This window comes from Pinus tabuliformis, chromosome 1_2 (assembly GCF_031772625.1).
Source record: "Pinus tabuliformis cultivar Carrire ecotype Pingquan chromosome 1_2, CPIR1, whole genome shotgun sequence".
In the NCBI taxonomy this organism is placed as follows: domain Eukaryota; kingdom Viridiplantae; phylum Streptophyta; class Pinopsida; order Pinales; family Pinaceae; genus Pinus; species Pinus tabuliformis.
Genome location: NC_142298.1, coordinates 1,247,335,468 through 1,247,479,646, shown reverse-complemented (window position 1 = coordinate 1,247,479,646; position 144,179 = coordinate 1,247,335,468).

Below are 144,179 nucleotides of genomic sequence, written 5' to 3'. Positions count from 1 at the left end.
AGATGCATGTTCTGATCCTGAGCCAGAACCCAACAAGGGGAATGGCAAAGGGAAGCAGATCATTGATGCAGATTCGAACGCCACTATTTCCATCGCTAAGATCCAGAGGAGGGGGAACGTCTTTTCCATTCATAGATGTGGGTGAAGGGTTCGCTGCTGCAATTCATTGTCGACAGTGGCAGCCAAAAGAACCTCATTTTAGCAGAGGTCGTGAAGAGGTTGGGCCTACTGACTACACCACACTCGTAGTCGTACAGTATCGGGTGGCTTCATGAAGGATTAGATCTGAAAGTTCGCCAGCAGTGTCACCTTCCCTATAGCCTCAAGCCCTTCACAGAGGAGGTATTGTGTGATGTTACACCTCTGGATGTTTGTGATGTACTATTAGGCTAGCCATACTTGTGGGGGCGAAATGCTGTGCATGATTCAAGGCCTCGCGCTGTCATTATTTCTTTGGATAATTCATTATACAGGATACCTGAGGTAGCCCCACTTACTGCCACCTCTTTGATCTCTACTAAGAAAGGTAGCAAGCTCATCTCCCCGACTAGGAAATTCATTTTCTATCTGATTCGCTCCCAAAGTAAGGGGAAGATCGTCACCACATCCATGACCCCCACGAAGGGTTCCTCCACACAGCAGCAGTAGCAACGGAATATGGTCATGACAGAACACAGGAACAACTTCTCCTCACCCACAGGGGTACCACACAAGCTTCAGGTGGGCAAAAAATTTTGGTTGCATCTGCAGAAAGAACACTTTACAAGAGCCCATCAGAAGCTCTAACCACACCGACATGGTCCTTACACCATTACTAAGGCTGTGGGAAATAATGCTTTGGAGCACAACATTCCTCCATTCCTTCACCTGCACCAAGTGTTCAATGTTTACGGCCCTCGACCATGCTTCCCACCATTACTGGACACATCTGAGATTGCAGAACAGCACACCAGGGACCAAGTTCAGCAGATGGAGGAACGCAACGCAATGTGGACCATTTCTTCCTAAGGGGGGAGGAATGATCTAGGTGGATGTTGGTGGCCACCTACCTATCCCATTTGGACCCCCACAACTGTCTCTTTCAATTTTTCAGTTTTCGTAATTGTAGCACAATTTACTATTTTAAGCGGTTTTTTTGGTCCTAAACTTTCGGAGTCGTTTTGAGGCCCTAAACGACGTTTTTTGGGAAATCTGGGAGCAACATGGGTCCACGGACCGATATTGCTCTTCCCAAAGTTATAATGCTCAGATATATCTTTTTAACGAGCTATTGTACGCATCAAACGGAGATCGGGTGCCAAAGTTACGACCCCGGGAAGTTGATGTACCAACTTACCCAAAACGGGGCCCACAATTTGGCGTTTCATCTTCTAGGGTAAGGTTTTGGGATTTAAGGGTTTTCCATTGTTTTTCAACAATAAATAGGCCTTCAAGCCTCATTGTAACACAGTTGAGAGGCATGTAGCCGCCACATCTCTTCTGAGAGATAAGCTACCATCGCCCTAGCTGGTTTATTTCCATTTCTATTTGTAAGCATATTTCAGTATTTTACAGTAATGAAATGAAGTATTATTTCCACTGCATCTCTGTGTTTATGGTTGTCTCTGTAATTTATTGCATTCCTGTTTAAATCCAGATCATTATAAGAGGAAGAGTCTTAGAGAGCAACCAAATGTTGTCGAAATGAATCTAAATTCCTAAAATAAATTACTAATTAATTATAACTGGTGGAGTTTTCCATGAGTGGTATTGAGAGGAAGTAAACCTTATCTTCCTCAGCTTGCCTTATACATCTCTCTACTGCTATATTTTTGTACTACTTGTGAGATATTACAGCTCGGGGGTTCCAGTGGGAGAAGTTCTCCCTGGATATGGTTGGGAAGAAAATCGGATAGTTCATAATGAGTTGGTAAGGGAGTTGGAGCATAGTCTCACTGGAGCTGGAGCATATTCCCATCATTTTGGAGTTGTCTAAATAGACTTCTAGGTATGTTCATAAGCATTCTTTAAATTTTAGCTTATTATTAGTTTAAAGTGTTGGATAACTTTCAATTTATTGGAAATTGCTACTTGTGAATGCTTATGAGATATTTACAGAGTTAATTATGAGTTAACCAATAATGAATAGAAACTATAGTTGAGAATGTACATGTAGGGGGATTAAAACAAGAATGTGTTGCCAAAGTTTTAAAGTTCAGTTTGTAATGAGTTGATGAAAATATCATATTGGCATAAATTTGGGTTTTCCTTCTCCATGTACAGTTGTAGATGAAGTTTTCACACTAAGTGTTTGGCAAAAGTGATAACATTAGGATTTTTTGTTGTTTTTGTTTTAAGAAATCACATCCTTGGAAATTTTTGTTGCATTTCATCTCAACATCAAGGGGTATTTGTATCTTATGGACCTATAACCCCCAACTTGATTACAAAAAAATACTTTTCAGAACCTAGATCATAAATTTGGACAATTTTAAAGATTGTTGTTGTTAATTATGTGTGTCTATTGTCGAGTTTTTGATGAAAAATTAAGATTGTTTTGTCCCTGTTTTAAGATGCCAAAATTTGAAGTTTCAATTTATGAATTTTACGAGTTAAATAGGTTGAAGAAGAATCTCAATTGTTGCCAAGTGTTTGACAAGATGCCTCAATGGCCGTAGATTGTGTGCTTGCAAAGTGTTTGTTAAAAGGTCTTAAGGGTTGTAGATTGCATGTTTGCAAAGTGTTTGTCAAAAGGCCTAAATGGCTATAGCTTTTGTGCATATAAATTTTTAGAGTAAAATTTTTACTTACCATAGTTTTTATGTACTAGAAATTTATGAATAAACAATTTGATGGATGTAGCTTCCTATGTCTACAAGTTTTTCGTATGAATGTGAAAATTAATTTAATAATTTGTTGAAGTGCAAATAGAGAATAGGATAGTTGTTACTTTTATTATCTAAATATTTCATTAAAAAAAGAGGTTGTTGTTGGAAACAATTTTATAGTGACTAATTTTGTAGGATTTTGTGCAAGAGAGCATAATAAGTTTTGTCTGAGCTGCATGTATTCATGTGTTAGGTCCCTATAACACTAGTGTATTCCCTTAGTATTATAAGTGTAGACCCCTTATTGTTATTGTTGTGCCCATGTAGTCTCCATATTTTTATTGTTGTGCCTCATATAAGCCCACTATTGTTATTGTTGTGCCCTTACATTATTATTGTTATTTCGACTCTGATTATATTATGACCCCTTAGACTCCTATATATAAAAAGGAGGTTTCTTCATTTGAATCATCCAAGAATTGTTCATTTGTGTAATTTAAAGGAGGTTTCTCCGTCGAAGAGGCTTGTTTTGGAGTCGTTGATCTATCTTTTCTTCTATTTTATGAGCTGGTTGCATAACATTTGGTATCAGAGGTTCGGATTCTAGGGTTTCGCTACTTCAAACAGGTCATCATGGAATTTTCACTATAACTTGTTTTTTACAAAGCTTCAAAAGCTAAGATTAAAACCCATTTGAATTGAAATCTTGGTTAATCTTGTATATGAATTTCAGATCTTGTCTCGCTAAATTTTCGGTGATATGATCTGAGGAAGTTAGGGTTTTTGCAAGCTCTCGAATTCCAAACAAGTGACCTTGGGAAATGCGTCATCTCTGAGCATCGAATTCAAATTTAGTAAAAAGTGACAGAAAGAGGACGAAATTTAGTTTGTTTTCTATCATTTTTAGAGCCGAAGGTTGAAACAGTGACACGTGGCACTTCGTACAAGTTCGCTCTACTGAACCAGTCTGTAATCAAGTCATCTTGGGAGATTGGGCATAACTCTTTCTTGGAGAATACAATCTCAATCAAAATTTCGGCATTAGCAAGAGGACTCGAAGGGCTAACAGAGGATGCAATTTCAGACCTTGGAGGTATGAAATTTTAGAGATACATTAGATTAAATATCGAGCTCCTACAAAGCAAAAAAAAAAGGTGTAGCCTTTTTAAAATTTTGAATAATTTTTGTTTGAAAAATTAGTTTGAAGTGATTCAAAGGGAACAGTGAAGCATAATTATCATTAATTGATGTCCTGAAGAAATAAAATGGAAACACCTAGTACGAAACCTGAAATCTCTACTATGACTCATCAGGAAGAGGAGGAAATGCAACATGATATATCAAAATTACGAGACCAAGTGCAACAAATTTAATTCTCATAAAAAGTAACAGAAGCTAAGATGGATGGTTCGAAGAATGGCATGGAAGCTAAGATGGATGGTTTTAAGAATGGCATCAATGAAGTAAAAGGAAACATTGAATATTTGAAGAAAAACATGGAAGGTTTGAAGGGAGGTTTGGAAAAGTTGCTACAAAAATGCTTCTTAATGGCGAAAATGTAGTAGAGGAAACTCATGATGAGAACAAAAGAAATGTTAATCATGATTTCATAGAATCTAACATTAGATTGAAGACCCACTGTGTTCCAAAGACCGATATGAGGAAGTTTGATGGCAAGGATCTCATAACATGGATACTACAAATGGAGCAATATTTTGATATCCATAATGTGCAAAACACATAAAAGGTACACATTGCAACTCTATATTTAGAACCCAATTAGCTTGTATGGTATCGATGGCTTTGCTCTTGTAAAAAAATTGTCACTTGGTCAACTTCTATATAGGAAATGATAGCACATTATGAGGATACAAAGAGCAACACCTTCTTTAGCCAATTGATAAATCTCAAACAAAAGTGTTCAATAGTGGAGCACATTGAGGACTTTTAAAAATTGAATATAAGGGTAAATGATATTTTAGAGGAGCATAGGATTGATGTCTTCATAAAGACTCTAAAGGATAACATCCAACATGAGGTTCTCCTTCGGGAACCCGATTCATTGGAGAAGGCATTCAGGTTGGAAAGAAAAATTATGGCAACAAGGAAGCCTACCACTCACAACTATAAAGATGGAAGTGTGCTTGCTCCTAGCCTTCCACAACCTACAAGGTTGACAACACAACAATTGGAAGAAAAAAGAGCAAAAGGGTTTTTTTTACAGTTGTGATAGCAAATACAATAAAGTCATAAGTATGTTGAGACGAAATTATTTTACATCGATTGTGAAGAGGAGGAAGAAAAGGAAGAAGAAACATCAAAAGAAGAGGATACACACTAGACACAAACCCTGGAGAAAGAAGAACTGAATCCGATCATATCTTGTAATGCATTGGCAGGAATTACCACACCTCAAACTCTCAAGATAGAGGGAAATATCAAGAATAAAAAAGTAATAGTGTTGATTGATTCAGGTAGTACCCATAATTTTATTCATTGTAAGATAGCCAAGGAATTAAATTGCTTCCTATATCCAACACAAGAGTTTCAAGTGATGGTTGCAAAAGGAGGAACCATAAATTGCTCACGAAAGTGCCATAATATCAAGCTATCCATGGGAGAATATCTATTGAATAGTCCAATACTTTCCATTCCAATGGGTGGTGCTGATGTTGTACTAGGAGTCCAATAGTTACAATCTTTGGATACGATAGCTTTTAATTTTTAAGAAATTTTCTTGAATTTTTTTTGGAAGGAAAGGAAGTTGAATTAAGGGGTATCGCGGGGAAACCAAGAAATATAATAAGCTCTAATGGCATGAAAAGGATTCTAAATGAATAAAAACGGGGTGTAATTGCACAATTATGTTCACTAGAGACTCAAACATCAAAACCATTTATTTCTCCATACTTTCAAAAAGTCTTGGACAATCATTCCAAGGTATTTGAGACTACCAAAGGCCTCCCACCTATTCGTGATCATGATCATGCTATTCATTTGATTCCATGAATTATTCCTCTAAACATCAGGCCTTACAGATATCCCTATGCCCAAAAGAGTGAAATTGAACGTATGGTTGTAGAAATGCTAGAGGCTGGTATAATTCAACCAAGTCAAAGTTCTTTATCTGCTCCAGTACTATTAGTGCATAAGAAGGATGGATCATGGCGCATGTTTTCAGATTATAGGGATCTCAACAAGTTGACTATTCAAGATGAATTTCTCATTCTTATCATTGATGAATTATTGGATGAATTACATGGACCAATTTACTTCACCAAGCTGGATCTTCGTTCATGATATCATCAATAAGAATGAAGGCTGAAGACATTCCAAAAACAACATTTAGAACTCATGAGGGTCATTATGAATTTTTGGTCATGCCTTTTGGCCTTACCAATGCACCTTCTACATTTCAAGGTTTGATGAATTCCATTTTCAAACCCTTCATTATAAAATTTGTGTTAGTATTTTTGATGATATACTAATCTACAACAAGTCTTGGAAGGATCATGTTCAACATGTTTACAGGGTGCTCAAGTTATTAGAGGAGAAAAAATTATATCCAAAAACCTCCAAATGTTTCTTTGGAGTACATGAGCTGGAATATCTGGGTCATGTTGCATCTCATGAGTGTGCTAAGGCACACACTAACAAAATTAAAGCCATTAAGGAATGGAAAATACCCACATCCATAAAGCATCTGCGAGGATTGCTCGAGTTGATAGGGTATTATCATAACTTTTTTAAGAATTGTGAGAGGATAGAAACACCTCTAAAAACATTACTGAAGAAAGATGCATTTTCTTGGACTGCAGTAGTAACTAAGGCCTTTGAGCATCTTAAAGAGGAAATGTGCCAAGCATCAGTCTTAGCTACGCCAAACTTCACAAAAACCTTTATTATGGAATGTGATGCCTCAGGAAATGGAATTGGTGTTGTTATAATGCAAGAAGGAAGACCCATGGCTTTTGAAAGTCATCCAATCAAAGGAAAGTATTTACACAAAGCTACTTATGAGAAGGAAATGTTGGCAATAATATATGCACTTAATAAATGATGACCTTACCTAATGGGAAGACACTTCAAGGTAAAAACAGATCATGATAGTCTTAAATACTTTTTAGAACAAAGATTATCTTCAAAAGAGCAACAAAAATGGGTCACAAAGATGTTGGGTTATGACTTTGAAATCATCTATAAAAAACGGAAGCTAAATGTTGTTGCAAATGCACTCTCAAGAAAGGATGAGGATGTAATATTCCTAAACATGAATGTAAGTGATATACAAAACATGCAAACAATCTAGAAATCAAAAAAACGACATATACATTAAGCACCCATGGAAACACTGGAAATAGAGAACTGTTGAGCCATTTTATTACTTCTTCAGGAGAAAATACAATATTAAAATAGAGTGGTGCACCTGGGCTTGTCTCAATGGACAAGCATGACAAATCCAAGTGAGAAAATGTTGAACTAAAGGCTGCTACAACTGTTGCACCAAACTAAATTGCACTACCACAGAAAACTGTTATGTCTGCTGACTTCGAAGGGCTAGAATCACCGCTTCCTGTGCTCAAAAAATTATGAGATTTCAGTTCCTTGTTCGTTGGCCTAAACCTAGAAAAACCCACGAAGGAATTAGCCAAATGTTGACCTCAAAATTTTGGCCCAAATTCCCCTTAGCTCCTCTAACTGTTTCCTGAGTTGGGACCTATGTTTGATCCCTTAGATCTGCCCAAACAATTTTATAAATTTAGGAGTGTGATCCTTGCCCAAAACCCAGAAAAACCCAGAAAGGGTTTCCTTTGGTTCCAACCTTCAAAAATTGACCCTTCACAGCTTGACCCTCCTCCAATTTCGAATTTTGTTGCTGTGACTGATCTTATCAATCTCTACTCTCCCAAATCCAACAATATTCCTCAAATGGCCCTCCAAGTGATCTCCTACTTTTCCCATCTAGCTCCAGCTCTACAACTCCTTCCTCCAACTCCCACGTGAGCCTAGTGATGGTTCTTTGTGCGTGCCCAGGTAACTATAAATCAGACTGCTAGGATGTTGGCTTTGATGGATCCAAAACTCACAAGAAAGGTTGGCCCTTTGCTTCTCTCCTAATCCTCTAAATCTCCTGGAAAATTCTTGATCACTGATAGCTCCAAACTCCCCCTTTGTATTCTCCAGCTAGTTATAAATACACACTCCCTATTGTGGTTGAATGGTGGTGTTGTAACACATTCCCGGAACTCCTGAAATACTTATGGAATTGCCTCTCTAAGGCGGGCACAAATGGTCCCCCGAAGTAGAGGTTGAATCTCTTACTAGAGAGATTCATGGCTAAACAGTCGGTTGACTCAGCTAAACAGCAGAGTGAACAATCAAGTAATTTTGATTGCAAAGTGTAAGAATGAATCCAAAATGAGAGTTGCTCCCTCCTTATAACTCCTTGGGCATCACTAGCCATATGTGGGCCCCTCCATCCACCTATTCGACTTTCCCTCCAAGCTATTCGAATGGGCCAATTCAAACTCCCATGTTGGTGGCCCCCACATTCCACTAGCAACCAAATAAAGTCGAATTGCCTCCTAAGTCCCTAAGTCAAAAATTATGGGTTCTCTTCCTTAGCCAAAATTGTGAAAAATTGTGTAGCAGCACCCTGTTACAAATGTGCTTGAGAAAGGATATGACATATAATGTGAAAGCATTGCTTTGTGTTATTTATAGTATCTAACCAAATTGGATAACTGAAGCAAGTGATGCATGTAAGAATGATGAAGAAGTGTGGGCACTCATTCAAAAGTTGCAGCAAGATCCTAGTACATCTGATACATTCAGCTGGAATAATGATTCATTGTGGTACAAATATCACTTGTACCTTTGTAAGAATTCCCAAATCAAACAAAATATTCTTCAGGAATTTCACACCTCTCCCTTAGGAGGGCACTCAATATTTTAAAAAACTTACCACAAGGTTAAGAAGGATTTTTTTGGGATTGCCTTAAATTTGATATTCAAAAGTTTATGGTGGAATGTTTGGTTTGCCAACAAAATAAAGTTCAGACAACTAAGACCCTCGGTCTGTTACAACCTTTATCCATTCCAAGTCAATGTTGAGAGGATATTTCAATTTTATCATAGGTTTACCCAAATCCGAAGGAAAGAGTGTCATCATGGTGGTAATTGATAGAATTACCAAGTATGCACACTTTTATGTATTATCTCATCCATTTAAAGCCAGTACAGTTGCTACTACATTTATGGAAACAATTCAAAAGCTACATGAAACCCAAAGATTATTGTAAGCGACAAAGATCCTATTTTCACTAGAAATTTTTGGAAGGAATTATTTTCTTGTCTCGCTACTCAATTAGCTCATAGCTCATCTTATCATCCTCAATCGGATGGGCAAATTGAGATAGTGAACAAATGCTTAGAAGAATATCTTCATTGCTTTGTATCTGATAAACAAACACAATGGGTAAAGTGGTTACCTTTGGCTGAATGGTGGTATAAGACTTCCTTCCATACTACAACAAAAATGACCCCATTTATGGCACTTTATGGATATCATCCATTGTCCATCACATCATCTTTAGAATAAAATTCTAAGGTTCAAGCAGTGGAATATCACATTGAGCATCAACAACAATTTCTCCAACTCTTAAAGGATAACCCCACTTTGGCGCAAAATATAATGAAACATTAGGCAAATCAACATGATAGCGAAAGAATTTTTGATGTAGGCGACTGGGTATTTTTACGGCTACAACCATACAAACAAATGTCCCTCAAGCAAGCTAATAAGGATAGTAAATTATCACCAAATTATTGTGGTCCTTACAAGGTGTTGCAAAAGATTGGTACTATGGCATACAAATAAGTTATAGGTGACAAGCTTCCAATTCAAACAATATTGCCAGAACTTGACGAGGAAGGAAAAATCATATTGGAACTTGAAGCATTCATGGAAACAAGAACTTGATAACTATGAAATTGATCAATATCAGAGTATCTCATCAGGTGGAAGAAATTACCCTTGGAGCGTTGATGACAACACTTTTTTGAAAGAGAGGGGCATGTTGGTCCCTATAACACTAGTGTATTCCGTCATTGTTATTAGTGTAGCCCCCTTATTGTTATTGTTGTGCCCATGTAGTCCCTATATTGTTATTGTTGTGCCCCATAGAAGCCCACTATTATTATTGTTGTGCCCTTACATTATTATTGTTATGTCGACTCTGATTATATTGTGACCCCTTAGACTCCTATATATAGAAAGGATGTTTTGTCATTTGAATCATCCAATAATTGTTCATTTGTGTAATGTAAAGGAGGTTTCTCCCTCAAAGAGGCTTGTTTTGGAGTCGTTGATCTATTTTTTCTTCCATTTTGTGAGCTGGTTGCATAACATTTGTTATCAGAGGTTTGGATTATAGGGTTTCGCTGCTTCAAACAGGTCATCGTGGAATTTTTGCTATAACTTGTTTTTTATAAAGCTTCAAAAGCTAAGATTAAAACCCATTTGAACCGAAATCTTAGTTAACCTTGTGTACAAATTTCAGATCTTTTATTGCTATATTTCTGGAGATATGATCTAAGGAAGTTAGGGTTTTTGCAGGCTCCCAAATTCCATCTCAAACAAGTGACCTTGGGAAATGTGTCATCTCTGAGCATAGGATTCAAATTTAGTAAAAATTGATAGAAAGAGGACGAACTTTAGTTTGTTTTCTATTGTTTTTAGAGACGAAGGTTGAAACAGTGACACGTGACACTTCGTACAAGTTCGCTCTACTGAACTAGTTTATAATCAAGTCATCGTCGTGGTGTCATCACTTACCGCCATTGTGCCTTAGAATATTATATCCATCGCTTTTCTTATCGAACAACATATATCCACACAAACAACCACATGTCCTCTCTTACCTAACTCAAGTTGAAGAGATGCTAATTGCACACATCAAACAAGTTCTTCAAGTGGCCCATGCACGTGGAGGCCAATACAAGTACTTCGGGCATACCATTAGCTTCCCTCAAGATATAATTAATATTGTTACATCCCTTCCCCACATGCTCTTAGATAGATATCCTTGTTGCTAAAAAATGTAGCACTAACCACACATCCTATGAACTCTTTGTCAGTAGATCACGAGTTTTAGTTTCTTTGCAATACAAACTAGTAAAGTATGATATGTACAACAAGGATGTCCAACTAAACCCATATGTGTTATCTTCTTTTCCTATTCTCCCTACATATGTCTCCCCACTTCTATGTCATTTTGTTGGGTCCCTATAATACTAGTGATTACCCCATTACTATTGTAGTTATACCCCCTGTTTATATTATTGTGCCCCTATTACCCCCATATTGTTATTTCTGTGCCCCATAGAATCCCTCTATTGTTATTTTTGTGGCTTTATATTATTATTGTTAGGTCGGCTGGATTATATTATGACTCCTTAGACTCCTATATATAGAAAGGAGGTTTTGTCATTTGTATCATCCAAGAATTGTTCATTTATGTAATGTAAAGGAGGTTGCCCCCTCGAAGAGGCTGAATTCTAAGGCGCGGATTTATCTTTTCTATCTTTTCTTGAGCTAGTTTCATAACATTTGGTATCGGAGCTTTGGATTCTAGGGTTTCGCTGATCCAAACAGGTCATCGTGGAATTTTCGCTATAACTTTTTTTCTGTGACGTTTCAGAAGTAAAAAAAAAAAACCCATTTGAGAAAAATTGGTGCTGAACCTTGGGTCCAAATTTCAGAGCTTTTGACGTGATATTTTCGGAGATATGATCTGAGGAAGTTGGCCTTTTTGTAGACTCCTGAATTACATTCAAAACAGGTGACCTGGGGAAAATCGTCATAACTCTCTCTCTGAGGATCGGATTGAAATTTAGTAAAAAGGTACAGAAAGAGGACGGACTGTAGTTTCTTGTATGTCTGTTTCAGATTCAAAGGTTGAAACAGTGACTCGTGGCATGTCATACAAGTTCGCTCTACTGAACGAGTCTAAAAGCAAGTCACTGTGGGAGATTTCACATAACTCTTCCTTGGAGAATCCAATTTGGCTCAGACTTGTGGCATTGGAAAGATGACACAGAAGGTTACTGCAGGTAGCAATTTCAGAATTGGATGATCCGAAATTACAGAGATACATCAGATTCAATATCAGGCTTCTATAAAGTGAAAAAAGGTGTGTAGTTTTTTTTTTTAATTTTTGTGTAAGCTTGGTTTAACGGAATTAAAAGGGCATAGTAAAACATTATTATCGATAACTGATGCCTCGAGGAAAGAAAATTCAAACACCTAGTAAGGAACCTGAAAGCTCTAGCATGACTCATGAAGAAGAGGAAGAAATGCTACATGATATATCAAAATTACAAGAACAAGTGCAACAAATGTCACGCTCACAAAAGCTAACAGAAGCTAAGATAAGTGGCGTGGAATCTAAGGTAAATGGCGTGGAATCTAAGATAAAGGGCATGGAAGCTAAGATGGATGGCATGGAAGCTAAGGTGAATGGCATGGACGCTAAAATTGATGGCATGGATGATAAGATGGATGAATTGAAGAAGTTGCTACAAGAAAGGGTCACTAATGGTGAAAAGGTAGTAAAGGAAACTCATGATGAGAATAAAAGAAATGTTAATCATGATTCCATAGACTCTAATGTTGGATCGAAGACTCACCATGTTCCAAAAATCAATATGAGGAAGTTTGATGGCAAGGATCCCGCCACATGGATATTACAGATGGAGCAATTCTTCGATCTCAATAATGTGCAAAACACACAAAAGGTACGTATGGCAACTTTATATTTGGAACCAAATCAGTTTGTATGGTATCAATGGCTTTGTTCTCGTAAACAATTTATCACTTGGGCAATTTTTACGGAAGAATTGATAGAACATTATGAGGATACAAAAAGCAACACTTTTTTTAGCCAATTGATAAGTCTCAAACAAAAGGGTTCAATAATGGAGCACATTGAGGAGTTCCAAAAATTGAACATAAGGGTAAAAGATATTCTAGAGGAGCATAGGATTGATGTGTTCATAGGGTCTTTAAAGGATAATATCCAACATGATGTGCGCCTTTGGGAACCTGATTCATTAGAGAAGGCATTCAGGTTAGCAAGAAAAATGGAAAGCAAAATTATGGCAACTAGGAAGCATACCGTTCACAACTATAAAGACGGAAGTTTTGTTGCCCATAGTCTTCCACAACCTACAAGGTTGACACCACAACAATTGGAAGAAAAAAGAGCAAAAGGGCTTTGTTACAATTGTGATAGCAAATACACAAAAGGTCATAAGTGTGCTGAGAAGAAATTATTCTACATAGATTGTGAAGACGAAGAAGAAAAGGAGCAAGAAAGGTCAAAAGAAGAGGATATATTCCAGGAACAAAGCCTAGATGAAGAACAAATAAATCCGACCATATCTTGTAATGCATTGGCGGGAATTACCACTCCTCAAACCATCAAGATAGAAGGACAAATCAAGAAGAAAAAGGTAATAGTGTTGATTGATTCAGGAAGCACCCACAATTTTATTCATTGTAGGGTAGCAAAAGAATTGAATTGCTTCCTATATCCAGCACCAGAGTGTCAAGTGATGATTGCAAATGGAGGAACAATAAATTGTTCTGGAAAGTGCCATAATATCAAGCTATCCATGGGAGAATATGTATTGACTAGCCCAATGCTTTCCATTCCAATGGGAGGTGCTGATGTTGTACTAGGAGTCCAATGGCTACAATCCTTGGGTACAATAGCTTTTAATTTTCAAGAACTTTTCATGAAATTTTCTGTTGAAGGAAAGGAAGTTGAATTAAGGGGTATTGCAGGGAAACCAGGAAAGATAATCAGCTCTAATGGCATGACAAAGCTTCTAAAAAAGGAGCAAAGAGGTGTAATTGCACAATTATGTTCGCTAGATGTTTCCACATTGGAATCATCTATTTCTCCAGATCTCCAAAAAGTCCTGGACAATCATTCCAAGGTATTTGAGACTCCCAAAGGTCTCCCACCTATGCGTGATCATGATCATGCTATTCATCTGATTCCAGGAAGTGTTCCTCCAAACATCAGGCCGTACAGATATCCATATGTCCAAAAAAGTGAAATTGAACGTATGGTTGCAGAAATGCTAGAGGCTGGTATAATTCAACCGAGTCAAAGTTCTTTCTCAGCTCCAGTAGTATTGGTGCACAAGAAGGATGGATCATGGCGCATGTGTCCAGATTATAGGGAGCTCAACAAGCTCACTATTAAAGATAAGTTCCCCATTCCTGTTATTGATGAATTACTGGATGAATTGCATGGATCAATTTACTTCACCAAGTTGGATCTTCGTTCGGGATATCATCAAATCAGAATGAAGATTGAAGACATTCCGAAAACAGCATTTAGAACTCATGAGGGTCATTATGAATTTTTGGTCATGCCTTTTGGCCTTACCAATGCACCTTCAACATTTCAAGGTTTGATGAATTCAATTTTCAAACCATTCCTTAGAAAATTTGTGTTAGTATTTTTTGATGATATACTAATCTACAGCAAGTCTTGGAAGGATCATGTTGAACATGTTGACAGGGTGCTACAACTATTGGAGGAGAAACAATTATATGCAAAAAGATCCAAATGTTTCTTTGGAGTCCAGAGGTGGAATATTTGGGTCATATTGTATCTCATGAAGGAGTTAAGGTAGACCCTAGCAAAATTAAAGCCATTAAGGAATGGAAAATCCCCACATCCATAAAGCATCTGCGAGGATTTCTTGGGTTGACAGGGTATTATCGCAAGTTTGTTAAGAATTATGGGAGAATAGCAGCACCTCTAACAACATTATTGAAGAAAGATTCATTTTCATGGACTTCGGAAGCAACAAAGGCCTTTGAACATCTTAAAGAGGCAATGTGCCAAGCACCGGTCTTAGCTACGCCGAACTTCACAAAAACCTTTATTGTGGAATGTGATGCTTCAGGAAATGGAATTGGTGCTGTTCTAATGCAAGATGAAAGACCCATTGCTTTTGAAAGTCGTCCAATCAAGGGAAAGTTTTTAAACAAAGCTATTTATGAGAAGGAAATGTTGGCAATACTCCATGCACTTAAGAAATGGCGACCCTACCTAATGGGAAGACACTTCAAGGTAAAAACGGATCATGATAGCCTTAAATACTTTTTAGAACAAAGATTATCCTCTGAAGAGCAACAAAAGTGGGTCACAAAGATGTTGGGTTATGACTTTGAAATCATCTACAAAAAAGGGAAGCAAAATGTGGTGGCAGATGCACTCTCAAGAAAGGATGAGGATGTGGAAGCATTGTTGTGTGCCATTTCTATTATCCAACCAGATTGGATAAACGAAGCAAGGGAGGAATGGAAGAACGACGAAGAAGTGTGGGCACTTATTCAAAAGCTACAACAAGATTCCAGTACTTCTGATACATTTAGCTGGCAAAATGATTCGTTATGGTACAAAGATCGCTTATACCTCTGTAAGAATTCCCAGCTAAAACAAAAGATTCTTATGGAATTGCACACTTCTCCCTTAGGAGGGCACTCAGGATTTTTAAAAACTTACCACAGGGTTAAGAAGGAATTTTTTTGGGATGGCCTTAAATCAGATATTCAAAAGTTTGTGGCGGAATGTTTGGTTTGCCAACAAAATAAAGTTGAAACAATTAAGACACCAGGTCTATTACAACCTTTATCCATTCCAAGCCAATGTTGGGAGGAGGTTTCAATGGATTTTATCACAGTTTTACCCAAGTCTGAGGGAAAGAGTGTCATCATGGTGGTAGTTGACAGACTTACCAAGTATGCACACTTTTGTGCATTATCACATCCATTTAAAGCCAGTACAGTTTCTACTGCATTTATGGAAACAGTTCAAAAGCTACATGGAAACCCAAAGATTATTGTAAGTGACAGAGATCCCATTTTCACTGGAAATTTTTGGACAGAATTATTTTCTTGTCTTGGTACTCAGTTAGCTCATAGCTCATCTTATCATCCTCAATCTGATGGGCAAACTGAGATAGTAAACAAATGTTTGGAAGGATATCTTCGTTGCTTTGTATCTGATAAACAGACACAATGGGTCAAATGGTTGCCTCTAGCTGAATGGTGGTATAACACTTCCTTCCATACAGCAACAAAAATGACCCCATTTATGGCACTTTATGGGTATCAACCACCATCCATCACATCATATTTAAGAGAAAATTCTAAGGTTCAGGCAGTGGAACATCACATCGAACATCAACAACAAGTCCTCCAACTCTTAAAGGATAACCTCGTGTTGGCACAAAATAGAATGAAACAACAGGCAGATCAACATCGCAGTGAAAGAAGTTTTGATGTAGGTGATTGGGTATTCCTACGGCTACAACCATATAAGCAAATGTCCCTAAAGCAAGCTAAGAAGGATAATAAATTATCACCAAAGTATTATGGTCCGTACAAGGTGTTGGAAAAGATTGGTACTATGGCATACAAATTGGAGCTTCCTGCAGCTTCTCGATTGCACCCAGTTTTCCATGTTTCATGTTTAAAGAAGGTTATAGGTGACAAGCTCCCAATTCAAACAATATTGCCAGAACTTGACGAGGAAGGAAAAATTATATTGGAACCGGAAGCAATCATAGAAACAAGAACTCGACAGCTACGAAATCGATCAATTTCAGAGTATCTTATCAAGTGGAAGAACTTATCCGCTGAAGATTCCACATGGGAGGATGAGAATTTTATGCAGAAGTATCCAGAACTGCTCAAGCGTTGAGGACAACACTTTTTTGAAGGAGAGGGGCATGTTGGGTCCCTATAATACTAGTGATTACCCCATTACTATTGTAGTTATACCCCCTATTTATATTGTTGTGCCCCTATTACCCCCATATTGTTATTTCTGTGCCCCATAGAATCCCTCTATTGTTATTTTTGTGGCTTTATATTATTATTGTTAGGTCGGCTGGATTATATTGTGACTCCTTAGACTCCTATATATAGAAAGGAGGTTTTGTCATTTGTATCATCCAAGAATTTTTCATTTATGTAATGTAAAGGAGGTTGCCCCCTCGAAGAGGCTGAATTCTAAGGCATGGATTTATCTTTTCTATCTTTTCTTGAGCTGGTTTCATAACACATTTCACCACCACTTCCCCTGAACCCCATCAATTCCTTCTTGATCTTTCTGATCCTAACCTTCTACATCACTGCCCATCTGACCTTCAACCATCCTCTTTTGTATTAACACTGCCAAATATACCCATACCGAGGTTGATGAAATATTTTCCTACCTGGAATCTTCCAATTCCACACCCACCCATTCACTTCAATGACCCATTGTTGGCCTCTCTCCAGTCAATGAATACAACACTGAGGGCCTCTTCTCCATGGCCTTCCCCACCCTCTTCCCCACATGTTCTACCATGATAAACCAACCAAGAGTTGCAAAAGTTGAAATGAAAGAATACGCTTTACACCTAATGCACTACCATGATAATATATTTAGACAACATCCTAGATTTCACTATTACCTTGTTGATGGTGTTGGATGACACCAACATGTAAGGGGATCTCCCTGATGTGAAGTTCCAATTAGACCTCACATTATTTGGTGTAGGAGTCCCATCCGACTATATAGTCCAACCACACTTGGAAAGGTTTCAAAGGCATGCCTTGGTTACAACCACATACAAGAGATCGCAACACCTCTTTGGGTAGCAAGTATGTAAGCTTTGTGAGACACACAATGTAATTTGTTCGAGGGAACTTCCGCGATTGGTAAAGGAAAATGAGCCTTTGGTTAGAAAACTAATAGTACTATCCTTAAGGGGGACCCGAGAACGAAGAGAAAGGCTTGTTGATTACCTGCAGATTAGTCCACATAATAAACAACAATCACGAAAGCATAATAACACTTATTCAACAATAACCATAACTAAGTAACAAAATAGATCATTAAACTTAGTATGTAGTTAAACCAACATATACTGCAAACATAACAAGAATAGTCCTACTATATCTACGATACATGTATGAATAAGTGCCAACTCATAGATCCTATGATTATGAATGAAATGTCCAGTAGTGGAACATGAAGCCACAAATTGCTTCCCCAAAGAATGATCTATCTCCTATACACTATAAGAGAATCCAAGGCAAGACTCCAAGAATCCAATCCCTTATCTTGAGTTATGAGGAGTTATTTATAACTAACGACAATGACCTTTGAACTTCCTCATGACCCTTTAACTTCTATTATTGTTCATATTCTATACATGTCTCTTTACATTCCATATGTGACCATTCACATTCCACACGTGTCTCTTGGACTTCATTACATACCATTTATTACAAAAGACAAATTACATATGAGATAGTGGTGTAGGAATTTACAGGGTAAGTTCCTCAGAAAGAACACCAAAAGGACACCGCTCACAACCAGATCTCAAATCAATACACCAGTATTTTTGACGTGGTTAAAACCCTCAAAGTGCAAGGAGGGAAACAGTCCACGGCCTGTCCCAACGTGGGTACTACAGGCAATTTATTAATCAAAGAATGAAAATTTACATAAGCTTCTCTCATGCACGGATTACCCGAACAATGACCCTCCATGCGCTTTAAATAGAACTCATGGACCAATTGGGTGTTAAGCCACGGATCAAGTGTCGGTAATACCGAGGTGAGAGTGAACCGTCGGATCACTACATATTGTGACCGTCGGATTGTAAGTTACAAAATGTACAACGGTAAAGAAAGACACTTTACCTAACTCTATACCTAACTCTATACTAGACCAAGTTGAACTTAACTATATCCTATGTGTCGGAATATCCTAACATCCCCCCTTAAGAACAACTTGGGATAGGATTGAAGGATTTACAAATATGACACAATAGGAGAAGGAAGGAGGCACTAGAGCCTATCCCCCCTTAGTGACAACTTCCTGAACTCCAAGCATATATCGAAGTTTAGTGAACTTCGCCTCTGTGAGAGCCTTTGTGAAGATGTCTGCAACCTGATCATCTGTTGAACAATATTGCACTTCAAGAACATGGTCATGAATGTGCTTTCTGATGAAGTGCATGTGTAGTTCAATGTGTTTGCTGCGCTGATGCTGGACTGGATCTTTGCATAGCTGAATGGCACTTTGATTATCACACCAAAGTGTGGTTGGATGCTGCTGCTCAAAGCCAAACTCTGATAGGATCTGACGAAGCCACAAGGCTTCCTTACTAGCTTCCACGGCACCACGATACTCTACTTCTGCTGACGAAAGAGAAATGGCAGCCTGTTTCTTACAAGCTCATGTAATAGGTCCTGAACCAAGAGTGAAGACATAACCGGCAGTAGACTTCCGATCATCAGGGTCACCAGCCCAATCAGAATCAGTGAAACCAATTAATAGAGGAGCTGCTTTGGCACTGTAATGAATCCCAAACTGTACTGTACCTCGAACATAACGAAGTATTATTTTAGCTGCTTTCCAATGACTTTCACGGGGGTTTTGCATAAAACGAGCAACAAGGCCAACAACAAAGGAGAGTTCAAGACGAGTATGGGTTAAATACAAGAGTTTTCCTACAAGTTGACGATATAAGGTAGCATCAACTTCAGGAGAAGTACAAGAGACTGAAAGTTTGACTCCAGACTGAAAGGGAGAAGGGGCTGGCTTACAGTCTTCCATGTGAAAATGACGAAGAATATCACAAGCATACTTGGACTGGGAAAGGAAAATACCCTCCTTGGATTGCAAGACTTGAAGACCGAGAAAATAGTGTAAGTGTCCTAAGTCTGTCATTTCAAATTTCTTTTTAAGGCTGGACTTCACATGGTTTATAAGGTTGGGATCACTACCAGTAAGAATAAGATCATCAACATAAAGAACAAGGATGATAAGAGAGTTGCCCACTTTCTTGGTGTAGACAGTATTGTCAGAATAACACCTAGAAAAGCCAGATTCTAAAAGAAAGCTATCCATTTTGGCATACCAAGCCCGAGGAGCTTGCTTGAGACCATAAAGGGATTTCTTAAGTCGACAAACAAGGCTGGAGTCTGTTTGTATGAAGCCAATGGGTTGTTCCATATAGATTTCTTCCTGCAAGTCCCCATGCAATAAGGCAGATTTAACATCCATCTGATGGACTTCCCATTTTAAAGAGGCAGCAAGGGAAAGAACAAGGCGGATAGAGTTCATTTTGGCAACAGGGGAGAAGGTTTCAGTGTAGTCAATTCCTTCAACCTGTGAAAAACCCTTAGCAACAAGACGAGCTTTATGTTTATCAACTTTCCCATCTGGTCCATACTTGGTTCTGTAAACCCATTTACATCTAACAAGTTTGTGTCCCTTTGGTAGAGGAACAGGATCCCATGTATCATTTGTCATCAATGAATGATATTCTTCATTCATAGCTGCTTCCCAATGTGGATGGCCTGAAGCTTCTGCAAAAGTGTCAGGATCATGATTTACTGGAGCTTGAGCCAGTAAAGAAGAGGCTCTTTCAAACTGAGAACGTGTATGTCGTTGATCTGTAGGATCACCGGCAAGATCACCTGCTGCATCCCGAGTAGCACGGACCCATCTTGGAAGTTGAGGATCCTGAGAAGGTGGGGGAGGATTATCATCCTCACTTTCATCATCTGAAGAAGAAATGTTTTTAAAAGTAGAAGAGATAGGAAGAGGTGGCACATCCGTCGGACTAGGCTCGCAGGCCGATTTATTTTCATCAAATTTTACATCTCTTCTAATGATAACATTTTTGGACTTAAATGGAATAATTATATAACCTTTTACATCTTCAGAATATCCAACAAAAGTACATTTCTCACTCTTAGGTTCTAAAGCTTTATGATTTTCATCTGGAATATGGGCCCATGCTTCACTTCCAAAAACACGAAAGTGACTTACATCTGGTTTAATGGAACTCCAAGCTTCTTCTGGAGTGATATTCTGTAGAACCTTAGTAGGAGTGCGATTGATTATATAATTTGCACAATTAATTGCTTCGGCCCAAAAACTAAGACTGAGTCCTTTAGATTGCAGCATACAATTAGCCATTTCCTTTAAGGTGCGATTTTTCCTTTCAGCTACACCATTTTGTTGTGGAGTGTATGGAACAGTATGTTGCATTTGAATTACATTTTCGGTGCAAAAGTTGATGAATGTGTTTTTAACATATTCTCCACCATTATCAGTTCTTAGCTTAAGAATTTGATGTCCAGATTGTTTTTCAACAAAGGCTTTGAAGGCCAAAAAAGTGTTAAATACTTCGCTCTTGAGTTTTAAGAAGTATACCCAAGTGCGTCTGGAGAAATCATCAATGAACGTTAAGAAATACTTGTAGCCAGAGAATGAAGCAACAGGAAGTGGACCACATAAATCACTGTGCACAAGCTGTAAAGGGGCTAAGGCGTGCCAAGAGGCACGTTTTTCAAAACTGTCCCGATGATGTTTTCCGAGTACACATCCGGAACAAACACCATCTCTGCAAGATACCATAGGAAGACCTGTCACCATATTTTCTTTACATAGATGCTGAAGGGAGTGATAGTTTAAGTGACCAAATCGCTCATGCCAAAGTTTTCTCACTTCATCATTATGAGCAACAAACACTGAGGGAAGATTTGATGACCCAAAGTTGTGAAACTTATACAACCTTGTGGAATCATCAGCAATACCAGTAGCTACAATCTATTTAGGATCTCTCATATCCTTGATTACAACATCATGAGGTGAAAATTCAACAATTTTACCTTCACCTGAATGAGTTATCTGATATACAGATAGAAGGTTGCAGGATAAGGTTGGAACACATAATACATCATTAAACTGACCATTGTCTAGATGAACAGTTCCAGTCCCTACAACATTAAGAGATCTATCATCACCAACATATATATTTTTGGTGTTACAATCATTTAAAGAAGAAAACATGGCTTTGTTTTTGGCCATGTGATAAGAGGCTCCAGAATCAATGAGCCACTCATGAGAATGAGAAGAAGAAGATACATTTAATGCATAACCAGACTGAGATGATTGACAACGACATGCAGAAAGTGCCATTCCTGAAGATGAAGTTGAAGTTGAAGTAGAAGAATGCTCCACATGGATGTTATGTTTCTTCATTGCGGCTTCCAAGGCTTCCATCTTCTTAAAGCATTTAGATTCTAAGTGGCCATCTCGATTACAAAAGTTACAATGTCGATCAGTCTTCTTCCATTTGTTTTTATTGGTCTTATCATTTTTCTGAAATGATCTTTCATTTTGAGGTTGAGTTGGTTTAGGACCATTCTTTTGAGGATATGACTTCTTAGGATTCTTTGAATTTGGTTGTTGCTGGGCGGCTAACGCTTTCGTGGAAGAGTTTCCAAGATTAAGAAGACCAAGATGTAAGAGTTTTTCTTGTTCTCTTATTAAAGAATCACAAAAAGAGTCAAAGGAAGGGGCCTTGTAGTCTTGTCCTTGACAAATGAAAGCTTCCCTTGTAGAATGGAAGGTGGAAACAAATACAGAGTAGGCTGGTCCCAACTTAGTGAGGATGGAATAAATAGGGTTACCATCTTCTTTCTTAACTTTAACACCTTCCAAGAGATATCTAAGGATCTTGAATTTGGACAAGAAATCTTCAATGCAAGAAAAATTATTAGGATCCAAAGTAAGTAACTCATTTTCAAGTTGATGGGTTCTAATTTCATTTTTAATCCCAAAAACTTTAGCGAGTTTTTCCAATGCTTCATGAGGAGTCTCAAGTTCTGCAATATGGAATCTAAGATCAGGAGAAATAGACATCCCTATCAAACCACGTGCTTGATCTTGTCTATTTTCCCATTTTGCAGCCTTGTCTTCATCTTTTGGTTTCTTCTCTTGGTCTGTGGCTATTCTGAAGAGACCTTTACTTCTAAGTAAATCTTCCATGTAGGCTACCCATTGGAAGTAGTTAGTGCTGTCAAGAATGACTTGGCATGGACTTTCCATTTTTTAGAAAAAACTAAAGCTGAAGATGTTGAAAGTAAGTGTTCCAATGGATAGATCTCGAAAAAATAGGCGGTTTTAAAAAAAAACGGCTCTGAAAAAGGCTTCCGGATGAAGAAGTTATGGCTTTTTGAAAAAAAATTGTTGAAGTTGCCGGCAAAGTGCGCGAATGTGCGGGAATGAAAAAATCCGCCCCCACAAAATGGAGACTTGAACCCAAGACCTCTACTCTCTTAAAATAGCTTTGAACCAATTGATCTATACAAAAAATTTGAGAGAGAGAGAGAGAGAGAGAGAGAGGGGGGGGGGGGGGGCTTGGTTTGCGTGCTTGCCTTGAGAAAGCTCTTTTTCCCTACAAAACACAAAACACAAAACCCAACACGAATATGCAAAGAAAAACGAACCTTGCGGCTCGAAGTTAGCTTTAGCCAAAAAACTAGATATATTTTTATTTTTTTTTAAATCTCAAAGTTAGCTTTAGCCGAAAAACTAAATATTTTTCTCAATGTTTCTGATTTTCCGAGATCACACTAAGGTGCAGGGAAAAGAGCATACGCATGAGAAAAATCCTTCCTTTCTGTTTCTGATTTGCCCAGATCGCAAAGAGTCGCAGGGCAAAGAGCATACGCAGAAATGAAAGGTATAGATCCGGTTAAAAAAAAAGGCTAAATAAACCGAAACCGAAATAAGAAGAGAGAAAATAACAGTAAACTGCAAAAACATTGTATACCTCCCGATCTGAAAAATGACGCAGCTAGGGCTACCGGAAACCTTTTCGCGTGAAACAAAAAGGGGTTCCTCACTGGAACAGATGCTCCGAACGCAACAGAGCAGTCCTCTCGGCCCGAAAGCAGTCAGAAACAGCAGATCTAGGAAACGACAGCCACAGGCAGTTCTACCGGCTTCAGATTTGGATCACCAACGGACGCGGCCCTCAAATAGCTCTGATACCATGTAGGAATTTACAGGGTAAGTTCCTCAGAAAGAACACCAAAAGGACACCGCTCACAACCAGATCTCAAATCAATACACCAGTATTTTTGACGTGGTTAAAACCCTCAAAGTGCAAGGAGGGAAACAGTCCACGGCCTGTCCCAACGTGGGTACTACAGGCAATTTATTAATCAAAGAATGAAAATTTACATAAGCTTCTCTCATGCATGGATTACCCGAACAATGACCCTCCATGCGCTTTAAATAGAACTCATGGACCAATCGGGTGTTAAGCCATGGATCAAGTGTCAGTAATACCGAGGTGAGAGTGAATCGTTGGATCACTACATATTGTGACCGTCGGATTGTAAGTTACAAAATGTACAACGGTAAAGAAAGACACTTTACCTAACTCTATACCTAACTCTATACTAGACCAAGTTGAACTTAACTATATCCTATGTGTCGGAATATCCTAACAAGTGGCTATATAAGACAAAAATGATAATAGGACAAAGTCTCATCAAATTGACAAATAATTTGCTTCCTCATGGACCTCATTTGTGATGTATGTGTGTCGTGATCTGAACTTTGTTGAGATGACTTTGACCTGAACTGGAAATTTCCCTGCATACCACATCTTCACCTCTAGTGCCTCCATCAATATGGTCTTGGAGCTTAACTTTACATTATTCCATAGCCATGAGAGCTTCATATGTGATTTGAATGGTGCAATGGCATATTTTAGAATAATGTCTTTGGTAATCTCCAGGCCTTCCTATTTTGATGTTTTCTTGATCTGTTCTATTTATTGTCTGATCTCCTAGAAGATGACTTACCTGCCTCTGATTTATTCAAGTGATCCTATTGCAGGCATCCCATGTTTCAACGTTAGATACTCAAAACCATTATGAAGTCGATTATATGCAACAATAGTACTGATCGACTGTTCTACAAGACGCGTGTAGTTCTGATGGTCAAGTCTCAACTGAACTCTGTCTATATCAGCGACAATCCTATCTTTCCTTTCCAAATGTTGTGGAGCATCCAGATACTTGGAGCCCATTCTTGAAGTTGGTTAATTACTATGTTTTCCACTTTCAGGAGTTTTACCACTTCTTGTGCTTTCTTTTGAATGCTAACGAGAGAAACCCCCACTTGTTGTAGAAGTGTCATTTCAACATATAACCATCCCATGGTGTCCTCCATTGGCCCCAATTTCTCCTACATGGATGAATTCCTTTATAATGCGTTGTATATGTGTGAAGATAACCATTGATTCTTTGCTACAAGGTGTTCCACCTATTGCTTCACTGCAACAAGTTTTCTCCTTAATATAGCATTCTCACTCAATAAATATTCATGGTTGTCTTGTGCTATTGTAGCAAAAGAAACATTTGTCACCATGATTTCCCTAGGATTCCTTCTAGTATCGACATTTATCACCTTCATTGTAGATACTGAGACTGGGTTCTGAGGATCATTTGAGAAGTATCTCCATATCTTTTGAAGGTTTTGGGGCCTTCGTTTTGGATTTTGAAAGTTTTGAAGGTATTAAGGCAGAAAACAGGTGGTAGGAGCAATGGTTGAGTTGCGGAGAGGACAACTAGGAAGGGATGCAAGACCATGCAGTAGATGGGAAGTTGCGGTAAGGTGTTGAGAGCAAGTAGAAATAATTGAGCGGACAAGGAGGAGAGCGGGAAGTAGCTGAGGGCAAAGACAACCCAACAGAACTGGCAATGGGAGCAGAAGATAAAAGGATAAGACAACACGGAGAAGGGGTTGGTATCTAGTAGGAGCCAGAAGCACAGAGGAACAAGATCCGAAGACCTGAGCAGTTGCGGAGTGGCCAGAGCTAGGTTTGGCCTGAGGTCTAAGGCATCCTATGGCCATGGTATTTTATGTATTTTATCAAGGCTTTATGCCTGATGTATATTGTAATGAATCTTACTTTGAGTTAACATGAATGAGTGAAAGAACCAGTTTGCATGGCATTACGATTAAGCGTATTGTTTTGATTTATAGACCTGCTCAATTTTTTTATATTAATGGCCTTTTCTTGGATAAATATGATAACTGTAGCAATATGATGTTGTGATGAATGTATTCCTTAGATATGTATGAGTTAATGTCTGGGTTGTCCTTGATATCCCTATATACCTCCTTAGTTTCGGTCATGGCATGCCTCGGGTGAGACTCCTTACCCTTTGGGTAAGGTGAAAATGTCGGCGTTGTCCTAGACTACAGCGGACCCTTGTTGGCCCCTTGTGCCTGAACCCAAGGTCTTTCCCTGATGACATTTTTGTGCCAACAAATGGTTCCATTGTCGGGACCTAAAATCACAAGGAGTGGTTTGGAATATGGTATCAAGGATATTTAAGAAGGAGATTCAGGACTGGTGGGATAACCGAGTAGATTGGTTCGTGTCATAGAAGGCTACTCGTCAAAGCCAACCTACTACTAAGGTAAACGAAGAAATTTTGTACTTAGAGGCTGTGAGTGATCAATACGAGATCTTTTGGTGTAAGTTCCTAGAAGACTTGTATAACTGGTTGAGGTTAAAAGTGAAGAATCGACTAGAAGGACCTACGCCAACCCATCACGACTAGGTTCCCACAAACCTCGCAACACAACAACACTTTGATGGTGAGCTGACGAGGGCAGTAGATGTTTGGGTACAAACTACAATACAGGGGTACGTAGTTGAGTTTGCATCAGATAACTATCAATCTTTCTCAAAAATAGATGCGGTGTTCAGATCGGGGTTGAGGAGGGAATTAGTGAACGAGGTGCCCTTATGGATTAAGATGTTGATGGTGGAGGAAGGGTTGTTACCTTTACACAGAGTAAATATGGTAGCATAAAACCCCAATACTGGGGGAAGGACCTAAGGGGATAATGCTACCATTTTTGGAAACTTAGATGTTACTGAAGGAATGAATATAGAAGGATTACGGAAAGCTAGAGATATCAAGGCGCGAAAGGAGAGTGCTACTAGAAGAAAAGTGGCAGGAAGAGCAGTACAAGAGCTAAAGGAGAGATGTATGGGACCCCACCAAGAAGGAGAAGTGTCAGGGAGTCCGAAAAGGGAAATGAGATGGAAAAGGACACAGAGCAAGAACGGGATGTCGATTGGACAAATAGGAGCCATGAGAATGACAGGGACTCTCCCTCCTAGGTTGGGGGTAAGATACCAAAAGGAAGCAATCACAACATTTACACGAAGGAGACGGAAGATGAGAAGATTGTTCACTAAGGAGGATACATCAGATGAAGTTTAGCAGCAGAATCCCCAAAGCTTAGGTAGTGTTCACCCCAACCTTCCCCGGGTTCTTTACAAAAACCCTGATAAAATTTTTGCTAAGTTAATTAAAGTGATACGAGTACACAATGTGCATGAAATATATAGGGCAAGATTTAATACATCTAATAGCAGTGGGTCTAGCAGTATCAGTAACCTAGGATTTCAAGGATCTCAGCAACACGAAAACCAAGGATTTGTACTCCTAGCACACACTCAAACCAACATGGCAAGATCCTTTACTAGCTATCTAGAGTTTGTTGGTAAAGGGAATGAAGATGTGGAGCAACATTGGTACCTATGTGAAGCTATATGGAGATCCCGCCAAACACCGGATAACGTGAAGTCGATTGAGTTCCAGATGACATTAAGAGAAAGAGTTGTAAGGTGGTTTATCAAATGGGCAGAGCTAAATCACAATCCTTCTGTGGCTGACATCAAGAGAGGCTTCATTCAAGAGTTCAAAGTATCACAAATAGATCAGCAAGGACTATCAGAACTATGGGAGATCAAGAAGAAGGAAGGAGAAAATTCTTGGGAATTGATGTAGAGGTTTAAATATGCTATCGGAAAGCTAAGCTATACCATAGATCCTAATCACCAAAGGGATTGATTCATTAAAGCAGTCCTACCCCTTACTAGAACACCGTTGACACAACAGAAGATTGGAACTATCTAAGATGCCATAGAGAAAGCATTGAGCATAAAAGTGGTTACCCACATGAGTATCGGGGAGAGATGATAGCAAGACCCATCGATCATGGGCCTCAAAAATCAAATCGCTAGTCTGACAGAGAAATTAAAATATCTACAACCAATTCGATTGGTGATACCCAACGTATGGTGCACTCACTGCCTGATAGAAGGTTGTGTGGCAACTAGACTGAGAGGCACAAATAGTTCAGAGGAAATTGTAGGATCATCAGGGGGCGCGCCAATAGCAGGTGTTGCAGTGGTGGGATCGCAAGGAGATTTCCCGGGCTAAAATGCGCAAGAGCAATGTGAAGTCTATAGAAATTATGGATTTTTGCCACAAGTATGTCCAATATTGTAGAAGTACTCTAATGTACTCAAAAATAGTTACTGTTAGTTCTATGAATCCACGACTCACCACATCGATCAGTGTCGAGCATTAGATGCCTTAGTAGAATGACTAGACAAGTCCACATTCAGAATCAATTAAACTAGTCGTGGAGGACGAGGAGGAGGTATGAGAGGAGGAAGAATAGGGGGTAGAGGACCCGTAAGGTGCTACAATTGCGATTAGGAGGGACATGTCTCTAGAGATTGCCCACTCCCAAGAAGGCCTTGGTGCTCATAATGCTAGTTCAATGCACATGCCATAGAAGATTGTCCCGAGTTGATTGCAAAATGGGAAGAAAGAACTAGACAGAGGGGAGCTAATTTGATCAATGTAGAACCACGAACAACTGACACACTTCTAGTAACTAATATAAACATAGTTACCATAGGGGGTAAGAAGATAGGGGATGATTAGGGTATGGTAGACCAACCTTCAATTATTCGGGTAGCATCCCCAAAGTGGTCATACAACCCCACCCAACAGAAATAATACTATCAGGAAGTAGCCAAGTTGTTTGATAGTTTAACAGAGACAAAAGGAGGCAAGAAACATGACTCAGGATTAGCTGCTAACTCTCGACCAATTGAAGAATGGTTTAGGCTATTCTTGCAAATTTTTGATAATGAATAGATGCTAAAGGAGTTGCGCAGGAGTCTGAAAGTAGTGTTACCGGAAGAAGAAGAGAAAGGAGAAACACTATCAGCAAATCTACCTGAAAGACATTCGAGGAGGGTACAAAGGAACAAGAAAAGAACCAGTAGAGAATTCTGGATTGATTCTCAAGTTGCAGGATTTCAGATTAAAGATACAATGTTAGATCTGGGATCCGATGTAAATATTTTTCCCAGAAAAACATGGGAAGCGTTGGGAAAGCCACAACTTAAATATTCACCAATCCAACTACGGATGGAAAACCAGTATTGCATCTTTCCCATCGGAAGGCTAGAAGACATAGAAGTGGATGTGGCAGGGGTAAAAATTCATACCAAATTTGAAGTAATAGATATAATGGGTGATAAGGACCCTTACCCAACACTCCTTGGTATCGACTGGGCATATGAGAACTATGCCATCATTGATCTAAAGAAGGAGTTGATGATTTTTGAAGTAGAAGGGATGTGGGTAATACAACCGCTAGATCCATATCAGGGACCAAGGTTCACCAAACCTGTAGATGATCGAGATTAGCCTGGAATGTTGGATCAGTTGTACAGGTTAACTGCAAGAAAAAGATAACACTACATAAATCCCACAACAGGAGTATGAGTCAGTTGGAGAAGCATACAAAGTTCAGAAACTGGCTCGTAAGCCGCTTGGGATGCATGGCAATAGGGAGCATACAATGTTGATACTAGATGTTGTGCCAATATATGCAGAGTAAAATGAATTGGAGTAGAAGTAAGTAATTACCAAACTTCTCATGGCAAATAATCAGTAGATACTTTTCTAAACAAGGTGGATAGAATGGTAAGAGAAAGACATAAGGTCCCATTATTGGATATTGCATTACAAGCCACCCCACAAAGGTCGTGGGGAGTGCATCGTAACACCCTACATGAATTGGAAACTATCAAGCAGGTAATGAGGGAAATATTTAGACATGAAGGAGACCATCCGTAGGAGAAGGTGAAGTATAGAGGAAACTCTAATCCCGTGAAATATGTAGAAAACTACACAAAGAAGTGGAGAAAAGAATGAGTCCCAAAGGAACTTTGGGTGCATATTTTCATACATACCTTGGGTACAATTCCTCAAGCATGGTATATACAGGAGGAACTTCAAGGACAAACCACCGATTGGGATGTTATGGCTAACCAATTTAGCATTAGCTTCTCGTTTAAAGATAGTGACAAACGTTTGACTGAGACTTTACATGCCATTAAGAGAATCATGTTTAGTCCGGGACAACTATGGGAGGGGTGCTTTGATGAGAGATTCCTATAGTATTTCTATGAAGTAGGGTATCCAGAATTCATGTTTTGCAGCAAGTTAACACGGATCTAGAGGAGGATGATTTGGAAGGACTTAGACACTTGACATTTCAACAAACTGAAGGAGAGTGAGATATTCAAGAGGTCCCTTCAGCATATGCCACCCATTTTATCCCAATAAAGTTGCAGAAGAAAAAAATTGGCTAAGAAAACAAACCTAAGATGGCATCCATTGGAGATTATTGGGACGAGCAAAAAACTAAGGAAATTTTTTATTTGATGCATGAATATGAAGAGTTATTTCCAGCATCTGTTGCTGAATTAAAAATAATAAATGGGGACATCAGGGAGATGAAGATTATGCTGAAGCCAAACACATGTCTAGTAAAGCATAGACCATACAGGTTAAACCTGAGGGTAAAAGAGAAGGTCAAGAAAGAGATTGGTAAGATGTGAGAAGCAGGACTTATATTCCCAGTAGATGAAGCAGAATGGATCAACCCAATTATAATACAAAATAAGAAGGATGCCACAGAAATCAGAGTTTGTGTAGATTACAAGAGCCTAAACAATGCATGTGTACATGATCCATTTCCAACACCATTCAATGATGAGGTCTTGGATAACGTTGCATGGAATGAGGCCTACTCTTTCACTAATGGATTTTCAAGATATTTTTAAGTTCACATAGTGGAAGAAGATAAGAAGAAAATAACATTCACCACAGAATCGAGGTCCTATGCCTATCATGTCATGCCATTCAATCTGAAGATCGCACCAATTGTTTTCTCCCCTATTGTCATAGTTGCCTTCAGAGATTACATTCACCGGTTCGTAGAAGTATATATGGATGACTGGAAAATTTACAACTTGCTAAAGAAACACACTAGTCTCCTTCGGGTGATGTTTTAGCAGTGCAGACAGCGACAAATCTCCTTAAATTTGAAGAAATGCAACTTTGCAGTTTCATTCAGAACATTGTTGAGCCATATTGTTTGGAAATATGATGTTTGTGTAGATCCCACAAAGTTTGCGGCAATTGTGAATATGGATCCGCCGCATAATGTAAAGAAACTGTGATCACCACTAGGCCACACAGGATATTACCGTCGACTCATCCACAATTGTGCCTCGATCATGGATCCCACGGAGAAACTGCTAAAGAAGACGGAAACCTTCAGGTGGGCAGAGGTCTGTCAAGTAGCGTTGAACAAAATTAAAGGAAAAATTGGTGAGTGCTTCTATTCTTGTATACCAAGACTGGAATAAGCAATTCCATGTACACATTGATGCATTAGGAATAACATTAGGAGCAGTACTGGTGAAACCCAGATAAAGAAACCTAGACCACCCAATTTACTGTTGGCATTATGATTCAGGTGTTGTCCTTGATGGCAAACTCATTCAGGTGGTAAATCAAGAAGGACGCAGGAAATATGTTCAGCAAGTGCGTCCCCGCAGGTATACCATACAGAACCCGCGTCCAGGGACGCAGGCCAGCCGTTCAGGAGGTGCGTCCGCTCAGTGCACACATTTCAAGGCAGAGAAAAGCACGTGGGGGTTTCTTGTGTGGTATCTAGCCGACGGTTTTGTGTTTCTATGGTGTCGGCTCGTGGTATTGTTCCACGCTTTGGGGAGAAGCTTGCCTATATAAAGCAAAGGAGTTCATTTGGATTGAGCATCATCTTGGTGGAATATCTCTTGGTGTGATCTAGTCCAAATCTATAAGGGCAAATCTTCTAATGGACTACGATCTATATGGCGCATGATCAGATCTGTGGATCTGAGTGTTTGGGTTGGTTCTGAAGTCCTCTTATCTTCTATATCTGAAGGGACGCAGATTCAGTGAAGGGAAAGTGCGCCGGGACACAGTACAGTAAAGACTCAGGTGCGTCTCTGAGGAAAAGGACGCGGCGCGACTGTGGCATTGGGTGCGTCTCTGAAGCGAAAGACGCGGCGCGATAGTGTTTCTGGGAGCGTCGGTCGCAGAAAAGCAAAAAGGAACAGTGCGTCTGCACGCAGAACAGCATAAGGTATACTGCGTCCAGTCGCAGGCCACAGAAAGAAAATATGCGTCCCTGTCTTAAGATGATCTGTTGACTGTATATTTCTGTTCATAAGGTGTTCTGGGTTATTTATGTAATTACTGATCTGATATCTGTAGTAGACTGTATCTGTTGTATACTTGTTGATCATTTGATTCTTCATGAAAAGAAGTAGGGGGTTGTAGCTCCCTTCCAGGAGAAACTTGAAAACGAGAAAGAGTTGTAGCTCTTTGCAGGTTGCAGCCTGCGTGCTGGTAAAGGACTGCACCAGTACAAAATCATTGTAAAAAGAATTTCTTGAAAGAAGATAGAGACATATTGCAGCAGGTGGTTTTTTCTCCCGCATTGGGTTTCCACCTTACATCTTGTGTTCTTTGGTGTGACTGTCTATTTTCTTTATTCATGCTCATTGTTTTATGGTACTGATATGCAAGAATATTTCAAAAGATCAAATAAGGAAGATTTGGTAAATTGCTAGATAATACTGATTCACCCCCCCTCTCAGTATTATTTCCAACAATTGGTATCAGAGCCGGTCCTTCAGAAAAGCTTGATCGCTTGAAGGTAGATCGTTCATCATGAGCAACTACGAGAGAGAAGCATCAATCAGGCCACCCGTCTTCGATGGGACAAACTTCAATTATTGGAAGGTAAGAGTTACTGCATATCTTCAATCTCTTGGTACAGAAGTTTGGAACATTGTAGAATCAGGCTATGCCTTTCCTTCAGCTACTCCTACAGATCCAGCTGAGAAAAAGCAGTATGAAACAAATGCAAAAGCAGTCAGTACTCTATTAGGAAGTATATCTCAAACAGAGTTCATGAAGGTCATGCACTTCAAATCAACAAAAGAGATATGGGACAAAATGATCACTAGCTATGAAGGAGATGAACAGGTAAAAGAAGCTAAACTTCAAACTCTCAGGATTCAATATGAGACTCTCAAGATGTATAATGATGAAAGTGTGGCTAATTATTTTCTTCGGGTAGATGAGATTGTTAATTGTATGAAAAATTTGGGTGAAGAAATAAAAGAGACTATAGTAGTTCAAAAGATTCTAAGATCTTTATCCCCCAAGTTTGAATCTAAAGTATCTGCAGTAGAAGAAAAGGAAAATCTCCATGTTCTCACTATGTCTCAGCTGCATGGAATTCTAACTGCTTATGAAATGAGAAAGGGAGGTCCATCAGACAGAAGGGAAGCTGCTTTTAAAGCATCAGGCAAAGAAGATCACTATGAAGCAAGTCATGTTCCAGAAGAAGAGGAAGAAGAATCAAATTTTGTCAGAAATCTTCAAAGAGGTTCTGGAAGGTTCAGAGGTAAGCTACCTTTCAAATGTTTTGCTTGTGGAAGAGTAGGTCATTATGCTGCAAAATGCTCTTATAAGGATAAAGGAAAGGAACCAGTTAGATGGAACAAGAAACAAAGTGCAAATAAGAAAAGCTACTACACCCATGAAGATAGTGATGGCTTATCAAACAGTGATGAAGATGAACAAGGTAACAAATATAGATTGTTAATGGCATTTGAAGATGATGATTATGAGGATGCCGTAGATGTGGATAACCTTTATGATGAAATTACTAGACTCAAGAGATGTATAGAAGAAAAGAACATGATTATTGATACTCTACAATTTCAGATTGATGAAAAGGAAAAACATCTTGAAAAATTAGAAGGTGAAATTGTTGGTCTTAGAAAAGAAATTGAGAAAACAAAAACTATTAATCTCAAGTTTGTCAAAGGATCTGAAACGTTGAATGAGATTATCAGTGTGCAGCGGTCTCCACTAAATAAGACAGGTCTGGGCTATAATGGAGAAACTTCTCAAGCATCCACTTCAAAAAGTTATCTTGATGCAGCAAGAAGAAATGAGCAAGAGCACAAGGAAGATCATCAGGTAAAGCAGGGACAAACGTCAAACAGAAACTATCAGGGGCAATCCAGCTTAAGGGTGAACAAAAGCCACAACCAGCCACAGGTAAAATCTTCCCAATTTGGTTCAAGAATAGATGAAAATAGAAATTACAATCAGTTGGCTGGTAGATTCAATAATCGCAGAAACTTCTTCAATGGACAATGCTTTTCTTGCCATAACTTTGGTCACAAAGCAGCTCAATGTGTTGCGTATAAAACAATCATGACTAGGGAAGCTCAAAAGCAAAGAAGTATGACAGGGATTACAAAAAGGACCTATAACAATTTTTCAGCTCTTGAAAATGAAGTTGAATGCTCTATTTGCAATAATTTTGGACATGAAGATTTTGAATGCAAAAGCAGGTTTCCGGAAAGAAAGGTACAAGAACAAAAAAGGGAACAAACCTCAGGCACCAAAACATGGAAAATAAAGGAACCTCAAACAGAAAGATGTGGGATAGCATTCTATGCAGAAGGACAAGAAAATCTATGGTACATTGACAGTGGATGTTCAAAGCATATGACAGGTGATAAAGAAAAACTTGAATCTTATTCTAATTTAGAAAAGGGAAAGAAAGTCTCTTTTGGAAATGATACTCCTGCAACTATAAAAGGAAAAGGTATTGCTCCTTTAAAAGAAGATGTTAAGGCTGGAAATGTTTTGTTTGTTGATGGACTAAAGCATAATCTTCTAAGTGTAAGCCAGATGTGTGATCAAAGAACCGAGGTTATATTCAGATCAAATGGGTGTCTTGTTCGTGATCTTGATACAGGTAAAACAGTTCTCAAAGGTAAAAGAACTCCAAATAATCTATACATATTTGATGAAGGACAACAACAATGCTATCTAAGCAAGGATGAAGAGCACTGGTTATGGCATCGAAGGTTGGGACATCTAAGCTTCTCACAAATAAGGAAAGCTTGCAAATATCAGGCAGTTCGCGATCTTCCAGATATCAAAATTCCTGACAACACCATATGCAGATCATGTCAGTTTGGAAAACAGACCAGAACTAACTTTCCAGAGAAAGAAGGATCAGCCAGCATGCCTCTTGAGTTAGTACACACAGATGTATGTGGACCATTCAGAAAAAGAACACCTAGAGGAGAGGAATACTTGATATTATTTATTGACGATTTCTCCAGGTTTGTTTGGTTAGGACTTATGAAGCACAAAGATGAAGCTTTCGAAAAATTCAAATCCTTCAAAGCTTTGGTTGAAAATGAATCAGGTCACAAGATTAAGTGCCTCAGATCCGACAGAGGTGGAGAATTTACTTCAAATGAATTTTTCGATTTCTGTGATGAACATGGGATAAGGAGAGAATTTTCTACAGCTAGAACTCCTCAGCAAAATGGAGTAGTGGAAAGAATGAACAGAACAATCCAGCAAATGGCTCGTGCTATGCTTGATGAATCAGGAACTCCTGCAACCTTCTGGGGTGAAGCTGCACATGCGGCAGTTATTATTCTCAACAAGACAAATGTCCGAGTGAACAGCACTCAAACTCCTCATGAGCTCTGGAGTGGTAAAACTCCTTCGGTAAAGCACTTCAAAATCTTTGGGAGCAAATGCTATATCAAGAATACTGAGGAGCAGCTTGGCAAACTTGATCCTAGAGCAGATGAAGGAATTCTTCTTGGCTACTCTCCACATAGCAAAGCATACAAATGCTACAATAAAAGACTTGGCAGAATTGTTGACAGCATTGATGTAGTGGTTGATGAGAAGGGATACATTCCTAGGCAAATACATCGTGAAGACATTGAAGAAGATGAAAGCTACCCTCAAAGACAGAATGATGAAGAAGAAGAACCGCAAGAACAATCTCAAGAAGGACCTCACGAAGAAGCAGAAGAAAGAACAAGAATAGAAGAAAAGACTCCATCCAGATATGTTCAAAAGAACCATCCAGAATCTCAGATCATGGGACAAAAAGAAGCAGGTATACAAACTAGAAGAACAGTTGCAGAAGCTTCAAGTTATTTGGCATTACTCTCCTCTACTGAACCACAAAATGTGAAAGAGGCATGCAAAGATGAATGTTGGGTGAAAGCAATGGATGAAGAACTTGAGCAAATCGAAAAGAACAACACTTGGGAGCTGGTTCCTAGACCAAAGGATAAGAATGTTATCGGAACAAAATGGGTTTTCAAAAATAAATTGAATGAAAATGGAGAAGTAATTAGAAACAAAGCCAGACTTGTTTGTAAAGGGTATGCACAGCAAGAAGGAATAGACTTTGAAGAAACTTTTGCTCCTGTTGCAAGACTTGAGGCCATCCGAATGTTTCTTGCTCTCTCAAGTTGTCAGAACTTCAAAGTATTTCAAATGGATGTGAAATCAGCCTTTCTGAATGGAGACTTGGATGAAGAAGTGTACATTGAACAGCCAGATGGTTTCATTCTTGGAAACGATCCAAATCTTGTATGCCGATTAAAAAAGGCTCTCTATGGTCTCAAACAAGCTCCAAGGGCTTGGTACTACCGGTTGGACAAATATCTTCATCAACAAGGTTTTTCAAAAGGTTCAGCAGATAGCAATCTTTATATAAAAGTTGAAAATGACAAATTACTAATACTTGTTGTGTATGTAGATGACATTATTTTTGGCAGTAATGAAGAAGCTATGAGTCAAAGCTTTGCCTCGGTCATGCAGAAAGAATTTGAGATGTCCTTGCTAGGAGAACTGACATACTTCCTTGGTTTGCAAATCCAACAAAAGAAAGGAGGAATCCTTTTATCTCAAACCAAGTATCTCAAGCAGATTTTGAAGAAATATGGCATGGAAGATGCAAAACCAGTATGTACACCCATGGTCACAGGATGTAGTCTCAGTGCAAATGACGAATCTGCAGCAGTACATCAACCAACCTACAGATCTATGATTGGAAGTCTACTATATTTGACAGGTACCCGACCAGACATCATGCATGCAGTTGGAATAGTTGGAAGGTTTCAGGCAAATCCAAAGGAGACTCATCTTCAAGCAGTGAAGAGAATCTTCAAATATCTTCAAGGGACTCAAAATTATGGCCTATGGTATCCTAGAGATCCAGATCTCACTCTTCATGCTTATACAGATGCAGATTGGGCCGGAAGCGTGGATGACAGGAAAAGCACAAGTGGTGGTGCATTCTTTATGGGTCCCAGACTGGTATCTTGGTTCAGCAAGAAACAGAGTTCAATTGCCTTGTCTACAGCTGAAGCGGAATATGTTGCTGCTGCATCTTGTTGCACCCAACTTCTTTGGATGATGCAGACTTTGTAGGATTATCAAATCACTTGTACACCTCCTATTCCTATCTTATGTGACAACACAAGTGCAATCAGCATCTCAAAGAATCCGGTTATGCATTCAAAAACCAAGCACATACCAATCAAGTACCATTTTCTCCGGGAACAAGTACTTGAACAGAAGGTCAAGTTGGAGTATGTTCCTTCTAAGGAACAAGTTGCTGATATTTTCACCAAACCATTGCCCAGGGACACTTTTGAATACCTCAGGCAAAAGCTGGGGGTTGTTGATGCATCATCTCACTGTTGATCATCTTCCTATTGATGGTATAGGCTCAGGGGGAGCACATAATGCATTGTTGGCATTATGGAGAAGGAGATCTTGGAAATAGCTGCAATATGTCTCTATCTCCTTCATGATGGATTTCTGGTTACAGATCTGGAGAAGCATGAGCATAGGGGGAGCATACCCTTTGCCCTTGATGTCAAAGGGGGAGAATGATGAAACTGAAGATTATGTAAGCTGAAGATTATGTGGTTGCCATCAAGTCCAAAGGGGGAGTTTGTTGGCATTATGATTCAGGTGTTGTCCTTGATGGCAAACTCATTCAGGTGGTAAATCAAGAAGGACGCAGGAAATATGTTCAGCAAGTGCGTCCCCGCAGGTATACCATACAGAACCCGCGTCCAGGGACGCAGGCCAGCCGTTCAGGAGGTGCGTCCGCTCAGTGCACACATTTCAAGGCAGAGAAAAGCACGTGGGGGTTTCTTGTGTGGTATCTAGCCGACGGTTTTGTGTTTCTATGGTGTCGGCTCGTGGTATTGTTCCACGCTTTGGGGAGAAGCTTGCCTATATAAAGCAAAGGAGTTCATTTGGATTGAGCATCATCTTGGTGGAATATCTCTTGGTGTGATCTAGTCCAAATCTATAAGGGCAAATCTTCTAATGGACTACGATCTATATGGCGCATGATCAGATCTGTGGATCTGAGTGTTTGGGTTGGTTCTGAAGTCCTCTTATCTTCTATATCTGAAGGGACGCAGATTCAGTGAAGGGAAAGTGCGCCGGGACGCAGTACAGTAAAGACTCAGGTGCGTCTCTGAGGAAAAGGACGCGGCGCGACTGTGGCATTGGGTGCGTCTCTGAAGCGAAAGACGCGGCGCGATAGTGTTTCTGGGAGCGTCGGTCGCAGAAAAGCAAAAAGGAACAGTGCGTCTGCACGCAGAACAGCATAAGGTATACTGCGTCCAGTCGCAGGCCACAGAAAGAAAATATGCGTCCCTGTCTTAAGATGATCTGTTGACTGTATATTTCTGTTCATAAGGTGTTCTGGGTTATTTATGTAATTACTGATCTGATATCTGTAGTAGACTGTATCTGTTGTATACTTGTTGATCATTTGATTCTTCATGAAAAGAAGTAGGGGGTTGTAGCTCCCTTCCAAGAGAAACTTGAAAACGAGAAAGAGTTGTAGCTCTTTGCAGGTTGCAGCCTGCGTGCTGGTAAAGGACTGCACCAGTACAAAATCATTGTAAAAAGAATTTCTTGAAAGAAGATAGAGACATATTGCAGCAGGTGGTTTTTTCTCCCGCATTGGGTTTCCACCTTACATCTTGTGTTCTTTGGTGTGACTGTCTATTTTCTTTATTCATGCTCATTGTTTTATGGTACTAATATGCAAGAATATTTCAAAAGATCAAATAAGGAAGATTTGGTAAATTGCTAGATAATACTGATTCACCCCCCCCTCTCAGTATTATTTCCAACATTTACTTCTCCAGTAGGAAACTATCAACAACGTAGAAGAACTACACAACAATAGAAAGAGAAGCATTGGCCATGGTCTACTCCCTACAAAAATTCAGACACTATCTACTAGGAGCACCATTCAAGTTCTTCACGGACCATTCAACTTTAAAATATCTAGTAAACAAGCCAATCTTGGAAGGAAGGATCTGTCGATGGTTTTTATTGTTCCAAGAATTCACATTTGAAGTGGTCATAAAACCGAGAAGGTTAAATGTGGGGCTAGACCACCTGTCCAGGTTGGAGTCAGGAGAGAATGAAGGAACGCTAGACAATCAACTACCAAACGCTGACTTGTTCTAAATAGAAGACATACTAGACTACCTAGAGGAGATTCTTGTGTTATTAACAACAAGACATTGTCTGGAGGGATACACATCGACACAAAAAAGACACCTCATAGTGAGAGCAACAGATTATCAAGTAATTGTAGGACATCTATATAAAATGGGAATTGATCAAGTTCTGCGATGAAAGGCAAGACGTGGTGTGGGAATGCCATGCTAGGGTTGTGGGAGGCCATGTCGGGGGCAAAGCTACAACAAGGAGCAAGACGTGGTGTGGGAATGCCATGCTAGGGTTGTGGGAGGCCATGTCGGGGGCAAAGCTACAACAAGGAAAATAATACAAGTCGGGTTGTGGTGGTATAGCCTTCATAAGGATGCTAAGGATTACACAAAGAGTTGCGATGTTTGTCAGAGAGTTGGGAACCCATCGTATCCAGATGAATTTCCTTTACATCTGGTACACACATCACAAATTTTTGAGAAATGGGCAGTCGACTTTGTCAACCCAATTATGTCGCCAACGCATCATTCCCATGCCAAATAAATCATAACAGCTATGAAGTACCTTACTCAGTGGGCAGAGGCAGCGCCAGTTAAGGACTATACATCGGATACGCAACAAGATTCATTTTTGAGTGCATAATATCCAGATTTGGATGTCCAAATAGCCTAAACAACGATCAAGGGGTTCATTTCATTAATGAAATTGTCACTTCTCTCCTAAAGATATTTCTAGTCCAACATCACAAGAGCAACCCGTACCATCCTTAAGCCAATGGAACGGTCGAAGCCTTCAGTAAGATACTTGAGAAGGGTCTAACAAAAATTGTATCAACAAATTGAGATGACTGGGATGAGCGGGTGCCAGCAACATTGTGGGCTTACAGAACAATAGTAAAATGAACACACAAGAAAACACCGTTCCAACTGGTATATGGTCGAGAAGCAGTAGTACCAACGGAATTCTTTGTCCCAAGCATCTTCATTTCTTAGGCCACTAAAATGGCTGACGATGCATATTTAAAAGAGAAGATGGAACAACTAATGGAGTTGGATGAATCGAGGTTTTTAGCTGAATTCCACCAATCAGTTGAACAAAGGAGATAAAAGGCTTGGCATGATAGACACATCAAGAAGAAAGATTTCATAGTAGGGGATCACATTCTACTATATGACAGCAAATTTCAGAAATTCCCAGGAAAACTACAAATGCATTGGTTGGGACCATTCATGGTTACGAAGATAAAGGACTCTAGTGTGGTGAAGCTAGTGCAACTAGATGGGATAATGTTACAAGTATGGGTGAATGGTGCACGCCTGAAGCCTTTGCACAAGTCTAAAGTCGCTCCATCAAATTAAGTGGTCTTGGAGATGAGCCCGCAAGTAGGTTTATAGTCAATAATACATAGTTAGTTACATAATCAATTGCATAGTCAATTGCATATTCAATCACATTCCAATTTATTTTGTTTTTTCAAGAAAATAAATAGTATGTGTCAGTTGTGTTGATGCAACAATGCCATGTCACCGCAACCCACTTGTGGTCGAGGGGGTATAGCCACATGTTATACGAGTCTTTTCGGTCATACTAGCTTTGGTTCAAGTAAATTCTCAGTGCAGACACAAAAAATTCCTCTAGCCTGAGAGAGCAGGTATAGCCACAAACAAACAATCTATGGAAAATATCCTTAAGCTAGAATCAATTAAGAGAGCCTACCTCTTAGAATGCTATTCTTCTTGGTGATGATCCCACTTCCTCACTCCAGCTATCTTTCATTTCCTTCCTTTAAATACCTGAAACAATCAAACAAACAATAACAACAAACGTGATAGCATACAATATTGTATTCAGCCTACTTAACAGGTCAAGGAACATTAAGCCATAAAGATGTAAAATAACACTTCATGTAGCAAATCAATCAGCAATTGTATTCATATAAATCAGAAAGATATTACAACAAATTCCTTGACGTTGTTGGTCTCCTCCAACGTATCCACGTTCCCACACTTCTGCTAGCATCTCATGGATATCCCCAACAAGGGAATTTTTAAGGCCTCTTCCCTCTAGTCTCAAACCAAACCAAAACACACTATTCTCTCTCAAACATACACTAGAAAGCTACAAGCTATAGATGTCTTTTTGATCATTCAAATTCACTCCAAAATCTAGTTTAGCTTGGGAAAAGAGAGGTTTATATAGCTTGGATGGATGGGATATGGTTCCTCTTATCATGGGAGAAGGTCTTATCTCTTGAGTTTGTTCCATCCTAATAGGGGAAAGGAGCCCAAACTGACTTCCTCGACTCCATCCAGCCCAACCATCTACCAGACTTTCGTTACGAAGCTTCTAGAGCTGGAAGCTTCAACTCCATATTTAAAAAACTTGCCAAAAGAGGATCGATGCGACTCGAAAAGGGCTCAGTCACTCCATACGGTGCTAGTGCCAGGTTTAATCTCTGTAAATCGGTGCGAGGAGGAAATTGGTCAGTAGCATCGGTCTTGTAAACTGGGATAAAAGGAAGATTCTTGGGAAATGATGCAAAGGGGAATTATTCTGCTCACGAAGAGGGACATATTGGGAGTTTCTTCATGATAGGAAAGCATGTAGGGTTCACTGTAGAGGTCCACTAGGATCGTGGATGGGGAGTACAGGGATAGTGATAAAATGTTGTGTAACAGATACCCCCTAAAGCATGAAGGCCGAACTAGAGTGAGGGGTGAAATTCTTTACAAGTGGATGTGGGGAACCAGAGTCCGTCGTTGGAAAACCTGCAAGCAAGCATAGATACATATACATCACTGAAAACTCTGAGAAATGATACATGAATTGTGGTATGGACGCAACCATCCAGAGAATGATCATGTAAATGGATCCAAGGCATGGGCGTAGCCATCCAATAGAGAGGATCATAATGAAACCAAGGTATGGTCGCAACCATCCAATAATGAGAAGGATCACATAAAACAACTCATGGTATGGTCACAGCCTAGTCGTAGCCATCCATTTGAAAGAGACATGTATATCAACATGATCATGTCACATCGCCTCGCAACCTAGACTTGTGTAATCTGAGCCTAGGGTCTTGCGCTCCAAATGACCCGATCAAAGTACAAATCCTAACATGTGAATGAATGTGTTGAAGTCGAACATGCTAGAAATTCGCTTGATTATCGGTCAATGATGTGAACCGTTAACATGTAGAAATTTTGAATAATTTAACACATATTCAATGGAGATTATCTCGATCATGTACTATTGCGGAATACATACACAATACATAAGCTCGTCTACGTTGATCATCAATATAGCAGCATCAATAACAATAAAACATCAAGAGCATTCACACATTAACACAGTATGTAACCCGGGGAAAGCATCTCGCTAAAAACCCCACACTATCTGTATATTAATGATTGAGACCATGTAACATTACAAATTACAATTCTTATCACAAGCAATCTAGTACCAGCTCCACCTGTTACACACAATACAGCTAAGATCTGATCTCCAAATCTATTCCACTGCTTGCCTGCCTCCACTGCTCAATACCTGCTCAAGAATGAACGAGAATGGTCTACCAAACTCGTATTTCACCTCCAAAGAATCACTCACAATGTGTAAGACGTGAGCAATAGCTACAAACTGGGAAAATACATGAGCAAACTCATTGGCATACTCAATCCCTTGATTGTGCAAGATCTGATGCACAACTATAGTCACAACTGATAGCAATCTGATTCTCTAACACCTGTCCCTGCTGAACTGAACATGCACTGACATGCAACTAAGTTAACTGATGTATTCTATAGTTGTATTATGAGTTAATAATTATTTTAACAACTCATCATTAGTCTATTTGCAGTTAGACTAACTACAACTAGTTTAACCAAGTCAAACTGAACAAAACTCCATCAACTCCACAATCAACTCCACCAAACTCAACTGATTGAGTTCTAACTGAAGTCATGCATGCAACAACTCAACTGACTCATAAGAAAAGCGTACTTCCTTCTGACAGCTGCATGGGCCACATCTGTAGCTCAAACTGAAGTGCTCCAAGAGAATAAGATCAAGTTTATAGTCCAAATATTATTATGAGACAATAATATTTGACTTTTCTATTTTTGACAGCCAGTCTAAAAATAGACTTTGATCACCCACACTGTGATCACTCACACTGTGGTCACCCACACTGTGGTCACCCACACTATGATCACTCACACTGTGATCACCCACACTGTGATCTTCCACACTGTGATCAAAAATAGAACTTGCGCCATAATTTTCCTGCGGGCCCACTTAGTGAAGGCGACTCTTTTCACTAAGCTCCATCATCTTGTTGCATTCTCAACACTCCCCCTCGACAAGATATGGATTATCAGCAACCCCTATCCTGCCTTGGTGGTACTCGAATTTGCTCCTGGTGAGAGCCTTCGTCAGAATGTCAGCATCCTGATCCTCTGTTGGAATGTATGAAAGCAATATGATCCTCCGCTGCACACAATCTCTGATATGATGGTATCTGGTGTCAATATGCTTAGATCTATCATGAAATATAGGATTAGCCGAGAGTTTAATGCAACTCTGGTTATCACAGTAAATCACAGTAGGATCCAAATGAGAACCGAACAAACCAACCAGGATCTTCCTCATCCATATAGCCTCGCATGCAGCCAAACTTGCTGCCATATACTCGGCCTCCGCTGAACTGAGTGCCACGGATCTCTGCTTCCTGCTGTACGAAGAAACTGTTGTCGATCCAATACTGAAGACCCCTCCTGATGTGCTCTTTCTGTCCGTTGGGCTGCCTGCCCAATCTGCATCCGTGAAGCCACATAGCTTCACCTCATCCTCCTGTCTGTACCACAAACCATATCCCGATGTGCCTCTCAAGTAGCGTAATACATGCTTGCCCACCTTCCAGAAGAGCTTGGTAGGCTTAACCATAGCTTGTGAAAGCTGGTTAACTGCATAGCATATATCAGGTCGTGTATTGACCAAATACATCAGCGACCCCACCAACTGTCGATAAACAGTGGCATCCACTTCTTCTCCCGAAGTGGCATCCTCCTTCCTCCAACCTCCAGGAAGAGGAGTATCAACAGGCTTGCAGCCATGCATGTTGAACTTCTCCAGTATCTCCCGAGCATACTTGCCCTGAGAAACAAACAGTCACCGGTTGATCCAGTTGAAAAAGCAGTCGGTGAAGCAGAGGCCCTAAATAAATTCATAATGTGAGTGACTATATTGGATTGGAAGAATCAAAACTCTTCAGTGGGAAGTATAGAGGTGGAACGGTGTCCCTCTTAAAAGAGTCAATAAGGGGCTCCACCCCTGCACCGCCATATTTCCAATCCTAGGAAATAGTGAAGGAGGCCCAAGTCCTTCATCTCAAACTCTGTAGCAAGATCCTTCTTGCATGACAGTATCAACAGCTCATCACCCGTTAGAATCAAATCATCAACATACAGTACAATGATAAGCAACTTACCCTCCACCACAATCTGGTATAGGTTAGGATCCGCCTCGCTCTTGGAGAATCCAAGTCCTGTGAAATAGCTGTCTATTCGTGTGTACCAAGCACGTGGTGCTTGCTTCAACCCATACAGTGCTCTCTTGAGCCTGCACACATGCGACTCGCTGCTGAAGACCTCAAAGCTTTCGGGCTGCTCAATGTACACCTCCTCCTCAATGACTCCATTGAGGAACGCAGTCTTCACATCCATCTGATGAATGTGCCATCCCATCTGCGCTGAGAGAGCAAGAATCGTCTGTATGGAAGAATACCTTGCAACTGGTGCAAAGGTCTCCTTATAATCGATCCCCTCTATCTGTGAAAAGCCTCGGGCAACAAATATTGCCTTGTACTTCTCCACACTCCCGTCAGCTGCCTGCTTGACCTTGTAGATCCATCTCAAATCCACCACTGATTTCCCTTCCGGTCTAGGAACAATCTCCCATGCACTGTTTCTGACAATAGAATCATACTCTTCCACCATGGCGTCTACCCATGCGGGATCCTCCACAGCTTCCTCGAAAGAGGATGGCTCAGTCACAACACACTTGCTCATCAGAGCCATGTATCCAGTGTACCGATCAGGTGACTGTCTCTGCCTGCATTGGGCTGTAGGTGGTCCTACAACTTTCTCTGCATCTTGAGCCAATTGCTCAACTTCTGTCAAGCGCTTTCGCCCTCTGATGGTTGGCGCTGCATGAGTGGTCTCTTCCACTCCATGAACCTCATCCTGTGGCTGATCCACATCCTGAAGCTCATCCTTAGGAACTAATAGCTCCTCATCCGCATGCAAGTGTAGCTCCCTCTCAAGCAAACACTTCATGGCTTTCTCCTCCTGAAATTTTATATCCCGTCGCACAACAATTTTACCATTGTCTGGAAAATACACACGATAGTTGTGGGGCGTATCAGTGTACCCCACAAATATCCCAACCTCTGCTGTCGCCTCCAACTTCTTCCTGGCATCCTTCGTCACATGCATGTAAACATTAGCACCAAAAATCCTCAAATGAGAAAGATCAGGCTTCTTACCAGAATAAGTCTCCTCAGGTGTACTCGTGCCAAGTATCATATGAGGACAACGGTTCTGCACATAAACTGTTGTATTGCATGCTTCCGCCCACAAGTGAAGGGGTAGGCCCTGATCATGCAACATTGCCCGTGCAGCACCCACAATCGTTATGTTCTTCCGCTCAGCTACCCTATTCTGTTGTGGGTTGTGGGGAACTATGAGCTCTCTACGAATCCCTTCTGCCTTGCAGAAATCCTTGAACTCATCTGAGATGTATTCACCACCATTATTGCTCCTAAGAGCCTTCACCTTCTTCCCCGAATCCTTCTCGACCAGTGCTTTGAATTCACAGAACTTTGAATATGTCTCGCTCTTCTTCTGCATGAAGAAGATCCAGCACTTACGAGAGAAATCATCGACAAAAATCACATAATACCTGTGTTTTGCTGTCGAAGCAACTGAGAAAGGTCCACACACGTCTGTGTGAATTCTCTCAAGGATCATCGTGGCGCGACTATCCTTCTCGTGAAAGGTGGCTTTCACAAACTTCCCCAAAGTACACCCCTTGCACTGATCTGACTGTGCAAGTGTGCCTTTAGGAAGCCCTGTAGTGATCTGCTGCAGTATCTTCAAGGCTCCATGGTGAAGGTGACCCAATCTCCTGTGCCACAACTCGCCATCATCCCGGCTCACCAATCCTTCTGCCTTGCCCGCCATTGTTGCGCATCCATCTACATGCAACTGATAAAGGTTCCTCACTCGAACCCCTATCTTCCGGGTCTCACCAGTTGTCTTGCTGCGCAGGAAAGCCTTTCCCTCGCTGAAAACAACATCATACCCCTTGTCTTCTAACATCGCCACTGAGATGAGATTCTTCGTCAATCCTAGAACATGCATGACTTCCTTCAATACGAAGGGTTTACCAGACTCCCTCTTAAAGGAAATGGTACCGATACCGGTCGCACTGTATCTACCATCATCGCTCATCTCGATGTGCACTCCAAGATCTTTGTCCTCCAGATCAGAGAACAAATCTCTATCTCCCGTCATGTGAAAAGACGCACCACTGTCCAAGAACCACACTGATCCCATCACACTTGAAACCAAGCATGCGATCAATGAAAAATCAAGCTCAAACTGTGAGGCTAGAGCCTCTCCTGTTGAAGATCCAGCAGCCTGCTTGTTCTTCTTCTTTTGCAGACAATTAGTGGCATAGTGTCCGTGTTAGTGACAGTGAAAACACTTCACCTTGGACATATCCTGCTTCTTGCCTTTCGCACCAGACTGAGAAGCTTTCTTGCTCTTCCCTTTCTTTGCTTTGGCAGCCAAAGCGCAATTCTCTTCATCAGATACCTTTGATGAAGATCCATTCTCACCTTTATTGTTTCTGAGTTTATCCTTGAGCGCCAGGTTGCTCTTGATTTGGAATAACATTTGCAATCCATTGAAAGACATTTTCAACAACACTGCTGCAAATTCGATTTCCACCAGCTCAAACTCAACCGCTTCCAATCTAAAATTCGTGAGAACACAATATTTCTCGTACAGAGATTGACTGTATGGGCATTCACCGGATATCTCACCTTCCAGAGGAAGGATGAATCCAGAGGCTACCTGGCCCAATTACAGACTCTGCCTGAAGAAATAGAATGTAAACACTACCTGAATAGTAGATCTGATGATCAACGGCTCTGATACCATGTAGAAATTTTGAGTAATTTGACACATATTCAATGGAGATTATCCTGATCATGTACTATTGCGGAATACATACACAATACATAAGCTCCTCTACGTTGATCATCAATATAGCAGCATCAATAACAATAAAACATCAAGAGCATTCACACATTAACACAGTATGTAACCCGGGGAAAGCATCTCGCTAAAAACCCCACACTATCTGTATATTAATGATTGAGACCATGTAACATTACAAAGTACAATGCTTAGCACAAGCAATCCAGTACCAGCTCCACTTGTTACACACAATACAGCTAAGATCTGATCTCCAAATCTATTCCACTGCTTGCCTGCCTCCACTGCTCAATACCTGCTCAAGAATGAATGAGAATGGTCTACCAAACTCGTATTTCACCTCCAAAGAATCACTCACAATGTGTAAGACGTGATCAGAAGCTACAAACTGGGCAAATACGTGAGCAAACTCATTGGCATACTCAATCCCTTGATTGTGCAAGATTTGATGCACAACTATAGTCACAACTGATAGCAATCTGATTCTCTAACACCTGTCCCTGTTGAACTGAACATGCGCTGACATGCAACTGAGTTAACTGATGTATTCTATAGTTGTATTATGAGTTAATAATTAGTTTAACAACTCATCATTAGTATATTTGCAGTTTGACTAACTACAACTAGTTTAACCAAGTCAAACTAAACACAACTCCATCAACTCCACCAAACTCAACTGATTGAGTTCTAACTGAAGTCATGCATGCAACAACTCAACTGATTCATAAGAAAAGCGTACTTCCTTCTGACAGCTGCATGGGCCACATCTGTAGCTCAAACTGAAGTGCTCCAAGAGAATAAGATCAAGTTTATAGTCCAAATATTATTATGAGACAATAATATTTGACTTTTCTATTTTTGACAGCCAGTCTAAAAATAGACTTTGATCACCCACACTGTGATCACTCACACTATGGTCACCCACACTGTGGTCACCCACACTATGATCACTCACACTGTGATCACCCACACTGTGATCACCCACACTGTGATCATCCACACTGTGATCAAAAATAGAACTTGCGCCATAATTTGCCTGCGGGCCCACTTAGTGAAGGCGACTCTTTTCACTAAGCTCCATCATCTTGTTGCATTCTCAACATAACAAACGTGAGAGAAACCACCAATAATGACAATGGCTCTCAGGGCACTAGTAGTATAGTTCACAGAATGTGAATAAAGGAACTAAGGTCGAACACCTGTGAAATCACCTGATTGAAAGCTAATGATGTGAACTTTTCTTCGAGTGTGAAGAACTTATTGTTATGGCATGCAAGCTCTAAAGTACTGGAAGGGAGTCTCTCAGCCAGCCTCCTGGATAATAAGCTAAAGTTAACAAGAAGCGACCGTGTCGAAGGAGGGCCATGATGTATCCCACATCATTGACACGAGACAAAGGGATGCAAATGATTTCAGATGATACAGAGAATCAAGAGTAAGTGTAACTGTAGAAGGACTAACTCTTGAACATATCAGCGACACGACTCCGGAGTTTAGCAGCTTTTGGGATCCATAGGATTGGTGGACATGATGATGTGGAAGAGATCAAATGGAAGGAAAAAATGAGCGGCCCAACCTAGGAAGGCCAATGATGAAAAGGAGGATATCCCAACCTGACATGAAGCAGAAAGTGTCATGTTCAAGTGTGAGTTTTCGACATGAGTGATAGAATTTCCAATTTTCCCCCACCATTTTTGGCAAGTATGTTGGAGAGGTAAATCCCCTCTACGGATAGAGGCGATCCCTACTAGCCCAGCAAGGGTCTAGCAACAATCAGTCAATGCTACTATGCATGTTCCTAATTGCAATTAAACAAGAGGTAAAGAGCACCTACTTGGATTCTAGCGCTGTTGTTTGATGAAGAGATGCCGCCTTCGCTCCTTCGCTTTGGCTGGTCACGATCCTCCGCGATCTCCGCGAATAGATACCTGCACACACGAAGAGGGAACAAACACAAGCGTGAAATCTAATAAAAGCAACCATACATCAATCAGAAAGGACGTAATTCACATTAGCCATTGTATAGACAAATGAGAATGGAACAATAATAGCAGTCATCTATTATTAATCAAGCAGAGAAGAGTACAACCAAATGTTATGACGTCGGTATCCTTCTCGGGAGGGGCAAGTCAGCAAGCGTCTCAAGCATTCACCTTTGGAGATGATTCTCCCAAGACAAGAAACTCTCTCTCACACACAAGGAACACAAAACAACCTTCCCTAAGCTATCAATCACTTCCACACTTAGCACACCAAATACCTATAGTAGCAGCAATCTGAGCACTATAAGCTCTATACAATCCAAGCTATTCAAAAACTAGCTGCTCATGGTAATGGTGGAGGTTTATATAGGAGAAGGAGCCTCCTAAAAGGGTGGAAGGATGAGCTTATCTTCAAGGGAAGTAGTTGCAAAGGGTCGAACAGACATGCCATAGAAGGGAGTCGATACTCACAAGGCCAACAACCAAGTCTGGAGTTATCTGGAAGGCTGGCTGTTGGAACAAATTCGCCAAAACTAGATCAGCGCAGGTGCATAACTGGTCTGGCGCACTGACGTCGCAGAGACATAATGGAAAGGGTCATATCAGCGCGGGTAGGTACACAGAAGGGCTGCGCTGGTCATGAAATTTTGATCAGCGCGGGAAAGGCGTGTGCTTTCGCGCTGGCAGCGCACGCGGTCTATTATAAAGCGCCAGTCATCGCGGATATTTTAGAAACAGACGCGCTGATGAGGAAAACTTTGGAAAAGTGGGTTTTTGGCCAGTTCAGAAGGCATGAACTTGATTATTGTGAATTCCTGACACAGTAGGATGACTGACAGGGAGACAGTGACAAATTACTGTGTAACAGATGCCCCCTAAAGCATGAAGACCGAGAGAGTGGGAGGGGTGAAATGCTTTACAACACTTTGCCGAACTGGAACACCACCAGGAAGGACCGAATATCTCTGATAATCAAGTACATGCAGTCTAGGCATGGGTGCAACCATCCGAAAGACTGCGAAAAGGTCTGTGGAATGGACGCAGCCACCCAGCTAAAGAGACCAGAATAATGATAAGGTATTGTCGCAGCCATCCATGAAGACTCAGGTATGGGCGCAGCCATCCATCAATGAGTCATGTAATGATCATCCACAAAATCGCAACCTGGACCATAACAGACAGAGATCCAGGGTCTTGCGCTCCGTCCCGATCCGAACAGAGTACAAGTCCAAGCATGTGAATACATGAGCTGAAGTCGAACATGCATGAACATCATCTGATTACCGGCCAATGATGAAAATTGTTAACAGACGCGAGAGGTACCACCAATAATGACAATGGTCCTCAAGGTACTATAGGTACAATCCGCGGCGTGTGAATCAATGAGCTGGTGTCGAACACCCACGGAATCATTCGATCGGAGGCCAATGATGTAAACCTCGCGTCGCACACGAAGAACCTGCCATTGAGGCATGCAGGCTCTAAGGCACCTGAAGGGAGTCTCTAAGTCACCTCCCCGGATAATGAACTGACGTCGACAGGAAGTGACCTTGATCGAAGGTGGGCCATAATGATGCCCACATCATCGACGCGAGACAGAGGTAAAATGATTTGTGTGAGATAGCAGATGAGGTTGTATTATTACAGAGGTCAACTTCTCTTGAACATATCGGCGGCACAACAGTGGATTTGGCAGTATTTGACACCAAATGAGCAGAGGGTATGATGACGGTGGCAATGAGCAAATGAGAGGTCAAATAGGATAACCCATACCCACGGAGGCCAATTGTGAAACAAAATGAGAAATTCCCACCCGACACGAATGCAGACCAGTGCCATGTTCAAGAGCGACATACTGTCGACGCAACGATTGCAGTTCCCTTTTCCCCACCATTTCTGGCAGGTACCCCGGTTATTTTTGGATGACAAGCTTGACGGGGATAGCATATGCTTGAAGAGTGTCATTTCGACAATGCCCGATGTCATCAAGTGTTTAACGAGCCTGACAAAGGAAAAACTCGGCGTCTTTTCTTGTTTAGAGAGTCTGAAAAGACAGCGGAAAAGGAGACTCCAGGGGGGTCCTTTTTCGTACAGTTGTGTCTCCCGAGCCCGAAAAAGTATAAAACAATGCTCGAAAGAACCGCCCGACCATTACGATCGAGGAGTAATTTTCGTAAATAGTGCCTTCGGCCCGAAAAAGTAAAAAAGCGGTCGGAAACACGTCATTTTAGAGCCGATATCAAGTGTGAAACGACAAACACCCGGCAATCTTTTTAAGTTACACGGTCGGGAAAAGAGCTTAAAACGACCGCCTCTCATTCCCTTTAACGAGCTGAAAGGAAGCTCGACCATCTTTTCTTGTTTCATGTCGGAAAAGAGCTCAAAGACGACAGTTTTGGGACCAAGTGATTTTTAGGACCATTATTACTTCACCGATCTTGTGGACCTACACAAAAAATACCCGCATAAATCCGTTCGATATGCGTAAAAAACATATTAAAACATGCATTCAGTATGACGAAAACCCACATTTGGAAAATCTATAGTTAATTGAGCCATTTTTACTATAAATAGAAGGGTAAATAGTCATTTTTACCATTGTTACCATATTGAGCCTTCGAGAACGTTGTGAAGCTGTGAAGTTGACGGAGCGAATTCTTCCCCGTGCGGACACCATTCACCGAACGGCTTGATCCAGGTAGGTTCCTCTTGCCATGCACTCCATTTTGATTATATTTAGCAAGATTTTAACGGTGGAATTTGCCCAATTGGGCAAATTTCTTGAGCATGGGTGCGCTCTCGGTCAGCGCGGGTTTCCCGCTCGGGACCGTGCTGACCGATTTAGAAATACACGTACCAGCTTTTGGGTCAGCGCGGAAAACCCGTGTGCTTCCGCGTTGACCCAATGAAAAAACAACTAAGGCGCCATTTTCAGCGCGACTGTTTTAAAAACAGTCGCGCTGGCGCGGAAAAATATGAATTTTTTGAAATTGAACGTAAATTTTTCCACAAACAGGGACCTAATGCTTTTTTCATGGCTTTGCAGGGCACAATGGCTTTTGTATGGCAAGAGAGAGCCCACGATAACGAGGATATAACTGCATATGCACTCACCGAATGCCGGAATGCAATGCGGGCATGCGGTTTCCTAAAGTTCTTCCTGACTCCGCGCTTGAGGGCGCAACCTGACTTGTTAGAGTTCCTGATCAGAGCATGGAACCCAGTAGATGGGAAATTCACCATCCGCGGGCAAGATATCGAGTTTGATGCCTCGGATATCTACTTTTTGACTGGTTTGTCGCGCCGGGGCCAGAGGCCCATCTTGGAGGGGCAGCGACCCAGCGGCGAGACTCTGGACCAGCTGATGGCTAGAGTATGCCCAGGAGCTGAAAAGACACGGAGCGGGAAAGTTGCTATCCCGACAGTGCGGGACATGCCTCTCCGCACGATACTCTTCCTAGTGACACGGGCAGCGGGTTCTTTGGCCAATCATGAGGCCTCGAAGAACCAACTGTTGTTAGCTCTGGAGTGCCTACAGCCCACCATCTTTGACTGGGCGACTGCTGTGACTGCTAGTATGAAGAGGCAACTAAGCAACTGCCGTCGTGGAGAGACGAAGCAGTTTGCCTATGGGTCACTCCTTCTGCCGCTCATGCTGGAGCGGGTGTCGGTTCTACAGTTACAGACCATGGTTGTGGATCCACCTAGAGGTCCTCGGGAGACGAGGGCCAGTCGATGGGCCCGCGTCATGCCACGCGGAGGTGGTGGTCGCCCAGTATCTTGGGGAGTGTACTTCAGAGAGTGGCTGGAGCACCAGGTTTTCATTGTGGAGGACTGGCCATATGCCAGCATGGACTTCCGCAATGACCCTGACATGCCACTGTCCGCAGGAGAGCATTGGGACGATGGAGGTATGTCACTTGACCTTATTATAACATTCTTTGATGTTTTTGGTTTTTTATGTACATGTCTTAATAAATGTCACTATATGTAGATGTGGGACCTGTGAGGCCCATTGGCTTAGCCCCAACGGCACGGAGGGAGGGGCCAGACGCTGGAGCTCTTGCCTTAGTTCCTCCAGGAGTGGATACATCGGAGACTGTGGCCCGCAACCTCGAGGGTTTGCTGGAGGGAGTGCCGGATTACCAGGGGGTCGAGGAGGTCCCTATAGAGCACCAGATCCACACAGTGGGGGTGGCACCCAGGCTGCACCGCCTTTTGAGGCGGGTGGCACGAGCGGCTATATGCTACAGAGAGCATAACCCAGCTCACTAGTCGCCTAGGTTTACTTCCACTGATGTTTTGAGAGACATATGTCTCGGATGTACTGAGGACAGTGACTCTATTTTTGACACATACACTTATTTTTGAGCGCCTTAGTGCGCCACACGATATATATATATATATATATATATATATACATACCGATTTTTGGATGGATCTTGTTACATATGATGATGTTTTGTTTATGTTATGCAAATGTTCAGTACAAATGTGATCTTATGTATGAATTGCACAACACACGACCCATGTATTTTAATTTTTTAAATGCAAGTTTAAAAGCACACACGGCACGCACGCAAACTATGCTTGAGAAATATCTTATTTACATATGCTTTACTCTATTATGCTTTCTACGCTTTCTTGTATGATGTTTATCTATTTCGCAAATGTTTGTCTAACACATGATTTGCCAATGCATCAGTCAACGTGTTCAATCGTCTTGGAATATGCTGATATGTGATATAGTCAAAATTCCTTTCTAACAATCTGACACGTAGATACAACCTTAGGATACGTTGGTCTCTGACGGAATATCGCCCGTTGAGTTGATGAACGACCAGCTGGGAGTCCAGGTTTACCATCATTGCACGAATGCCGAGATCAACTGCTTCGGCTAGTAGCTCAATTACGGCACTGTATTCGGCAACATTATTAGTGGTACGACCGAGGCAGACTCCTTGAAGATCTAGCAACTCCCCGTGAGGATCATAGATTGCCCACGCCGCAGAGGACAAATTGCAAGTACTACGGTAGGCGCCATCAGCGAAACCGACATAAGGTACACTAGACATCTGCACAAGAAGAAGAAAACACAGTAAGAGGCAAACACGCCTTCACACCAAAGTAGAACATGAAATCATGCACACGAAACACACTAAACACATGTATGTACAAACCGAGTGCACGAAATCACGCATAATATTTCTTCAAATACAGCCCGTTGCGGGGCTTGTCAAGAGGGTTTCCTTCGTAATCAATCAACTCATATGCACCCTTTTGTAAAACTCTTTTCATGATATAGGGACCTAGCCACATGGATTCGAGTTTTCCTGCCCCCAGCTTATCTTTAGCTTGATCGTAGAGCAGTACTAGATCTCCCTCAATGAAGGAACGAGGATGAATGTTCTGGTCAAAGTGAGCTTTGACTCTCTTCTTTTGCGCTTCGATAGCCAGAGAAGCTAAACGACGAGTCTCGTCTAACCGTTCTAGGTAAAGAAGGCGTTCCTCCACCGGAGTGGTGTTGGGAAGCAACTCGACAGCTAATTTCAACAAAGGAATCTCACACTCGACGGGAAGGGTAGCCTCCAGTCCGTAAACCAACTGAAACGGAGTGAAACCGGTGGCATCCTTCACAGAAGTCCGGTAGGCCCACAAGGCTGGGAACAACATCAAATGCCAATTAGACTTGTGCGTATTGACGGTGCGTTGAAGCATAGTGATCAAAACTTTGTTCACTGCCTCAACTTGTCCGTTGGATTGTGGATAGTACGGTGTCGAACTATCTTGACGCAAGCCTAGTTGGGTCGTTAGTTCTGTCATCATGTGATTACGGAAATGCTTTCCGTGATCCGTGACAATAGCCTGAGGGACTCCGAAATGAGTAATGACATGATTGAATAAAAACTGCGCCGCTATGTAACTGTCTTCATTCAATGTAGGCATCGCTTCGGCCCACTTGGTGAAATAATCCACGGCAACGATGATGTACCCATGCCCCCCGGCCGAACGAGGGTTACAGGAGGTATAATCGATGCCCCATTTGGCAAATGGACCTACGGTGACAACAGGGTGCAGTGGTGCAACAGGTGCACGCATCTTCCGGTGGTAAACCTGGCATTCGTGACATGCACGTACAGCAAGGATGCAATCCTTGAAGATAGAAGGCCAGAAATACCCAGCACGGAGGATCTACGGGTAGAGGTAAATCCCAAATTGTTGGAGAGGTAAATCCCCTCTACGGATAGAGGCGATCCGTACTAGCCCAGCAAGGGTCTAGCAACAATCAGTCAATGCTACTATGCATGTTCCTAATTGCAATTAAACAAGAGGTAAAGAGCACCTACTTGGATTCCAGCGCTGTTGTTTCATGAAGAGATGCCGCCTTCGCTCCTTCGCTTTGGCTGGTCACGATCCTCCGCGATCTCCGCGAATAGATACCTGCACACACGAAGAGGGCACAAACACAAGCATGAAATCTAATAAAAGCAACCATACATCAGTCAGAAAGGACATAATTCACATTAACCATTGTATAGACAAATGAGAATGGAACAATAATAGCAGTCATCTATTATTAATCAAGCAGAGAAGAGTACAACCAAATGTTCTGACGTCGGTATCCTTCTCGGGAGGGGCCAGTCAGCAAGCGTCTCAAGCATTCACCTTTGGAGATGATTCTCCCAAGACATGAAACTCTCTCTCACACACAAGGAACAAAAAACAACCTTCCCTAAGCTATCAATCACTTCCACACTTAGCACACCAAATACCTATAGTAGCAGCAATCTGAGCACTATAAGCTCTATACAATCCAAGCTATTCAAAAACTAGCTGCTCATGGTAATGGTGGAGGTTTATATAGGAGAAGGAGCCTCCTAAAAGGGTGGAAGGATGAGCTTATCTTCAAGGGAAGTAGTTGCAAAGGGTCGAACAGGCATGCCATAGAAGGGAGTCGATACTCACAAGGCCAACAACCAAGTCTGGAGTTATCTGGAAGGCTGGCTGTTGGAACAAATTCGCCAAAACTGGATCAGCGCGGGTGCATAACTAGTCTGGCGCGCTGACGTTGCAGAGACATAATGGAAAGGGTCATATCAGCGCAGGTAGGTACACAGAAGGGCTGCGCTGGTCATGAAATTTCGATCAGCGCGGGAAAGGCGTGTGCTTCCGCGCTGGCAGCGCACGCGGTCTGTTATAAAGCGCCAGTCATTGCGGATATTTTAGAAACAGACGCGCTGATGAGGAAAACTTTGGAAAAGTGGGTTTTTGGCCAATTCAGAAGGCATGAACTTGATTATTGTGAATTCCTGACACAGTAGGATGACTGACAGGGAGACAGTGACAAATTACTGTGTAACAAAGTACCCCAATTATTTTTTATCACAAGCTTGAAGGGGATAGCATATGCTTTCACTGTAAGTTCATCCTTTGGATGAATCCAACCTAGTAAGTTTAATGAGACCTAGGAAGGAGAATCTCATGTCCATCATGGTGACGAATCTAGTGTCATTGAATGTTTTAACGAGTCTGAGAAAGGGGTAACTCGGTGTCATTTTCATGTTTAGCGAGTGTTGGTATCAAAATATGACTGTCCATTTCACTTAAAAATCCTCTTTTGATTATCATTTTTGATCATATAACCTTCATATTCCAGCTATAATCCTTAGAAACAAAATGATATGATGTCATTATCATTATTTTTAGCTTGAAATTAATTTTTGAAATTATTGTGTTAAAAATGGCACTTTTTAGAAAATTACAAGAAGTTGTAACTTCTTGTAATTGCTCCATTGTTTGACATATTGCATAGCAGGTGAGCGAATTTGAAGATTGTGGGCATGAAGCAAGATGTACACAGATGGTGGATTACCTATCCACTTTCAGTTTTGAAGAAAATAGGTGTCCGGTCAACGCTGGTCAAACCTGGCCACTTCAGCGTAATTTCCAGATTTTGTGAAGAAAATAATTTGTCTTTTGAGAATTTTTGCATAAATGAAGGAATTGATTCAATTTTGACCTTCTTGGATGTAATTAATAGAATTCTGTTAGGATAATATGGAGGAGGAATAGCTTCTTTTGTTATTGGATTTATGGTAAATAACCTATGAGAAAATACTATGTTACTGCTAGATTTTGGGACACATGAAAGTACAGTTTGTGCATTCTTAATTTCCAGATTTAATACAGACTTCACTATCGAGTTTATGCTTCCATATCCAATAGTTATATTCTTCTGAATCACTTTTCAATGTGCTTGTGAAGTATTAAAGGGCCCTCATCACTATGCTGGTACACTCTGTCATCAAGTTTCTTTACTAGTTGCATAAATAGATTTAAAATTTAGAGGTTATTTTTATATGTTGTAAGAAGGTTATGTGATTGAAGTTATCAATTGAAAAGAATTTGCATTCATTGTGAAAAGAACCTTGTAAAAGGATTCAACCAATTCTAATATTGAAAATTGATATATATGATGGTTGTCATACGATTTCCATATTTGCTTATTGGCTTTGACTTTAAATTTAGTTCATTTTTTATTTCTAAGTGATTCAGATTTGTAATTGTTAAATTCAATTTGCAGTTTGATAAGTGACTCTTGTAAAAGATTCAACTGTTATTGGTTTGCAACATTACTTATCTTATTCACTGTTTGATTTAATTAGTTATTGAAATTACTTTGGATTGTTATGATTGGGAAAGTTTTATTGAGCAATATTCTTGTAAGGGAATGATAGGATTTTAATCAGTCATTAATACTCTGTTTTGTTATCTAGGAAATCAGAATTTCACTAGGTTTTTTCCATCTAAAATTGAGGCTTAAGTAATTGAAAGAAACAAGGAAGGACCTCTTGTAAGAGAGCATTGTTGATTCATTTTACTAGGCTATCATTAAAACATTAGATCCTTCTAGATATATTTACTTTAGATGAGCACCTCTAAGTGTACTTTCCCAGGTTGATAAAGGAATTACAAGTTTAACTTACCTTAGTAAGTAAAGACCAAACATTTTGGTGTCATTGTCGGGGAGGTGCAACTAGAAAGATTAAAAAAAAAAAATCTAAAAAAACAGTTAAAATCAATAAAACAACAAAAACATAGATTTAAATTTAATTTTTAGTCATGATTATTTATGTCTAGATTTAGGGATGAAAAAGGAAGATTTGAAAAAACCCCCCAACCAACAACTAACCCACCATTAGGAGCAGAACCATTAGAAAAGATTGAGTACATAACACCAACTGGAAAAGTTACTGTGGAAAAATTTGAGGAAAAACAAAGAACAGGCCAAAGACTTACTCTCGTTGAAAGACAAATCTTACTAGCTCATGAGGTAAAGAAAAAATATATGCTTGAGAATTCTACAGTAGAGAAATTAAAGAGAGTAGTACAAAAATTCAACAGCCTATCTTTGAACAAATTTTCCCTCAAGAACCAAAACAAGAAGAATAGATAGAAACTTTAGACAAGTCACAAATCACAATGGCCGAAGAAGGAGGATCCAGAGGACCTACTACAGAACAACTAAGAGAGTATGAGAGACAATTGGAAGAAAGGAGAAGAAAAAGAGAAAATGAAGAAAAATAAGAAAATGATACTCTGTTTGGAGGAAATCAAAATCCACTAGAGGCAGAGGAATCCACATTTAAATTTCCAATTCAAGATAGAGGGGAGTATATGGATGAGGAAATTAAAATCAAAAATATACCTCCATCCGTATTACCAAAATTTTATGGTATGGCATCTGAAGAGCCTGATTCGTTTTTGTTCGAATTTGACATAATATGCCGAACCTATGCATATACTAATGATGCACATAGACTTCAACTTTTTCCTGCTACATTAACAATAACAGCACTTAGGTGGTTCTTGGGATTAGGGGAACATTCAGTCACTGATTGGGATAACATGAGAAAAATATTTTTGAAGAAGTATCAACCTTACTGTTGATCAAAATATTCTAAAGATGACATCTTTAGAATGAATCAACAAGAAGATGAGACCTTAGAAGAATACTTGGAAAGATTCTCATATAATCTAAAAAAATCAAAACATAGAGCCATGTCTATTGATCTTATTCGAACAATATTTCTTAAGGGCATTCGGGATGAGTATCTAGATGACCTCAATCTTATGGGTAAAGGGGATATTTCTAATTTACCTTTTGAAGAAATTGTTGATTTGTGTTAGAAGTACTCTAGAAGTAGGGTAAGAAATGGAAAAAGAGCCATGACATATAAGATAACTAAATCTGCCACAAGAAATATTACTAGAGCTGAACTAGGCAATCTATTTGAAGATTTCAAAAAAAACCTTTTAAGCACCTTGGGGAATCAAATAGACACTTTAAAAACAAAGAAAATACAAGATGAACAAGAACAAGAGTTATCTATATACTACCCCAAATGCAGACGAAAGCATGTTTTGAAAGAATCTCCTTTAGATAATGTGCATATTTGTGGGTTTTGTACAGAAAATCATGACACTAAGGATTGCACAAAGATGAAAGTTTTGCAGAATTATAATTTGGAAGCCAACGCAGAAATGGAGAACATGTATTTAATGGGAGATAGAAGGCCATGGCAGCCAAGACCTCCAAGTATGTATCAAAATCCAAATCCAGCAAATTATAGCATGCCTGTTCAGAATTCTTGGAATGTTCCTATGCCTTGGAAAATTTGGTTTAATCAATAGCAGCAAAATTATCCACAACAAGGATGGAAAGGATATTCCTATCCTTAGAAATTCTCTCAACAACCACCTTAGTAATATCAACAACCATTTCCTTAGCCATATCCCCAACATTATCCACAACAATATTCTCAGCCATATCCACAACAATACCCTCAGCAACCAGTTGCTTATCAACAACAAAATCCTCAACAAACTTTACAATATGGATGAGGGACCGTTATATTCGACTCTGCCACTGCAAAACATTGAACTAAGGTCAAGTTGAACTCTACAGAAAGAACCTCCACCTGTTCCAACACAGTCACAAAAAAGAGTCAAATTGATGAACAAGAAAAACCAACACATGACAAACAAAATGATCCAACACAACACAATCTAGAACAAGATAAACAAATCAAAACACTACAACCACCTCCATTCCCAGAACGACTACTTCAACCAAAATTACCCACACCATTGCCACAATTTGATGTTCTTGATGAATTGAGAAATGTGTATGTCAAAATGCCATTACTCCAAGCAATCAAGGATATTTCGATCTATACCAAAGCCATTAAAGAGCTCTGTCTCAAAAATCCTGCAAAGAAAAGATTTGATCCACAAACAATACATGTTATTGGAAATTTCGCTGGCTTGATATCAAATATCATTTCCATGGAAAAATATGTTGACCGAGGCATACCTAGAGTCACAGAAACTATCAACAAAATTTCAATTCCAAACTTTCTGATTGATTTAGGAGCTGCAATAAATGTTATGACATTGGAAACAATGAAAATTTTGCAGCTATCAAATTTACAGACAACCCCGATTGTTTTGGAATTAGCAAATCGCTCTAAAGTCATTCCTGAAGGGATACTGGAAGATATGATTGTTTCACTGGATTCTTGGGAATGGCTAGTTGATTTCTTAGTACTCCAGCCAAAATCAAACTTAGGATGACACCCACTCATACTTGGCAGACCATGGTTGGAAACTGTTGATGCATTCATTGGGTGTAGATATGGTAAAATGATCATTTCTAGAGGTAAGGAGAGGAAACAACTTATGTTGTACCCATGAACACAAGCACCAACAATAACACAAAACCTATGGCTTGATGACAAATTCAATGATAAGGAAGAAATCTACTCTGTCTTAAGCATTAATCAAATGTATGATTTCAGGGAGAACAACAATGAGGATTTAGTGGAAATGTTTATCTCTCAACCTGATGTTTCAAAGGAGTTGAGAAATGAACAATACACTATTGCAGATCAAATATTGGCACAAAGCTTTCAGGAGACTTGTACCATGTATTCTCTGAAAACATTATTTGAAGAAATTTTTCCAATCAACTCAATTACAAACACACAAAGCAAGACTATAGAAATCAGCCTAGGAAAAACATTGAACATTGGGGCATTTCTAGAAACATCTCATGAACAGAAATTGCTTGATTTTCTCACCAAATACCAAAAGGCATTCGCTTGGGACTACACTGACATGTAGGGAATTCACCCAGAAACTTGCACTCACCATATCTATACAGACACTAGTATTCAACAAGTGAGGCAGCCATAAAGAAGGATGAACCCCATGCTCAAAGAAATTGTAAGAGATGAATTGCAGAAGTTACTAAAGGTAAATTTCATCTGCCCCATTTCCGACAGCCAATGGGTATCCCCATTAGTAATTGTCCCCAAGAAAAATGGTAAGTGGCGAGTTTGTGTTGACTATATAGAACTAAATAAAGCCACCCTTAAAGATGATTTTCCACTGCCATTTATGACCAAGTATTGGGTACATTAGCTAGAAAGATGTCATTTTCCTTCCTGGATGGTTTTAGTGGCTACAATCAGATCAGCATAACCTCATAAGACCAAGATAAAACAACATTTACCTATCCTTGGGATACGTATGCTTACAATGTACTACCATTTGGCTTGTGTAATGCACCAGCACATTTTAGAGAGCATTCTGAGCAATTTTCGTTGATCTAGTCCACGAATGTGTTGAGGTATATATGGATGATTTTTCAGTATATGGTGATTCCTTTTACCATTCCTTGCAAAATCTTGAGAAACTTTTACAACGATGTATAGAAACCAACTTGTCTTTAAGCAAAGAAAAATTTTACATGATGATGAATGAGGGAATAGTCTTAGGGCATCATATTTCATCCAAGGGAATCAAGGTAGATCAAACCAAAATAAAAATTATTATTGAATTGCCAATTCCAACAAATAAAAAAGATGTAAGATGCTTTCTTGGTTATGCAAGCTATTATAGGATATTTATTGCAAACTTTAGTAGGATAGCTTTGCCTTTGTTTAAACTTCTTGCAAAGGATGTAATTTTAATTGGAATGGTAATTGTCAAACTGCTTTCAAGAAACTCAAGGAAAAACTATCCATTGCTCCAGTTTTGAGAAGACCCAATTGGACTTTACCTTTTCATATATCCACTGATGCATCTAAGACAGTAGTAGGGGCTTCATTAGGATAGAAAGAAGATGGTTCAACTTATGCCATATGTTTCATTAGCAATAATTTCACCCCTGCAAAATTTAATTACACAGTCACGCAAAAGGAAATGCTTGCAATTATACATGCGGTGAACAAATTTCAACACTACATAACAGGATATGAAGTCCTTGTTCACACTGACCACTCCACCATTAGATACTTAATGAACAAACCTATTACTAATGGAAGGATCACCAGATGGTTACTCTTACTGCACGAATTTAATATCACCATACTGGATAGACCAAGGAGAGAAAACCAGGTAGCATACTACTTTTCTAGACTACAAAATCCAGGTGAAGCTATCCAAGTTGAAGATTCATTTCCTGATGAACACTTGTTTGCAATTTCAGTTTTAACTCCATGGTATGTTGATTTAGCTAATTACTTGTCTACAGGAAAAGTACCACCATCTTTCAACTCAAAGGAGAAGAAGAGACTCATCAAACAAAGTGCAAGATATTCATGGGTTAATGGTGATTTTTTTTACACTGGTTATGATATGATCATCAGAAGATGCATTAGAGAAGATGAAATTATTGATATACTAACATCATGTCATGATCAACCTTGTGGTGGCCATTTTGTAGCTAAGAGGACAGCACATAAAATCCTTAGCCTTGGCTACTATTGGCCATCAATTTTCAAGGATTCAAAGAATTATGTAAGAAGTTGCGACAACTGCCAACACATGGGCAAACCAACCACCTCCGATGAGATGCCACTACAGCCACAAGTACATCTAGAACCATTTGAAAAATGGGCTCTAGACTTTGTTGGACCCATCAATCCACCATCCAAAAGCAAGAAGTACATTCTTGTATGTACCGACTATGTGACAAAATGGGTTGAAGCAAAGGCACTTGTAAGAGAAATTGAACAAATAGTAGTCAATTTCCTTTTTGAAGAAATATTTGTTAGATATGGAGTGCCCAGAGAGATAGTAACAGACCAAGGGACTCAATTTACTTCTAGACTGGTTCAAGAAATCACTGACAAGTACAAAATCAAGCACAAAAGGAGTACACCCTACCATCCACAAGCCCATGGCCAAGTGGAATCTACAAACAAGACACTAGAAGGGATCATGACAAAAATAGTGGCAACAAACAGAAAGGATTGGGCAGACAAGCTCAATGAAGCACTTTAGACATATAGAATCACCTGGAAAAACACAACAGGGTTTACACCCTATCAACTTGTGTATGGCAAAGAAGTCATGCTGTCAATAGAATTTCAAATACATACTTATAAAATGGTTGCAGACTTAGGAATAGATCTCTCTGAAGCCCAACAAAAAAGAATCATGCAATTGAACCAGTTGGATGAGATGAGACTGCAAGCAGTAGAAAGGACAACAAAGGAGACAGTGGCATGATAAGTTAATTAAGAAGAAAGAGTTTCAAGTTGGTGACTGGGCATTACTCTTTGACTCAAAATTCAAAGACTATAAAGCCAAATTTACAACCCACTAGATGGGGCCTTATGAAATCATAGAAGTCTTTGAGAATGGATCAGTCAAGCTCACAACCATTGATCAAGAGGAACGAACATTTCTAGTGAACGGGCATAGGCTAAAGATCTATCACAAGCCTGTCAACAAAGAAGATTTCATGGAGACAGTATCACAACAAAAGGAGGTACAGATAGTACAGTAGTCAGCTGTAATATCTAAGCCTTAAGCATTTAATTTTCCTTCTTAAAAAAAAACAATAAAAAAACCATAATAATGTTTAGATATGAAAACCAGATATGGCATAATCTAAACATAAATTCTTATGAGAAAACCAAGCAATTGGCTTGTAAGAATTCCTTTTCCTTTAGTTGAATTTTGAAATAAAAGTACTCTGCAACAAACATGACTTGAGGAAAAGTCAAACAATCAGTAGGGGGGAAGAAAGTCTGAACCTGTTCATGCTTTTTCATCTCCCTAATTTCATCTCCAGCAGAGGAAGAGATTTGTCTTTACATTTTCTAATGGATTCTTAAAAAATGATTGTTGTTCAGTATTTTCAAAAGGATTTGATTTTAAACTCAGAACATATCTCAGAAAGGGACCTGTTATATACAAATTCTCATTCTCAGGCAAGGGACCTGTTCTATGCACATTATCAGAATGGGATCAATTCAGAGGAAGACTGCATCTACAAAGAAGAAGACTGCACCTAAGAAGAAGAAATTTGCGAAGAAGAAGACTGCACCCAAGAAGAAGAAGATTGCAAAGAAGAAGACTAGACTACACCTAAGAAGAAAGAGACTACATTTAAGAGATAAATGGACACCATCACATTCTGCTATGCCTGAACATATCAAACAATAAAATCCAGCTCCCAAACAAAGAGATATCAAAGGGCTGTAAGAATTGTCATTTTAATATTTTTAATTTCTTTTATTAATTTCAATTTTTGAATAGTGGTTTATGATGATTATTGATTTTAGTTTCTAATACCCAATTTATCCTATATCGTTCATTCTTATATCCTGTAGGAGTCAGTCCTACTTTTCCATTTATATCCTATAACTATATCCTATTTCCTATTTCTGAACATTAGTCCTATCTTCTACCTTGTATATATTCCTAAAGACTAATCCTTAAAGCCTACCTTTTATCCTGTACATACATTTCTAATCAACCTACAGTCATAAATACCAACAGATCTACCAAAATTAAGCATGCATACTTAGAACCATTTAAGTCACCAACTGCAAATTGGAAGTCATCAATTAGTAAGCCACAAAACCGAATTTTGAAGAAGGGATCAGGTCACAAAGATGAAGGATTTATAAATTTTTATGGTTTTCAACCTAAAAAATTTTAAATGTAGAAAATAAAACATATTTGATAGACAAAGGGTATGTGATCATAAGTAAGGATTAATGGCTAGTTTAGCGAAATCATCATGACCCTATGCTCTTACGATTTGAAGGTGCCATAATGATCCATATCCCTCACGATTTCAACAAAGGGCTTGCACCATACCTAATTTCATCATTCAAAGACCGTTGCCAGGACTCCGTAGGGCATCATTAAAAATCCTTGTGTAGGGAATTGAAGGAATTATTAGTGAAGTATATGTTGCATGAAGAGACTGAGGGTTCATTGCATAAACAAGTAATGAATGGAGGTAGTAAGAATGAAACCATTGTGTTAAAAAGGGAAGTAAGTATTGTATTCGTCACGAAGTATAGGTAGAAGTCCGACATGTAGAAAACGTTGTGAATTAGACCTATTTAAAATTTTGAAGGTTATAAAGCAATCCTCTCTGAGATGCATAAGGGTATAGCGTTACAAGTATGTTGACAATAACAATGTCAATATACAAGTAAGAGGGCCACGACATAAGGGAGATTCTGTAGAACCGGTTGAAGGGCAATTCAATTTAATTGGCAGCATCCTCCACTAAAACAAAGACATGCATACTACTCAGGCTTAGGTAGTTTTCTTATCGAAACTATGGTGAATTTTTTTTTTACAGCATAAGGTAAATACGGTAATTTTTTACAAACTATAGTAAAATTCTTTTTAAAACTGTAAATTCTTCTTATAGCACAAGATAAGCGGAGGTAAAAAAAAATTATCTCATGGCAAACGGAATAGAGCCACAACAATTTGACCCTTCCAAATACCATAAGGACTGCATAGACATGTTTAGGGAAAAACAATCGTTGCCATTCTTAGAAAAATTCAATGGGCACAATGAGCAAACGACAAGAGAGTTTGCCTCTTCATTCATTGGAGAGAGAGCCATTGTAGGAAACTTGTCTTTTAGGGTCTCAGAAGACACAATTTCTCAAGCAATAGGCATAAGCCCAGAAGGGGAGAAGTATTTTAAAACCAAGCAGTTCAAGGAGAAAACATGGACACATTTCATATCCAGGACAAGGGTATCATCAGTTGACTGGAAATCAGGGATTCCTAGGAGTTGGCTCATTCATCCATGGGATGAAATAGTTTATGTCATTCAAAAATTTATAACCTGTGAGGGAAGATACAACATTGTATTTCTTTATCATATCAAATTGTTAATGCATCTAAGAGGAGACTGCATTATAAGCTTGCCTTATTTTCTTTTGCAAAGCTTGACTAAGATGTCTAAGACCATACAAAAACAAAGGAAAAAAAGGATAGGAGCCTATACCATTTTGGTTTGGTAAAAATATTTATTGAATTTGAACTGCAAAAGATAAGTGTGACATGGAAGAAATTCTTGGTGACTAATGAGTTTATGGCAGATGAGGAGCAAGCAAAGCAGCAGAATTCACAAGAAGAACAACAGAATTTAAAGGAAGGGCAGCAACATGCAGAACTATTGATTGATGTAGATGCTATAGAGGAAGACTTTTCAGGGTACAGACTCAGTAACTCTGTTCCATCCAGCAGCAGTATCAAGACAAGAAGAATGGTGAGAGAGGAAGTTGAGAGGTCTAAACAGGATAAAATTTTCTCCACTTACACAAGAAGGTCCAGAAAGACTAAGTTTGGTCAGAGAGGTAAAACGGTAGAGGAAGATGACATTCTGCAATAGCCCCAGTATGATTACATACAAGGATTGGAAATAAAATACAAGAAAAAGGAACAACAAGAACATGAATTTCCAGGAAAGAAGAAGAAGAAGAAGTTAGAAAGGAAAGTTGAGAAATTACCACAACAGCGTATGGAATCCGAATTTTTGGAAAGAGTGGTGAAAAGGGAAAATGAAACACGCAAAATACAAAGTAATAAATTTCAAGATGAGAATGAAAAATTGAAAAGGAAGGTTTAGAAACTCACAGCTTATAAAATGAAAATTTGTAGGAAGGCCTATAAACTTTACAAGCAAAAGAATGCAATTAAAACCAAGTATCAAAATTTGAAGACAGAGTATGAAGCCCAAATGAAAAATAATTCTTTATGTTAGGTAGTAGAGGCAAAAGAAGAGGAAGAAGGCAGAGTTTGACAGGTGTGAAATCAATTGCATGAGGGCATGCAAAATCCTGAGTTTGGGGGAATGTTGGTATCAAAATATGACTGTCCATTTCACTTAAAAATCCTCTTTTGATTATCATTTTTAATCATCTAACCTTCATATTCCAGCTATAATCCTTAGAAACTAAATGATATGATGTCATTACCATTATTTTTAGCTTGAAATTATTGTGTTAAAAATGACACTTTTCAGAAAATTACAAGAGGTTGTAACTTCTTGTAATTGCTCCATTGTTTGACATATTGCATAGCAGGTGAGTGAATTTGAAGATTGTAGGCATGAAGAAAGATGTACACGAATGGTGGATTACCTATCTGATGGGACCAACCCAACTCCATTCGGACTAATCAATAATTAAATGATTTCAAATATGATTTAGTTGTGGACTAGTTTATGATTCCAATGCTCTCATATATTTCTGGAAAGTGATAGATGGAATTTATGTCTGCATTCAATACTATGTACTAACCTCGGGTTGTGTTTCCCGCTCCTCGTTTCGCCAAAACTCTTCCTCCATCGCTCATTCAACCATTTTGCATTTATTCGCCGAGGGTTTGCTCTGGTGAGGTTTTTGCTGCCTGTGTATGCAGCTGCGCTGCAAATGCTGGGCGCGCCTTCTGGTTTGTTTTCTGGTCCGACAGTGTGACTCTTATACTTGCTTGGCTCTTATGCTTGTTTGGATAGTCTTTGACCCTGGTTCATTGGGCAACCAAGAATGGTTCTGCCGCCGCCTGTGTAAGTAGATTTCTGTGCTCTTTTTGTAATTGCTCCAACTGGTCTTTGCTCCACGAGCTCGGGTTCTGGTTTGAAGTTGTCTTGCTTGTGAAACTCAATGGTTGGCATGTGTTTAGGTTTCAAAATAGTGGTGCTCTCCGGTATTCGGCTTCAATGCAGGTAGTCTCTTCTATCCATGATTCAATTTTTCCTTTTTCATTCTCTTGTTCCTAATGTGGCCGCTCCTTTGTCTTAGTCGTTGGTTGGAATTCATGGGTTAAAGGATTGTTCTATGTTCTCGCTACAAATCCTTGAGGTATGGAAAATGTATCCCTCGTATATTAACTTTCATGAACTGTGTTTTGTTTTCCTTTGTCAACTTGTGCTAACAACTATGTGTTGGCTCCTTTACAGGTATTGGGGTTTGTAGTTGGGTCTGCTCGGAACAATCAGACCGGCCTCTGTCGGGTAGGCTTTGCCAACGCAACTAGTCTTTAGTTTTCTTTTGTAGAATAGGCCTGTGAGAATGAGGGTTTGATTTCCTTCAATGCTTAGTCAATGTGACTCTCGGTTGTAGCCAGCGTCCTGGTCGTTTTGTTATCATAGGCTTTCACGTTTCGGTGATTGTTGGCTGTAACTGTTTATGTGTGGGAACCGTTTCCCAAAACCCTCACCTAGGGTTTGTCAACCGTCGTTTTATGTGACTGTCTGTGTATTACTTTGGAACTTTGCTATGTATCTTTATACATTTCATTTTATAATTTAAAGGAAAACTTTCAGGGAAACATTGGTTTCGATTTACCTTAGCTTTAATGATGGTGATTTGGTTGTTGTTTCCTTCAATCCGGCTTCAACGCCTTCAAGCTATAATTGTTAAATTGCAACCGTGTTTGTAATACTTTTCCACGAACAGGAAGTTCTGTAGTTGTTTTGGTAATTTGTCCTGATGGTCGATTTTAAAGTCAAAAAGATATTGTATGGCCTGTATATGCTTTACTCGTCTGATTTATTTGTCTGCGTTTGCTCCGTTTAGTCAATATCGTTTTCTTCTGTGGGATACAAACCCTTGTTCTAGCATTTGCATCTCTGTCTCGCTATCTGGACTCTGTCTCTTAGAAAAAAAAGAATTAAATAAATTTGTCTATGAGCATTGTATCATTTACTCTGTTATTCGGTGAATTAGGAAGCAAAACGAAAATGTAGTAGATACACAGATGGATTCAAATTGTTTGTTCTTCTCTTATTATTGCTTGAATGCTAAAACAAAAGTTGAACCCTTTCAATGGATTTTTCATGTACATTTATAGTCTCTATTCACAGTCACCTGAACTGTGCAGTTATTGCTTTCAGTTGTATTTCTATTTAGTTACATAACGATGCTTGCATTCGATTCTGTGTTTTTTTGACAAGATTTTACATCAAACACATTTTGTTTTTTTTCTCCAAAATGACAGAATAGTTATTAAATTTCTATTGATTAAAGACAGACAAACTAATGACCCTAACCGACCAAACTATCCCTAACTAATACTAAAATTAAAAGTAAACAAAATCTTCCACTCTACTCTGAAAAACTAACATAAAAATAAATAAATAAATAAATAAAATAAAATAAAATAAATAAATAAATAATAAATAAAAATAAATAAATAAATAAATAATAAATAATAAATAATAAATAAAAATAAAAAAATTTGTCAACACAACTTCCATCTTGGTGGAGACCAACACTTGGTCATGATGCTCCTGCATCAGGCTCCCGGGGTAAAAAGAAATCATGACTCTGGTCCATGAGCTTCTCAACTAAAGAACCCACCTACTCAATCTGCCTGGCATCAAGCCACGAACTATCCTCAATAGGACGGTTCTTCCACTTGACCAGGTATTGCAGATACTCCTTCCACCGAGTTCATTTAGCCACCTGAGTATCGAGGATGCTCTCGATCTCGGGAGGCTGAACGTAAGGCATCTGTCTCATCCAAGTTTCTCCTCCATCCTGGGTATTCCGTGTAGGCCGTGTGGTTCTGTCTTCTTCTTCTGGGTCAGTAGTGTAAGGAAACAGGTTTGCTACATTAAAGATGGGTGAAATGCCTATCCCTGGTGGCAACTGTATCTCATAGGCATTCGCTGAAAATTTCCGGAGGATTTTGCAGAGACCTATTTTGCAGGAAAGCATTCCTTATGCAAATGCGCGAGGACTTCCTCTCCCACATTGAACTCTACTTCCCTTCTCTTCAAATCTGCTTGCTATTTATACTTTTGGCTGCTATCCTACAATTTAATTTTCACCTGCTCAAGAAAATCTCTCATCGCGTTAGCGAAATCTTCTCCATCTGCACTTCGCCTTTCTTGTAGTCCGAGATCTCGTAATTCATGCACTCCACGAGGATGCATGTCATACAGGATCTTAAATGGACTGTAACCTTTGCTGCGATTAGGCGAGTCATTATAAGCGAACTCTGCCTGGGTAAGTACTCGATCCCACATCTATGAATTCTCACCAATCAAGCTTCGTAGCAAGTTTCCCAGACTCCTGTTTACCACCTCTGTTTGTTCGTTGGTTTTCAGGTGATAAGCAGAACTGTAACTCAGCTCTGTATCCATATTCTTCCACAAGGTATGCCAAAAGTACCCTATAAACTTCACATCCCTATCCAAAAGAATAGACTTAGGCAACCCATGTAGCCTGACAATCTCCATGAAAAACAAGTGGGCCACATGAGTGGCATCACTGGTTTTTCTACAAGGGATAAAATGCGCCATCTTCGATAATCTTTCCACTACTACCATCACAGATTCATAACCCCACTGTGTCCTAAGTAGACCCAAGACAAAGTCCAAGCTGACTGAATCCCACGGTCTGCTTGGAACTGGCAATGTTGTATACAGTCCCGTGTTTTGACTATGACCTTTCGCCAACTGGCACACTTTACATCTGGTCACAAACCACTGTACATCCCTTCACATCTTTGGCCAAAAGTAGAAATGACTGAGCTACTCGAGTGTCTTTTCTATGCTGAAATGTCCTGCTAGACCTCCACTGTGCTTCTCCCGAATAATGTTCTCTCTCATTGAGCAGTCAGGAATGCATAGTTGTCCTCCTCTAAATAGTAATTTCTCCTGCAAGTTGTAATCCAACCATGGACTGTTATCTCTCACCAAGGGATTCTGACATGCCTCATAGGCCTCCTTAAAATCTGTGTCAGTCTGGTATAAATCTTTTAAGTGCTCAAAACCCAGCACTTGTATAGTACTCTCCTGAAAAAGTAAAGCTCTCCTACTCAATGCATCTGCCACCTTGTTGGCCTACCCACTGATGTGTTTCAACACAAAGGTGAAACTCTACAAATATTCCACCCATTTGGCATGTTTGTGATTTAGCTTGTGCTGTTGCATCACATACTGTAGTGCAGAATTATCCGAAAACAACACAAATTCATTTCCCAACAAATAGTACCTCCACTGCTTCAATTCCTGCACAACAGCATAGAACTCCTTGTCATAGGACGAATATTTCTGTTGGCTTTCATTTAGCTTCTCGCTGAAAAATGCAACAGGTTTATCCTCCTGGCTGAGTACAGCTCCAATAGCCGTACCGCTAGCATCACAACGAACCTGAAAGAGCTTTTTAAAATCTGGCAATCTCAGGATCGGTCTCTCTGTGATCTTCTTCTTTAGTAGCTGAAAACTCCTTTCCGTTGCATCAGTCCACCGAAAACGCTGACTGGCCTTTTTAATAGTTTCCAACATAGGTGCACAGATTTCGCTAAAATTTCTTATGAATTTCCAATAAAAACTTGCCAGCCCATGAAAATTACGTACCTCAAATAAGCTTTTCGGGGATGGCCAATTAACTATCGCTGCAATCTTTTCCAGATCCATCTTGAGCTTGTTTTTTGCTATTACAAAGCCCAAATAAATTAACTCTTTTTGCAGAAAAGTACACTTTTTCAGATTTATCAGCAGTTTATTCTGCTGTAATTTTTCCAGCACTTTCCGAACATGTTGAAGGTGCTCCTCCCTTGTCCTGCTAAAAATTAGTATGTCGTCCAGGTATACTATCACAAATTTTCCAATATATTCTTTCAACATTTCATTCATTAGCCACATAAATGTACTGAGCGCATTGCTCGGTCCAAATGGCATAACCAGACATTCATACAGTCCCTCATTCGTCTTAAAGGCTATCTTCCACTCGTCCCCCTCTCAAAGTCGGATCTGATGATACCCGCTCTTCAAGTCTATCTTAGAAAAATATGCTGCCCTGCTTAGGAAATCCATCATGTCGTCCATCCGTGGTAGTGGAAACCTGTACCGGATGGTGATTTTGTTGATGGCCCTCGAGTCTGTGCACATCCGCCACTCTCCTCCTTTCTTGGGAGCGAGAACCGTTGGAACTACGCAAGGGCTCAAACTCTCCCTTATCAATCCTTTGTCTAGCAATTCCTGCACCTGCTTCCTAATCTCTTCATTGTCCTTGGGGCTCATCCAATATGCTACCTTATTCGGCAAGCTTGCTTCGGGTATGAAGTTAATATGGTGACTTATGCTTCTTTTGGGGGGCAATTTATCTGGCAAGTCATCCACCACTATATCGGTAAATTCCTGAAACATTTGCTGAATTTCAGAGGGTAAATCTGATACCTTTGTATGCAACAGTGTCGTTTTTGCTCTTCTTACAACTGCATAACTCACCTAGCTATCCTCAATTTGTTTCAGAAACTGTTTTCCGCTAACCAACAATCAGGGAAAATTTTAAGAACCCCCCCTGAATTTATAAATATAATAAATGGGCGAATCTCCATGGTATATAGGAAAAATGGAAGGCGATTTTATCAATAATATAATATGTATATATAATTTTTTGGCGAATCTTTCACCAGGCATGGCGAATATTTTACTCAATTATAAAATCTTGTAAGATCTTGGCGAGCCTTTCACTAAATAATAAAACATTGTAAAGTCCTAGTGAATCTTAGCATAGGCTACATGCTGGTTTAATTCCCCCATTTAAATAGGCTACATTCGAGGTGAATACCATGGGTCAATACCATGTGCCATTTTGGTGAATACCATGGGTCAATACCATGTGCCATTTTTATTTTTATTAGAATATTTTACTCAATTATAAAATCTTGTAAGATCTTGGCGAGTCTTTCACTAAATAATAAAACTTTGTAAAGTCCTAGTGAATCTTAGCATAGGCTACATGCTGGTTTAATTCCCCCATTTAAATAGGCTACATTCCAGGTGAATACCATGGGTCAATACCATGTGCCATTTTGGTGAATACCATGGGTCAATACCATGTGCCATTTTTATTTTTATTAATTCTAATATTAGGGTTAATAATGGCTTTTTGCATGGTATTAATAACAATCTAGTCCATGGTATTTGACCCATAGTATTTTGGCCATAGGTTTCACCTAAATATAACCCATTTTTTGAGTGTTCATAAATATAAGGTGACTTATGGAGTAAATATAAAAAAATGTTTTATTTGTTTACCATGCCTCTCATTTATTTATATTTTTATTAATTTACCATACATTTTTTACAAATATGGTATTTGGCCCATAGGATTCACTTAAATAAAACCTCTTTCTTGAGCCTTCATAAATAGAACGAGGGTTATGGACTAAATATAAAAAGAGGTTTTATTTATTTACGTTACGTCTAGTTTATTTTTATTTTTATTTATTTACCATACCTTTTGAGTAAGTATAAAAAGACGTTTTATTTATTTACCATACCTCCACTTTAATTATATTTTTATTTGTTTACACTCTTACATGTATAGGTGACTTATGGAGTAAATATAAAAAATGTTTTATTTTTTTACCATATCTCTCATTTATTTATATTTTTATTAATTTACCATATATCTTTTATAAATATGGTATTTGGCCCATAGGATTCACTTAAATAAAACCTATTCTTGAAAATGGGCGAATGGCTTCACTTAAATAAAACCTATTCTTGAAAATGGGTGAATGGAAGGTTGTAAGTCCTAATTTCAAGGGCTAAATTTACCTTTTTTACCCTCTCCCTTAAAATAAGGTGGGCTATTTGAGGTGATTTGTAAAAATGTACTATGATACAAAATATTCGCCCACTAAAAATTTAAAACCCCTTAATTTCGCCAAAGGGCGAACATTCGCCCCTAAAATTATCCTTGCCAACAATGCTCTTGGCTCACTTGTTCCTGCTATCCCTCCCTCCTTGATGGGCACAAGTGTATGCTTGATTCATCCTTGACAAACTTATAGCAATTTTTCAATCCATCATGTACCACCTTTCTGTCGTACTGCCATGGCTTGCCTAGTAGTATGTGACATACATCCATCGGCATGATGTCACAAATGACCTTATCCTTATATCTGCCTATTTGAAACTCCACCTCACATTGTTCATCCACCAGCAACTAATGGCCTTTTTGCATCCAGGAAACTTTGTAAGGGGTGGGATGTTTCAATCGCTTCAATTCCAAATTTTCCACCATCTCTATGGCCACTAAGTTATATTTACTACCGCTGTCAATAATCAACTTACAGCACTTACCGTGTGACTTACAAACCATCTGAAACAAAGCCTTCCGCTGCATTTGTTCGGTGGCTTCCTTGGCTGGTTTTAACAACACCTTGTTCAACACCAGGGCTTCCCCTGTTTCTGGAGCGTTCTCTGCTTCTTGGGGAGGTGCCTCTGCTTCCTCTAGTTGTGCAACATATGCACCCCTCTGTCCAGCTTGGTCTACCTCAGGACACTCAAATGATCTATGTCCCCACTTATGACACCTGTAACATTGGTAACTAGCTCCTCTACCTCAGCCATTTCCCCTGCCTCGCTGATATGGCCTACCACCTTTCGCATTATCACCTTTGTCTGCTGATCCAGAGGTTTTAGAACTACTACCCTCCTCATTACTACTAGCAGTCCGCCCTCTACCATATGACTGGCCCCTTCCTCTGCCAGTTCCTTGTCCTCTCTTGGCATTTTGCTTTCTAGTAGTTTTCTCTTTAGCTTTCATAGCACTCTGATATGCTTCTTCAATGTTCCTAGGAGACAGAATACTAATTTCATCTAAAATTTCTAGCCTTAAACCATTTATGTACCTGGCTGTCTTCTCCGAGGTATCCTCTATATAACCGACCCTTAAATTCACTCGATAAAACTCCTCAGTGCACTCCCTCACTGTTATTCCTTTATATTTCAGATTCTGCACTTGTCTGTGTAGTGCAATCTGATAATCTTTCAGCAGAAATCTACCCTTCAACTTGGCCACCATCCTTGATCAGGTTTTGATCGGTAAATTATTCAATCTCCTTCTCTCTGTTTGGACACTGTCCCACCACAGGGCTACGTGTCCCTTCAACTTTGTTGCAGTGAACTTAATTCTGCGGTCTTCACTGACCTCCTCACACTCGAAATACTTATCCAGCTCACTGATCCAGTCCAATAGAACCTCTATGGACAGGCTGCCATCATAATTTGGGAGTTCTGGTTTGGGTTTACTTCTTGCCACTAAGACCGATCTCAGCAGTCTCATTTCTAGGCCCTCTCCATCTGATCCATCTGTTGTCACTTTAGCTTCCTCTTCACTATCATCGCCTACCTCCTCTCTCTTGATCTCCTCTCTCAGTCCTTCATCTGCTACCCTCCGAACACCTCTTCCATGACCTCTCCTTCCTACCTCCATCTCTTTAATCAATTTCAACCTGCTCTGATACCATTATGATGGGACCAGCCCAACTCTATTTAGACTAATCAATAATTAAATGATTTTAAATATGATTTAGTTGTGGACTAGTTTATGATTCCAATGCTCTCGGATATTTCTGGAAGGTGATAGATGGCATTTATGTCTTCATTCAATACTATGTAGTAACCTTGGGTCGCGTTTCCCACTCCTCGTTTCACCAAAACTCTTCCTCCGTCGCTCATTCAACCATTTTGCATTTGTTCGTCAAGGGTTTGCTCTGGTGAGGTTTTTGTTGCCTATGTATGCAGCTGTGCTGCAAATGCTGGGTGCACCTTCTGGTTTGTTTTCTGGTCCAACAGTGTGACTCTTATAATTGCTTGGCTCTTATGCTTGTTTGGATAGTCTTTGAACCTGGTTCGTTGGGAAAACAAGAATGGTTCTGTCGTCGCCTGTGTAAGTAGATTTTTGTGCTCTTTTTGCAGTTGCTCCAACTGGTCTTTGCTCCATGAACTCGGGTTCTGGTTTGAAGTTGTCTTACTTATGAAACTCAGTGGTTGGCATGTGTTCAAGTTTCGAAACAGTGGTGCTCTTCGGTCTTCGGCTTCAATGCAGGTAGTCTCTTCTATCCATGATTCAATTTTGCTTTTTTCATTCTCTTGTTCCTAATATGGCCGCTCCTTTGTCTCAGTCATTGGTTGGAATTCATGATTTAAAGGATTGTTCTCTGTTCTCGCTGCAAATCCTTCAGGTATGGAAAATGTATCCCTCGTATATTTGCTTTCATGCACTGTGTTTTGTTTTCCTCTGTCAACTTGTGCTAACAACTGTGTGTTGGCTCCTTTATAGGTATTGGGGTTTGTAGTTGGGTCTACTCGGAACAATCAGACTGGCCTCTGTCGGTAGGCTCTGCCAACGCAACTATTCTTCAGTTTTCTTTTGTAGAATAGGCCTGTGAGAATGAGGGTTTGATTTCCTTCAATGCTTAGTCAATGTGACTCTCGGCTGTAGCCAGCGTCCTAGTCATTTTGTTATCATAGGCTTTCACGTTTCAGTGATTTTTGGCCGTAACTGTTTATGTGTGGGAACCGTTTCCCAAAACCCTCACGTAGGGTTTGTCGACTGTCGGTTAATGTGATTGTCCGTGTATTACTTTGGAACTCTGCTATGTATCTTTATACATTTCCTTTTATAATTTAAAGGAAAACTTCAAGAGAAACATTGATTTCGATTTACCTTGGATTTAATGATGGTGATTTGGCTGTCGTTTCCTTCAATCCTACTTCAATGCCTTTGAGCTATAATTGTTAAATTGCAACCGTGTTTGTAATACTCTTCCACGAACAGGAGGTTCTATAGTTGTTCCGGTAATTTGTCCTGATGGTCGATTTCGAAGTCAAAAAGATATTGTATGGCCTGTATATGCTTTACTTGTCCGATTTATTTGTCTGCGTTTGCTCCATTTAGTCAATACCGTTTTCTTCTGTGGGATACAAACCCTTGTTCTGGCATTTGCATCTCTATCTCGCTGTCTGGACTCTGTCTCTTAGAAAAAAATAATTAAATAAATTTGTCTTTGAGCATTGTATCGTTTACTCTGTTATTCGGTGAATTAGGAAGCAAAACGAAAATGTAGTAGATACACAAATGGATTCAAATTGTTTGTTCTTCTCTTATTATTGCTTGAATGCTAAAAGAAATGTTGAACCCTTTCAATGGATTTTTCATGTACATTTATAGTCTCTGTTCACAGTCACCTGAACTGTGCAGTTACTGTTTTCAGTTGTATTTCTATTTAGTTACATAACGATGCTTGCATTTGGTTCTGCTTTTTTCTGACAAGATTTTACATCAAACACATTTTGTTTTTTTTCTCCAAAATGACAAAACAGTTGTTAAATTTCTATTGATTAATGACAGACAAACTAATGACCCTAATCGACCAAACTGTCCCTAACTAGTACTAAAATTAAAAGTAAACAAAATCTTCCACCCTACTCTGACAAACTAACATTAAAAAAAAAAAAAAAAAAAAAAAAAAAAAATTGTCAACACAACTTCCATCTTGGTGGAGACCAACACCCGATCATGGTGCCTTAGCCGGATGCTCCTACATCACTATCCACTTTCAGTTTTGAAGAAGATAGGTGTCCGATCAACGCTGGTCAAACCCAGCCACTTCAGCATAATTCCCAGATTTTGTGAAGAAAATAATTTCTATTTTGAGAATTTTTGCATAAATGAAGGAATTGATTCAATTTCGACCTTCTTGGATGTAATTAATAGAATTTTGTTAGGATAATATGGAGGAGGAATAGCTTCTTTTGTTATAGGATTTATGGTAAATAACCTAAGAGAAAATACTATGTTACTGCTAGATTTTAGGACACATGAAAGTACAGTTTGTGCATTCTTAATTTCCAGATTTAATACAGACTTCACTATCGAGTTTATGCTTACAAATCCAATAGTTATATTCTTCTGAATCGCTTTTCAGTGTGCTTGTGAAGTGTTGAAGGGCCCTCATCACTACGCTGGTACACTCTGTCATCAAGTTTCTTTACTAGTTGCATAAATAGATTTAAAATTCGAAGGTTATTTTTATATGATGTAAGAAGGTTATGTGATTGAAGTTATCAATTGAAAAGAATTTGCATTCGTTGTGAAAAGAACCTTGTAAAAGGATTCAACCAATTCTAATCTTGAAAATTGATATATATGCTTGTTGTCATACAATTTCCATATTTTCTTATTGGCTTTGACTTTAAAGTTAGTTCATGGTTTGATTTCTAAGTGATTCAAATTTTTAATTGTTAAATTCAATTTGTAGTTTGATAAGTGATTCTTGTAAAAGATTCAATTGTTATTGGTTTGCAACATTACTTATCTTATTCACTGTTTGATTTAGTTAGTTGTTGAAATTACTTTGGATTGTTATGATTGGGAAAGTTCTATTGAGCAATATTCTTGTAAGAGAATGATAGGATTTTAATCAGTCATTAATACTCTGTTTTGTTATCTAGGCAATCAGAACTTCACTAGGTTAGTTTTCATCTAAAATTGAGGCTTAAGTAATTGAAAAAACAAGGAAGGACCTCTTGTAAGAAGAGCATTGTTGATTCATTTTACTAGGCTATCATTAGAACCTTAGATCCTTCTAGATCTATATACTTTAGATGAGCACCTCTAAGTGTACTTTCCCGGGTTGATAAAGGAATTAAGAGTTTAACTTACCTTAGTAAGTAAAGACCAAACAGAGAGTTTGAAAAAGTCATGGAAAAGAAAACTCCATATGGTCCCTTTTTGTACATTTGTGTCTCTCGAGCCCGAAAAGGCAGAAAATGATACTTGAGAGAACCGCTTGACCATTTCAGTCAAGGAGTATCTTTTTCGTATATAGTTTATCCCAGCTAGAAAAAGGGGTAAACATGTACTGGGTAAATGATGTTTCACATCCTTTAACGAGTTCACAGTATCTTTTTCATGTTTAGAGAGTTTGAAAAAGACAAGGAAAAGAAAACTACACATGGTCCCTTTTCATACATTTGTGTCTCTCAAGCCCGAAAAGGTAGAAAACAATACTTGAGAGAACCGCTTGACCATTTCAGTCAAGGAGTACCTTTTTCGTTTATAGTTTATCCTAGCTTGAAAAAGGGGTAAACGTATGTTGGGTAAACAACGTTTCGCAGCCTTTAACGAGTTCAAAATGACAAGAGCTCGACAACCTTTTTGTGTTTAAAGAGTTGAAAAGAAATTGAAAGCGGACCCCCCATTTTTATTCTCTTTTATGAGTCAAAAAGGGAAAAATACTCGGCAATCTTTTCATTTGAGTTTTATGAGTTGAGAAAAGAACTTAAACGTGACTCCAGTACCATCATCAATAACCCGTCACCTGTCACTGCACAAAAGTTAAATGCATTTCTCAGGAAAAATAGGTAAAATATACTTTAAAAACCCTAATATTTCATGAAAAATGAATAAAAGGAGGAAAAAAGTAATTATTTTTTATCATTTGCCATTTTACCTTTGTGTGAAGAGCTTTTTATCCACTTGTGCCCTAGTTTTTTAGGAGCAGACTATGGGAGATCCAGGAGGCCATTCGTCGAGCCGTCAGTCGCAGGTAAGAGCTAAGACCTTAATCTCCATTTTCATGCTTATTTTACCTGTTTTTAACCATTTTTTGGATTTTTTGAGGAGATTTGGACCAAAACAAATTTCCCTCGGTCGGTGCGATTTCTAGGCACGAATTGCGTCGATCGGGGGTTATTGAAACTGTCAAGCACACCATCGGCGCTACTGTTTTTAAAATAGTCGCGCCAGCACCATGAACAATTTTTTTTCAAGCTTTTTCCCAATGTACTTGATTGAATCCAAGTTTCTCTGGCCAAAGATGCTTATTGACTTGATTATATGGGTTTTACAGGGAAAAAATCGTGAAAATGGTGGATTGGAAGGAATGTGAGCATGAGGAAATTGACACTCAAGCAATGGCGGACCCAAATTGCTTGAATGCTCTAAGGAACTGTGGGATCCTAAAATTATTCCTTACACCAAGTCTATGGGCTCAACCCGAATTGCTACTGTATCTTATCAGTCTCTGGGATGTGAATTAGGAAGTTTTCATGATCCGTGACCAAGAACTGGAGTTGGAAACTTCAGACATTTATTTCATCACAGGACTGTCCCGAAGAGGGGAGCTAGTCAATCTATATGGATCAAGGTCGAGTGGGGCAAGCGTGACCATGCTACTTGCAAAACACTGCCCAGAAGCACTCAAATAAAAAAGTGGCAAGATCGAGATCATGACTGTTCGGGATCTTGTGCTGAGAGTGTTACTGTTGACCATAAACAGAGTGGTTGGGGCTCAAGTGCAGCATGAGACCAACAAGTTGAAATTTCGGTATGCTATCGACTATATGACGCCCACTGTCTTTGGAAGTTATGAAGGTAAACATGAAGCGCCAACTATCAAAAGCTAAGGTGGGGAACCTGAAGCAGTTCTGTTATGGGTATGCTCTAGTGACCTTCTTCTTAGAGCGGGTTTCGTTGTTTCACTATTAGCTAGCTGAGGTGGAACCGCCATTGCCACAATATCCACAGATGGTCCATTGGAGTGCATTGATGCCCAGGATTACCGGGGGCCAACAGATGTCCTATAAGCCCGCCCTCTTTTCATGGCTACAATGACAACTGATTGTAGTGGAGGATTGGCCCTACAATGGTACCAACTTCCAGAGTGATCTAGATATGCTGCTCCCAAAGGGGGGGGATTATGATTATGGAGGTAAAAACAAACAATTTTAATTTTTTATTTTTTTATTGTTTTTGAAATATATGTATTCATGACATTTCGATTTTATAAATGCAGATGTTGGACCAGAGAGTCCTGTCAGGATGTCCCTGATTGCCAGGCGCGTTTCTCAGCAATTCGAAGTAACTCCTTATCAGGAAGGAAGCGATAATGAAGAGGAGATCGCACAGAACCTCAAGGTATTGACCCACAGTATCCCAGAGTATGCCCAGATGGGTGATGTCCCACGCTAGTATCAGAGGCATACGGTGGGGGTATCATATTGGATCCGCCAACTGCTAACTTGTGTAGTGCAAGCAGTTACACACTACCATGAGCATCATTAGTGCATAGGTCCAGCATTCCACATTTTTTAGGCCTACAAGCCACTGATGTATTTGAACACACATTTTATTTTTTGGGGTTTTGATGTATGACAAACATTATCGACACACACACACACACATATATATATATGCTATACTTCCTTGCTTACTATGGTACAAATATTTTGTGTTTTGAGTTTTTACAAGTTTCGCAAATGTCTATCCAACACATAATTAGCCAATGCATTTGTTAATGTATTCATCTGTCTAGGAATATGATGATATGTAATGTAATCAGAATTTATCTCCAGTGGATGAATACGTAGATACATTCTCAATATTTCAGGGTTTCTAACGGAATATTACCCATTGAGTTGAAGGATGACAAGTTGTGAATCAAGGTTGACAACCAATACCTGGATGTCAAGAGCGATAGCTTCTGATAACAATTTGATAATTGTGCTATACTCAGCGATGTTACTAGTTGTGTGAACTAGACAAATACCTTGAAGATCGATCAACTCACCATGGGGGTCGTAAACAGCCCATGCCTCAGATGATAGATTCAGGGTACTACTGCAAGCACCATCAGCGAAACCGAGGTGAGGAGACACTGACATCTACAAAGCAGGCAAAAACATAATAAGCAGGAAAGTTGCTTGTGAAAGAACACATGAAACCACACTGCATAAAAATGAATAACACACTAATGTACAAAAGAAGCCATGCAAGATGACCTAAGCATAGTACTTTTTGAGAGAGTCCATGCTCGAACTCGAGTAATCAATCAACACAGATGAAAACCGGAGTTTTATCGTTGACATGACCAGTAAGCATCAACTCGGCCAAATAATACAGTATAACTCATATAAGGCTATGGCCCCATGCCCCCTGGGCGAGGGAGAGTTACGAGTCATAAGATGACAACCCCATTGCAATAATGGGCAATCAGGAAAATCTCGAGGAGGGAGGAAAAACCTGAAGCTATGAAAATATAAAGGTGTCGTCTGTTAAAAGATCTTGACAATGTCAGGAGAAACTAACATGTCAATAGGTAGTGGAGACGAGAACTTCTCAAGACACATAGACAGGACTGTCAGGCTAGGAAAGAACAAGGAACAATGATGAGTGTTGTTCCAAGGTACTTCCTCCAAAGACATTACTTCCATGATACTCTTGTCAGAAAGAAAAGTCTTGGCTAAGGGATCGAGAGATTCCGAAGAACCAACCCATGGGGATTGAGAATATGCATCGAGAGATGTTCTCGAAACAGGATGATCAGAGGATACCGAAGGCGAAGCTGAAACAATTCCACGTAATTAATTTCGACAGGATTTAACATCATAACCTCGCCCCATGTATCAACAATATCTAGTGAGGGAATGACCCAAGGATCAGACTTGATCAAAATCATGTTGACAGAGGCAACATGAGGAGGTGGGAGTGGAAAAATTCCCATCAAGGTAAGATCTTTAAAGAGTCCTGCCCCTACACTCTCATAAGGAGCACCAGTGTGCTTTATATAAGGAACATTGCCATCTAAGGAGGAAGAGGCAAAGAAGGACAGTTGGTCGACTGTGACTATCTTCCCTTGATGGGGAAAATGAATCACACAGAAAAGGGAGGAGGCTACAGCATGCATGGCATGGGTCTAGCTCTGTTTGAGTAGAAGATTGTAGTTAAGATTAACATCAATGATCTCTACTTCAACGTGTACTATCTTGCCCTCCAAAGTAATGGCAAGGTTGGGAAGGACACCGAATGGTCGCGAATCGCATCCATCAAAAGCTTCCAGAGTGTTAGGGGACTCATTTAGAGTAGGAGAACCAATTGCCTTCTAACAAGTGACGGACATGATGCAGGTAGAAGCACCTTCATCGATGACAGTCCTATGAATGGTTTTCTCATTTATGATTACCTGAATGAGAAAGTAAATTTGATTAAGTAAACCCATAATGTGGTTTTCCAGGTCAAAACAAATGAGATTAAAGTCAGCTAGATCAATACCCCCAATATCCAACAGTAACGATTTCTGCTGAGAAGGACAACTTTGAAGGACCTCGAGAGAAGACATAGATGATGGTGCTTGAGTCAAATCTTCAACAATGTTATAATGTTGAGCGGCTCGAGCATTAGGATTGTACGAGGAATTTCGTAGCACACCTCGAGAAGGTGGTCAAATGGCAGAGTCATGATTAGGTTGCTTTATATGGAAAGGACCAGAACTAGATGAGGCAGAAGAAGAAGGGGTACCTTCTTTATCTTTCCCTATCATCAGGGTAGGAGTTTGATAAGCTTTTGACCTGGTAGCCACATTAATCGGGGTACTCATCATGAACACTTGTGAACCTGAGGAAGCGAATGACTGAGGCTGATCTACCATTTGAGTCTGCTGGGACGAAAGGGCTCTTTCAGGATAGTTGGGGTCCCTTTTAGAAAATGACTAACTTCAGACCGTCTAGGATAATCCTTAGTATAGTGATCCTCCTCACAGATAAGGCATGGATACTTGGGTTTCCATTGGGAAGCATCACCAACAGATGACTTAGGAGGACCTTGTTTCGGGGCATCGACTTTACCCTTACCTTTTCCTTTCTTCTTACCTTTAGAGGATTTATCTGCTGTGGTAGACTGGATAGCGTGAACCTCCGAGGTTTTACCAGGGCCAAATGAATTGTGAGAGGAATCATTGGGAGCAGTGTTGGAGACTGACTTCTATTTAGAAGAAGATTTTGCAGGGGTCTAAGTCACTGAACCAATTACTCCATCAACGGGAGGTGTAGCCGAATACTTAGATGTCGTTAGATTAGATGATGGTCTGGGCACATTAGGTAACACATCATATAACGTGTTGGATTGTGAATAGACAAGGTCTATATATTAGGCACGCGCGATGGCTTGTTCCTCAGTGACGCATCCACCCATAACAAGGTCCTTAGCAATTTTTTTGATGAATGATTTGGTGAACCACTCGATCAAAAGCTGATCAACAATCTCCAACTTAATCAGATAATGGCCACATCTCCATTCATTGATGTGATCGAATATGTGGGTTGCAGTGTCTTGCTTGACCAACGTTAGCAGATGGGTGTCAATTTCATAGTGAACCGTCAGCTGGAAATGTGTGAGAAAGGCCATAGCGTGTTAAAGTCATGATATTTAATACGAGGTAGCTTGATATACCATTTGGTTGCAGCACCTGTAAGAGTTCGTTGGAAAAGTTGGAGACGAATGGAATCATCAACATAGGAATTCGAGGAGCACCAGAGGTGATATGTCATCACGTGGGCTTGTGGGTCCTGTTATCACTCAGATTTTCCCAGAAGTTGTAAGAAGAGGGCAAAGGTTCCGAGGTAACCACAAACCAACTTTTAGGTACAGAATCTAGCCAATCTGTATCCAGAGAGGGCTTTGTCTTTAAGTTTTAGCTTTGTTTTGGAAGATATTAGGCTAGTTATGATAGCTTTGGGGTTTTGATTGTATTTGGTGGTGAAATTTAGTAACAGAGGGGTAGGACTGAGTATTTTAGGCCATTGGGCAAATGGAGTAAAAAAATATGGCTCAACTGGATTTGGTTTTTCAACAAAGGATGGCTTCACGGAGCAAGATAGCTAAACAGCGAGTAAATATAGACTTGAAAAGATGGAATGGACTCAAAAGGGATGAAGGGCAATTAAGAATCCTTCAACATGTTTTAAGAGAGGGAAAATGACTGATCACCAAAAAAAAGCAATTAAGGATTTTTTACTAAATGATCAAAATGAGTAAACTAGGAAACAGGAGCAATTAAGAATTCACTACTTATGCTAGTTTAGAAGAAAACATTTAGAATAAAAACGATTGAAGACAGATTGCACTTAAGCACTTTCTAAATTATTCTTTTTTGTTTTAATATTCAGATATGAAACACAATTGATATAATAAACAAGAAAACAATAACACGTGAGATATAAGATACTTATTTGTCTAGTGCTTGACACATGAATCCTGTGAAAAGTCCTTTGTATTAATTCTTCATCCAGCCAGCCATATAAGATTTGTCCAATAGCACTTTATTCCAAAGTAATCGGTTTTACTGCAATGTCTAAGAATCCACACTCAATACTCCGAATGAGGGAGTATTTATACAAAAAATATCCCCTAACAAAGTGAGATATATTCTAGGATGACTAACAATAGGTTAGATGAAAAATAGAGACAGATGGTCTCATAGATAGAAGAAAGAGGCAAACTGATGGCTTGTTGTCCCTATTCTTGTGAATGTGCTAGAGACAGGCCCTATGATTGGGCATGTTGTTGTCTTCTTTGTAATTCAGTGTTGGTTTCCCTGCTTTTGATCTTCTTACTGATACTCTTTACATGCTCTAATACTCTTTGACCTGTTTGACCCTTGTTTATCCTCCGTTACCATCATTGACTATGGTAAAAAATGGAAATTTACCTTTTTACCAAAGGTAAATCACAAAATTTCTATCATGTCTGCCCACCATTTTTCCTGTGGTATTCTAGTTCTTTGAAGTTTTCTAAGGATCTCATCAGCCTCAGTGTATCTGAAAAAATCAGGCTGAACTTGGAACAAGTGTTTTATTTCATGCTCCACATAGAATAGGTTCTCAAGATTGTCAAAAAGAACTTTGCCTGTAGGTATTGCTTTAGCTGCACTAGAAGATGAGCTGGCCTAGTTGTCTGCATATTTAGCCAACTTGTCAACATAGTCTAACTGTGTCATCAGCTTGTCATTGATAACTAAAGGACTGGGAAGTCCTTTACTCTGCAATATGCCAAATTTCTTCATAAAGTCATCAATTTCCTCCTGCATGTTTAGGCATCTCCTTTCCAAATTCTGCATTAGAGACCTTTTAGTTAATACCTTTTTGATTTCCAGAATAGTCCATGTTCTGTCTTTAATGCCTAGTTCTTCAAGCTGGTATTTATTCTTGGTATTCAAAAAATTAATTAGTCTGGTAGCCTCCTCAAGCATCCTTCCTAATTTTTCCTTAGTTCTCTGGACTTCTTCAAGGGCTAGCTTTACCAAATCCATCTGCTCAAAAAATATTTGTATGGATGGCCAAACATCATTTATTGACTGAGTGATGTTGGCCCAAAGGATCTTCCTAATATCTGCTAAGGGTCTATCAAATGTGAGGTCTTTTTCTAATGATTTTACCTTTTGTTCTAACCCTTTGTTCTCCCTCACCTTTTCTGCAAAATTTATCTTTGAAAGATCATATTTTTGTTCTAAGGTAACAAATTGATCTTTTACCTTTTGTAACTCTGAAACTTGGAGCTTCAACTCCTCCATTGATTTTATCAATTCCTCTGTGCTAAGACCTGAAATCCCTACTTGTGTTGTACCTGTTGTTGTTGTTCCTGCTACTGCTTCTGCTATGACCACTGGAACGTTTGGTGCCAGAGTTGTTCCAAGGGTTGAAGGGACTGCAGTGGAAACTACTGGAATCACATTGGGAGGTTGAGAGGTCGACTCTCCCTACTTGTCCTTCAATGATTTTTCTAGTTCTTGTTCAGTCTCCTTCAGCTGCTCATTAAGCTTTAGGACTAAATCCATCAGCTCTTCTTCAGACCTTTGTTGTATGACCTCAACAGTCTGTGGATGTCGTGAAGGAGGCAACTTTAGCTGCTTTCTTAAGGCAGCTATGTCTTCATCTTTCTTTTTAATTAAGGCTTCTGCAGCCTTCACATCTTTTGGATCATGACCCAATCCAATGATCAATTCTTCTAAAGATTTAATCCTGTTGTCTTTAGCCTGTGAAGAGGCTTTCTCCAGCTGTAATTGGGCAGTTGTATTGTTCAAATAATTTTCTAGTCTTTGGGCCATCATGGCCTTACTAGTCAATGTAGAGTAGACCATCTCCCCTGTCTGTTTGTGTAACTCAATCTGGTCCAGGGGATGAATGTCCTTTGCCATGACCTCAAAATCAGTTTTGAGGTAATCTGCAACTGATTGAGGCTATTGCACCTTGGGCTTGAAAAAACTCATTATCATTTTACCTTCTTTGATGTCATAGGCTGACATCAACCTGTTCTGATTAGTGGGAGCCATTTTCAAATACTGATTGTAAACTTGGATCCTCAATGGCTCATTTCTGGCTTTTATTTCTTTAAACTTCTTTTTGATATCTAGATTTTCTTTTCCTGGGGGCCTGAAAGATGATACTTCTGCACTTTGTTGTCTCTCCAATTCATGTCTTTGTGAGCTGGAAGGTGTCCCACCTACTGGGAAAGTTTGATGACTATCAACACCTTCTCTTCTTTGACTATCAGTAGTCTCTTCATAAAATTCTTCTTCTGAAAGAGGATTCAGCCTGTGCCTCTTAGCACCGGGCTATTCTGAGGGTCCACTGGCAGGGGTAGCTACTTCCCTGTCTCTCTTTTTGGTCTTTTCCTCATTCAGAGGAGTCTGCAAGATTGGTGGTTCTCCCACATTGACTTGAGTTGGAGGAGTTTGTATGTGGGCCTGCTCTTTGGAAGTTTCAGGTTGTTTAGACATTATGGACTGTTCTGTAGCCTGAGTGCTTGTCTCTGTTTCTTTACCTTTGGAAGTCCCTGTAACTGGTGTATCAGTTTATTGTGAGTGTTTTTCAGAGGTCCCAGCTGCAGAGGCACTTATTGCTAATGGTGACTTCTGAGAAGTCTCAAAATGTCGAAAAGAATCTAAGTCAAGAGTCTTTTCAAGATCTCTCATTACATTTTCTATGTTGACCTGCTCACTATCAATTGCTATTAAGGTCCCTTCTTTCCATTCATCCATGTTGGCAAATTTTTCAATCTCTGGGATTCTATGGTGAAAATATGGTGACAACCTATTCTTCATTCTTCTATCACAGATAAATCCATGAGGGTCATATGGAGCCCAACCAAAACGTTTTTGTAATCTAAGGTAATCTTCTAGAATACTCTCTGCTTCTTTCCTTGCTTCTTTCTTTCCTTGCTTCTTAATGGCAGAAGTGTCCTCAGACATGTAATTTTATTAATCAAAAAAAAAAAAAATACATAATTGATTTTGCAAGAGTTTACACCCGAACAACCAAACACTCTTGCAATGAGCTATTTATAAGCTCCATGTCCTAACTACCTCTAATTATGGATCACTTATTAAATAACAATTGTCCATTTACAATAAATGCTATTCAAACCAACTAGCTAACAAATCTCCTAAAATAGAGCCTAAGATATGACACATTTGGAGAGTCGTATCTAGTTACAACAATATGCTAATTCTAAAGTCTCCATTAAATAATTAAACATTCTAGAATAATAATTATTAATTTAATATCTTAAATTAATAATTATTTTATTCTAATTTTATAACCTATGATAAAATTGTATTTTTGGATCATCTAACACTTCTCTAGTGTTGCAGATGAAAGGGCCTAATTGATGTTTGATCCTGAGTTGTGCTTTCTTTTTGGCTTTAGTAAAATGGATCAAATCTGAGTTACACATCTGCCTATAGTATTCCAATGCAAACAGTCGCATTGGAACATATTTTGGTAACTTGAAGGGGGCAAGTTCACACCCATACATCCTGATTTCTGTATAGTTCTGGTATAAATACCAGTCACCCACTCTGTACTGCTTGGAAAGTTGAAGGATCCTTTTAATGTCACCACTGATCCTGGGAGGGGAAACCCCTATCAATAAGGTGGTTGCTGGATGAACAAATTGATCAATGAACTCATTATAGGAGTAAGGGGTATCAAAGGAATCATGGAAGACAGAAGACTAGAAGATAACAGACCTTGGATTGCCTTTGGTATCAAGTTTCATGACAGGGAATGGGAAATTATCTGACTGATAATAAAGCATGAGATGATATATAAAGGTGGTATACTTGAAAACTCTTTCATTCTCCAGTCTCATGAACTGGTCATGAATTTTATCAGCAATATAGGAGGCATAGTCATACTTGACAGCAGGGGGTTGTCCAGGAGTAAAGATTGACAACAACACTAGGGTTAACTCATCAACAAACTCACTAGTATTGAAACCCATTACTAAAGATATCATATCAACTATGAGTCTTCCCATATATATGAAGAAAGTTTGCATATAAGGAGGTGGGCCCTTAGGCTGATGTTTCTACAGTATGAAAGTCTGACAGAGGCGATCAAGTTCGGTTTGGGACAATTTAGTTGATTTCTCAAGTAAATCTCCAATGGAAAGGGGAGTGAGAGCTTGACTGGAGTGAAATTGCAACATTTCATTGATTGATTCGACAGTTATTGGGAAAAGGACTGTTTGGCTTGGAGACATAACTGCTCGGTGGTTAGGGTCATAATTGGCATGGCATTGATGAATTATATCAGGGAAAACATGGATTGAGGGTAAAAAGTACATGGGAAGATTGGATTCCCACAGTCCTAGGATATCAGAGCCATTCAAGTAGTCATCTCTACTTTGGCAAAAGACTTTGAGGTGATTTTTATCGGTGGTAAGATTTTTTATCTGGAAGTCCCTATCTGCCAAAGGAAGATAGTCCAAATCTCAATGAGGGGCATTGATGGGTGCAACATTCAAAGCCACCGAGGTTTCCATTTCTAGTTCTTGTGGAGTCATAAGGAAACTGTGGTTTTCTGTGTGAAATGGGCAACACAAAGGCTACAGGGGACTTAAATGACGAAAATATTGACTGAATTATTATGAATTTGGGCCTTTTTCGTCAATTTACAGTGGAAAAGAAGTATTTGTAGGGTTTTTATCGGAATTTTGATAAATACCTCTTTTTGGGGAAATGAGCAATGAAATGCAAGTAGTGGGCGCGGCTGGAGGGTTCTGGTCGGCATCGGCTGTAAGGTTTTGGAGTAGGTTGGCTACTGGAAGCTTGAATTAGTTGACCTCGACGTTCTTTTGCATGAGTGCATAGGTTTATAGTATAAAGCACTGAAATGACTTGTTTGTTTTATTTACAAAGTCAAAGGTTGGCAGGGTTTTGGATTTTAGGCGGGTGATGTCAGCGGCGAATGATATGACGTTTTGTCGTATGCGGGAAGGTGGTAAGCGGTTTCATATTGCACCGCTTTTGGGGAAGGGCGGTAATAGACCTCGGGCCAGCGATTCCATAGAACATTCGACGCATGGCGGGGTACTGTTCAGGAAACCGCTTTGTGATCGCGCGCTAACGCGTGGTCACAAAGGGTCGCGATATTCATAATGGTCGTTAGATCTTGAGGACCTGATCGGACGGTTGACGAAGGATGCGATATGTAGAGTTTAACAAAGGTGGGCCCAATATAATTAAGAGTTAATTAAATCATATCGGGCGCGGCGGGATAGGTCAGGGAGGTTATTAACTAACCATGAGGGTTAATTAATCCCATTTAATGCGGCGAGGGATTAAGGTTCTTAATGAGTTACTGATTAACTCATTAATCCTGTTTAAAACAAATTATGGTTATATTTAACTGGGGGCGGAATATACAATATTTCAAGGATTAATATAGTTTAAATAATACGGGAGAGGGTTTAAGTTTTGTAAGGGAATTATATAATAATATGTTAATAGTTAATATGATAAATGAAATGAAAAAGCACCAAGTATAAAAACATTTGATGTGTGTAATTAACCTTAGGCTTAAAGTGAAAAAGGGTTTTTATGAGAAATTTTGTAATTTTCCTAAGTAAAATAGGATTTTACTTAGGAAAAGAATTATGAAGGTGAATGAATGATTTATGAATGGTTTTAAGTACTTAGGCTTTATAAATTATTGGGCTGAGGGTCTGGTCCCTCCAGAAGTTAGAGAAATGCTCTAAGCCCCTCTAATTTAGCAAATACCTTAGTACTTAGGGGAAATTAGTGAAAATTTAGGGAAAGTGAGAAGGCGAGTTAATTATTCTGACTTTGCTTTGCTTGAGATGTTTTCACTATAATATCTGCCTTGGACTTGTGATGAAAGTAAAATATTAACACATTTAGAGTCATCATTCATCACGTATAATTCTGCAACATCATCTACCTACCCTACCTACTTTAACCTAACATTTTTTTTCTTTATTTGGGTGCACTTAGACTGGCAAACCCTTATCAAACTTTTTTTTCTTTTACATGCAGATATCTATCTAAGTCTAGCCTTATTATATCCAAGGGCTCAAATTACATTGTTGAGCTCCTTTTATTCACTCTACCTATCTACTTATCTGCCAAGATTACATTGTTTGGTCAGATCTTATTCTCTATATCTAAAGCATGAAATTGAAATATTAACTAGCCAAGCTTAAGTTGTTTGACTATTCATCAATTGTGGCATAGGTGACAATTTGCACACAATTGTTTATTATACACAAGTAAAAAAGTAGTGGCATTTGGACTTGCACACTTTCTTTGGTCTTTCTTTTTGGTGGGGTTCATTTTCTTTCATTTTTTGACCATATTTATTCTTTTTACCCTTTGATTTTTCTTTTAGGGTATACCCTCTTTACATTTTTTAATTTTTTTTTTTTTTAAATACGGAAAACCTTTGCAACAAGTAAAGGTATGAACATATTACATAGCTCATCAAGTCAATCATGATATATGACACCTATTAGTATAGGAGAATAACAAATCCTCTTTCACTTTTCCTTCAAACTTCGACAATCGCTCGGAATATTGGATGGAACTGGAGGCCAGTATGGCGAATGAAGAATTGGATCATTCGTGAGGTTAGACACATCTGGTAATTCTAGTGTAGCCAAGAATGGAAATTGGGTATTGAAAGGCATTTTAGGTCGATAAGGGGGCACAACTAGTGGGGCCCATCCCTGCTGGTAATGATTTTGTCCCCATAGTGGAGGATTTTGTCCATGTGGCATTTAAGTTTGCCCCCACTGTAGGTTACCTTGCCCATAGGGAGGATTCTGACCTTGAAAACCTTGAAACTATCTGACCATAGGCTGTTGATAAGAAACATACAGTTTAAAAGGTTGTTCAGCCTATTGGCCTTGGATATATGGATTTTGTACCTAATGTCCCTTAGCATAAGGGTTTTGGACTTGTTGCCCCTGGACGAAAGGGTTTTGGACTTGCTGCCCTTGGATGTAAGGATTTTGCACTTGCTGCCCTTGGACATAAGGATTTTGGACTTGTTGTCCTTGGACAAAAGGAGGTTGAACCTGTTGCCCTTGGACATAAGGATTTTGTGCCTGCTGCTGCAGGACTTGACCTTGGCCTTGCCCTTACATGGATTGATCCTGTTGATATGATTATAAGGGTTGTTGATGCCCTGGTTGACCTTGTTGCTGCAAGGGATGACCTTGCAACTGTAAAGGTTGTCCCTGCAACTGCAGAGGTTGACCTTGTGAAGGCATAGGCTAGGAGGATTGCGACGCATACTACACTTGCGACTGCATGGTTTGTTGCAAAGGTTGCGAGGGTTACCCCTGTGGTTGTTGCAGTTGTCCTTGTTGCGGCATCACCTGGCCTTGCTACTGCATCATCTGGCCTTGCTGCTGCGTCATTTGGCCTTGCTACTACATCATCTAGCCTTGTTGTTACTACATGGATGGCCATTGCTCCAACAAAGGTTTCCCTTGTTGTTGTGGGAGTTGTCCTTGTTGCTGCAAAGGCACTTGAACAGTTCCCATAACAACACCTTGAAAGTTCCCAAACTGTATCTGGCCATACCCACCAGGCGCGACGGATGGACCAGGTTGGACATAAGGTCCAGGCTAAGGGATGTAGGGTGGATTAACCATCACTTGTGAACCATATGGAAAATAAGGAGGTTGGTACTGAACCTGAGCCACATTAGGCTGCTGGTACTGGATGTTACTTGACCCAAATGGACCAACAAGGTTTAGCTGTTGGTATTGGACATTACTCGATCTAGTAGGACCAACAGGGTTTAAAATGGCACCCTAAGAGGGTTTGTTCATTCCAACCATGTTAGCTTGTGAGCCACTCACATTGGTTGTACTAGACATCATAGAAACATTCAGACTTTTCCCCCCAGGTAGTGGCACATCCTGTCCACTCACTAGAGGGATCAAAGACCTGACGGAGACATGACTTGAGATCGTCAGTTGAACCCGACACGTTACTTGGACTGACGAAACAAGAGGATTTGGAATAGTGGGTTGCACTGGGACTGAAGTAACTACAGAAAGCACTGTCAGTTGGGAGGTCAGGTTCTTAATGAACGGACCTGAGGTAGGCAAAGCGCCAAATACCCAAATAGGGTTGTGATATAGTGATGAGGTAGTAGGTGTGCTTGAAACCAACTAAGCTAATGTCACATAATTATGCGGCAACTTAGCATGAACACTGGTCAAAATTCTTCTCGTATAAGGGAAACCTTCAGGAGGGAAATGATATTCCTGCTCCTCAATTGTGCATGCTGTGGAAACCTCCGAGTGACCCGGAGAGGAGACTGGGATTTTGCCTTCTGATTCCATTGGTGAAAACAAGCAATGGCGGACGACCGAAGATGTTTGAGGGGATAATTCCAAAGGAATACTCGGCTGATCGTACTGACTCTATGGACGCTGAGGTGATATCACAACAAGATTGAACAAAGGATTCAAAGAATAAACAACCAGTCCAAGCTGACCTTCAGAAGTTGGCGGACTCTCGGGAGTCTGGATAGAATTATCCAGATATTTCGGGGCAACATCAGAAAGTGACCCAGTATCTGAAGGGGGAGGATGAGATGATAAAGGTTGAATACTCAAAACAAGTCCAAGTTCAACACCTTGGTCCTCCAGTGACTGTGGCAATTCAGGAAAATTCTCCTCAAACAATCTTTTAGACAGAGGAGAGGAAGAGGAATTAGGTGAACCAGTTGGTTCAGCCATGATGATTTTGTGTCGAATAACCAGAAGAGAGATTGATTCCAAGGATTTAAAATGTATTTAAAGGCGTACTCACAATGTGGTCTAGAAAAATACTAACAGGGATGTTATATGATCATGGGCAACAATTTTTTAAGACGCAAAGATGAATTGGTGCTCTTTCATGTTTTGAGAGTCGAGAAAGAAGCAATGGTGACTCTATCACTTTCAGTATGAAATGAGCTCAAAAGGACAAGTGCTCAGATGATGTTTTATATTTAGGGAGTCAAAAAGATCAAAATTACTACTCAGGATGATCTAGGGAAAAAGGATTACCAGGTAATCGTTAACTACATAATACCTCCTGAAGAATTGAGAAGTACGGGCAGGCAATCTCCTTGAATGTTGTGTTCAATGTATCACGTTTACAAGGCAACAGACTCAACTTCCTATGGATAAAGGATTGCAACCTAGTGGGGTCTCCCTTTATATACATGACAGTACGGGGAGCACAAGTCCTTACTAGCGTTGTCTAGTGCCGAAGCGAACGACAACTACTAGGTTTAAAGACATCGGAACACGTCTCTAGCCTAGACCTTCTAAATGTGATCGTTAGGTTTCAAATGCACCTTAGTTTAATTGAATACATTTAGAGTTTATCTTGAAACTATGTCTCGGTTTTTAGGCCTTATCGATGCGACTCGAAAGACACCTACATGCAGCTAAATGAGACAAGACCCTTTCAATTCGATGAATTGTTTACACTAATGAGAGTAGAAAACACACTCAACTGCAACAAAACAAGCAATCAAAAGCAAAATGACCTTTTCACTATTTCGCTTTTGAAAAAAAAATGATGAAAAATTGTTTCCAGTTCCTAACATTCATATCAAACGCACTCCAAGTAGTCCTTTCACTAGTAAAGAGAATTCATTTATTTTCCAATGCAAATGAGGATGTAACTCTAGTCTTTAATGATGCTAACTAATGTAACATATCAATTCAGCAAACTAGAATATGTATTTCTCATTGAAATGAGAAAATGAATGCTTCACAAACACTTCACGCTTCAATGAAACATTTCCAATACAATCAATCACAAGCAAATGCAAAGCACAAAAGATAATTCATTTTAAACTAATGAAGCAAAGACTCAACCAAAAACAAGATGAGCAATGTGATCTATGCCCGAAAAGAGACGCTCAAACAACAAACGAAACTTTTCAAACTTGTTAAATGGAAATCAAAGCAACAAAAGGACTAATCAAACAAAATGCAAGGAGCAACTTTGACTATCGACTTGACTTGTTAAGCACACAAACAGGTGAACAGATGATGACCTAGATGCCCTAGGGTTATACACCATCCAAGAACTCAAGAAACCAAGTGAAGAAAATGCAAATCAAACAAGCATACAAACCAAGCTAAAAGAGCTTTCCAGTCAGGGAGAACATAGTCAAAACAAGCTGAGAGACGAAATTCAGAAGGGCAAGACACATTGGCTATGATCTAGGAGAAACCATAATCTTCACCTATAGGAATTAGCGTGACTTCCTAACTAACAAAAAGAACCAGAAGGGGGTCAGCGTGACTATTTTTGAGAAACTTGCGCTGATTGGCGCGACTATCAAAAAAATAAACGCGCTGACCGAGGATTCAAGGAAAAAAATAAAATTTTCAAAGGCTAAAACCAGACTTGCCACTGTAAATTTCAAGCTTAGAGCAGTAAACCAAGCAAAGCAGAGAACACTAAAGGGAAATGGTGATACTAGAAAAGTTCACATAAAACCATAAAATGACAATCAATCAAACAGAAGGATTGGCTCCCCAACGGAGTAGCCAATTTTTGGTGCAGGTAAATTCTCAGTGCGGACACAAACAATTCCTCTAGCCCGAGAAGCATCGCAATGTGTGGGACATATTCAACTAATTGATCCGGATTTAAGCAGGAACGCAACAAATCACAGAGATAACCATATACACAAAGATGCAGCGGAAATAATACTTCATTTCATTAATGGAAAATACTGAAATATGCTTACAACCAGAAATGGAAATAAACCAGCTAGGGCGATGGTAGTTTATCTCTGAGAAGAGATGTGATGGCTACATGCCTCTGAACTGTCTTACAATGAGGCTCGAAGGCCTATTTATTGTTGAGAAACAATGGAAAAACCCTTAACATTCCAAAACCTAACCCTAGGAGATGAAACGCCAAACTGTGGGCCCCGTTTGGGGTAAATTGGTACATCAACTTCCCGGGGTCGTAACTTTGGCATATGATCTCCGTTTGACGCGTACAATAGCTCATTAGAAAGATCTATCCGAGAACTATCATTGTTGGAACGGGAAACATCGGTCCATTCCATGGACCCATGTTGCCCCCGGATTCCCCAAAAAACGTCGTTTAGGGCCTCAAAATGGCTCCGGAAGTTCAGGACCCAAAAAACTTCTAAAAATAGTAAGTTGTGCTACAATTAAGGAAACTGAAAATGCAGAGAAAGACAATGGTGGGGGTCCAGGTGGACTTGGCAGGTGGCCACCAATATCCACCTAGATCATTCCTCCCCCCTTAGGAAGCAGTGGTCCCCATTGCGTTGAGCTCCTCCATGAGATGAGGGAACTTCTGCTGAACTTGTTCCCTGGTGAGCCACTTGCCCTGCTGAAGGAGTTGGCCTGCTTTGACAACTCGATATAGTTGGATATTCTATTGACGAGTGTTCTTGATCTGTGTGTCCATGATCTGATCAGTTGCAGCTTGTTCCATGCAATCTGGATTTAATTCTGTGGGTTTGAGCTGTTCTGCAATGTCGGATGTGTCTAGCAATGGTGGAAAGTATGGCCGAAGGCGGTCCACATTGAACACTGGGTGCAGGCCAAGGAATGGGGGAATGCTGAGCTCAAATGCATTGTCTCCCATAGCCTTAGTAATGGTGTAAGGACCATATCAGAGTGGTCTCAATTTCCAATAGGCTCCAGTAAGGCGTTCCTTTTGCAAATGCAACCAGACTTTGTCGCCCACCTGAAACTTGTGTGGCACCCGATGTTGATCATGTCGCTGCTTGTACTTGGCATTTGATTTCTCAAGAATGTCATGGACCTGCTGGCGAATATGTTGGATGCGCTCAATGAAGCTGGTGGCCTTATCTGTTTCGGACTGGACATGAGCTGAATTCATGTGAGTAGCTGCAAGTGGCATGGCCACATCAATGGGGCATAGTGGCTGGAATCCCAAACCCACCTGAAAACGGCTATGGCCAGTGGAGCTGTGAAGAGCTCGGTTGTAGTTGTGCTGAACATAGGGGAGGCTCTCGTCCCATGTGCGTGGATGCTTTGCGTTATACATGCGCAGGATGTGCACAATCATCCTATTGACAACCTCTGTCTGGCCATCAGTTTGAGGATGGAAGGCTGTGGACTTCGTGAGTTTGGTGTCCAGCATTGACCAGAGACTGGACCAAAATGTGCTGAGAAACCGACTGTCCCGATCTGAGATGATAGACTGTGGGATCCCAAAGTGCACCCACACTCGTTCAAAGAAGAGTTTAGCAGTGGCTTCTGTTGTGATATTCTTCTTGCAGGCCACCATAATGGCCATCTTCGAGAACCTGTCGACGACCACAAAAACACAGTCATTTCCATGCTTAGTGGAAGGAAGTCCTGACATGTAATCCATGGAGATGGATTCCCAAGGTCGACTAGGGGTAGGCAACGGGGTATAGAGGCCTTGCTTCTTAATGGTCGGTTTGGCAATGGCACAGGCAGTACATGATCGGATGTACTTCCCAACATCCTGTCGAAGATTCAGCCAATAGAAATAATTTTGCAGTACTGCCACTGTTTTCTCGACCCCGAAATGCCCAGCAGCCCGACTGTAGTGTGCTTCCCAAATCATCTTGGCACGCTCGCTTGAAGGAACACAAAGGTGACCGAGGTGGCATAATAGGGCACCCTGGAGGTGAAAATCTGCAACATGTCGTCCCTCCAAGAGTGTCTGGTATGTCTGGCCGAATTTTGGGTCGCTTTTGTAGAGAAGTGGCCAATCAGAAGTCTCGTGCCCACAAGAGTTGAGCACGGTGGTCAGCGCCATGATCGGTGGTCGACTGAGGTAATCTGCAACATTATTGGTGCTACACTTTTTATACTTGATATTCAAGTGAAACTGTTGCAGGTATGTAGACCACTTCTGATGGCGATCATTCTGCAATTTCCCTTGGGTCTGTATGAACTGCAGGGGTCGGTGGTCTGTGTGGATGACTGTTTCCTTCCCCAAAATGTAATGCTTCCATTTTCGGCAGGCCTGTACAATGGAATACATCTCTTTATCATATGTGGGGTATTTCCGAACTGTGTCTGAAAGCGTTTCACTGTGATATGCCATTGGATGTCCATGTTGAGTAAGGACTGCCCCAATAGCATAGTCAGAGGCATCTGTCTCGACCTCAAATGGTTGTTGTAAATCTGGTAACGCGAGCACTGGTGCCGTGTAGAGGCGATCCTTCAACTCCCTGAATGCCTTCTGTTGAGATTCAGACCAAAAGAATTTGGCTTTCGCCCCTCCCTTGGTGACCTGACTCAAGGGCCAAGAAATATGAGAAAACCCCAGCACAAACCTGCGGTAGAAGTTGGCAAGACCTAGAAAGCTGCGGAGCTCTGTTAGAGTGGTTGGAGAGGGCCAATCCCGAATGACTTGGACCTTGGCTGGATCGACATGCACCCCCTGTTCATCAATGATGTAACCCAGATACTGAACCTCGGTCATGCCAAAAGTGCATTTCTCCAAATTGGCACATAGCTTGTGTTGCCGTAGTGTTTGGAGAACCTGTCGGATGTGGTGGAGGTGCTCTTCCCAACTCTGGATGAAGATCAGAATGTCATCCAAGTATACTACTACAAAGGAGTTGGTGAATGGCCGCAAGATGTCATCCATTAGCCTCATAAAGGTTGCAGGAGCATTCGTCAATCCGAAAGGCATGACCAACCATTCGAAGAGGCCCTCCTTGGATTTGAAGGCAGTCTTCCACACATCTGAGGGTTCGATTGGTACTTGGTGATATCCTGACTTCAGATCGATCTTGCTGAAATATTTCGCCCCCTTTAGTTGGTCTACGAGGTCATCAATCCGCGGGATCGGGTACCTATTATGGACAGTGATCTTGTTCAGCGCCCGATAGTCAATACAGAGTCTCCATGTCCCGTCCTTCTTCTGTACCAGCACGATCGGGCTCCCACAGGGCGATGAACTCGGACGGATGTGACCTTTCTGCAGGAGCTCTTGAATCTGCCTCTTGATTTCATTGTTCTCTAGAACGGAGCGCTGATAAATTGGTCCATTGGGTAGCGGCGCACCTGGGGTCAGATCGATGGAGTGCTTGACCTGACAGTGCAGAGGAACCCCTGCCGGGGAGGTGAAGATGTCTTCGTACTCCTCCACAATCTTGTCCATCTGTAGCTGTCGTGCAGAGGGACCCCGTTTGGAGGTCGCGGCCATTGTCTTCTTCTTCCCTTGAGGGCGTATCATCAGGAAAACAAATTTCCTGGTTTTGGAAATGATCTTACTGCACTATTTTGCAGTAATCAAAGAGATGGCGGCAGGTGGTGCTACCTCTGGTATGCTGAACAACTTTTTCCCCAATGTAATAATAACAGCACGGGGCCTTGATTCATACACAGCATGTCGCTTCCACAAGTATGGTTGTCCTAGTAATACATCACAAACTTCAAGGGGAGCAATGTCACACAATACCTCATCTGTGAAGGGCTTGATGTTGTATGGAAGGCGACACTGCTGGCTCACGCGAAGATCTCGCCCTTGGTGAAGCCACCCAATGGTGTATGGTTGTGGATGTGCTATGGTCGATAAGCCCAACCGCTTCACGACCTCTGCCGAAATGAGGTTCTTTTGACTCCCGCTATCAACAATGAACTGTATCGGGGAGCCCTTTACCCACATGTGGGAGTGGAAGAGACGCTCCTCCTCCTCTGGATCTTCGGGTTCATTTTTCTGGATCTTTGCGGTAGCAACAGTGGCACTGGGATCCGCATCAATGATCTGCTTCCCTTTTTCATACCCCTTATCGGGTTCTGACTCAGAGTCGGAACATGCATCTGATTCTGAAACCTTTAGCTCAGCCACCAGTGACTGCTTGACCCGACACTCACTTGTGTTGTGAGTGGGCTCTTATGGAACTCGCACCATTTTCCAGTGTCCTTTCTCGGCTTCGCGGCGTTGTTCTTTGCTTGCAGCTTCGGTTGGTTGTCTTGGGCTATCCCGCCTTGGCTCTGTCCTTTGTTCTGTGGTTTAGGGGCACCTTTCCCCTGCTTTGAATTCGCAGATCCAAAGTCTCGCTTCTTTTGTTTAAACTTCTGCTCGACCTTGACGGCATATCGGTATGCTGCGCCGAGCGAGGGGATGTTTAGGAACTGTATTTCTTCCTGGATGTACTTGTGCAGGCAGCCACGGTATTTGAGTATCAAATGTTGCTCTGAATCCTTGATACCCAACTTTGTGCGAAGGGTATGGAAAAGATTGGTGAACTCCGGCACGTCTTGGTCCCTTCCCTGCCGCAGCGTGGTCCACTTTATGTATTCATCCTCATAGCTTCCGATAGGGTAGTACTGCTCCTTGATGGCATCCCGGAACGAATCCCAGGTGGGTGTGGCTGAAAATAGTGAGCCAGTACTTTCATCCTTCTGCTCGCAGTAGGTTTCCCACCAGTCCTTAACGTGGGGGGCTGCTTTGAGAAGAGCGAAAACAATCTTTTCCCGACTCGAAAATTCATGAACAGAAAAATAACCCTCTAGCAGATTTAACCATTTATCTATGGCATCGGCGTCTATCTCACCCTCGAATATGGGGATTTCAAAATTAACTTGTACCTTAAAGGGTGTGGCGTTTCCAGAGGAGCTGCTGGAAGCCAATGCGCCGCTTCTGGGTAGCCGTTGAAGGATCTGGGCAAAGTTGTCCATCATCGCGTTCCATTGTCGCTCGAGGGCTTCTTCGAGCAAGATTTTGATGGGATCTCCTGCCCCCTCGTCTTTCTTCTCGTCCGCCATGGGAGGCCGTCGGGATTTGCGAGGTTGGTCTTGCAAAGGTTCAACCAGTTCAAGCCCTAACTCCTTATATCCCGACCTTGTTGGGGACATGCAAAGAAAAACAGAGAAAAAGCAGACCGCTCTGATACCACTGATCCGGATTTAAGCAGGAACGCAACAAATCACAGAGATAACCATATACACAAAGATGCAGCGGAAATAATACTTCATTTTATTAATGGAAAATACTGAAATATGCTTACAACCAGAAATGGAAATAAACCAGCTAGGGCGATGGTAGCTTATCTCTTAGAAGAGATGTGATGGATACATGCCTCTGAACTGTCTTACAATGAGGCTCGAAGGCCTATTTATTGTTGAGAAACAATGGAAAAACCCTTAACATTCCAAAACCTAACCCTAGGAGATGAAACGCCAAACTGTGGGCCCCGTTTGGGGTAAATTGGTACATCAACTTCCCGGGGTCGTAACTTTGGCATATGATCTCCATTTGACGTGTACAATAGCTCATTAGAAAGATCTATCCGAGCACTATCATTGTTGGAACGGGGAACATCGGTCCATTCCATGGGCCCATGTTGCCCCCGGATTCCCCAAAAAACGTTGTTTAGGGCCTCAAAACGGCTCCAGAAGTTCAGGACCCGAAAAACTTCTAAAAATAGTAAGTTTTTCTACAATTAAGGAAACTGAAAATGCAGAGAAAGACAATGGTGGGGGTCCAGGTGGACTTGGCAGGTGGCCACCAATATCCACCTGGATCACTAATTGTATCAGGGATTAGTTTCACCATGGGTGAGGGAATAATGCTTTATCGGATATCTGGAGAGGGCCTACCTCTTAGAACACTATTACGCTTGGTGATGATCCTACTTCCTCACTCCAACTATCTTTCGTTTCCTTCCTTCGAATACCTGAAACAAGCAAACAAACAACAACAACAAATGTGATAGCATACAATATTATATGCAACCTGCTTAACAGGTCAAGGAACATTAAGCCATAAAGATGTAAAATAACACTTCATGTAGTAAATCAATCAATAGTTGTATTCATATAAATCAGAAAGAGATTACAACCAATTACTTGACATTGTTGGTCTCCTCCGATGTATCCAGGTTCCCACACTTCTGCTAGCATCTTATGGATAACCACAACAATGGAAGTTTTAAGGCCTCTCCCCTCTAGTCTCAAAACAAACCAAAACACACTATTCTCCCTCAAACATACAATAGAAAGCTATAAGCTATAGATGTCTTGCTGATCATTCAAACTTACTCCAAAAACTAGTTTAGCTTGGGAAAAGAGAGGTTTATATAGCTTGGATGGATGGGAGATGGTTCCTCTCATCATGGGAGAAGGTCTTATCTCTTGAGTTTGTTCCATTCTAATAGGGGAAATGAGCCCACACTGACTTCCTCAACTCCATCTAGCCCAACCATCTACCAAACTTCCATTACGAAGCTTTTAGAGTTGGAAGCTTCAACTCCATATTTAAAAAACTTGCCAAAAGAGGATCAGCATGACTGGAAAAGGGCTCAATCGCTATGTATGGCACTAGTGCCAGGTTTAATCTCTACAAATTGTCACGAGGAAGAAATTGGTCAGTAGCGTCGGTCTTATAAACTGGGATAAAAGGAATATTCTTGGGAAATGATACAAAGGGGAATTATTCTGCTCATGAAGAGGGACATATTGGGAGTTTCTTCATGATAGGAAAGCATGTAGGGTTCACTATAGAGGTCCTCTAGGATCATGGACGGGGAGTACAAGGACAGTGACAAAATGTTGTGTAACACTGCCGGTCTTTTCCAAAATAGGCAATAATACACCTCTCAGACATATTTCTGTAAAATATTTTATTATTAATGAAGAAATTAGCTAATAATTACCCACCATTATGGAAACTTTATTAACCATACGACCCACTTTGTCCTTTCCCATGCTACATCATACCAGTCAGATCCAGATCAGCCAACGATGGCATAACACGATTAAGGTTACGTAGGGAAAGTTGTCGTAGTAATTAGTTACCAAGTCCAGTAAAAAACATCGTGTCAAATTTGATCTACTTAATCTACATGGCAATGAAGGAAGTTACAAAATTTCAAACGCAGGTGATAGAAGAACTTGAAATTTAGTCTAAGAACCAGTAGCAGCAGAGACGCAGAAACTATAAGCCTTCGATAACAGTCTTCTATCAAAGGTGCAACAAGATGACAAAGGAAATTATCTTAGTCTCGGAGGATCGATTGGACGAACGAATTATAGCTTTAGAAACTCTGTATGGAAAATATGACAAGGCAATGTTAGTGGACAATGATCTCTCAGATTGTTTCCAATTTCCGACTTTGAAGCGAGAAGTATATACAGAGGAGGTTCCAAAGGGAGATGGCACCATGACCACAAAGGTTAAAGAGGATTTCAAAGGCCTCCAGCGATCAACACTGATTAATCTCAAAAGTCTAGCAGTCTCTGACACACAATTGGCTGTGATGCAATGCACTAAGCTTCTCTCTAGCAGGATGCATGGCGGATCACTATGGCTCAACAAAGAATACCTAATTCATGTCAACAATATCCAATGATTTACAAGACTCTCAACAGGAGGAAATGCAGTATCTACCACGTTCCAGGGAGGAACAAAGAGAGAAAAGAAGGAAGGTGACAAAGATTACTATGAAAAATACAAGACCAAGCGCGGAGGCAAAGGTGCAAAGATTGATCTCATCAGCAAGGAAGAAATAAAATTGGCATAGCAGGGAAGACAATGAGACATTTTTCCTAGAATGAATGTGCCTTGGACAAAATATCGGTTGCGGAACACTGCTGCAAAGGGGAGATGATTAACTGGTCAGCCTTCGTACTAAACGAACTCTTCGAAGCTTGTGAAGACATATATAAGAGAAGCACCAATTTCATATTTGGTTATATACTCATGATGCTAGCAATGTGGAAATGGCAACTACCAAAAGGAAGGAACCTGGTTCAAATTAGAGAAGATCAACCTATAGCACTCAGGTACGAGCCATGAAGAACCTCATGGGACCCCAGTAGCAAAGAAGTAAATGAAGCGACCTTCAACGACTGGTATGAGACGATGCTAATTACAATTAGGAAGGCAGAGTGAATACCCAGAGAGTTGTTGGATGATTTATCGCAGGATATCTGATTTGGGGTTACCCATGGGCACACATATGTCAGACCAAGATGTGTTCATCCATAAACATTCCAAATGAGGCCACAAAAGTTTGCCTTAACAGAAGCAGCATTCCACACTGAACTTGGTTCATGTCTAGGGCTTGCATGTGAGATCACAGAGGGAAAATATAGGTACCTATTTGAAGGGATGAAACTAAAACCGTCAACAGGGGAAGCAATAGGAAGCAGCAGGAAGAGACAGGCAGAGGATGATCTAGAGCCTATGTTTATTCAAATGGAGCAATGGATGTCTTCCCTCAAATAGACGATTGCAAATTTCACAGAACCCTTAGGTGAGACAACGCAATCCATATCTTTTCAAGGATCTACACTATTTAATCCAATCATCACCACCCCTTTATCTGTATCAATTCCTCATGTTGGCCCTCATGCACAATCAAAGCCAACAATTCCTAAGCCGAAACAGAAAAGGGGAACTAAAAATCCAGTCACTAAGAAACCCAAGACAACCCCTATAGTTTTGATTGTCGACCTCACTGGCGAGGTTGGTCAATTAGTATCCACGTCACCCATAGTCAAAGAGAATCCTCCATCCACATCCACAGTCTCACCAGGGTCGCGAGATCCATCACCGCATACAACCTCCACCTCTGCAACCCTGTCTGAATCTATTCCCCTTGGTACGCATGTGGCAACAAAAGAGATGGAAGTAGACTCCATGTAGCAGTACAATGAGTCTCTCCAAGGCAATGGCGCTCACACATCCTCACTGATATCCCTACTTCTAGGGTCGAGCCCACTACTAGGGGAAGAGCTGATTGTGTCCACACCGTAGTCTACAGGAACTGAACATTACCAGACTACCTTCCCAATAAATTTCCCACTAATCCCAAACCCAATTATCATTCCACCTACTCCTCAGTTCACCCCACCTTCACATCTAGCAACCTCTCCCCCATCCCACTCAAAAAATTCCATTGCCAGTGGCCTACCCATTTAGAGCAATTTCCCAAATTTGAACACAATGTAGGCATAGAGACTGCAACACTGGTCATTAACGCAGTTGTTTGGATTCATCCAACAAGTTGCACAGAGAGCAGAGAGAATACATGATGACCTTGTCTGTGAACATGAGCAGTAGAAAAGACAATTACAAGAGGTCACGAAAGAAAGGGATCAACTCAGACAAGCAAACAATGATCTGCAAGCACCAATAGATCAAGTTACAGATAAGTTTCGGGCCCTTTGGCCGATAATTTTAAACCTTCTCATTGAAGCTCCTAAAGATTTTACATCTTGCATTGGTCAACTGTTGTGACCACATCCATGCATCATTTTCAAGTCTGATAGCCACGAATGTAGATATGAAAAAGAATTTGGAGACATTCAGATCGGTGCTGCTTGATTCGACTGATATTTACATCCAATCAATCGACGAAAAGATCAGCACTGTCACTACTGCAAAACAGTCCCTTACTGAAGCACTTGCATATGGTTATGCCCTAATGGAGAAAGTGCACAACTAGTCGGGAAGCCTAGCCCAAAAGAATCATCCTATCTATCCTCCATGAGAATAGCTACAAAATTTAATTTTCAATAGCAAGACATGCACAGACTCAGTTCGGTTGCAGAAGATTGATGAAGAAATCGCCTCCATTCATGAACAAGTCGAATAGATAGAGGAAGAGTCTACAAAAACTAAAAAGAAAATTCTTGCACTCAGACCACTAGTCTGCCTACATGTTCTTGCTTTGAAAGAGGTATGAAACAACAGTGAAGAACAGTGGAACATAATACAAAGCAGCAGGACAAGTCAGCCAACATCCAACACAGCGGGAGACTTCATCAAGCAAGTTGACTTAATATTGATTGCATGGAAAACAACGCTCGATGAGTACAACAACTTCATGCAAGAAACAACTACATTTGTTCCTGAATTGGGGCCTTCGTTTGGAAAAGAAGGCCAACATGTGGTAGAAGCAGCTGAAGTAGTAGCCCCTCAAAAGCAAGGAACGAAGCAACAATAGGCAGAAATACCCACAGAACTAGCAACAAGACCCACAACGCTTAAGATAGATTGACTTGGGGACGAGTCAAATAATTGTGGTCAGGGCCTATTGGGGCCTTCATTTTGAATTTTGAAAATTTTGAAGGTATTAAGGCAGAAAATATGTGGCAAGAGCATTGGTTGAGTTGTGGAGAGGAAAACTGGGAAGGGAGGTAGGACCATGTATTAAATGGGCAGTTATGGCAAGGTGTTGAGAGCAAGAAGAAACAACCAAGAGGACAAGGAGGAGAGTGGGAAGCATCCGAGGGAAAATACAACCGAATGGAACTGGAAGTGGGAGCAGTGGAGGAGAAGATAAAAGGAGAAGACAATGTTGTGGGTCATGTTGTTGGTCCTGCGGGTATTTCTGCCTGTTGCTGCTCCGGTCCTTCCTTCTAAGGGGCTACTGCTTTAGCTACTTCTGCCACATGTTGGCCTTCTTTTCTAAACAAAGGCCCCAATTCATTAACAATTTTGGTCGTTTCTTGCTTGAAGTTGTTGTACTTGTTGAGTGTTGTTTTCCACGCAATCGCTATTGAGTCAACCTATTTGATGAAGTCTTCTACCCTGTTGGATGTTGGCTGACTCATCTTGCTTCTTTGTAGTATGTTCCAGTGTTCTTCACTGTTGTTGTAGACCTATTTCAGAGAAAGAACATGTAGGCAGACTGGTGGTCTAAGGTCACAAATTTTCTTTTTAGTTTTTGCAGACTCTTCCTCTATCTATTCGACTTGTTCCTGAATGGGGGCACTTTCTTCATCAATCTTCTACAACCGAACTGAGTTTGTGAATGTCTTGTTGTCAGAAATTAAATCTTGTAGCTGTTCTCATAGAGGATAGATAGGTTGATTCTTTTGGGTCGGGTTGCCTGACTAGTCATGTACTTTCTCCATTAGGGGATAACCATTGGCAAGTGATTCAGTAAGGGACTATTTTGCAGCGATGACAGTGTTGATCTTTTCATCGATTGATAGAGTGTAAATCTTAGTTGAATCAGGCAACGCTAATATGACTGTATCCAACTTCATTTTCATATCTGCATTTGTGGCTATCAGACTCGAACATGCTGCCTGGATGTGGTCACAACAGTTGACCAACGTGCAGGATGTAAAATATTTGGGAGCTTCAATGACAAGGTCTGATATTGTCTGCCAAAGAGCCCGAAACTTATGTGTAACCTGATCTACTTGTGCTTGCAGATCATTGTTTGCTTATCTAGGGCCATGAGTATATAACCCAATATGAAATTGGTTCTTCTCTTATATATGTCTTCACAAGCTTCAAAGAGTTCGTTTAGTATGAAGGTCGACCAGTTAAGCACCTCCCCTTTGTAGTAGTGTTCCGCAACTGATATTGCATCCAGGGTACACTCATTCTGGGAAAATGTCTCATTATCTTCCCTGCTATGATATAGCAAGAGAATTTTATTTCTTCCTTGCTGATGAGATCAATATTTGCACCTTTTCCTCCACGCTTGGTCTTGTATTTTTCATAGTAATCTTTGTCACCTTCCTTATTTTCTCTCTTTGTTCCTCCCTAGAACGCAGTAGATACTGAATTTCCTCCTGTTGAGAGTCTTGCCAATCATTGGATATCATCGACATGAATTGGGTATTCTTTGTCGAGCCATAGTGATCCACCATGCATCCTACTGGTGAGGAGCTTAGTGCATTGCATCACAGCCAATTGCATGCCAAAGACTGGTAGACTTCTGAGATTAATCAATGTTGATCGCTTGAGACCTCTAAAGTCCTCTTTAACCTTTGTGGTCATGGTGCCATCTCCATTTGGAACCTCCTCTGTATATACTTCTTGCTTCAAAGTTGGAAATTGGAAACAATCTAAGAGATCATTGTCCACTAACATTGCCTTCTCATGTTTTCCATACAGAGTTTCTAAAACTGTAATTCATTCTTCCAAATGATCCTCTAGGACTGAGATAATTTCCTTTGTCGTCTTGTTGCGCCTCTAATAGAATATTGTTATCAGAGGCTTATAGTTTCCGCGCCTCTACTACTATTGGTTCTCAAATTGAATTTCAAGTTCTTTTATCACCTGCTTTCGAAACTCTATAACTTCCCACGTAGCCATGCAAATTAAGTATATCAAATTTGGTATGATGTTTCTGACTGGATTTGGTAACTAATTACTATGGCAAATTTCCCTACAAAAGCTTAATCGTGTTATGCTGCTATCGGCTGACCTGGATCTGACTGGTATGACGTAGCACGAGAAAGGACAGAGTGGGGTGCATGGTTAATAAAGTTTCCATAATGGTGGGTAATTATTAGCTAATTTCTTCCCCAATGGGAAAATATTTTACGGAAATATGTCTGACAAGGTTATTATTGCTTATTTATTTTGGAAAATACCAGTAGTATGACGGAAAATACTCGTAGAACGTGTGACTATATCCTGCCGACCACAAGTGGGTTGTGGTGAGATGGCATTGTTTCCGCAACACAACTGACACGTACTATTTATTTTCTGGAAAATTCGAAATAAATTGGAATGTGACTGAGTATGCGACTGAATATGTAACTGAATATGCAACTAATTATGTAACTGATTATGTAATTGACAATGTATTATTGACTATAAACATACTTGCGGGCTCATCTATGAGACCCCTTCAATTTGATAGCGTGACTTTGGACTTGTGGAAAGGCTTTAGGCGTGCACCATTCACCCATCCTAGTAACATTGTCCCATCTATTTGTGCTAGATTCACCGCACGAGAGTCTTTGATCTTTGCAACCATGAATGCTCCTAACCAATGCATTTGTAGTTTTCCTAGGAATTTCTGAAATTTTCTGTCATACAGTAGAACATGATCACCTACCATGAAATCTTTCTGCTTGATGTGTCTGTCATGCCAAGCCTTCTATCTCCTTTGTTCAATTGATTGGTGGAATTCAGCTAAAAACTGTTATTCATCCAACTCCATTAGTTTTTCCATCCTCTCTTTTAAAGATGAATTGTTAGTGATTTTAGTGGCCTGAGAAATGAAGATGCCTGAGACAATGAATTCCGATAGCACTACTGCTTCTCGACCGTATACCAATTGGAATGGTGTTTGCTTGTGTTCCCATTTTATTGTCGTTCTATAAGACCACAATGTTGCTAGCACCCACTCATCCCAGTCATCTCGATTCGTTGATACAATTTTTGTTAGACCCTTCTTGAGTATCTTATTGGAGGTTTTGACCGGTCCATTGGCTTGAGGATGGTATAGGCTACTCTTGTTATGTTTGACCATAAGGTTCTTTAGGAGAGAAGTGATAGTTTCATTAATGAAATGAGCCCCTTGATCGTTGGTTAGGCTCTTCGGACATCCAAACCTGGATATTATGCACTGAAAGATTAATCTTGCTATGGTATCGGTTGTACAGTCCTTGACTAGTGTTGGGCCTCAAAATAGTCCCTATTTTCACTCCATTATTCACCAATATCTTCACATTTTACCTTCATATCACCTCCATTCCACCTCCATATCATTACGTTTACCTCATTATTGGGTTATAACAATGTTTTTCCAAAGTTTATTAATTCTTAACATTTTTAAGTGGATTTATGGCTAAACTTTAGAAAATAAGATGCTTATACTTATACCTAACAATTAGAATGAGTTTGTTGACATGTGTAGGCACAAAGGAAGCTTCCAGGGCATCTTTATGTGGCCTTGAATGATCAAATTCGAATTTGATAAGATAAGCCTCATGGAGAAGATCATGGACCTCATGGAGGAAATCATGGAGGATAGGGTTATGTGTCTAGATGGTTGAGAAATGTATGGAACTAAAAGAGAGATTAGTGGATCATCATTATGAGTTTGTTATCTCATCTCATTGTATAAATAGGAGTACCTCCTCCATTCCAAAGGGAGGACTCTTGGATCATGTATCCAACTTATGATGGAATAGAATAAAGCTTCATTTTACATATATTTTCATTATGTAGTTTTAGACATAAGTTGTACATATATTTCCATTATGTATTTTTAGATATAAGTTGCCTTAATGTAGTATATGGAATAGCTTGTCACTTTGTTCTTAGGAGAATTGAGCTCACTCTAGAAGGATCAAAGGAGCATGTTATTTCATATTAGATCTTATTTCATTTAATTGCTTAGATGTTTGATGTTTGAGGATTTGTTTGTGATTGATGAATGAGTTTTAAATTAGAATCTTATCAACATATGAGAGGATATCCAAGGGTCTAAGTTAGGCTCTCTCTCTCCATTTGATTTGCATGATAATTGAAATTCATTCTTTTTGCTTTTATGTTTCAAGTATCATATGAGGAGATAACCAAGAGTCTAAGTTAGGCTCTCTCTCCATTTGATTCATATGATAAATGAAATTCATTCTTTTGCTGTTATGTTTCAAGTTATTTCATTTCTTATGCTTATGGATGAATCTTAGTTTAGTTTGGATTAGTACATGAGAGGACAATCAAGAAACTAAGTTAGTCTTTCTCTCTCTTTGAATCTGAACAACAATTAAAGTTCATTCTCTTGTCTTCATTTCAAGTTTCTAGTTTCATGTAATCAATGATTTCTCTATGATATTGTAAGGAAGGACAACCATGACCTCCTTAGTTAGGAGCCTCTTCCCTTGCATATTATATTAAATCATAAATCATTTGGTTAGACATAGAATTAGTTGCCTACTCCTGCATATATTTTGCTGGCACCATCACAAGCTTACGAGTTTCCCTGGTTGATAATTTAATGCAGCAATTTAAGCCCAATAAATTTCCCAACAACTAGCGTTGCCTCTGCCCACCGAGTAAGGTACTCCGTAGCTATTATGATGTATCTGGCATGGGAATGACACGCTGGCAGCATAAATGGGACAATAAAGTCTACTACCCATTTCTCGAAAATTTGTATTGCTTGTACCTGATGTAAAGGAAATTCATTTCGATGCGATGGATTCCCATCTCTCTGACAAACATCACAACTCTTTGCATACTCCTTAGCATCCTTGTGGAGGGTAGGCCACGACAACCCGACTTGTAGTATTTTCCTTGTGGTAACTTTTCCCTCAACATGGCCTCCTACAACCCTAGCGTGGCATTCCCACAGCACATCTTGCCTTTCATTTTGAAGGAGACAGCGCTGCAGAACTTGATCAAGTCCCAGTTTGTATAGATGTCTTGCAATTAGTTTATAATCTATCGCTCTCACTATTAGGTGTCTTTTTTGTGTCGACGTGTATTCCTCCGAGAAGTGTCCTATTGCTAATAACACAATAATCTCCTCTAGGTAGTATGGTATGGCTTCTATTCGAAACAAGTCGGTGTCTGGCAGTTGATCATCTAGTGGTCCTTCATTCTCTCTTGACTCCAACCTGGACAAGTAGTCTGGCCCCACATTTAACCTTCCCAGTTTTATGATCACTTCAAATGTGAATTCTTGGAACATTAACAACCATTGTCAGATCTTTCCTTCCATAGTTGGCTTGTTTACCAGATATTTTAAACTCGAATGGTCTGTGAAGAAATTGAATGGTGCACCCAGTAGATAGTGTCTGAATTTTTGTAGGGAGTAGACCATGGCCAATGCTTCTATTTTTGTTGTGTAGTTATTCTATGTTGTTGATAGTTTCCTATTGGCAAAGTAAATTGGGTGGTCTAGGTTTCTTTCTCCGAGTTGCGTGAGTACTTCTCCTAATGCTATTCCTGATGCGATAATGTGTACATGGAACTGCTTATTCCAGTATGGGTATACAAGAATAGGAGCACTCACTAATTTTTCCTTTAATTTCTTCAATGCTACTTGATAAGCCTATTTCCACCTGAAGGCTTTCATCTTCTTTAGCAGTGTCTCCATGGGAGCCGTGATCGAGGCATAATTGCGGATGGATCGATGGTAATATCATGTGTGTCCCAGTGCTGATCACAGTTGCTTTACATTATTCGGTGGATCTATATTCACAATTGTCACAACCTTTGCGGGATCTACACAAACACCATCTTTGCAAACAATATGGACCATCAATGTTCTGAATGGAACTGCAAAGATGCATTTCTTCATATTTAAGGAGATTTGTAGCTATCTGCACCGCTCAAACATCACCCAAAGGAGACTGGTGTGTTTCTTTAGCAAGTTGTACACTATCAAGTCATCCATATATACTTCTAAGAACCGGTGAATGTAATCTCTAAAGGCAACTATGACAATCCGGGAGAAAATAGCTGGTGCGTTCTTCAGATCGAATGGCATGACATGATAGGCATAGGACCCCCATTCTGTGGTGAATGTTGTTTTCTTCTTATCTTCTTCCGCTATGCGAACTTGATGATATCCTGAAAATCCATCAATGAAAGAGTAGGCCTCATTCCCCGCAACGTTATCCAAGACCTCATCACTAAATGGCGTTGGAAATGGATCGTGTACACATGCATTGTTTAGGCTCCTGTAATCTACACAGACCTTGATTTCCATGGCATCCTTCTTATTCTGTATTACAATTGGGCTGATCCATTCCGCTTCATCTACTGGGAATATAAGTCCTACTTCTAACATCTTATCAATATCTTTCTTGACATTCTCTTTTACCCTCAGGTTTAACCTATATGGTATGTGCTTTACTAGACGTGTGTATGGCTTCAACATAATATTCATCTCCCAGATGTCCCCTTTTATTCATTTTAATCCAAAAACAGATGCTGGAAATAAGTCTTCATATTCATACAGCAAATCAAAAATTTCCTTAGTTGTTTGCTTGTCCCAATAATCTCCAATGGATGTCATCTTAGGTTTGTTTTTTGAACCAATGTTTTGCTTCTGCAACTTTACTAGGAGCAAATGGGTGGCATCTGCAGAAGGGCCCTCTTGAATATCTCGCTCTCTTTCAGTTTCTTGAAATTTCAGGTGTCTAAGTCCTTCCAAATCCTCCTCCTTTGGATCCACATTAACTTTGCTGCAAGACATGAATTCTGGATACCCTGCTTCATAGAAATATTGTAGGAATATCTCATCAACGCACCCCTCCCATAGCTATCCCGGAGTAAACAAGATTCTTTTAATGGTGTGCAAGGTCTCAGTCAAACATCTGTCACTATCTTTAAACGAGAAGCTAATGCTGAATTGGTTAGCCATAACATCCCATTCTATGGTTTGTCTTCGAATTTCCTCCTATATATACCATGCTTGAGGAATCATACCCAAGGTTTGTATGAACATGTGCACCCAAAGTTCCTTTAGGACTTGGTCTTTTCTCCACTTCTCTGTGCAATTTTCTACATGTTTCAAGGGATCAAAGTTTCCTCTATACTTCACCTTCTCCTGCGATCGATCTCCTTCCTATCTAAATCATTCCCTCTTTTCCCGCTTGATAGTTTCCCATTCGAGCAAGGTGTTGTGATGTGCTCCCCACCACCTTGCTAGGGTGGATTGTAATGCAATATCCAATAACGGGATCTTGTCGCTTTATTTTAACATTCTATCCACCTTTTTCAGAAAAGTATCTACTGATTCTATGCCATGAAAAGTTGGGTAATTACTTACCTCTGCCTCAATCCAGTTTACTCTGCATATCTTGGCACAACATCTGGTATCAACCTCGTATCCTCCTTGTTGCCACGCATCCCAAGTAGATTCCGAGCTAGCTTCTGAAATTTGTATGCTTCTCCAACTGAACGATCCTCTTGTTATGGGATTTATGTAGTCTTATATTTTTCCTGCAGTTAGCCTATACAACTGATCCAGCATTCCAGGCTCATCTTGATTATCTACAGGTTCAGTGAACCTTGGTCCATGATATGGATCTAGTAGTTGTATTACCCGCATCCCTTTTACTTCAAAAATCATCAACTCCTTCTTCAGATCAATGATGGCATAGTTCTCATATGCCCAGTTGATACCAAGTAGTGCTGGGTAAGGGTCCTTATCACCCATTATATCTAGTACTTCATATTCTTCTTCTTTTGGTAACATTGCTTTCAAACTCCTGAGCAACTACTTTAACATCTATTCATTATCAAAAATTTGCAAGAATAGCCTAAACCATTCTTCAATTGGTCAAGAGTTAGCAGCTATGCATGAGTCCTATTTCTTGTCTCCTTTTGTCTCTGTTAAACTATCAAATAACTTGGTCGCTTCCTGATAGTATTGTTTATGTTGGGTGGGGTTGTATGACCACTTTGGGGATGCTACCTGAATAATTGAAGGTTGATCTACCATACCCCAATCATCCCCTGTCTTCTTACCCCCTCTAGTAACTATGTTTATATTAGTTACTAGAAGCGTGTTAGTTGTTCGTGGTTCTGCGTTGATCAAATTAGTTCCCCTCTGTCTGGTTCTTTCTTCCCATTTTGCAATCAGCTCGGGAAAATCTTCTGTGGCATGTGCATTGACCTAACATTGTGAGCACCAAGGCCTTCTTGGGAGTGGGTAGTCTCTGGTGACATGTCCCTCCTGATCACAATTGTAGCACCTTACGGGTCCTCTACCCCCTATTATTCCTCCTCTCATACCTCCTCCCCATCCTCCATGACTAGTTTCATTGATTTTGAATGTGGACCTGTCTAGCCATTCTGCTAAGGCATCTAATGCTCAGCACTGATCGATGTGGTGATTCGTGGATGCACAGAACTCACAATAATTGTTGTTGGGTACATTGGAGTACTTCTGCAATATTGGACATACTCGCGGCAAATGTCCATAATTTCTACAGACTTCATAGTACTCTTGCGCATTTCAGCTCAGGAAAGATCCTTGCGATCCCACCGTCACAACACCTACTATTGGCGAGGCCCCTGATGATCCTCCAATTCCAGCTGAACTATTTGTGCATCTCAGTCTTGGGCATTTAGTTGCCACACAACCTTTTATCAGGCATTGAGTGCACCATACATTGGGTCTCACTGATCGAATTGGTTGTAGATCTTTTAATTTCTCTGTTAGACTGGCAATCTGATTTTGGAGGCCCAAGATTGATGGGTCTTGTGATCCCATCCCTCCCTGATACTCATGTGGGTAACCTTCCATGGCTTCTATGTGCGATGCTTTCTTTAGGTCATCTTGGAGATTTCCAATCTTCTATTGCGTTAATGGTGTCCTAGTAAGGGGTAGGAGTGCTTTAATGAACCAATCCCTCTAGTGATTAGGATTTATGGTATAGCTTAGCTTGTTGATAACATATTTAAACCTTTGCATCAATTCCCAAGCAGTCTCCTTCCTTTTTCTTGATCTCCCATAGTTCTGTCAGTCCTTGTTGATTTTTTTGTGGTAGTTTGAACTCTTGAATGAAGCCTCTCTTGATGTCATCCACGGAAGGATTTTGATTCAGCTCTGCCCATTTGATAAACCACCTTAGAGCTCTTTCTCTTAATGTAGTCTGGAACTCAATTGACTTCACGTTATCCGGTGTTTGGCGGGCTCTCCATATAGCTTCACATAGGTACCAATGTTGTTCCACATCTTCATTCCCTCTACCAACGAACTCTAGATATCTAGTAAAGGATCCTGCCATGTTGGTTCAAGTGTGTGCTAGGAGCACAAATCCTTGGTTTTTGGGTTGTTGAGATCCTTGCAATCCTAGGTTACTAATACTGCTAGGCCCACTGCTATTAGATGTATTAAAGCTCGTCTTATATCTTTCATGCACACTATGTACTCGTATCACTTTAATCAACTTAGCAACAATTTTATCAGGGTTTTTGTAAAGCACCAGGGGAAGGTTGGGGTGAACACTACCTAAACTTTGGGGATTCTACTGCTGAACTTCATCTGACGTATCATCCTCGGTGAACAATCTTCTCATCACATCACACATCTCATCTTCTGTCTCCTCCTCATAAATACTACGATTTCTTCCTTCCAGTATCTTACTTGCAACCTAGGAGGGAGAGTCCCTGTCATTCTCCTGGATCCTATTTGTCTAGTCGACATCCCACTCTTGCTCTGCATCCTTTTCCATCTTATTTTCCTCTGTAGGAATCCCTGACACCGCTCCTACTTAGTGGGGTCCCATACGACTCTCCTTTAGTCGCTTGTACTACTCTTTCTTGCCACTTTTCTGCTAGTAGTGCTCTCCTTTGCACCCTAATATCTCCAGATTTCTGAAATCCTTCTATATCCATTCCTTCAGTAGCATCTAAGTTTCCCCAAATGGTAGCATTATCCCCTTAGGTCCTTCCCCCAGTACCGGGTTTTTACGCTACCATATTTACTCTGTGTAAAAGTAACAACCCTTCCACCACCATCAACATTTTAATACATAAGGGAACCTCGTTCACTAATTTCCCCATCAACCTTGATTTGAACACTGCATCTGCTTTCAAGAAAGACTGATAGTTCTCTAATGCAAACTCAGCTACATACCCCTCTATGGTAGTTTGTACCCAAAAATCTATTGCCCTCGTCATCTCACTATCCAAGTGTTGGAGTGTTGCGAGGTCTGCAAGAACCTAGTCGCGATGGGCTAGCATAGGTCCTTCTGGCTAGCTCTTCACTTTTAACCTCCTTAACCAGTTATACAAGTCTTCGGGGAACTTACACCAGAAGATTTGTACTGATCATTTGCAGCCTTTGAGTACAAAATTTATCCATTTACCTTAGCATTAGGTTGGCTTCAACGAGTAGCCTTCTCTAACATGAACTGATCTACTCGGTTATCCCACCAGTCCTGAATCTCCTTCTTAAATATCCTTGATACCATATTCCAAACCACTCCTTGTGATTTCAGGTCCTGGCAACAGAACCATTTGTTGGCACAAAAATGTCATTTGGGAAAGACCCTGGGTTTAGGCACAAGGGGCCAACAAGGGTTTGTTGTAGTCTAGGACAACAACGACATTTTCACCTTATCCAAAGGGTAATGAGTCTCACCTGAGGTATGTCATGACTGAAACTAAGAAGGATTAGAGGGATATCAAGGATGACCCAATCATTAACTCATACATTCATCACAACATCATATTGTTATAGTTATCATATTAATCCAAGAAAAGGCCATTAATATAAAAAAATCATCTGGTCTATAAATTAGAATGATACACTTAATCGCAATTCCATGCATACTAGTTCATTCACTCATTCATATTAACTCACAGGAAGATTCATTACAATATACATCAGGCATAAAGCCTTGATCAAATACATAAAATACCATGGCCACAATATTCCTTAGACCTCAGGCCACTCTACAACTGCTTAGGTCTTTGGATCCTATTCCTCTGTCCTTTTGGCTCCTACTAGATACCTTCCCCTTCTCCACGTTGTCTTCTCCTTTTAACTTCTCCCAAGCTGCTCCCATTGCCAGTTTCATTCAGTTGTCTTTGCCCTTGGTTACTTCCCGCTTTCCTCCTTGTCCGCTCGGTTGTTTCTTCTTACTCTCAACACCTTGCCATAACTATCCATCTACCACATGGTCTTGCCTCCCTTCCCAGCTATCCTATCTGCAACTCAAACATTGCCCCTGGCACCTATTTTCCGCCTTAGTACCTGGGTTTAGGCACAAGGGGCCAACAAGGGTCCGTTGTAGGATAGGAAAATGTCGTCATTTTCACCTTACCCAAAGCGTAAGGAGTCTCACCTGAGGTGTGTCGGGAACTGAAATCACAAGGAGTAGTTTGGAATATGGTATGAAGGATATTTAAGAAGGAGATTAGAGACTGGTGGGATAACTGAGTAGATCGGTTCGTATCAGAGCAGGATACTCGCCGAAGCCAAACTACTGCTAATGTAAACGAATAAATTTTGTACTCATAGGTTGTGAGTAATCAGTATGAGATCTTCTAGTGTAAGTTCCCATAAGACTTGTATAACTGGTTAAGGAGGTTAAAAGTGAAGAGCCAGCTAGGAGGACCTACACCAACTAGTCATGACTGGGTTCTTGCATATCTTGCAACACTCCAACACTTGGATAGTGAGATGACGAAACAACCGAGCGGACAAGGAGGAGAGCGTGAAGTAGCTGAGGGGAAAGATAGCCGAATGAAATTGGCAATGGGAGAAGCGGAGGAGAAGATAAAAGGAGAATACAACACGGAGAAGGGGTTGGTATCTATTAGGAGCGAGAAGCACAGAGGAATAGGATCTGAAGGCGTGAGCAGGGTTGAAGTGGCCAGAGCTAGGCTTGGCATGAGGTCTAAGGCATCCTATGGCCATGGTATTTTATGTATTTTATCAAGGCTTTATCCCTGATATATATTGTAATGAATCTTCCTTTGAGTTAATATGAATGAGTAAATGAACGAGTTTGCATGGCATTGCAATTAAGCATATCATTTTTATTTATAGGCCTACTCAATTTTTTTTTTATTAATGGCCTTTTCTTGGATGAATATGATAGCTAGAACAATATGAAGTTGTGATGAATGTATTCCTTAAGATATGTGAGTTAATGCTTGGGTCATCCTTGATATCCTTCTAATCCTTCTTAGTTTCGGTCATGACACGCCTTAGGTGAGACTCCTTACCCTTTGGGTAAGGTGAAAATGCTGGTGTTTCCCTAGACTACATCAAACCCTTGTTGGCCCCTTGTGCCTGAACCCAGTGTCTTTCCCTGATGACATTTTTGTGCCAATAGAAGGATCCTCTTCTTGTGGTAATCAAACGTGACACTGCACATATCCATGACTCTATTTGCAGGTGGAGGTGTGATTCCCATTTCTCCAAATGGAAGATGACTACCTGTGAGAGGAGGTTCTTCAGGGGAACCTGGTTATTCATCCATGGGTTAGATGGTATATTCTTCCTCCAACTCTTCTCATATATCCTAGGTCAGTTGTTCTTCTTCTAGTCCCTATGTTGCTTCTTCCTCCTGGGACTGCCTTTGTTGTTCCTATTCTATGCTTCTCATTCCCTTTTCTTCTTCCTATTTCTACTTGAGAAACTCATCTTACTTCCTCTTCTCCTCTTCTTCTACTTCTCTCCTCCCTTGTTATGCTTGAATAACTCTTGTGTTCAACGTATATTCTTTCCATTTCATGTTTCTTTCTCTCATCAAATCATACTTGATCCTATTCCTAGGAGCTACACTCTTTGCTTAAGGGGTTATCTATTCTTCCTCCTGCACCTACATATCTTGAGATGGTGGATATTGGGGTGAATTGGTATCCAGCTCTGGATGCCTCTTTCTAATTGCATTATACCAGTTCTTCACCTTCTCATCTTTTGTTGTGGATATTGATGAATATTCCAAATTGAAATCAATCCTTTCACAATGTTGCCTGCAGACTCTCTTGGGACCATATCCGTGAAAGCCTTTAGTTACGAAGTGCAAGCGATCCAACTCTTGTATTTCTGCAGTTGTCGCCTTGTGGCTCTTTAGTTCATACAATCTGGTCCTCAATGGGAAGGTGGGCCAAGGGGCTTTCTTTCTCTTGTGAAGGACTCCTGGCAACCCCTTGTCCAACTGATATGGTAATTCTTGCATTACCACCTTATTGGTCACATATCATGATATGAGATGAGGGGATATCTGACATCCAAAACAACGAATGTATGTGCCCTTTGGTGCTACAAACCAATCTGCGATATCATGTAGTGACTTATTCACTTGATCATTCATGCAAGAAGGATTGATCCTGAATATCATGAGGAATATAAATACAAAGAAGTGCTCAGCCAATATGTCATATGCTCCTCCAAAGCTTGATTTTGAAAACACTCTATAATGGAAGTAAACTAGGAACTTGTTCTCAAGGGTCATGTTCTAGTACATTCATGGGAAAGCATATTGTGCACAAATTCCATCTAAAATAAATGTAGAAATGTAGAATTCCAGTGCTTGATTTGCCCTCAAATATGGATTTTCCTGCCCCACATGACGCTGCAACTCAAATGTCAATATATCTTCCCAATTGAAATATTTACCCCAGGTAACCACCATTTTGAGCATATATATCTAGTTTTCCTCGAACACCTCAGCGTTCTTCTACCCATGCAACCGATAACACATGGCAATAAGATATTGATATACTTCTCTGAGAATCTTGGTCATATAAATGGTGGATGGGCGGTGACGAAACTCAGAAGGATCTTAACACCAACATGTGATGATGTCGCTTGTGTTGTGATCGACCCATCTGATGTAGAATTCATTATTTTCATATTGTGTGGGCCTAATCATCTTATAGTAAGTCTGCATGTCATCTCCATAATAGGTGTTGTCTTAAGGGGGCCTAACCTAGGTTCAAAGTTGTTCGGGTCAACCAACAAAACCCTAACTATTGGCACTTTTGGCAGCAACCTGTGTAGAGCATGTTGCAGTATCACCCGAAGTAGTATTGGGGGATGCTAGAACCAAATTTCTACATCTAGAGACAATGTGATAAGTGATGTCAAGCCTTCGTAGCTCAGATCTGCCTTCACACAGATCTGTATCCTTCCATGTTCCACTACTGTAACTCTAAGAAAACAACTTCTAGACCCCCGCGAAGGTCTATGATCAGACTTTATAGATCCTAAAGAAGCAAACCATCCAATTTCACGCACTAATTAATAACCCTAGATCTGCCTTCATGCAGATCTATCCAATTCATCAGAAATCATAGCAGAATTAACCCTTATCTTCATGAAAACAAATAATTACTTAGTCCATGCATAGATATTAAGGATTCAATAAGTTAATGCAACAATTACACATTATTCCACAGACAACATATCATTGAGCGATAAAGCATAACATGAACAAAAATAAGAATAATATTCAAAGGTAAGGTATTTATCCAAAATCAGTCTTTATTAAGTTCAACATTCAAATTACAGACTTCTTCCACCTTGCGCACTCAGTTGCAAGGGTCCACACACTCAGCTGCGAACTTACCAAGGCCTCTTGCGCACTCAGCTGTAGGAGCCTCCCCTTTCTCCTAAGCACAAGAAACAGAGCTTTCCTGCCTTAACACTTGCTCAAAACAACAATATTCATCTAAAGTTACCTCTAAGACTCACTACGACTAAACTATATATAGTTTTTTTCAATACAAACACAAACAAGGGGCTAAAGCTCCTTTGACTCTTACTTAGTTGCGCACTCTGTATCCACATTTTGTAGAGACTTTACATTCTTTACAAAATTCTACTCAAAACTTGATTAAACTAACCCAAAATTGACCCTAGGGACCCTATCCCAACAATAGGTGGCGAGAAAACCACCACTCTTACTGCAAAGCACAAGATGAGAGTCATCCATATGTGTAATGATCCACTCAATCACTTTTGAACAAAGGGATAATTGGGAATTTGCATGTGTTCCTGAGATCTTAGACCACTTGATATTGATATATGCTTCCAAGTCCTACAAGTTCTCAAGTTATTTTTTTTGCATGCATGTGTCTTTTATGCCGCTCCAAGTGACCTTAGTAGAATTATCAATGAAGCACTGTGTGTACGCATATATGGGAACGATTTACTTTGTCACTTCAACAACTTCCTTAGTTCTTTTCTCTAAAGTTTCTTTGGAGGCCACTTTATGTGTAGCGGGAGGCATGGCTCCGACAGATGATGAAATGGTAACAATACTTGTAGCTCGAACACCTGTTTGTGGAAGCACACTCATGATGACAAGATTAACTCTAGTAAGTCTCCTAAATGTTGCAGCAATGTCTTATCAAATTATATTCAAAGAGCCATTAAATATAGTGAGAATGTAAATATATCAATGACAACACATAATCACTTGCATGTGTAAGCATATAGGCATGCAAACTAGGAGTCAAAGAATGAAGGGGGCTCAAGGGTCATTCAAGGCTTTCTAGTGTGCTCAAGAAGGGAAGTAAAATCTCAAGGGAACAATGACACACTTGGAAGAGATGAAGGATGAGTATTCAGGCCTTTAGGCCTTTAAAGTGCGCTCATGTGCTCAAAGATATAGAGAGGGCACAGGGGCGCACTTCGAAGGGACGTAGGAACATGTCTTCGAGCCTTCAAGCCTTCAAGGTTTTCCCATACAATCAAGGATAAGGAGGGAACACTAGAAGGTTCTTAAGGGATGAAGGGAAAACATTCAAGCCTTCGTGGTGTGCTCATGTGCTTAAGGAGGGTGCAGTTCTTTGTGATGAAGGAGTGCACTCAAGAGAAAAAGTTGACTATTATGGGCGCAGTCTTCAGAGCTGATCGAGCTGCGGGTTCTAGAAGTTCACTCTCCTTGAGGATGGATCATAAACAATTATGGCAGCAATATTTCATGATATAAATGAGAAGAAGAAAGATCTACAATATTTTATGGATGTTGTCATAATCATGTTGATAATATGAAAGGTCAAGGAATATGCATAGTTTCAACTTGAGACAACATATTAACACTTGTAGAGGCAAGATTAAATAGAAGTGATAGTAAATAAACTAAAAACAAAGAATCTCCAGCAAGGAAAGCAAGATCTATAGTGAAATCATGAAAGACAATGAATAGATTCAACATGAAAAACTTACTTGTAACACAGATTGATGAAGAGTTTCTTGATCCATATATTGTGTGCCCAACCAAGATGAAAATGATTATAGAAATGAATGATTAACTGGGTTAGTCTAAAAGAGATTGCATGCAAAAATTTCTCATGCATGATCACCACTTGTTGACAAGTGAATGAGTTAGTTGAAGGAAGTTAAGTGGGCTCCTATTTTATAGGAGTGCGCCCACATGAAAAAAGGAAGCTCATGCATGCATTCAAGAAGGGAGCATGTCTTCATGCTAAAGGAGTGTGCTCAAGGAGGGTGCACTGGCTCATGTCTAAGAGATTAAGAGAAAACCTTCAAACCTTCAGGGTGCACTCATGTGCTCAAGGAGAGTGCACTTGCTAAGCACGAAGGAGTGCGCTCAAGGAGGTCTCACTTCTTCAACCCAAAGGAGTGCACTCAACCCAAGCACATGTATTCATGGTTTAGGAGTGCGATTTTTCCTTTAAAGTTTTTTTTTGTGTGCTTTTGAGTTCTTTTTCGATTTTATGCACGGCGAAAAGGCTAGTTTCTAAGTCAAGAAAAGTCATGAGTCCACCTAACCATGAACAAGATTAGATAAGTGCTTATAAAGGTTAGATTATGACACTTAGGAAACATTGACTTATTAGGATGCGACACTAGGATAAAACATAAGAATAACAAAACAAACAACGTAATGACACTAAGGGGCTTGAAATGACAGTTCATGTAGGCTCCAAAATTGACTTAGGCAAGAATTTTGGAGGGTCATTGTCATAGCGACAACACTAGGTGACACACTCGGAGAACCCCAACTTCTCTGATATGGTTTTGTTTACGCACGGAGTCTCAATTCTACAAGAAGTATTGACTCAATTAGTGAGTTACCTTAGCACCCCATTCTTACTCGGTTAAAGATATAGTCTTCCCAATTTCGTTTCTCGGTGTAACATAACATAAAGCAATCCATATCATTATCATGTCGACATAAGTAAGGGTAATATAACACGACGAGTTTAAAAAAATCAGAGTATGATTTTTACATCTCTGGCATTGCTCCGCTACGAGCAAGGCCGGACAATACCCCAACGGAGTCACTTCAAGAACATAAATTTTGCTTCCCTGCCAGCGAGCTTGGATAGTACCCTGACGAAGTTGCTCGCTTCGCCTCCATGCGCAGGAAGCCTTTCTCTTCTTTCACCCTTTGTTTTCTTTCTTTTCCATAGGAGTGTGCATCAACACTTATTGTTTTCAACGAGTGGAAGAGGGATCCTGACTTATTAAGAGCATAAGAGGTTTCTCCTTCATAGACATGTTTAAGAACTATGATGATTTATTCACTAAAAGTTTTCCCCTTATCTTACTCTACCTAGATAGATAGGAAATAAAACACATCATATAAAGGATCTACTACGGGAATGCGAATTCTAAATGGATACGAACATCATGGTTTTCTTACATATTCCTGGCTGAAGGATCGTATTTTCCATCGAAAAATCATCGACTTGAAAGGTGTAAACAAAAACAAAGAACCAGGTAAAAGATAAGCCAAGGGTTGTGTGTTACCACAACTTTCCTTTCACAAAATATTACCCACATCATCTTGAAGCTCAAAACCAACTTTATTCAAGGACTAACAAAAGCAAAGGAATAAGCAAAATGATAAAAAACACAAAATAGGAATGCGATGCATATACCAAAATGCAACCTATCCTATCCTAAACTAAAAAGTATAGGGTCGAGTAATGTGAAATGGAATTCCAGTGCAGCCATAGAAGTTTCTCCCAACCTTTGAGTCGAAATATGTGATCATGTAAAACTAGAACAAAATGTAGTACAGTGAAAAGGATAAACAATTCAAACATATGCACTGACAAATAGAAAGAGGGGGTGAAATCACAATGGTGTGACACACTTGACTGCTCTATCAAACGAAAGACTCGACAACAACTATATCTACCAGGTCCATGACTGTTATGAAACTAGCTCAAGAAAAGATAGAAAAGATAGATCAACGCCTTAAAATTCAGCCTCTTCGAGCGGGCAACCTCCTTTACATTACATAAATGAACAATTCTTTGATGATACAAATGAAAAGACCTCCTTTCTATATATAGGAGTCTAAGGGGTCATAACATAATCAGAGCCGACATAACAATAATAATGTAAGGGCACAATAATAACAATATTGGGCTTCTATGGGGCACAATAGTAACAATATGGGCACTACATGGGTACATCAATATAATAAGTGGGTTGTACTAATAACAATAAGGGGTTACACTAGTAGTATAGGGGCCTAACATGCCCCTCTCCTTCAAAAAGCATTGTCATCAATGCTTGAGTAGTTCTTGATGCTTTTGTATAAAATTCTTGTCCTCCCATGTGGAATCTTCAGCGGGTAAGTTCTTCCACTTGATGAGATACTCTGAAATTGATCGATTTCGTAGCTGTCGGGTTCTTGTTTCTGTGACTACTCTAGGTTCCAATATGATTTTTCCTTTCTTTTCAATTTCTGGCAATATTGTTTGAATTGGGACCTTTGAAACTTTTGAATAAGTGGCCATACTTCTTCATCCTTCTTCCATTCATCCCTTGCTTCGTTTATCCAATCTGGTTGGATAATAGAAATAGCACAAAACAATGCTTCCACATCCTCATCCTTGAAGAGTCTTCCCATTCGGTAAGGTCTCCATTTTTTAATTGCATGTAGTATTGCCAACATTTCCTTCTCATAAATAGCTTGCTTGAGATGTAGTAGTAAAAATACCCAATCACCTACATCAAAACCTTTTTCACTACGATGTTTATCTACCTGTTGTTTCATTTGATTTTGCACCGAAGTGGCGTTATCCTTTAAAAGTTGGAGAACTTGTTGTTGATGCTCGATGTGATCTTTCACTGCTTGAACCTTTTTCTTCTTGATATGTCCTTCTATCTCTAGAGTTTGAGGAGTGGCAATTTCTTCCAATCCTTTACAAGATATGGTCAGATTCATTTCTTGATGCTCGATGTGATCTTTCACTTCTTGAACATTTTTCTTCTTGATATGTCCTTCTATCTTGATAGTTTGAGGAGTGGTAATTTCGACCAATGAATTACAAGATATGGTTGGATTCATTTCTTCTTTCTTCATGTGATCTTTCACTTCTTGCACCTTTTTCTTCTTGATATGTCCTTCTATCTTGAGAGTTTGAGGAGTGGTAATTCTTGCCAATGCTTTACAAGATATGGTTTGATTCATTTCTTCTTTATCTGGGGTGGGTTCTTGGCGTATGTCCTCTTCTTTTGGTGTTTCTTGATCCTTTTCTTCCTCCTCTTCATATTCTATGTAAAATAATTTCTTCTCAGCATACTTATGACCTTTAGTGCATTTTCTATCACAATTGTAACAAAGCCCTTTTTCTCTTTTTTCTTCCAATTTTTGTGGTGTAACCCTTGTAGGTTGTGTAAGGCTAGGAGAAACAACACTTCCATCTTTATAGTTGTGAGGGGTATGCTTCCTGGTTTCCATAATTCTTCTTTCCAATATGTCATAAAGCCCTTTTACTCTTTCCAATTGTTTTGGTGTTGCTCTCAAGAAGGTGTTGCTCTTTGTATCCTCATAATGTGCTACCACTTCCGTCGTACCGCGTAACAAGTTGTTTACGAGAACAAAGCCCTTCATACCATAAAAATTGATCTGGTTCTAAATATGAAGATGCAATACATACCTTTTTTAACAGTGGTACACCATGTAGATCAAAATATTGCTCCATCTGAAGTATCCAATTTATCGGATCCTTGCCATCAAACTTCCTCATCTTGTTTTTTCTTGATTTTAGGAGCTCGATCTTGAAACGACTGTAACTCTGTACTTTTGAATTTTTAAGTTCTGAAATTGTGACCTATAGTAGCCCTCTGTGTCCTCTTTCCAATGCCACCAGTCTGATCCAAATTGGATTCTCCAAGAAAGAGTTATGCACAATCTCCCAAGATGACTTGATTATAGACCTTTCCAGAAGAGCGAACTTGTATGAAGTGCCACGTGTCACTGTTTCGACCTTTGGCTCTGAAAAATATACACAAGAAACTACAGTCTGTCCTCTTTTTGTACCTTCTTACGAAATTTCAATCCAATGCTTAGAGAGAAAGTTATGACGATTTTCCCCAGGTCACCTGTTTGGAATGTAATTCAAGAGTCTGCAAAAAGACCAACTTCCTCAGATCATATCTCCGCAAATATAGCGCAAAATGCTCTGAAATTTGGACCCGAGATTTAGCACGATGTCTTCTAAAATGGGTTTTTTTTTTAGCTTCTAAAACGTCACAGAAAAAAAAAAAAAAAAAAAAAAAAAAAAAAAAAAAAAAAAAAAATAATAATAATAATAATAATAATAATATATATATATATATATATATATAGCGAAAATGCCACGATGACCTGTTTGGAGCAGCGAAACCCTAGAATCCAAAGCTCTGATACCAAATGTTATGAAATCAGCTCAAGAAAAGATAGAAAAGATAGATCAACGCCTTAAAATTCAGCCTCTTTGAGGGGGCAACCTCCTTTACATTACATAAATGAACAATTCTTTGATGATACAAATGAAAAGACCTCCTTTCTATATATAGGAGTCTAAGGGGTCATAACATAATCAGAGCTGACATAACAATAATAATGTAAGGGCACAATAATGATAATAGTGGGCTTCTATGGGGCACAATAGTAACAATATGGGCACTACATGGGTACATCAATATAATAAGTGGGTTGTACTAATAACAATAAGGGGTTACACTAGTAGTATAGGGGCCTAACAATGACCATACAAGACTTGATTAAGAGCATGTAAGAACATGCAACGAGACATGGGTTCTAAATGATAGGATTCTTCAAGGGACTTTGCAATATGATCATGGAAACAACCTTTAGAAAAACCTTGACAAGAAAAAATGATTAAAGAAAAATCCATATCATAGGCATTATCAACATGTTGACCACAATCCATGATGTTGTGCGAATTGAAACCTTTAATGGATGATGTAGATGGTAGGTTAGATTGAATGATCTGACATTTGTTAAGAGAACCCTTTGTTTCCACATTATAGATTAAAGATTTGTATGAGGTGGGATGAAACAATTGAAGTTCAATAGTCACATTAAAATTTCTATCATTAGGGTAAAAATTCTATGAGAAGAAAACAATAATCCCTCAAGAGAGAGTTGAAATCTCACGAGATGGCATTAACAACAAGATCTTGCGAGAAAATATTAAACTAACTGAGATCATCAATATCTTCAAGGCGACATGATCCTAAGATAACCATCAATGTAGTTTGAAGTGTCCTACTCACCTGACTTAACTTTGAATTATGACAAGACATGGTCAACTTCTTATCTAAATGAGAGTCATCATTCAAGACATGAGATTCAAAATAAAATTAAGGTTAATCAGATAGATTTTTGAGATTAGCACAAAAATCCTCAATGATAAGCGTGTCATCTTCTTGATCAAAATGATCCATACCTGAAAGAAAATCTTCAATGATTGCATCAAACTCCATTTGGAACTTCAAAAAATATGAATCTTCTCGCGGGAACAAAGATTCATCTAGGATACTTGAACAATCATCACCATATAATTCAAAGAAAAATCATTAGGGTCATGGTTGTCCAAGGATTCAACTTGATTGATGGGTTGAGGATTGACAAGAGGGATATCAAGGCTCGAAGATGAATGATTGATAGGATCAGATGAAAAATCATCCAGGGAAATATGTGAAAGAAAAATCAATTCTTCATCAGCAAATTGATCTTCTGATTTAGCGATTAGTTCAAGTTAAAAATATGGAACATCAAAAGGAGGGAGAAAGGAACAAAAGGCATCCCTGATTCTTCCTTAGGATGATAGCATTATTTTTTATCGAGAGAACTTGATGAATCAGATTCAAAATATTTCCTTGACATCCTAACTAAGAAACAAAACTTTTCATCCAAAAATTTCCAGTCCATGTCCTCATCTAGAAATTCATAGCAAAGATGAAGGAATCTATCAACAAAATGTTCAAGAGATTCATTCGATTCCATTCTAAGCTAATCAATTTAATTAAAAAATATTGATATTCATATTTATCGAAAACATGATGAAGCTCATTAACCAAATGCTTAAAAGATGAGATAGAAGTAGTGGGTAAAGAGTAGCACCATTGCTTCACATGACCATCCAATGTAAGGGTAAACAATTGTGCGAGGATTTCTTCATAATACACGCCACTTGAGAAACAAAATTGAACAAACTCAATTATGTAATCACGATTGTTATTGTAAGCTTGCCATAGAATTTCAAATGTGACAAGTCATGTAAATTCTGCGGGAATTGAAAGATCTAAGGCTTTGGAAACACACCTCAGGATTATGATTTGGGATGAAACCATTAAAGGTAAGGCGTTCAAACTGATTTCACAAGCTCATCTTATCATCTGGCCCTCCTTCTAGCACCAAAATGTTGATGGTATTGGATGTCACCAACATGTAAGGGGATCTCCCTGATGTGAGTTTCCAATTAGACCTCACACCATTTGGTGTAGGAGTCCCATTCGACTATACGGTCCGACCATCGTTGGAAAGGTTTCAAAGACATGCCTTGGTTACAACCACACGCAAGAGATTGTAACACCTCTTCGGGTAGCAAGTGTGTAAGCTTTGTGAGACACCCAATGTAAGGTGAACGAGGGAGCTTCCATGGCTGGTAAAGGAAAGTGAGCCTCCGGATAGAAAAGTAACAGTACTATCTTAAGGGAGGAGCTAGGAACGAATTGAAAGGCTTGTTGATTACCTACAGATTAATAAACAACAATCAAAGCATAAAAACACGTATTCAACAATAACCATAGCTAAGCAATGAAATAGTTCATTAAAATTAGTATGTAATTAAACCAACATATACCACAAACATAACAAGAATAGTACTACTATATCTACGATACATGTATGAAGAAGTGTTGGCTCATAGAGATTCTAATTATGAATGAAATATCCCAAGTACATGGTTACAAAGATGAAACACTATATATAGTAGTGGAACATGAAGCCACAACTTGCTTCTCCAAAGAATGATCTACCTCTTATGCACTACAAGAGAATCCAAGGAAAGACTCGAAGAATCCAAGCCCTTAGCTTGAGTTATGAGGAGTTATTTATAACTCATGACAATGACCTTTTAGCTTCCTCATGACCCTTTATCTTCTATGATTGTTCATATTCTATACATGGCTCTTTAAATTTCATATGTGGCCATTCACATTCCACATGTGTCTCCTGGACTTCATTATATACCATTTATTACAAAAGACAAATTACATATGGGACAATGGCTATATAAGACAAAACTGATAATAGGACAAAGTCTCATCAAATTTACAAATCATTTGCCTCCTCATGGAGCTCATTTGTGATGTATGTGTGCTATGTTCTGAACTCTGTTGAGATGACTTTGACCCAAAATGGCAAGCTCCCTGCATATCGCATCTTCACCTCCAATGTCTCCATTAATATGGTCTTGGAGATTGATTGTACATTATTCCATAACCATGAGAGTTTCATATGAGCTTTTACTAATGCGACGACGCAATGCAAAATAATGTCTTTGGTAATCTCCAAGCCTTCCTATTCTGATTCTTGCTTGATTTGTTCTATGTATTGTCTGATCTCCTGGAAGATGATTTCCCTACCCTCGATTTCTTCAAGTGATCCTATTGCGGGCATCCTTGTCTCCATGTTAGAGACTCAAAACCATTGTGCAGTCGATTATAATTAGGAATTGTATTGATTGACTGTTCTCTAAGAAGCATGTAGTTATAATGTTGGAGTCTCAACTAAACTCTATCTATCGAAACGACAATCTTGTATTTCCTTTCCAAATGTTGCAGAGCATCTAGATACTTGGTAGCCCATTCCTGAAGTTGGTCAACTACTCTATTTGCCACTTTCAGGATTTTTACCACTTCTTGTGCTTTCTTCTGAATGCTAATGAGAGGAGCCACCACTTGTTGTATAAGTATCATTTCATCATATAATCGTGCCATGGTGTCGTCCAATAGCCCCAATTCCTCCTGCATGGATGACTACCATTTTTTGGTGTTGTAACTGTGTGAAGACAACTATTGATTCTTTGTCACAAGGTGTTCTACCTATTGCTTCAGTGCAGCAAGTCCTCTCCTCATTATAGCATTCCCACTCAATATATATTCAAGTTTTCCTGCATTGTTGTAGAAAAATAACATTTTCCGCCATGATTTCCCTAGGATTCCTTTTGGTATCAAAATTTATCACATCCTCTTTCGATACTGAGACTAGGTTTTGAGGATAATTTGAAAATTATCTTCGTTTATGTTGCACTATCCTCTTCTTGTGTTGATCAAACGTGACACTACACACATCCATGACTTTTTCTGCAAGTGGAGGTGTGATTCCCATTTCTCCAAATGGAAGATGACCACCTCTGAGAGAAGGTTATTCAGGAGAATCGGGTTCATCATCCATGGGTTGGACAGTATATTCTTCGTCCAACTCTTCTTCTATCTCCTGATTAGTTGTCCTTCTTCCAGTATCTGTGCTACTTCTTCCTCCTCGGACTTCCTTTTCTGTTCCTCTTCTATTCTTCTCATTTCCTCTTCTTCTTATTGTTTCTTCCTGAGCAACTCATCTTGATTCCTCTTCCCCTCTTCTTCTACTTCTCTCCTTGCTTGTTCTTATTGAATAACTCATGTGTTCAAAGGATCAACTTTCCATTTCTTGTTGCTTTCTCCCATCAAATCATACTTGATCCTCTTCCTAGGAGCTACACTCTTTGCTTGATGGGTTATCTATTCTTCCTCCTACACCTGCATATCTTGAGCTAGTGGATCTTGGGGTGAACTAGTCTCCATCCCTGGATGTGTCTTTCTAACTACATTATACCAGTTCTTCACCTTCTCATCTTCTGCTATGGACATTGATGAATATCCCAAATTGAAACTGATCCTTTCATAATGTTTCCTACACACTCTCTTGGGATCAGATCCATGAAAGTATTTAGTTATGAAGTGCAAGCGATCCAACTCTTGTATTTCTATAGCTATTGCCTTATGGCTCTTTAGTTCATACAATCTAATCCTCAATGGGAAGGTGGTACAATGGGCTTTCTTTATCTTGTGAAGGACTCCTGACAATACCTTGTCCAACTGATATGCTACTTCTTGCATGACCAACTTATTGGTCACATATCGCAGCATGAGATAAGGGGATACCTGGCATCCAAAACAACGAATGTATGTGCCCTACAATGCTACAAACCAATCTGTGATATCCTGTTGTGACTTATTCACTTGATCGTTCATGCAAGGAGGATCAATATCGAATATCATGTGGAATATAACTACAAAGAAGTGCTCAATCAATCTGTCATATTCGCCTCTGAAGCTTGATTCTAACAACACTCTGTAGTGGAAGTAAATTGGGAAATTGTTCTGATGGGTCCAGTTCCAGTACATTCCTGGGAAAGCATACTGTGCATAGATTCCATCTAAAAGAAATGCATACATATAAAATTCCAGTGGTTGACTCGCCCTCAAAGGCGCTTTTTCCTGCCCCACATGACACTGCAACTCAAATGAAAATATATCTTTACAATTGAAATATTTACCCCAGGTAAACACCATGTTGAGCATATATATCCAATTTTCCTCAAACACCTCAAAATTCTTTCGCCCATGCAACTGAAAACACATGGAAATAAGATATTGATATACATCTCCTAGCATATGGATTAAGAAACACATGAAAATAAGATACTGATATACAATTGTGGAAATAAGAAACTCAACAGGTTCTCGACACCAATATTTTATGATCTTGCTTGTGTCGAGATCAACCCATCTAATGTAGAAGTCACTATTTGCATATTATGTGGGCCTAAGCATCTTGTAGTAAGTCTGCATGTCTTCTCCATAATAGGTGGTGAGTTGGCCACCACTCTCACTATGAAGCACAAAATGAGACTCATCCATATGTGTAATGACCAACTCAATCACTTCTGCATAGGGGATAACTGGGAATCTGCATGTGATCCTGTGTATTCTGGACCTCTTGATATTGATAGATGCTTCCAAGTCCTCCAAGTTCTCAAGAAACTTTTTTTGCATGCATGTGTCTTTTATGCCACTACAAGTGACCTCAATAGACTTATCAATGAATCATTATGTGTCTAAAGATATGGGAATGGTTGGATTTGTCACTTCAACAACTTCCTTAGTGGTTGCCTATGAAGTTTCTTTGGAGGCCACTTTACATGTAGCAGGAGGCATGGCTCCGAAAAATTATGAAAGGGTGACAATACTTGTAGCTTGGGCACCTCTTTGTGGAAGCACACTCATAATGACAAGATTATCTCTGTGAAATCTCCTAACTATTGCAACAATGTCTTAGCAAATGATATTCAAAGAGCCATTAAATGTAGTGATAATGTAAATCTATCAATGACATCACATAATCACTTACATGCGTAAGAAAATAGGCATGTAAACAAGGAGGGCACACTTTCAAAGCATGAAGCGAGCTCAAGGGTCATTCAAGGCTTTCCAGTGTGCTCAAGCAAGAGAATGAAAACCTCAAGAGAATGAAGTGACGAAGGATGCGTCTTCGGCCTTTTGGCCTTCATGGTGCACTCATGCGCTCAAAGAGATAGAGAGGGTGCACTAGCACACTCCAATGAGATGAAGGAACATGTCTTCGAGTGTTCAGGCCTTCAAGGTGTGCTCATGTGCTCATGTAGAAGGAGGGTGCACTAGCACATGCCGAAGGGAAGAAGGGAAAACATTCAAACCTTCAAGGTGCACTCATGTGCTCAAGGAAGGCATAGTTCTTTGTGATGAAGGAGTCTGCTCAAGAGGAAAACTTCTAGGCACAATTTTTAGAGTTGATTGGGCTTTGGGTTCCAGAAGTGCACTCTACTTAAGGATGGCTCAAGAACAAGAATGGCAGCAAGATTTAATGATAGAAATGAGAAGAGGAAAGATATACAAGCTTTTATGGATGTTGTCGCAATCATGGTGAGAATATGAAAGGTCAAGGAACATGCAGAGTCTCAGCTTGCAACAACATATTAACACTTGTAGAGGCAATATTGAACATAAATGCTAATAAATAAAATGGAATAAATTAATTAATTAATTATTAAAAAAAAAAAGATCGTCAATGAAATCATGTGTGCCCTCCTTGAGTGCACTCCAAAGCTTGAAGGTTTTCTCTTCGTCTCTTCAACATGCACCACTGTGCCCTCCTTGAGTGCACTCCTTCAGCATGAAGACATGCACCCTTATTGAATGCATGCATGACCATCCTTATTGCATGTGAGCACACTCCTAGAAAATAGGAGCTTGCTTAACTTCCTTCAACTAACTCATTCACTTGTTGACAAGTGGTGATCATGCATGAGATAGTTTTGCATGTAATATCTTTTAAACTAACCCAAGTAATCATTCATTTTCATAATAGTTTTCATTTGGTTTGGACGCACAGCTGTGGATTAAGAAACTCTTCGTCAATCTACGTTACAAGCAAGTTTTGAAAAAAAAAAAAAAAAATTAGCAACGAAAGAAAGATCGACAGTGAAATCATGAAAGGCAATGAATAGAATCAACATGCAAAACTTGCTTGTAATGCAAATTGACGAAGAGTTTCTTAATCCACAGCTGTGCGTCCAACCCAAATGAAAATTATTATGAAAATGAATGATTAGTTGTGTTAATTTAAAAGAGATTACATGCAAAAATGTATCATGCATGATCACCACTTGTCAACAAGTGAATGAGTTAGTTGAAGGAAGTTAAGCGAGCTCCTATTTTCTAGGAGTGTGCCCACATTCAATAAGGAAGCTCATGCATGCATTCAATAAGGGCGCATGTCTTCATGTTGAAGGAGTGCACTCAAGGAGGACACAACGGTGTGTGTTGAAGAGATGAAGAGAAAACCTTCAAGCCTTTGGGGTGCGCTCAAGGAGAGCGCACTTGCTAAGCACAAAGGAGTGCGCTCAAGGAGGGTGCACTTCTTCAGCCTGAAAGAGTGAACACAACCCAAGCACATGTCTTCATGATCTAGGAGTGTGCTTTTGTCTTTAAAGGGAACTTTTCTTTCATTTGTTTGCTTTTGTGTGCTTTTCGAATGTGTGCATGGCGAAAAGGCTAGTTTCTAAGTCAAGAAAAGTAATGAGAGTAGAAAATCTAATGGTAGGTTAACCCGATAATGCAATATAAATCAAAGTAGAATACTATAACCTACTTCTACTATCAATTTGTGGAAGCTTAAAGATCGAGCTGAATAATATAACCAAAAGAAGAAGAATCAATGGCACAATACACACGAAAATACTTTGGGGAAAGCCTCAGCTAAAAACCCCACACTATTGTATTATCATACATGGTGGAAATGCATATGAATTATACAAAGCCTTAGCTCTGACATCTAGCCAGCTCTTAGTACAATCCTCATAGATACTCATAGGAAATCTTGGCTTCTCTCCAACCTTCCTCTTTGCCCTCCAAGCTCCTATTTCCTTGCGATGTTCCTTGTGGATGATTCTCATGTTACCAAGTGGAAAACTTCCTCTAAAACTGCACAATCCTCAAGGATGAACCCTTAACTGCATGCATGAGTTTTCTCCATGAGAAAAAACATGCACCTGATAGTACACTGTCCTTGAACATTAATCTCAACTTGGTCTTTCTCAGAATAGACATGCATGAGTTTCTGATGAGGGAATCTTTAGTTAACCGGAGTAGCACTAGTTGAGTGCATTAATGCATCAACTGACCGTTAACTCACTATTAGTTCCTCAAAAAGTTTGGAGCTAATTTAACTGGACTTAACTCAGTAAACTGAGTTAACTAATTACAACTCAAATATAACTCAATCTTATCTCCTTAATTTAAGGGATGACTCTTGCATGACTTCAGAAAGACTTCTAACTTAAATTTCTCCTACTAATTAATTTAAAATAAATTAATTCCAAGTAGTTGTTAAAACTAAATTCGATTTTAATTCACAATTTAATTCAAGGACAAATTAAATTGGAATATTATTGTTGCCATATTTCAACACTCCCTCTCAACAAGAAAAGGATTATCTGCCACCCTGATCTTGTCTCTATGGAACTCGAATTTACACTTTGACAATGCCTTTGTCAAAATGTTAGTATCTTGCTCCTCTGTCGAAATGCACTACAGCAACATGATCCTCTCGACCTGTGAAAAGCCACGGGCAACAAATATTGCCTTATGCTTCTCCACACTACCATCAACAGCTTGCTTTACCTTGTAAAGCCAACGGGAACTCACAACTGACTTGTTCTCCGGTCTCGGAACCACATCCCAAACACTATTACGAACTATGGAGTCATACTCCTCCACCATAGCATCAACCCAAATCGGCTGCTGCACTGCTTCCTCAAAGGAAGATGGCTCGGTCTCAACACCTTCCCCAACAATGGCCATGTATCTAGTGTACCTCTCAGGTGACCTCCTCTGTCTACGCTGAGAAGATGGTGCTCCCACATTCTCTCTCGCATCCTCCAACAATCTGTCAGCTTCTCTTGTGCACTTCCGTCCATCTCTGGAAGACTTTGCTTGAGTGGATGTCTCCACTCCTGGAACCTTTGCATGCAACTGCTCCACATCAGTCTGAGGCTCCTCCTCCTTTGGAACCAACAGTTCCTCTACATCCTGTAGTTGGAGCTCCCTCTCAAGGGAAACTCGCATGGCCTTCTACTGATCAAAATTGAGATCTCTGCGAACCACTATCCTCCGACTGGTAGGCAAGTACACCCGATAGTTGTGAGGTGTATCAGTGTACCCCACAAATATCCCCAACTCTGATGTCAACTCAAGCTTCTTTCGTGCATCCTTTGTCACATGGCAATATACTGATGAGCCAAAGATCCTGAAGTGACCCACATTTGGTCTCTTACCGGAGAAAGCTTCCTCTGGTGTCTTCATCCCAAATATGCGATGCGGGCTTCTATTGTGAAAATAGACTGTTGTGTTACATGCCTCAGCCCACAAGTGAAGTGATAGGCCTTGGTCATGCATCATTGCTCATGCTGCCGCTACAATAGTTTTGTTCTTCCTCTCGGCCACCCCATTTTGTTGTGGGTTATGAGGTGCCATCAACTTTCATTTAATTCCTTCCGCTGCACAGAAGTCCTTAAACTCTTGAGAGACGTATTCTCCATCGTTGTCGCTTCTCAAGGCCTTGCTCTTCTTCCTTGACTCTTTCTCAACCAAAGCTTTGAACTCACAAAAATTTGTGAAAGTTTGGTCCTTCTTTTGCATGAAATAAATCCAGCATTTACGAGAATAGTCATCAATGAAAATCACATAATACCTTTGCTTCATTGTGGATGCCATTAAGAATGGTCCACACAAATCAGTATGAACTCACTCTAAGATAGCCTTTGCTCGACGGTCTCGATCATGAAAGGAAGACTTAGTGTACCTTCCCAAAGTACAACCTTTGCATGTGTCAACTTGCTCAAATTTACCTTTGGGAAGTCCTGTAGATATCTGTTGCATTATCTTCAAAGCCCCATGATGCAAATGGCCCAATCGCCTGTGCCACAACTCGTCAATGTCTTGGCTTTGCACCGATTCTGCTTTCGTACTCAATGCTACACAATCATCTACCTCTAATTTATAGAGATTCTTCACCTGAATCCCTATCCTCTTGGTCTGACCCGTGTCTATGTGTCTTAGGAACGCCTTTCCTTTACTGAAGACAACATCATAGCCTTTGTCCTCCAACATCGTGACCGATACAAATTTCTTCTTCAGTCCAGGCACATACGTCACATCTGCCAAGGTGAGAGGAGCTCCATGCTCCCTCTGAAAAGCTACTTGCCCACTCTTGAAACACTATACCTTCTGTCGTCACCCATCTCTATGCGCATCTTGAGGTCTTTCTCCTCCAAGGCACTGAATAAATTTTTATCACCGGTCATGTGGAATGAGGCTCCACTTTCAAGATACCAGACACCACCCATCATCGATGACACCATGCATGCGATGAGGGTAAAGCCCATTTCGAACTGAGAGGACAATGCCTCACCTTCCGATCCTTCCAAGGATCCCTTCTTGGACTTCTTCGATGGGCAATTAGTCACATAATGTCCCATCCTGTGACAATTAAAGCATCTTACATTAGACATGTCACCCTTCTTCCCTCCATGATAATAATTTGATTTGAAATGGGAAGCATTCCCATTCCCTTTCCTTTCCTTACTTGCTAAGGCCAAATTTTCTTCATCATCATTCCTAGATGAGGAACCATCTCGTGTGCTCCTCCTGATCTCCTCCTGCATAAGATCCGACCACAGTCGTTCCCAATCTGGCAATTTCTCCCTTCCATTCACAGAGTCCTGGTAGCTATTCCAACTCTTTGGAAGGCCAAGGAGAGCAAGGCTCACCATATCATCATCGGCAGTAGTTATTCCCACACTGCCAAGCTCATCTCTGTAGGTGGTGAGCTTGTTCAGATATGTGGAAATAGTATCTCCCTTCTCCATCTTGATTCTTCGAAGCTTATCCTTGAGCGCCAATTTCCTCTGGTCATTATTATTCTGATAGAGGTCCTTCAATGTCTTCCACATTGAAAATGGAGTATCCTTCCCATGGAGACTCGAGACAATATGGTCTCGAACTCCCTCAAGGATGATCTATCTCGCCTTTGCCACACACTTCTTCCACTCAACCAACTCTTGTGCATTAGTTGAAGTCGGCCTTGGGATTTCTTGATCAATGAATTCCATCAAGCCATTTTCTTCTAATACATCCTCCATTCTATCTTTCCATGCTATGTAATTCAAGCTACCTTCTAAGGCATACTCGAGTCTCAAGCCATAGAACACCATTGGCCAACCTTGAAGTATGATATGAATTCAATTTGCACCTGCAACCCCGAACTTCAAACTTCGAATTCTCTTCTCATTATATTGTTCACAACTCTGATACCATGTAGAAAATTTCTACAGATCTAGCTCCGATACCATGTAGAAAATCTGATGGTAGGTTATCTCGATAATTCAATATAAACCAAAGCAGAATACTATAACCTACTTCTACTATCAATTTGCAGAAGCTTAAAGATCGAGCTGAACAATATATCCAAAAGAAGAAGAATCAATGGCACAATACACATGAAAAGACTTTGGGGAAAGCCTCAGCTAAAAACCCCACACTATTGTATTATCATACATGGTGGAAATACATAGGAATTATACAATTCCTTAGCTCTCACAGCTAGCCAGCTCTCAGTACAATCCTCACAGATGCTCATAGGAAATCTTGGCTTCTCTCCAGCCTTCCTCTCTACCCTCCAAGCTCCTATTTCCTTGCGATGTTCCTTGTGGATGATTCTCCTGTTACCAAGTGGAAAACTTCCTCCAAAACTGCGCAATCCTCAAGGATGAATCCTTAACAGCATGCATGAGTTTTCTCCATGAGAGAACACATGCAACTGATAGTACACTGTCCTTGAACATTAATCTCAACTGGGTCTTTCTCAGAATAGACATGCATGAGTTTCTGATGAGGGAATCTTCAGTTAACTGGAGTAGCACTAGTTGAGTGCATTAATGCATCAACTGACTGTGAACTCACTATTAGTTCCTCAAACAGTTTGGAACTAATTTAACTGGACTTAACTCAGTAAACTGAGTTAACTAATTACAACTCAAATATAACTCAATCGTATCTCCTTAATTTAAGGGATAACCCTTGCATGACTTCAGAAAGACTTCTAACTTGAATTTCTCCAACTAATTAATTTAAAATAAATTAATTAATTATTTCCAAGTAGCTATTAAGATTAAATTCGATTTTAATTCACAATTTAATTCAAGGAAGAATTAAATTGGAATATTCTTGTTTCCATATTTCAACAATGAGTCCACCTAACCATGAACAAGATAACACAAGTGCTTCTAAAGGTTACACGACGACAATTAGGAAACTTTGACTTAGGAGGATGCAACACTAGGAGAAAACATAAGAATAACAAAACAAACTACATGATGACACTAAGGGGCATGAAATGACAGTTCATGTAGGCTCCAAAATTGACTTAGAAAAAAATTTTGGAGGGTTGTTGTCATAGCGACAACATACTCGTACAACCTTATCATGCACCATCACAACTAGACAACATTTGTTTTCTTCATTAAAAGGGACCTTGTAGATAGCTTGTCGACAACCATTGTACACCTTCGCCACCACCTTCAACTACCTTCTTCAACAATTCTAGACCAGATTATGCACTTGTGCTCATCCCTTCAAGGGAGTTGCTCTTTCTAGACCAAGGCTAGAGGGGAGCTCAGTGACATGATCACTCAACAAGGTATCCCTACCTTCTTCACCATAGTAAGTGCAGGTGATACCAAATGGCATGACTTGTACATGGTCATTCCTTCTAGTCCTCCATCTAATGCACATGATCAACCTCATCGGAGAATCCAAAGAATTGTTGCAAACCCACATCGTGCATCTCAATACATCCATTGCAGGTTCACAATATTCCTATAAGAGGTCCTACTAAAAGGATTCCATGTAAAGGACTATTGGTGCAGGTATTAATCTACCATTAATTGTCTTTCATCCTTTATGTACAATGTTTGGATGCATAACTCTTACTTTCTCTCTTCTATTTGGCCCAAGTTTGAATGGCGACATAGAGGATCTGCACATATACAAGGTTTGATATGCTTAGAAAACACACCTGATATGGACAACCTCGACTGGACCAACAAATCTAGCATTGTTTATGCCAAGTCTTTCTTCAATACATACATTACTGCTTGGAACCCTCGATCCCTCCATTAAATAAATCCATGAATACATCGATCAACACTTTGTGATCCTTTCCTTCTTACAACAAATGATATCCTCACTTCCAACGAGCTCCAAGACTATGAGGATCTTGTCAACTATGTCCAACGCCACACAAATTGTCATTCCTCTACATTCCTTCGTAAAAAGAACACTACTACATCTTGCCAATATGGATTCCCCTGGGAGTTACCCAAATCCTCTTCTATGCACATCAATGCTTTTGGCCGAAAAACATATAGTCCTTCTAGAAATGATGACAGGATTAACATTCACAATCTTCACGAGCTTACTCTTTGGAGGGAAAACATTGAATGCTAACATGTCCTCTCGTGTTATGTTGTCTTAAACTACATTTTCAAATATGTAGCAAAAGCAGAGATAAAGTATGAAAGTTACCACGAGATGCTCTCGCATCTTACATAAATTTCTCCTCTCGATGCCCTTATTTTCACTGTCGTCCAAAAACTCCTAATTGAAATGGTAGCTAATAAGGTCATCGGTGCACAAGAAACATGCCATATGCTCCAAAAACTCCCCTTAACATAATGTAGTCATTCTTTTGTCTCCCTAAATGTAAAGAAAATAGTGTTCATACATGTTGCACATAACTTGGATGACGAACTTCCAGTAACACCCTTCATCACTTCATACATGCAAAGACTTCCTTCACTCGATTCATTGTCTCTTATTGAGGTCACTCGGTTTAGGTCATTCTTCTCTCGCTAAAAAACAACACCGTGGAAGCATATCTGCCTTAGTACACTTCCATCCCATATCAAGATGTAGATTGCTATGTAGACTTACATTGGAGTGAACTACTCTTGTGCAATCCTTTTTGCAGGCTACTTGATGACACTGGTGGAACCTATGAGGAGATTGCGGCACATTGAAAACAAATTAAAAACACATATTGTGCATGGCATGTCCATCGTGCACCTGAAGAGCCACCTCTTGTTGACTCTGGAAATGACTCTATTCCTTAAATGCAACCCCACCAATCCATGGACAGGGAAGAATGGAATTCCTTTCTCAACTCCAACCAAGTAATAACATTCTCCTTCATGACCTTGACATGCTTGGCCACCATGACTTTGATGCAAACCATAATTGGTCCCATACTCTTATCCCTTCAAACTTGCAAGAGAATACCATTCGCTTCATATAATTAAATCGCTCCTCCACACAACTTCGCCATCTCTCCTCTCCAAACCCACACTCCCTTGCCTCCTTCTCCCCAAGTCAAAGCATGGCTTTCAATATCATTCTTACCCACTTTTTAAGAAATTCCTACACCACACCACTAAAGATGATCATCCAAGGTACTGCTGAAACATGAAAGTCTTTCCTAATTGGTTGGCTCAAGATACATTCCTAGCCAACTCTACCAATAAAGAAATCCCTCTAATCTTGCTTGCTCCAACCAGTGTTGCGACCTTCCACATAAATGCACTAACAATACACTACGACCTTCACATCATTTTCTCCTCTACGCAACCTTTAGAATGTTAGTCCCTTCTAAATCTCTAAGAACAACTTTAACATGTCAAATACATTCTCATGGATGAGATGGGCTTCATTGGCCCTAAAATGTTTGCTCAAATTGATGAATTCTTGTGAGAGGCATTCCCATCCAAGAGAAACACCCCATTCAGTTTTCGCTATGTAATCCATGCAGGTGACCTCGAGAAATTTCCACCAGTAAAATATACACCAATTTATGTGGGCACATCTCATGGCAATGCATTTTGATGGAGTTTCGTTATAGTTGTCACACTCTCAACTATATTTCACTAACAAAGCACTAGCCCTGAAAAAATTGCATTTCACAAGCTTGGAAACTTCTCATGAAATATACAAAATCCATCCTTCCATAGGATGAGTAGCAAGCATTTCAAAATTCTATGCACCTCTATGCAACCAATGAATCTGTTGAATTACACAATAAAAACATGCTTAAAAATTTGAACATACCAATTGCACACTGCTATGCTAAGAAAAGGAAATTACTAACCTCCACTACTCAAGAGGATGAGACACTTGATGCAAAAGTTCTCCTATGCATTAGAAAAAAAGTCATACTAACAAACAACTTATGGGTCGAAGCTGGCCTTGTTAATGGAGCACTTGGAAAAGTTATTGATATTTTCTATGCAACTGATTCTAGCACCACCCCCGAGCTGCCATCATTTTTTGTTGATTTCATTCACCACAAAGGTCCACCATGGGATACTTCAAATCCAAAGTATGTGCCAATCCCCCTTGTAACAAGGGGCTCTCGTACAAAATTTTTCCTTCACATGGCATGGGGATTAACAATCCATAAATCACAAGACATGACCTTACAAAAGGAAACAATCAACATTAACAACATTGATAGCCAAGGGATAACATTCACAACCATATCTAGAGTTAGATCATTGTGTGATCTTTGCATTTCTCCAACTTTTTCCTTCTCTCTCTACTCACGCATGCAAGAAAATCCTTATGTGATATGTAGAAAAAAATAGGAAACATACTTTGCCTCTACATCTATAAACAAACTGAATGAAAACACTCTCTTATTGGTAATTCGACTTCCTTTTCATTACACTTAAAAATGTTTCATCTACTTTCTCATTCAAAAACATTTGACTTTGTATACTTATTGACCTACTTTTATTTTACATTACTTTCATTTTTTATGGTTGCTACCTATGTCACAAGGTTCATCGAACTTTAACCTTGAGGTTTGAATTTTGGCGAACCTTAAAAAAAAATTGAGGTTCGAATTTTGGTGAACCTCGTAGCGATTGACCAAGTCCATAGATCAAAACTCATAAATTGATGTCACAACTCATAACTTTATGTTACAACCTATGTCACAGGGTTCGCCGAATTTGAACCTTGAGGTTCGAAAATTGGCGAACGCAAAAAAAAATAAATTCAAATTCATTCAAGTTCGACAAACTTGATAGTCGAACCTGAAATTCGAACCTCAACAAATTTTAACCTGAAGGCGAACCTAAAGACAAACCTGAAGCCCAATTTTATAATTTTTAATTAATTAATTAATTAATTAATTTTTTTGGGGTGAGATTAGATTTC